The 129,763-nt window shown below is 36.4% G+C and overlaps 1 protein-coding gene across 4 annotated transcripts; it reads left to right on the plus strand.

Annotated features, from left to right (window-relative positions):
* The first annotated feature begins 44,118 nt into the window (after window positions 1-44,118).
* On the plus strand, window positions 44,119-119,920 carry Tmem196 (transmembrane protein 196). 4 transcript variants are annotated; one of them, XM_029484329.2, is made up of 5 exons: window positions 44,119-44,945; window positions 112,429-112,485; window positions 115,969-116,223; window positions 117,378-117,451; window positions 119,756-119,843. In XM_029484329.2, exons 1-5 carry the CDS (start codon window positions 44,781-44,783, stop codon window positions 119,760-119,762), a joined length of 558 nt encoding a protein of 185 aa, XP_029340189.1. In that variant the 5' UTR covers window positions 44,119-44,780; the 3' UTR covers window positions 119,763-119,843. The 4 variants fall into 4 exon arrangements, with proteins under 4 accessions (XP_029340189.1, XP_021035243.1, XP_021035242.1 ...); XM_021179584.3 differs by having other exon boundaries at window positions 44,119-44,927; XM_021179583.3 differs by lacking the exon at window positions 117,378-117,451 and having other exon boundaries at window positions 119,756-119,920.
* Window positions 119,921-129,763: the final 9,843 nt, after the last annotated feature.

Here is a 129,763-nt window from a genome sequence, read left to right on the forward strand (position 1 = left end):
AACCAGCCATGTATGCTCTTTGGTTGGTGGCTTAGTCTCTGGGAGTTCCCAGGGGTCCAGGTTAGTCAATACTGTTGCTCTTCCTATGTGGTTGCCATCCCTTTCAGCTCCTTAAATCCTTCCCCTAACACTTTTTTAGGGTTCCCAACCTCAGTCCAGTGGTTGGCTGTAAGTATCTACAGCTCTCAGTCAGCTGCTAGTAGACCCTCAGAGAACAGCCATGCTGGGCTCCTGTCTGCAAGTACAACATGGCATCAGTAATAGTGTCCGCCCATGGGATGGATTTTAAGTTGTGCCGGTCACTGGATGGCCTTTCCTTCAATCTCTGCTCCATTTTTGTCCCTGCATTTCCTTTAGACAGGAACAATTCTGGGTCAAAAATTTTGAAGGTAGGTTGGTGACCCAATCTGTCTACTGGGAGAGGAGGATGGGATAGGCAGTTTTGGAGGTCTTGAGAGAGGAACTGGGAAAGGGGATAACATTTGAAATGTAAATAAATAAATAGAAAGAAAGAAAGAAAAAGAGAGAGAGAGAGAGGGAGGGAGGGAGGGAGGGAGGGAGGGAGGGAGGAAGGAAGGAAGGAAGGAAGGAAGGAAGGAAGGAAGGAAGGAAGGAAGGAAGGAAGGAAGGAAGAAAGAAAGAAAGAAAGAAAGAAAGAAAGAAAGAAAGAAAGAAAGAAAGAAAGAAAGAAAGAAAGAAAGAAAGAAAGAAAGAAAGAAAGAAAGAAAGAAAGAAGCCTCAACTAGAACCTGCTACACAGAAGTTTTTATTATGGTATGTACTAAAGAAAATTGGAGAACATTAAAATCAAAACAGCTTAAATGCCAATGACTGAATTGAAAGCTGTCTCTCATCAACTCTTCTAAATGCAGCTGAGGTTGCCAGAGCTTGATAAACCACAAGTAACTCCAAGTTTGAGCTTTATCTAGGCAATCTGGGCCAAATGAGCAAACTTGGAATACTCAGCAACCTTCTGTTTGAGATCTGTTAACTTATTAGGATGCTCTCATTTGTCTTGGCCATTCTGGGAATACAATTTGCCAACCTTTCCTAAATTAGATGCTGGCAAAGTTTTCTGGTACTGCAGCATGTTGTGCTGAATAAGAAGTAGGAAAACTAAACCTGTATAATGCACAAACTTATTCTGAGACTTGCCAAGCAGGCTTCAAACTCCCAAGGGGGTATCAACCATCTCTACACCTGGATGTTATTAAATATCACATCCCAATATAACCCTAAATAGAACAAAGATGAACTTGAACACATGATTTAGTAGCCACCTGGGGTCCATTGATGAAAGAAATCAGTTTTGGAAATTGTTCCCTCTATATTTGGTACATATAAGATAAAAACAAAACAAAAGTTTAAAAACAAAAATACAGCTGGTGCTCAGTATGTCACTACCAACTCTTTTGATACAGTAGGACTGGGAAAGTTTTTACCATTAAGATAGTCTTTAGTAAAATGAAAAGAAAATTATTTCATGAGTTCAGTCAAAATAGACAAGGAAAATACTAGGTAAACAGGAAAGGAACATATTCTTCAATGAGTGTTTTACTGATAACACCAACTAAGAAAAATGAAGTGTGTGTGTGTGTGTGTGTGTGTGTGTGTGTGTGTGTGTGCATGTGAGTGATTATATTTTCTTGTTTCATTTCCATATTCTGTATTATTGAGTTGCCAATCAGAAGAAAAATTATGCCCTTTGGAGAAGTGTTGTAGATAGCCCTGGGGCTAATTATATTTGATGTTAATTCTGTCTCCAATGAGGAGCTGCAAACAAGGAATGAGTCAACACTCAGGTGATTTCCTGTAAACCTTCTTCCCATCTTAATTTATAAATAGAGCCGGTGATTGGGTAGAGAAAGAGGGGAAGGTGGAGCTGAAGGTTTTGGGGGAGAAAGAGAGAAAGAGAGGATGACAAAGGAAGAGGAAGAAGGAAAGTGGAGCAGAAGCTCGAGGCCTGGAGAAACAGCAAGTTATAAGGGGTGTCTTAAATGGGGAAGATGGTAGTGCAGTGGTAGATCTGCCCAATCTAGGTGCACAGCATGTATTCATATTAACTGAGTTGTTTTTTCATTGCCCAGGCTTATTTGGATTGGAGATTTACCGCAAGAGAGAAGGTTCAGAATTTTGAAGGAAAGAGAAATAAACTATTCATACACTATTAAAATTTGACCATTATAGCAAGGAAAAAAACATAACAACTATCAGTGTGAGTGCAGAGAGGCGTGAACAATACCCTGTGCTCTGTGGTCTTCCCAAGAGGTTATATCAAAATCTCCAGAAGTAAATATATCTCTATATTGTAATAATATACAAAGCAAATTTTAAAGACTCAAAATAATTTTCTATACTGAATAACTATCTGAAATTGGCACTTTTTTTCCCATTCCATTTATGTATATATTCTGGGGATGTGAGGCACACATGCCATAGTTGAGGAAGTTAGCCAGAGGACAACTTCTGTGAATTAGTTCTTTCCTCTGCCATGTGGGTCTAGGGATATTAAACTTGAATCTTCAGGCCTCTGTAACTCCTTCCATGGGTGTTTTGTTCCCAATTATAAGAAGGGGCAAAGTGTCCACACTTTGGTCTTCGTTCTTGAATTTCATGCGTTTAGCAAATTGTATCTTATATGTTGGGTATCCTAAGTTTCTGGGCTAATATCCACTTATCAGTGAGTACATATTGTGCGAGTTCCTTTGTGATTGGGTTACCTCACTCAGGATGATGCCCTCCAGGTCCATCCATTTGCCTAGGAATTTCATAAATTCATTTTTTTAATAGCTAAGTAGTACTCCATTGTGTAAATGTACCACATTTTCTGTATCCATTCCTCTGTTGAGGGGCATCTGGGTTCTTTCCAGCTTCTGGCTATGGATGGACCATCTAGTGATTGCCATATGCAGGGATCCATCCAATAATCAGCTTCCAAATGCTGACACCATTGCATACACTAGCAAAATTTTGCTGAAAGGACCCAGATATAGCTGTCTCTTGTGAGACTATACAGGGGCCTAGCAAAGACAGAAGTGGATGATCACAGTCAGCTATTGGATGGATCACATGGCCCCCAATGGAGGAGCTAGAGAAATTACCCAAGCAGCTAAAGGGAACTGCAACCCTATAGGTGGAACAACAATATGAACTAACCAGTACCACCTTTTAATGAGAATATTTAGCTCACAGTTCTTTGTAAGCACTGAAAGCCTTTGAAAAGTATACAAAAGGTATCTATTTTAAAAGTTATGTCCCAAGCAAGCAAGAGGAATAGAAGATCAAGGTAGTTTTTGCCAGGCCTGAAGATTCTTTTTTTTTTTTTTTTTTTTACCTATTTATTTATTTTTTAATTAGGTATTTTCCTCATTTGCATTTCCAATGCTATCCAAAAAGTCCCCAATACACTCCCCCCCGACTCCCCTACCCACCCACTCCCACTTTTTGGCCCTGGCGTTCCCCTGTACTGGGGCATATAAACTTTGCAAGTCCAATGGGCCTCTCTTTCCAGTGATGGCCGACTAGGCCATCTTTTGATACATATGCAGCTAGAGTCAAGAGCTCTGGGGTACTGGTTAGTTCATAATAATGATCCACCTATAGGGTTGCAGTTCCCTTTAGCTCCTTGGGTACTTTCTCTAGCTCCTCCATTGGGGGCCCTGTGATCCATCCAATAGCTGACTGTGAGCATCCACTTCTGTGTTTGCTAGGCCCCGGCATTGTCTCACAAGAGACAGCTATATCTGGGTCCTTTCAGCAAAATCTTGCTAGTGTATGCAATGGTGTCAGCGTTTGGAAGCTGATTATGGGATGGATCCCTGGATATGGCAGTCTTTAGATGGTCCATCCTTTCGTCACAGCTCCAAACTTTATCTCTGTAACTCTTTCCATGGGTCACACCTGGCTTCTAAGACTATAGCTGACCTTAGATAGAGCTGACTTCTGAAATATTTTCATGGCTCTTAATTCTACTTTTTCACTTCTATTAATTTCCTAAAATAGGAATATATCATTTACAATTATTGGATATTCTCCTAGAGAAACATGTTTATATGCTGGTAACCAAAATTTCTCTCTCAAAAAGTTCAACTCTCATGATAATATGTTATATGAATTATGTAGGACACTGTGATGAATTGATTAAAGTAAGAATTTTATTTTAATTTTAATTTATACAACTTCCTACAAGCATAGTATTTTTCTAGAAAGTTTGCACATAAAAATGAAAACTAGGATATTGTGTTTTTACTTTCTAATATTAGCATATTAACAGAGACAAAATTCAAACTGAGAATACTTTTATTCCAAATAAGAATAATTAATCTAGCATAAAATTGATTGGAAGTACAATAAATTCAATCTGTGATCTTTCTTGCATCAAAATCCTGTCAATTCTATTAGTAAAAATTGGTCTTTCTAGCCAATAATTTTATTTGTTTTCTTAATAGAGATATAGACAAAATTTCACTTTATGCTCTATATGAAACATGACTTCTTATACATTTATCAAGATGCATTGTTCCAAACTCCATAATTCCTTCAGTACTAATGTATCATAGTGGACATATTCAAAATACTTAACCATTGTATTATGGCAACAACAAATCAGAACATACCATTGAGCATTCAGACTTGGTCACAAACAATAGCTGCCTTGCACATATCCGCTAAATTCAATATTTGGCATATATCCTACCGAAGCTACTAGGAATCACTGTCATCTAAGAAAAGTTTTGACTGACTCATTTTTTAGTTTTGATGTAAAAATTATCACAACAGGTCCTCAGCATAGAAAACTGGATCTTTAGTGGTCTATACCTTATGCTTCTTGCTTATGGCTTCATATCTTTAAAAACACCTGACCTTATGACAGAACCTCTAGAAAAAATAGGTAAAATATCTTTAGATAACTTTATTTCTGTTGCTATGATAAACAACATGATCAGAACCAACTGAGTGTGAAAACTATTTATCTAGCTTATACTTTCTGACCACAGACCATCATTGAGGGAAGCAGAGCAGAATTCAAGCAGAAGCAGAGTGAGGAATCATAGAGGAGCTTTGCTTACTGGATTACTACCTCTGGCTTGCTCAGCTTTCTTTCTTACAGAGTCTGGGTCCACATGCCTAGGGATAGCACCACTCACAGTGGTCTGGGCCCTCCTATATCAAATAGCAATCAAGAAAATGTCTCTCAGACATGACAATAGACCAATCTGATCAAGGAACTGCTTTAGTTGAAGTTTCTCTTCTCAGATATCCCTTAGTTTGTGTCAAGTTTACCACAGAAGCTATCACAGTTACAGGCTAAAATGAATCTACATTGAATTCCATTGAAAATCCCTTTCCTCTTGAAGTTGTCTCTCTCTATGGGGTCAGTATCAACAGATTTCTCATCATACTCATATATTCCTGTGACTTCTCTCTACTTTTCATCTGTACTATGTGTTTACTTCTAAGAAAGATCTATATTTTTCTCTACTAGTGACCTCATCCAAAATATACCAACAAAGTTGGTTTTTCTCCTGTTTCATATTTTCACAGGTGGATATCAATACCAAATCCTGCCATTGAAATTCCACAACAGTGTAGAATTTTCTCCATCTCTCACCATCTCACATCCAGTCCTGGTTTTGCAGCCTTCAATCAGTTAATTACTTTACATACATTCATTCATTTAATCTTCAATGAGCACTATCACTGAGCTGCTAACTGATGGCAAGGAAAATAAGAACAGTTTGGTTTCTACCCTCATGAAGAAAAAGATTAAGGATGATGTCTAGATTTTTTTGAATTTTCATCTTACATGAAAATTTGTGAAGTTTCAACTGGAAACATAGGTGATGCCACTTTGTAAACTGTGTGGCATACCATTTTATAATAGTATACATGTTTATCATCTCCTTTCTTTGTATGATAGATGAAAAGACCATATGTCATCCATCTATACAAAATGTCTTCCAGCTTGTCTAAGATTGAAAGATGTTCATTAGTAAAAAGAGAATAAATGAATGCTGAAGTGAAAAATACCTAAATATGATAAATTATCCCCTTTGAGAAATATATATTTATATTGATACATGTATGTATGTATATAGTTATGTGTATGTGTAATGGGTATTCTCAGTTGTCAGTTTGACTATATCTGGAATGACGTACAGTACAGAAATAGAGAACACACCTGTGATCTGGATCTTGAGACAGGAAGACACAGGTTTTTGATCCAGATCTTGAGGTAGATGATAACATGCTTTAAATCCAGATCTTGAGGCACACCTTTAATCAAAGCCATACCTTCTACTGGAGACCTATATTAGGACAATGGAAGAAAGAAGAGGTTGTTTGTTCTTTGCCTGTTTGCACTCACTTTGCTAGAATATCCATTGGAGACTACTTCTTCAGGATTCCAGCTTATACAGACAACCAGCTGAAACATCCAGCCTCAGGGGACTGAGCAACTACTAGATTCTTGGAATTTCCGTTCAAAGCTGGCCATTGCTGGATTAGTTGGACTGCAACCTTTACACCATTCAATAAGCTCCTTTGATAGATGATAGATAGATAGATAGATAGATAGATAGATAGATAGATAGATAGATAGATAGATAGATAGATATTTGGTACCAGAAGTGGTTCTAGAGGAACAAAAGTATGAAAATGAATCTTTTAAATATCTGGAATTGGTTTTATAACTGAAATATCTCCTCTCTCTCTCTCTCTCTCTCTCTCTCTCTCTCTCTCTCTCTCTCTCTCTCTCTCTCTCTCTCTCTCTCTCTCTCCCCCACCCCCCTGCAGATTTTAGAGAGTATTGAAAGTCCATAGTGGAAACTATATTTCAGACAAAAGAGGTAAATGCCTTTGATTATCTTGATCTAGCAATTGTGAGTCACAACATGAGCTGGTATGTGAAACTTTTGACAGGTTGGGGGAAATAAGGAAAATGGTTTTGCTGGTTGATTGCTCTTAGCATCTCTGGATAAATTAGTAAAGGATAGGAATGAGCTCCATGATAAAATTAGCTAGCTATAGATACAAATAAACAATCTAAAGGTTTCTAAGTGTGCCCTTGAAAAGAATCTTCTTTCCAGCAGCCATAGAGCTCAAGTTGCCAAAAATCAAATTGGAGCCCTTATTATAAGATTGGCTGAGTTACATCAAAAATTCAAGTCTCAGCTATACAGGGTGTCAGCAGTTAAAGTAAAGGCATTAATTGGCAAAGAATGAGATCCTATAATTTGGGATAGGGATGTGTGGGAGGACACTATTGAAGCTGAAAACTTTGAGCCCCTAGATTTTCAAGGGTTCATCTTACCTAAAGAAGTAACACCTCAGCCCAACCCCTTGAAATATTGCTCTTTTCACCTGAGGAAATTAATCTTTCATTGTCTGCTAAACCAGCAGTGGCTTTCTCTGAAGGAAATGTCAGGTAATACAATACTGATGCCCCTCAAAAACCACCAATAGTTGCCTCTAGACCTATAACCAAACAATGCAAAGCAGGCCCCTAGAGGAGAAGTAGAAAATGTAGTCAATGAGGAGGTGTGCTACACTACTAAGAAGCTTAACTATTTTGCTAATTCATTCAAGCAGAAGTCTGGGGACTATGTGTAGGAATGGATTTTAAGGGTGTAGGATAATGTACAAAGGAACATAATACTAGATTGGGCTTAATTTATTGATATGGGCCCTCTCAGTGGAGATTCTAGATTTAATATGGAAGCTTGCACAATTATAAAGGCAATCTCAAAACTGTTTGAATGATTGACTGAGGCATTAATCCAAAAATGGCTTACTAAAATGGAGTTAGAAATGCCTGGTATTCCTTGGCTTGGTGCTATTGAATGAATTTTAAGGCTCAGGGAAACTGTAATGCTGAGAGTTACACATTGTAAGAGTGGATGAGTATGCTGTGTAAAATCTAATCTTCCACATTGGGAAGGCCCAGAAAACATGCCTTTCAGAAATCCTCTAAGACGCAAAATGGTAAGAGGTGTACCAGTACATTTGAAGAGCTTTGTTGTCATTCTTTTCCTTATACCAGACCCTACAGGTTGGAGCCTCTGCTGCTCAATTGGATGAATAAGATGCAACAGGTTTAATTGGACCCCAAGGTATCAGGGGCCACATGGCAGCACTGAATTTCCAGAGGCAAGGTGATCATAGTTATGATAATGGGCAACATAGACAAAACAATGTTCATCAGTGTTCAGCACAGGCAAGGCAACATGGCTTGTATGAACATTTGGTAATCTATTATGATGTTTCTAGGCATGTAATAGATAAGGATCCTACTGCATTTCTGCTTTCTTTGTATAAACAGAAAATTTTTCAAACAAATGAAAGAAAGGCTACATTGGATCATGGCAAAAGACAACTGTACTGACGGCACAAACTAAATGGAACTGAACTCCACTACATTCCCTGATCTCAAATGAACTGTACTTCCTGAACTCAAATGAACTGTACATGCTGAACTACCTTCCCCTGACACACTGTTTGCTGCTCTTAAGTAGCCTTTCTTTCATGTCCTTGTGAGAGTTGAGTGTATTCTATCTCTAACTCATTCTGTCAGATCATTCTCTGATTTGCCACTTTGCCCCTCAATTAGACTTCACTTTCAAATATGGCTGCATCCTTTTACAAACTAACTTCACCTTAATTGTTTGGGATTAAATATGTATACTAAGGGCATGTCTGTAGTCTACTCTAGTTCAGTCCATGGAATTCAGAGGCAGTTGTCTCAAGCAGGGCAATTCAGCTGAGAAGCTGAAAGGAAAAAGTTTGAATCAGTCAGCTTGGAGAGGAGTTTTGAGCCAGAACAGCTGAGTTGAACCAGCCAGCCAGAAATCAGAAAGAACTTTTTAAAAGTGAGCTTTATTTAGCAGTAAGCCTCCAAGACAACAATTATATTTGGTAGATAAAAGTTACTTTTACATCAACAACCAAGACTGAGATCCAGTTGTAGCACCTTCCCTAGGGTGATCAGCCAGTAATCTGATTGCTGGTTGACTGCACTGGGCTACTTACTCTGTGGAAAGGACAATATTTTGTCCTTACTGGAATAGATACTTATTCTAGTTATGGATTTGCTTTTCCTATACATAATGCCTCTACCAAAACCACCATCCATAGGCTTACAGAATGCCTTAATCCACTGCCATGGTATTCCACACAGTATGCTTCTGACCAAGGAACTCATTTTACAGCCATAAAAATGTGACAGTATACCTACTATCATGGAATCCTCTGGTCTTACCATGTTTCCTACCATCCTTAAGCAGCTGGCCTGATAGAAAGATGGAATGGCCTTCTTAAGTTACAGCTACAGTGCCAGTGAGGTGGTAGCAGTATAGATGGCTGGGGCAGGGCTCATCACACTCTTTGAAATAGCATCTGATATATGATACAGTTTCTCCCAAAGCTAGGATCCATGTGTCCAGGACAAAAAAGGTAATAGTCCCATTTGCTATCACTCCTAGTGACCCACTAGGGAAGTTTCTGCTTCATGTCCCTGCAACCCTAAGTTCTGTCGACCTAGAAGTTTTTGTTCCAGAGTTGCTCATTCCAGGAGCCACAACAGACATTCTTTTGAATTGGAAGCTCAGAATTACCCCTGGCCATTTTGGCCTTCTAATGCCCTTAAACCAACAGGTTAAGAAAATAATAACAGTGTTAGGAGGGGTGATAGATCCAGATTACCATGACGAAATTGGTAATTGTGGAAATGCCTCTCCATAATGGAGTTAAGAAGGACTATGTCTGGAGGGTAGACTATTATTTAGGACATTTCTTAGTGCTACCATGTCCTGTGATTAAAATCAAAAGGAAACTACAACAGCCTAATCCAAGAGGAATGACAAAGGGCACAGACCAATCAAGAATGAAGGTATGGGTCACTCCTCCAGAAAAAAATCAAGACCTGCTGAGATGCTTGCAGATGGTGGGGGAAATACAGAATGGGTAGAAGAAGAAGGTATTTATAAATACATCTGAGGCCATGTGACCAATTTCAGAAACAAGGGTTATAATTGGCGTAATTGTATTTTATTAAGAAAACATTTGTACAGATATTTGTCTTTTCTATCTACTTCTTTATCATATTTAAGTTTGAGATAATAAAAGGATGTTCTCCAAAGGACATTGCCATCTATTCTAAATTTACAATGCATTTTTGGTTATATGAGGGATATATATATATATGCATATATATATACATACATGTGTGTGTGATATGGTTATATCATATTATGCATACTATTAAGACCTGGTTATTGTTTATGTGTTTGAAGTTGTACAAGGAATAGTTATATCATTTGGAAATAAGGAGATATGATTGTGTGTCAAGTTGACAAGGGATGAATTGTGGTGGCTATTCTCAGTTGTCAACTTGACTATGTCTGGAATGAACTACAATCCAGAAATGGAGGGCAAACCTGTTATCTGGCAGAAGAACACAGGTTTTGTTCCAGATTATGAGGTGGATGACAACATGCCTTTAGTCCAGGTCTTGAGACACAGCCTTCATCTGGGCCATTCCTTCTGCTGGCAACCTATATAAGGACAATGAAAGAAGGAAGAGGTCGGTTGTTCTTCACCTGTTTGCACTCACTTTGCCAGCACATCCATTGAAAACCCACTTCCTCAGGATTCTAACTTTTATACAGAAGACCAGCTGAAACACCAGCCTGCCTTATCATTCCAATAAACTCCATATATAGAGATGTAAATAGATAGATGATATAGATTAGATAGATGAGAAAGAGAGAGGGAGAGAGAGAGAGAGAGAGAGAGAGAGAGAGAGAGAGAGAGAGAGAGAGAGAGAGAGAGGATACAGATAGATTCATTCTATAAATTCTGTGACTCTAGAGAACCCTGACTGACTAATTCAGCATGTATGTTATCAAGTTCCCACTTCAGGTTTGTAAAAGTAATTAGAAGTTATTAATCATTTTTCCCATTCCATTGTCAAGAATCCATGAATAGAACACACCAATGACTCAATATTTCGCTGAGAAAGAATCAGTATCTTTGAGCTGAAGTAAACCTTGAGTCACCAGCAGTTTGGTTAATTTGAGAAAGAATATGTGTCTCTTTTGTTTGTTATTTTTAATGAACCCTCTACCTTATGAAATGTCTGATTTGTTCTTAAATAGCAACATGAGCATCAGGTAACTGAGAGCATACTTGGCTTTTGCAAACAACATAATACTAGATCAATCTTCTAGAAGCAAGGCTTCCCAGACAATAGAAAGAAGTCACTTGTCAATGCACATAACAAGACAGACTGATGATGTACCCAAGCAGAATTCCTATAGTTGACACTAAGGAATAATATGTATTGGAATAAATGATTTATTCATCTTTGTACCTGAGAGGATGTTATTATCTTTCTAAGTGTTAAATATCAACTTGCAATAAAAATCTGAAATAATGCCAAGAGAAAATAAACTGTGTGAACTACACTTTGAAGCAATACTTATTTCTAAAGCATTCTGTAACCTGGTTATTGCTTTCTAGATTTTTATAAAAATAGCATGATTACTATATTCTCACTGCCAAGGATATTGGAAAAGTTCAATGAGAGTGAAGGGAATAAAATGACTGATGGGATGTTTACTGTGCAGATCTCAGCTCAACAAATAATGCAATATTACTTCTTTTCACTAATTCATATTTTATGAGAACTATATTTAAATGTGTTCTTCCTTCTCTGTTGACTTTGATTATACTTAAGAGAGTCTAAAACACTCAGAAAACATTTGTACTTATTTATCTCAGTAAACTTACTAATTTATTTAGCAGAGTATGTCTGATTTATCTTTACTTACTCCCTGAATACAAGGTAATATTACTTTGATATTTGTTGGCTACCTTGACTACATTTGTGATATTATTTGTGATTGCTAATGAAGGACAGATTAGTTCTTATTCATTCTCTAAAAGAAAAAATAGCTTAGTTGAAGACTTGTGGGTTTTTTTTTTCATTTTTTATTGTTATTTTATTATTTACATTTCAAATGTTATCCCCTTTCCCAGTTTTCTCTCCACAAGCCTCCTATCCCCTCCTCCCTCCCACTGCCTCTATGAAGTTGCTCCCTCATCCGCCCACCCACTCCTGCCTCAGCACCCTAGCATTCCCCTATCCTGGGCATCAAGCCTCCACAGGACCAAGGGGCTCTCCTCCAAGCGATGCCAGATAAGGCAATTCTCTGCTACATATCCAGCTGGATCCATGGATTGCCCCAACTCCCATGTACCCTTTGGTTGGTGGTTTAGTCCCTGGAAGATCTGGGGGGTGGAAGGTCTGGTTGGTTGATATTGCTGTTCTTTTTTTTTTAATTTTTTATATTTTTATTATGTATTTTCCTCAATTACATTTCCAGTGCTATCCCAAAAGTCCCCCATAACCTCCCCCCCACTTCCATACCCACCCATTCCCAATTTTTTGGCCCTGGCGTTCCCTTGTACTGGGGCATGTAAAGTTTGTGTGTCCAATGGGCCTCTCTTTCCACTGATGGCCAACTAGGCAATCTTTTGATACATATGCAGCTAGAGTCAAGAGCTCCGTGGTACTGGTTAGTTCATAATGTTGTCCCACCTATAGGGTTGCAGATCCCTTTAGCTCCTTGGGTACTTTCTCGAGCTCCTCCATTGGGAGCCCTGTGATCCATCCAATAGCTGACTGTGAGCATCCACTTATGTGTTTGCTAGGCCCCTGCATAGTCTCACATGAGAGAGTTATATCTGGGTCCTTTCAGCAAAATCTTGCTAGTGTATGCAATGGTGTCAGCGTTTGGAAGCTGATTATGGGATGGATATGGCAGTCTCTAGATGGTCCATCTTTTCGTCACAGCTCCAAACTTTGTTTCTGTAACTCCTTCCATGGGTGTTTTGTTCCCAATTCTAAGAAGGGGCACAGTGTCCACACTTTGGTCTTCATTCTTCTTGAGTTTCATGTGTTTAGCAAATTGTATCTTCTATCTTGGGTATCCTAAGTTTTGGGCTAATATCCACTTATCAGTGCGTACATATTGTGTGAGTTCCTTTGTGATTGTGTTACCTCACTCAGGATGATGCCCTCCAGGTCCATCCATTTGCCTAGGAATTTCATAAATTCGTTCTTTTTAATAGCTGAGTAGTACTCCATTGTGTAAATGTACCACATTTTCTGTATCCATTCCTCTGTTGAGGGGCATCTGGGTTCTTTCCAGCTTCTCGCTATTATAAATAAGGCTGCTTTGAACATAGTGGAGCATGTTGGAATAGTTCCAACATAGTGGAATAGTGGAGCATGTGTCCTTCTTACCGGTTGGGACATCTTCTGGATATATGCCCAGGAGAGGTATTGCTGGATGCTCCGGTAGTACTATATCCAATTTTCTTTTTTGTTGTTGTTTTGTTTGTTTGTTTGTTTGTTTTTGAATTTTTTATTACGTATTTTCCTCAATTACATTTCCAATGCTATCCCAAAAGTCCCCCATACCCTCCCCCCCACTTCCCTACAAGGAACCGCCAGACTGATTTCCAGAGTGGTTGTACAAGCTTGCAATCCCACCAACAGTGGAGGAGTGTTCCTCTTTCTCCACATCCACACCAGCATCTGCTGTCACCTGAATTTTTGATCTTAGCCATTCTGACTGGTGTAAGGTGGAATCTCAGGGTTGTTTTGACTTGCATTTCCCTGATGATTAAGGATGTTGAACATTTTTTCAGGTGCTTCTCTACCATTCGGTATTCCTCAGGTGAGAATTCTTTGTTCAGTTCTGAGCCCCATTTTTTAATGGGGTTATTTGATTTTCTTGAGTCCACCTTCTTGAGTTCTTTATATATATTGGATATTGGTCCCCTATCTGATTTAGAATAGGTAAAGATCCTTTCGCAATCTGTTGGTGGTCTTTTTGTCTTATTGACAGTGTCTTTTGCCTAGCAGAAGCTTTGCAGTTTCATGAGGTCCCATTTGTCAATTCTCAATCTTACAGCACAAGCCATTGCTGTTCTATTCAGGAATTTTTCCCTGTGCCCATATCTTCAAGGCTTTTCCCCACTTTCTCTTCTATAAGTTTCAGTGTCTCTGGTTTTATGTGAAGTTCCTTGATCCACTTAGATTTGACCTTAGTACAAGGAAATAGGAATGGATCGATTCGCATTCTTCTACATGATAACAACCAGTTGTGCCAGCACCATTTGTTGAAAATGCTGTCTTTCCATAACAACAAATCCTGAAGACATCCAAAACACCATCAGATCCTTCTACCAAAGGCTATACTCAACAAAACTGGAGAACCTGGATGAAATGGAGAAGTTCCTAGACAGATACCAGGTACCAAAGTTGAACCAAAATCAGGTTAATGATCTAAACAGCCCTATATCCCCCAAAGAAATAGAAGCAGTCAATAATAGTCTCCCAACCAAAAAAAGCCCAGGACCAGATGGGTTTAGTGCAGAGTTCTATCAGACCTTCAAAGAAGATCTAATCCCAGTTCTTCACAAACTATTCCACAAAATAGAAACAGAAGGTACTCTACACAACTCATTCTATGAAGCCACAATTACTCTGATACCTAAACCACAAAAAGACCCAACAAAGATAGAAAACTTCAGACCAATTTCCCTTATGAATATTGATGCAAAAATCCTCAATAAAGTTCTTGCAAACCGAATCCAAGAACACATCAAAACAATCATCCATCCTGACCAAGTAGGTTTCATCCCAGGGACGCAGGGATGGTTCAATATACGGAAATCCATCAACGTAATCCAGTATATAAACAAACTCAAAGACAAAAACCACATGGTCATCTCATTAGATGCAGAAAAAGCATTTGACAAGATCCAACACCCATTCATGATAAAAGTCTTGGAAAGATCAGGAATTCAAGGCCCATACCTAAACATGATAAAAGCAATCTACAGCAAACCAGTAGCCAACATCAAAGTAAATGGTGAGAAGCTTGAAGCAATCCCTCTAAAATCAGGGACTAGACAAGGCTGTCCACTTTCTCCATACCTATTCAACATAGTACTTGAAGTCCTCGCCAGAGCAATTCAACAACAAAAGTAGATCAAAGGGATACAAATTGGAAAAGATGAAGTCAAAATATCACTTTTTGCAGATGATATGATAGTATATCTAAGTGACCCTAAAAATTCCACCAGAGAACTCCTAAACCTGATAAACAGCTTCGGTGAAGTAGCTGGATATAAAATTAACTCAAACAAATCAATGGCCTTTCTCTACACAAAGAATAAACAGGATGAGAAAGAAATTAGGGAAACAACACTCTTCTCAATAGTCACAAATAATATAAAATATCTTGGCATGACTCTAACTAAGGAAGTGAAAGATCTGTATAATAAAAACTTCAAGTCTCTGAAGAAAGAAATTCTAGAAGATCTCAGAAGATGGAAAGATCTCCCATGCTCATGGATTGGCAGGATCAACATTTTAAAAATGGCAATCTTGCCAAAAGCAATCTACAGATTCAATGCAATCCCCATCAAAATTCCAAATCAATTCTTCAACGAATTAGAAAGTGCAATCTGCAAATTCATCTGGAATAACAAAAAACCTAGGATAGCAAAAACTCTTCTCAAGGATAAAAGAACCTCTGGTGGAATCACCATGCCGGACCTAAAGCTCTACTACAGAGCAATTGTGATAAAAACTGCATGGTACTGGTATAGTGACAGACAAATAGACCAATGGAATAGAATTGAAGACCCAGAAATGAACCCACACACCTATGGTCACTTGATCTTCGACAAGGGAGCTAAAAACATCCAGTGGAAGAAAGACAGCATTTTCAACAAATGGTGCTGGCACAACTGGTTGTTAACATGTAGAAGAATGCGAATCGATCCATTCCTATCTCCTTGTACTAAGGTCAAGTCTAAGTGGATCAAGGAACTTCACATAAAACCAGAGACACTGAAACTTATAGAGGAGAAAGTGGGGAAAAGCCTTGAAGATATGGGCACAGGGGAAAAATTCCTGAATAGAACAGTAATGGCTTGTGCTGTAAGATCGAGAATTGACAAGTGGGACCTCATGAAACTACAAAGCTTCTGCAAGGCTAAAGACACCATCAATAAGACAAAAAAACCACCAACAGATTGGGAAAGGATCTTCACCTATCCTAAATCAGATAAGGGACTAATATCCAATATATATAAAGAACTCAAGAAGGTGGACTCCAGAAAGTCAAATAACCCCATTAAAAAATGGGGCTCAGAACTGAACAAAGAATTCTCACCTGAGGAATACCGAATGGCAGAGAAGCACCTGAAAAAATGTTCAACATCCTTAATCATCAGGGAAATGCAAATCAAAACAACCCTGAGATTCCACCTCACACCAGTCAGAATGGCTAAGATCAAAAATTCAGGTGACAGCAGATGCTGGCGAGGATGTGGAGAAAGAGGAACACTCCTCCATTGTTGGTGGGATTGCAAGCTTGTACAACCACTCTGGAAATCAGTCTGGCGGTTCCTCAGAAAATTGGACATAGTACTACCGGAGGATCCAGCAATACCTCTCCTGGGCATATATCCAGAAGATGTCCCAACCGGTAAAAAGGACACATGCTCCACTATGTTCATAGCAGCCCTATTTATAATAGCCAGAAGCTGGAAAGAACCCAGATGTCCCTCAACAGAGGAATGGATACAGAAATTATGGTACATTTACACAATGGAGTACTACTCAGCTATTAAAAAGAATGAATTTATGAAATTCCTAGCCAAATGGATGGACCTGGAGGGCATCATCTTGAGTGAAGTAACACAATCACAAAAGAACTCACACAATATGTATTCATTGATAAGTGGATATTAGCCCAAAACTTAGGATACCCAAGATATAAGATACAATTTGCTAAACGCATGAAACTCAAGAAGAATGAAGACCAAAGTGTGGACACTGTGCCCCTTCTTAGAATTGGGAACAAAACACCCAGGGAAGGAGTTACAGAGACAAAGTTCGTAGCTGTGATGAAAGGATGGACCATTTAGAGACTGCTGTATCCAGGGATCCGTCCCATAATCAGCTTCTAAACGCTGACACCATTGCATACACTAGCAAGATTTTGCTGAAAGGACCCAAATATAGCTGTCTCTTGTGAGACGATGCCGGGGCCTAGCAAACACAGGAGTGGATGTTCACAGTCAGCTATTGGATGTATCACAGGGCTCCCAATGGAGAAGCTAGAGAAAGTACCCAAGGAGCTAAAGGGATCTGCAACCCTATTGTTGGAACAACATGATGTACTAACCAGAACCCTGGAGCTCTTGTCTCTAGCTGCATATGTATCGAAAGATGGCCTAGTCGGCCATCAATGGAAAGAGAGGCCCATTGGACTTGCAAACTTTATATGCCCCAATATAGGGGAATGCCAGGGCCAAAAGAATGGGAATGGGTGGGTAGGGAAGTGGGGGGCGCTATGGGGGACTTTTGGGATAGTATTGGAAATGTAATTGAGGAAAATATGTAATAAAAATATATAAAAAAAAAAGTCAAAAAAAAAAAAAAAAAAAACAGAGACACTGAAACTTATAGAGGAGAAAGTGGGGAAAAGCCTTGAAGATATGGGCACAGGGGAAAAATTCTTGAATAGAACAGCAATGACTTGTGCTGTAAGATCGAGAATTGACAAGTGGGACCTCATGAAACTGCAAAGCTTCTGCAAGGCAAAAGACACCATCAATAAGACAAGAAAACCACCAACAGATTGGGAAAGGATCTTTACCTATCCTAAATCAGATAAGGGTCTAATATCCAATATATATAAGGAACTCAAGAAGGTGGACTCCAGAAAGTCAAATAACCCCATTAAAAAATGGGGCTCAGAACTGAACAAAGAATTCTCACCTGAGGAATACCGAATGGCAGAGAAGCACCTGAAAAAATGTTCAACATCCTTAATCATCAGGGAAATGCAAGTCAAAACAACCCTGAGATTCCACCTCACACCAGTCAGAATGGCTAAGATCAAAAATTCAGGTGACAGCAGATGCTGGCGAGGATGTGGAGAAAGAGAAACACTCCTCCATTGTTGGTGGGATTGCAAGCTTGTACAACCACTCTGGAAATCAGTCTGGCGGTTCCTCAGAAAATTGGACATAGTACTACCGGAGGATCCAGCAATACCACTTCTGGGCATATATCCAGAAGATGTCCCAACCGGTAAGAAGGACACATGCTCCACTATGTTCATAGCAGCCCTATTTATAATAGCCAGAAGCTGGAAAGAACCCAGATGCCCCTCAACAGAGGAATGGATACAGAAATTATGGTACATTTACACAATGGAGTACTACTCAGCTATTAAAAAGAATGAATTTATGAAATTCCTAGCCAAATGGATGGACCTGGAGGGCATCTTCTTGAGTGAGGTAACACAATCACAAAGGAACTCACACAATATGTACTCACTGATAAGTGGATATTAGCCCAAAACTTAGGATATCCAAGATATAAGATACAATTTGCTAAACGCATGAAACTCAAGAAGAATGAAGACCAAACTGTGGACACTGTGCCCCTTCTTAGAATTGGGAACAAAACACCCATGGAAGGAGTTACAGAGACAAAGTTTGGAGCTGTGATGAAAGGATGGACCATCTAGAGACTGCTGTATCCAGGGATCCATACCATAATCTGCTTCTAAACGCGGACACCATTGCATACACTAGCAAGATTTTGCTGAAAGGACCCAAATATAGCTGTCTCTTGTGAGACTATGCAGGGGCCTAGCAAACACAGGAGTGGATGCTCACAGTCAGCTATTGGATGTATCACAGGGCTCCCAATGGAGAAGCTAGAGAAAGTACCCAAGGAGCTAAAGGGATCTGCAACCCTATAGTTGGAACAACATGATGAACTAACCAGTACCCCGGAGCTCTTGTCTCTAGCTGCATATGTATCGAAAGATGGCCTAGTCGGCCATCACTGGAAAGAGAGGCCCATTGGACTTGCAAACTTTATATGCCCCAATATAGGGGAATGCCAGGGCCAAAAGAATGGGAATGGGTGGGTAGGGAAGTGGGGGGGCGCTATGGGGGACTTTTGGGATAGCATTGGAAATGTAATTGAGGAAAATATATAATAAAAAATATTAAAAATTAAAAAAAAAAGAAAACCAAAAAAAAAAAAAAAAAGAAAAAGAAAATGCTGTCTTTCTTCCACTGGATGGTTTTAGCTCCCTTGTTGAAGATCAAGTGACCATAGGTGTGTGGGTTCATTTCTGGGTCTTCAATTCTATTCCATTGGTCTACTTATCTGTCACTATACCAGTACCATGCAGTTTTTATCACAATTGCTCTGTAGTAAAGCTTTAGGTCAGGCATGGTGATTCCACCAGAGGTTCTTGATATTGCTGTTTTTCTTATGGTGTTGCAAACCATATCAGTTCCTTCATTCCTTGCCCTAACTTCTCCATTGGTGTCCCGCACTCAGTCCAATGCTTGGCTGTGTACATCTGCATCTGTATTGGTCCAGCTTTCAGGGGACAGCTAAACTGGGCTCCTGTCAGTATGCACTTCTTGGCATCAGCAATAATGTCTCGGTTTGGTGTCTTCAAATAGGATGGATCCCTAAGTGGGGCAGTCTCTGGATGCCCTTCCCTTCAGTCTCTGCTACACTCTTTGTCCTTGCATTTCCTTTTGGCAGGAGGAACTCTGGATTAATATTTTGAGGCCCCCTCAGCTGGGGACCATGCCTATCAGGTTCCCAGGTAGACTCCCATCCAAGTACTAACCAGGCCCAGCCCTGCTTAGCTTCCGAAATCAGACGAGGTCGGGCAAGTTCAGGGTGGTACGGCCATAGACCAAAATATGTATATTTAAGTACTGTCTAGACATTAAATGTTTAAGAGCACAGGCTTCTCTTCCTAAGGACGCATTCACATGGTGACAGACAATGATCTGTGGCTCCAGTTCCAAAGGATCCAGTCTTCTGGTCTCTATGGTTACCACATCCATGTTTTGCTCTTGCATGCATGAAGGTAAAACACTAATATATAAATTAATCCCTAACAAAATAAATTGTGACATATCTCAAACAGCGTAAAATACCCAAAACTTTGTCTCAATTGTCTAAACGTTCTCAGAAAGGTTCATAGCCACTTAGCCTGTAGAAATCAGTCAGCACACAGACATATCAGGGCTAAGCAAATTTTGAGTATTAGAGTGATTTCTCTGAGTCTATCCTTTCTCAGAGATTTTGAAATGTAAAACTGTTGCTGATTTGTAAACTTAAATTTCTTGTTTGGGCTTTTTATACCATAAAACTTCTCAAAATCTGTTTGGGTTTTCTACATTACTTTGGCCTCCCTGATCCCAGCTTTTTAAAATGCCATGAGTGAGGAATGAAAGAAGGAAAGCAGCACTTTAAAGTGATTGCCATTGGAAGAAATATCAGCAAACATTTTTAAAAGAAAAACTATGAGGAATGGCAAAGAAATAATAAAGCCTGTTAATTTGGAAAGATCAATAAACTTGGTGACAGACAAGTCAAGAGGAGAGAATTTTCAAACTACAACAAAATATTTAAAAAATCTCATAGACCAGTTTTGCAAGAAACGCTGATAAAAAATTTCCCATCTGAGCTGAAATTAAACACCCCCTGGAAGCCAAAATATTACAAACTCACAAAGGATTAAGTATACTTATATCTATTAAATTAATTTAATAATAATTTTCAGCTTTCAACAAAGAAGCCAGAAAGTCCAGATATCTTCACTGAAATCTATCAAGAATTTTTAAAAAGATACTTATTCTTCACAATATTTCAGCAAACAGAGGCAGAAGACTGAGTCATACAATTACATCAATGTTAACCTTGTGCCCAAACCAGAAATGGGTGATAAAAGTATAGAAACTAAAAATTATATTCTCTTATGAACATGGATTTAAAAACACAGTGAAACACTATCAAATATAAAATAATTACCAAGATGTACATATTTAACTAGTGTGCATATATTAGAATTCTCACAATATTTTAATATTCCCAAAATATAAATACTTAATATTCAATCCACCAAATCTGAGTATATAACTGTGGTATAGAGGCATTTTATAAGATATTACACAACAATGAAAATAGTGATCTATAAATACATGCAGCAATATGGATAAAAATCACAATGTCAAATTAAAGAAGACAAACAATATTCTCTATTGTTGCCTTGGTATAAAATACAACAGCTACAGTGCACGCTACTATAGTTTAGGACTCTGATCAGTCTTGAAAGTTGATGGGATAGATCATGAATGGAAACATATGCTTAGGAACTTAGACACTTGCTTTGGGTGGTGGCTACATTAATGTGCTCACTTTGCAAAAAGCCATAAGTCTGTACACCTTAGTAAATTTTTAATACATTTTATAATTCCCCTCAAAGATAAAATACTGAGATACTGTACTGAAAGGATTGAAGATGTTAGTAACTAGCTATAAGAACTCACACTACCTAAGTTTAAAACTGAACTTCCAAATTTATTTTAATATACCAAAGGCTATTGTGAGGAGAAAGTAAGGTCAAAAGACATGGAACATGACTAGTTTATAAGTATTAATTTTGACACCTGTGTGATGAGACTCAGACTTGTTTGTCAGAATAGAAAAATGAATGATATATTATCTCTTTCTAATTACTCTTTGTATTATTTATACAGCGAATAATTATCTTAAGTGCAGTCAACCAAGAGGTCATGTGTTTATGTACAAGCACCTCATGCCATGACTTCTGTCTTAGTTAGGGTTTTACTGCTGTGAACAGACACCATGACCAAGGCAAGTCTTATAAAAAACAACATTTAATTGGGGCTGGCTTACAGGTTCAGAGGTTCAGTCCATTATCATCAAGGTGGGAGCATGGCAGTATCCAGGCAGGCATGGTGCAGGAGTAGTTGAGAGTTCTATGTCTTCATCCAAAGGCTGCTAGTGGAAGACTGACTTCCAGGCAACTAGGGTGAGGATCTTATACCCACACCCACAGTGACACACCCATTCCAACCAGGTCACACCTATTCCAACAAGGCCACACCTTCAGATGGTCCCACTCCCTGGTCCAAGGATATACAAACCATCACAACTACCAAGTAAATATGAAATGAAATAAGCTAAAATAAAATTTGCCTCCATGTGGTGACAAAGAATGCCAATGCTATTTTTGTCTGTGTGTCCTGGTGAGAGGATTATTACCACTGTCAACCTGTCTGCTAATACTGTACGTGGAGAAGGGAGCTTTGGGGGGGTAGAATTTTTGGATAGAAGAAGCTCAGAAGCCTCCTGCAGTGAATTAAGTGGTAGTAGGAAGGATGCATTGCAAAAATAATTTGTGAAGTTCCATGCCTGTAAGCATAAACAAGAATGATGGGTTAAAAATGTGTAGAATTTTGTTTTATCAAGCAAGACTAAGCACAAATATAAAAATGGTAGAAAATCTAAAATTAAAAAAATTAATTATAGCTATTTGGAACACACACACAAATATACACATACATATATGTATGTGTGTGTATGTAATTTATTATGATAAATAAAATAAATGGAATAATCTTGATCTTACAGAACAAAGGCTCTTTTTAACTCTGAAATGTGATCTGTCCTGGAGAACATTCTGTGTGCACTTATTTGCTGATGAGAAGAATGTTCTGTACCTGTCTTTTGGTCTATTGGTTTCCTTATCGATTTTCAGTCTTCTGTTTACTTTCTAATTTTCTGTATGGATTATCTATCTATTATTAAGTATGTGTTATTAAAATACCCAAATATTATTATATTGATGTTTATTTCTCATCTCAGTTCTGGAAATGTTTGCTTTATATACTTAGATGCTTTAATGCTGACTACATACATATACATTTATATTTTTAGTTGTTTTCTGTCAAATTGATGTTTTATCATTATGCCATTATATAAAGTTATTTGTGTCTCCCCTTACAATTTGACCTTGACTATTTCATTTGATATAATTATAGCCATGCTGCTCTATTTATTCACTATTTTCATGGAGTGTTTTTCTGTCACTTCTCTTTCAGTTTCTACTTGTTTAAAAAACTAAAGTTAAGCCCTTGTAGGTGGTATATCATAGGATATTGTTTTGTCATATTTTTAAAGCATTCACATCACCATGTCTCTTGACCAGTGAGTCTTATCTATTTTATAATTATAATCATTACTTTTATATTTTCATTGCCCTTTTAATTAATTCCTTAATATACTATATTTTGGTCATTTTTTATACTCTCCAACTCTTCCCATTTGCTCCAAACCTTCCTACTCATCTAACCTCATGTAATTTCTATTTCAAAAAAAGCAAAACAAAAAACCCACAAAAAATAAAAGAAAGATAAAGGAAAGAAAATTAATAGGACAAAAAAAATCCCAAAACAAAAGAAAAACTACACACACACACACACACCAACAAACAAATGGGGGAAAAAAAAGAGCATGCTGTCCATTTTGTGTTCAGCAATGATTCCTGAGAGTGTGGCTTGTCCTAGAGTGTGGTTGATACAACCATTGTTTCACTGGAGAAAACTGATTCATATCTTGCCCAACAGGTATCATCTACCTTCTTGGTAAAGTGTGGGACTTTTTACCTTCTCAGTGCTGAGATTTTTGTCTAGTTTGAACCTGTGTAGTTCATGTTCATACTATCACAAGTCTCTATAAGTTCATTTATGTATTATGAAGATCCACACCTTTGGCTCCTACAATCTTTACTCCTCCCCTTCTGCATAGATATCTGATTAATGAAAAAAGGAGTTTTATAAAAACATCCCATTTAGGGATGACTGGTCCAAAGTCTCTCACTTTTGGCACATGATCCAGTTGTAGGTCTCTGTAACCATTCCAATCTACTGCAAGATAAAACTTCTCTGATAAGGCCTGAGCAAAACACTGATATATGGGTATATCAGTATGTCATATGAGTCATTTTATTGCTATGTTCCTTTAACAGAATAATAATATAAGGGTTGTTTCCCTAGGACCACATATTTCTAGTCATATGTTCTTTACTACTTTAGCAGTATCAGGTATGGGTTCCATTTTTAAGCCCAAACAAGAATGTTATATGTTATGGTGGCTGCCATAACATTTGTACCACTATTTCACCTGTGCATCATATAGTATAAACTACAGGTCTCTATTATAGGTCATTGAGTTTGTAGCTGGGATGAATACCTTTCTCTTCTGGTAGTGTGCAGAGTACTTTTCAGCACCATGAAAACTGTCAGTAAGGATGAAACTTCTGGTTAGACACCAGCTTGATTTCTCCAAGTTTAATAACATAAGAAGTTGTGTCTTCAGCTGTAGGGTCTTGCCATCATTAGGTACAACAGAAAAACCAGTATCTTTGGCAACTGTCTGTAGTGTTTAGGGAGGTCTATTAGACCCATTTGGCCAATGACTCAATAAGTATATTACTGGAGGTTTTACTTGGTGGAATAAGATGTCCAGTTGGAGCATTCTCTTCCTATTACACTGTGACTCTATTTAACTTCCTTTTATATATGTATATATTTTCAGAAGTACCTACAGTAATAGATTTCCATTTGACTTTCCAAAATGGATTTAATGTTAGTTAACCCTTTTCATATTCCTTTCTTACCTCTACCATTTTCTCCCCTTCCTCTTTTAATCTCCCTCTTCTACTTACCCTTTTACCTCTTTATAACACTATATGCTACTTCTCGTTCCTTAGATAATCTCATCTTCTCCTCATCCATTACTAATTACCTACCCAATGTGGTTATTTGGATTATAACCCACATATTTAAAACTTAAAAGCTAACATGCAAATTTAGAAGAAAACATACATTTGTCATTTTGAATCTGGGTTCTCTCACTTAAGATGATTGTTTCTAGCTCCATGAATTTACCTAGGAATTATATTTCGTTTCTCTTAATAGCTGAATAATATTACATTACATGCAAATTTGCCATATTTTCATTATATATTCATAAGTTTATAGGCCTCTAGGATATTTTGCATTTCTAACTAAATAGAGCAACAATGGATATAAAGGAACAATTATCTCTTTAGTAAGCTGTAGAGTCGTTTGGGTATGTGCCCAAGAGTTGTATAACTGGACCTTGACATAGGTCTATTTCAGATGTTTATAGATGTGTGGAATTGTATGGGTCTGTTTTTATACCAATACCATGCTGTTTTTACTATGGCAGATATGTAATAAAATTTGAAATCTGGAGTTGTGATGCTGCCAGTAGTTTATTTATTATACAGGATTGTTTTAACTATCCTGTTTTTTTATTTTGTATATATATCCTATATATATCCTATTTATTTTGTATATATATATATACATATAGGATTTAAGATCCATTTGTATCAGTTTCTGTGATTAGTACTGGAATTAAGATGGGGACTGCATTGAATCTGTAGGTTGCTTTTGGTAGGATGGCTATTTTTAATATATTTATCCTACTAATTCACAAGTATAGGAGATAGTTTAATCTCATGGTGACTCCTTCAATTTCTTTCTTCAGTGTCTTAAAGTTTTTATTGTGAAAATATTTAATTACTTGGTTAGAATTATCTCAAGATAATTATGAGGCTATTGTTAAAGGTACTATTTCCATTCTCAATATGTTTGCCATCTGTATGTAAGAAGGCTATTTATTTTGTATGTTAATTTTGTGTCTTTCTACATTGCTGAAGGTGTTAATCAAGTGTAGTAGTTTATTGATGTGGTCCTCATGGTCTTTTATGCGTAAAATCAGATAACTGTATTTTGACATTTTTGTTTCCTATTGAAATCTTATTGACCTCATTCAGTTGTCTAAGTGCTCTAGCTAAGTCTTCAAGTACTATATTGATCAGGTATGGAAAAGGTCAATGTCTTATTTTGATCCTGCTTTTAGTGGAAATGCTTTGAGTTTTTCTCCATTTAGGATGATACTGGTTATAGACTTGTTGCAAGTTACCTTTATTAAATCTCTTGTATCCCTAGTCTCTACAGAATTTTTATTCTGAAAGTTTGGATTTTCTCAAAGGCCTTTTTTTCCTTGTCTAATGAGATAATCAAGGTGTGTGTGTGTGTGTGTGTGTGTGTGTGTGTGTGTGTGTGTGTGTGTGTTAGTCTGTTAAGTCTGTTTATATGCTGGACTTATATGTATTTATATGCATTTCTGGGAAGATTTTTTTTCCCATTCTATTTGTTGTTTCTCCACTTTTCCATCTCATGAAGCTGAATCTGTGGATGGTTAATTGGCTTTATTGCCTGGAGTCCTACTCAGAAAGCCCTTACCTTGTTGAAAGATGCTTTCTTTTTTCCATTGCATGTTTTGGCTTCTTCTTCTTCAAAAATCAAATGTCTGTATGTATGTGGGTTTACTTCTGGGGCTTTGATTCTATTCCATTGATCAACCTGTTTTTCTTTTTAAAGATTTGTTTACAGTGAGTACACTGTAGCTATACAGATGGTTGTGAGCCTTCATGTGGCTGTTGGGAATTGAATTTTAGGACCTCTTCTTGCTCCGGTCAACCCTGCTCATTTGGGTCTGCCAGCTCAATCTGTTCAACTCTGCTCTCTCAGTCCCTGCTCACTCCGGCCCAAAGATTTATTTATTATTATACATAAGTACACTGTAGCTATCTTCTGACACACCAGAAGAGGGCATTAGATATCATTACTGGTGGTTGTGAGCCACCATGTGGTTGATTTTGTATCCATTCACTTTGCTGAAGGTTGTTTATCAACTGTAGGAATTCTCTGGTAGAATTTTAGGGGTCACTTATGTGATAATTATTACATGATACTATTATACCATCTGCAAATAGTGATACTTTGACTTCATACTGTCTAATTTGTATCTCATTGATCTCCTTTAGTTTGAATATTGCTCTAGCTAGAACTTCAGGTACTATGTTGAAGACAAATGGAAAGAGTGGGCAGTCTTGTCTTCTCCCTGATTTCAGTAGAATTGCTTTAAGTTTCTCTCCATATAATTTGCTGTATTTGGCCTTTAGTATGTTTAGGTTTGAAAATTGTATACCAGCCGGGCGTGGTGGCGCACGCCTTTAATCCCAGCACTCGGGAGGCAGAGGCAGGCGGATTTCTGAGTTCGAGGCCAGCCTGGTCTACAAAGTGAGTTCCAGGACAGCCAGGGCTACACAGAGAAACCCTGTCTCGAAAAACCAAAAAAAAAAAAAAAGAAAGAAAAGAAAATTGTATACCTCATCTCTCAAAGACTTTTGAGATAAAGGGTATTGAATTTTGTCAAAGGCTTTTTCCGCATCTAATGAGACAATCATGTGTTTTTGGTTTTGGTTTTGGTTTTTGTCTTTAAGTTTGTTTATATGGTAGATTACATTGATGGATTTTCATATATTGAGCTATCCCTGCACCCCTAGAAAGAAGCCTACTTCATGGTGGTTGATGATTGTTATGTGTCCTTGGATTATGTTTGCAAGTATTTTATTGAGTGTTTTTGCATCAAAGTTCATAAGGATATTAGTTTTCAATTCCATTTCTTTGTTGAGTCTGTATGGTTTAGGTATCAGGGTAACTGTGTCTTCATAGAATGCATTTGGTGATTTTATTTTATTTTGTGGAATAATTTGAGGATTGTTGGTTTTAGCTCTTTGAAAGTCTGAGAATTCTGCAATAAAACCATTTGGCCCTGGGCTTTTTTGTGGAGAGGGGAGACTTTTAATGACTGCCTCTATTTCTTTAGGGTTTACAGAACTATTTAAAGTATATACTTAATTTTAGTGATATATATCTATCATGAAAATCTTCCATTTCATTCTGATTTTCCAATTTTGTGGAGAGCAGGCTTTTGAAGTAAGACCTAATGATTCTTTGAATTTCCTCACTGTCTGTTGTTATACATCCCTTTTCATTTCTGATTTTGTTGATTTGGATACTGTCTCTATGCCTTTTAGTTAGTTTGCCTAAGAATATTTCTATATTGTTGATTTTCTCAAAGAACCAGCTCCTGGCTTTGTTAATTCTTTGAATTATTCTCTTTGTTTCTAATTTATTGATTTCAGCCCTGAGTTTGATCATTTCCTGCCCTCTATTTCTCTTGGATGTGACTGCTCTTTTTCCTCAAGAGCTTTCAGGTGTGCTTTTAAGTTGCTAGTATGAGATCTCTCCAAACTTTCCTCTAATACTGCTTTAATTGTGTTCCATACGTTTGGCTATGTTGTGCTTTCATTTTCATTAAATTCTTAAGTATTATGTATTTATTTCTTTTTTGACCCAGTGGTCATTTAGTAAAGGGTTGTCAGTTTCCATGAGTTTGTGGGCTTTCTGTTGTTTCTGTTGTTTGGCTTTACTCAACGGAGGTCTAATAAGCTACTGGAGGTTATTTCAATGCTATTTTATTTGTTGAGGCTTGCCTTGTGACTGACTGTATGGTCAGTTTTAGAGAAGGTTCCATGAAGTGCTGAGAAGAAAGTATATATTCTTTTTGTTTCTGGGTGAAATGTTCTATAGATATCTTTTAAGTCTATTTGATTCATAGTCATTGTTAGCTTTATTATTTCTCTGTTTGGTTTCTGTCTCGATGACATGTCCGTTAGTGAGAGTAGGGTGTTGAAGTTTCCCACTATTGTGTGTGTTTAGATGTGTGATTTAAGCTTTAATAATGTTTCTTTTACAAATGTGGTTATCTTTACATTTGGGGCATATGTGTTCAGAATTGAGACATCATCTTGGTGGCTTTTTCCTTTGATAGGTATGAAATGTTCTTCCCCATCTCTTTTGATTACTTTTGGTTGAAAGTCTATTTAATTAGAAATTAGACTGGCTACTCCAGCTTCCTTCTTGGGTTCATTTCCTTGGAAAACCTTTTTCCATCCCTTTATTTTATTGTGTGTAGCAGAATGAAGGATCCTGTTTTCACATCTGTTCTGTTAGCCTGTGTCTTTTTATTGGTAAATTGAGTCCATCAGTGTTGACATATATTAATGACCAGTAAATGTTAATTTGCATTATTGTGGCATTGGTGCTATGTGTGTGTGTGTGTGTGTGTGTGTGTGTGTGTGTGTGTGTGTGTGTGTGTGTGTTTTCTTCCCTTTCTTTGTTTTTTCTAGTGTGGGGTTATTTATTTCTTATGTTTTATTGGGTGTAGTTAGCCTCCTTAAGTTGGAGTTTTTCTTCTATGATTTTGTTGAAAATGTTTTCTGGGCCTTGTAGCTAGAAATCTATTCCTATTATTCTTAGGTTGCTTTTTTCATATTGTCCCAGATTTCTTAGCTGATTTATGTCGTGAACTTTTTAGATTTAGTATTTTCTTTGACTGGTATATCAATTTCTTCAATCGTATCTTCTATATCTGAGGTTCTCTCTTCCATTTCTTGTATTTTGTTGGTAATGTTTACCTCTGTTGTTCCTGTTCCCTTCCCTAGGCTCCCTTGGTTTGTGTTTTCTTTATTGCTTCATTTTCTATTTTCTGTTTTACTCATTTCCTTCTCCTATTTGATTTTACTTTCCTGTGTTTCTTTTAGGGATTTATTCATTCCTTTTTACAGGTCTCTGTTATATTTATAAGATTGTGTTCAAGGTTATTTTCTTGTGCTATTGCTGAATTAAGATATCCAGGACTTGCTGAGTAGGGTAGCTGGGTTCTAGTGGTGTCATATTGCCTTGGCTCTTGATGTGTTCTTTAACTCTCTGGTTGTGCTTGGTGTTGACTTGGTGTTCCTTATACCAGCAGAACTCCTAGGGGGAGGCAGGCATAGCTTGACAATGGATCTGATGGAACAGCTCACCTCTCTGCTCACCTCTGCTGTCTGTGACCCAGATGAGCTGCACTGTCAGGGAATTGGGGGGAAAAGGGAATGTTTCTGGGATGTCTGAAGGCCTCCTCAGGGAAGCTGGATGCTCCTGGGATCTTGGAATGGCAGAAAGAGCTGTCGGCCTGGCAATGGAAGTCAAGGGGCTATTGGCAACTCACCTCTGCTGGCTCAGATTTTTCCTAGTAACGTTTATTTTGGTGTTCTTGTGTTACTTGTATGTTGATAGACATCTCCTTTTTAGGTTAAAGAATTTTTCCTCTACGATTTTGTTGAGAGTATTTTCTGTACCTTTGACCTAGATTATTTGTCCTTCCTCTATTTCCATTATTGTTATATTTGTTCTTTTCATAGTGTGCTAGATTTCCTTATTGTTTACTACCACAAGTCTTTTAGAGTTAACCTTTTCTTTGACTGATGTATCATTTCTTTTATTGTGTTTTCAATGCCTTGTTTCTCATTTCAATCTCTTATATTCTGTGGGTAAAGCTTTCCTCTGAGATTTCTGTTCAAGTTTCTAAATTTTTCATCTTCATATTTTCATCAATTTAGATTTTTCTTTATTGATTCTATTTTCATTTTCAGATCTTAAACTGATTTATACATTTCCTTCCATTATTTGCTTGTCTTTTCACATATTTCTGTATAGGGTTTGGTCATTTCTTCTTTGAGGATCTCTATCATAATTATAAAGTCTATTGTGAGGTCTTTTTCTGATGTTTCATGTATGTTGGAATACTAGGGCCTGCTGTGGTAGGGTTCCTATGTTCCAGTGGAGATGTATTGTTCTGGTTTTAATTGGTTGTGGTTTTAATCTGGTATCTAGGCATCTGGGATTGGAAAGATTGTAATTCTACGTACTGATATCTGGTATTGTGGTTATTGGGTATGAGCTTTGCTCCTTGGATTCTCTTGCCCTCTCTAATTCTGAGTGTGGTAGCTGTGTTTTGCCTGGCAGGAAATTCATCTGGGATTCTGATAGGTATAACCCCTGAGGGTTCTCGGTAAAATGTGTTTCTAGGTATTAGGAACTGACACTTAGGAATGAGTATGGGCTTGAGAGGAGGGCTGAAATGGTTGATAGTACAGTGGAAAGCAGGGTATTGCACCAGGTTCTTCTTAGTTCCCTAAAAATAGAGGTAGAAAGTGGTATGAAGCCATGGCAGAAGGTCTGCTACAGAGCTGGGGATGGGTCTGAGGGATTGGGCTTGGTGACACAGAGAAATAGGTGACGCTTTGCTTTTTTCACTGACAGGAGTGCCTTTGAATTCTCAGGAAGTGTCTGCTGGAGTTAGGAGCTGGGATAAAACAAGGAGTGGGAGAAAGGAAGATAGGAGGGAAAGATCCATGTGATCTACTAGATATGGGAGGAAAGGGAGGAAAGAGAGGCCTCAGAAAATGGTCTTCTTTAGAGCTAAGACTGTGGGGATTTGATTTGAAAGAGCTGAAGGAGAGTTGCAGTTAGCTTGCCTGCTTTCCTGGCTTGAGTCATGAATCATTTTTGCATTCTAAGAACATGTTTTCAGAGTCTGAACTCACATGTACCTTCTCACTAAGATGTGATGTATGTAGGTGGGAATGCTAATTAGAACTGTTCAGACTAGATTTGTTTTAATCAGAATTGTGTCTTATGTTACTGTGCTATAAAAAGTTGGTGAAAATACTAATTTTATTTATTTCTCAGTGTAAAATACATGAACAGAATATATGCTGTTTCCTTTTATTCTAAAGAACTACAATATGTATATTGGCTGGGCAGAATGGGCTTTCTTTGAAATCTGTAAAACTTTGTAAATTCATCCCCAGGTATCTGAGCTAATACAGTTGGAGCCTATTAGTGGAGGAGTAGACACAGAATATTATTACATTTTCTAATTCTCTTTAAGAGAAAGCAATGCATATTGTTTAAATCCTTAAAATTTCCTCATTAAAAATTATGGAAATGAGGGAGGATGAATGGGATGAGGAACAGTCAGAGGGCAAACCCAGATGAGGATAATGACTAGACTATAAAAATAAATTCAATAATAATAATAATAATAATAATAATAATAATAATAAATATTCTAAACATTGTTAGTTTTCTTTCTGAGATAGAAATATTTTATATAATTTTTACAAATTACTGTGTATTATTTTATTTTATTTTTAATTTTTTATTGGTTACTTTATTCATTTGCATTTCAAGTGTTATCTCCTGCCCAGTTTCCCCTCCACAAACCTCCTATCCCACCAATCTTCCCCCTGCTTCTATGAGGGTGCTCCCCTACCCAAACACCACTCCCACCTCACTGCCCTAGATTCCCCTATGCTGGGACATCAAACCTTCACAGGACCAAGGGTCTCCCCTCTCAATGATGCCAGATAAGGCCATCTTCTGCTCATATGCAGCTGGAGTCATGCCCTCCATGTGTATTCTTTGGTTAATGGTTTAGTCCCTAGGAGCTCTGGAGGGTCTGATATTGTTGTTAACAGGGATGACATTAGCTGAAATATCCAACAAAGTGGAGAGAGAACCTGTAGAAACCATATGGAGAGGTTGGGCATGGCCCCTGCTTGAGGGATGGGACCACCCACCCTTCTCAAAAATTTTAGCCCAGAATTGTTCCTGTCTTAAGGAGGTACAGGGACAAAAAGGTGGAGTAGAGACTGAAGAAAAGGCCATCCAGAGGCTGCCCTACCTGGGAATTCATCCCATATGCAGCCATCAAACCCAATCACTGTTGCTGATGCCAAGAAGTGCTTGCTGACAGGAGCCTGATCTGTCTCCTGAGAGGCTCTGCCAGAGCCTTACTGATACAGATGTGGATGCTTGTAGACAACCATTGGACTGAGCACGGGGACCCCAATGGAGGAGTTAGGGGAAGAACTAAAGAAGCTGAAGGGGTTTTCAACCCCACAGGGAGAACAACAATATAATATAATTTTAATTCCCCAAAATTAATATATCTTGAGTTAAATTTAAACATAATGCTCTCTGGAGCTATTGAGATTTCCCCATAACCTCAGTCTACTGGACTGTATGGGTTTCTGTTTCTATCATATTTTTTTTCTAATTAAAGATTCATACAAATATATTTTTACAATTGAAACAGTCTTTATTTTGCTACTCTCAGTGAAACAATTGATTCAGAAATAATCATCACTGGATGTTTAAAACATTACACCATATCATTGTATCTCTGTGACAATGTGGAAAACTAGATACTGCCATGACATCAAATATGCCTGCAGGGTGTAGTTCAGTGGTACAGTACTTGCCTAAGATAAAAAGGACCTGGGTTCAATCTTACCACTGCCTTTCATTCCCTACTAAAGAAATTAATCCTGAGGGAATTCACTAACAGAAAACTTAAAACTATGGAATGCTCATAAATTTGTGTTTCATCCTTTTTTATGGTCCATGCTAATCCCCAAATCATTCTGAATTTTGTGTGTGTGCAGCTATAGCAAGCATTACTTAACAATATTAACTATTACTACATAAACACTGAAGTATACACAAAGTATATAGATAAAGAACTCCAAAGCAGCTCTAAAAGCACTGATAAAATTATCGTATAGTTTGTTGCAGAATCCTTTATATACGTTTTCAAACAAAATTGTGGCATTTTGGTTTACTTATTTGATTTTAAGGTATCCATAGCTAAACAAGCCTATGAAAATTGATGATTTTAATGCCTATTGATTATGTATCTGATAGATTCATTACTCTTACTTTTATCATTACCCCTTAATTGAGAAGTTATACTAATTTTAATTTTTTTCTAGGAATAATATTATAATGAATATTCCTCTGTGCAAAATGATCCATATCATCAACCTGTGAGAAAATTCAAAAGTTGAATTACTGACTCAAAAATTATCATTTTAATAGCTTAGGTAATATTAGTGCTAAATATTTTTATGGTATGCTCATTTATCCTTATTGTATTTATAAGAATTGCCATTTCATTTTTTTTCTGATGGTGTTAATTGTCATCTGAGAATAAATATTTCTGGTGCAATGGAGTACTAATTAATTGTAGTGTTTGTTTAATACTAGTTTAGAATTTTTAAATATTGTAATTCCAATTGTTATTATATTTAAGGTATGGAAATTACCTATTTATTACACTGTGAATTTTTCTGAGGTATTATTTTCTTTCTTATTTCCAGCTACTAATGTATAAAAATAAAACTCATAAATGAGTAACTTTTTCAAATTATAATCCTCCTTTTTCTTTTTGTCTTTAAATGGCAATGTCTTTAAGTAATTACATTGTTGTTTTATAATTAGATTCAGTAAATAAAGTCCAAATGAATAATGTCTAGGGTAATGATAAATGAATGAACCTGTCCTTGAATTACAAGGAAACTAACTGTACAAATACAAGACTGAGGAACAAGACATTCCCCGGAGAGGGAAAAAACCCACTCCAGGATGTCCATTGAGTAAAAACTCAGAATGAAACGATGGCTCAGAGTGTGTCCCAAAATGAAAGCAATTCCAGTAAGTAACATTTAGGGAAATGTAAGGTAATACAGATATCTTCTAATAGATGGTTCTAAACAGACCTCTTAAACTTTATTCAGTTATTCTGTATTTATTTATGAGATATTTACTTTAGAGGCAAATAGCACTAAAGACACGCTAAAACTTGGGACCATTTATACATCTCCTCAGACTTGAAATGTTCATCTATGAATGCTAGACACATATATGATTTTAAATTATTGAATGGTTATTATAAATAAAATAGTTTGGTACATTTGTTCTCTGTTATACATAAAACTTAGAAAACTGGATTAAATTCATAAATATAAGATGTTAGCTTAATGTTTAGACATTTTATCAATTCAAGGTATTCCCTGCCTTTCAAAAAGTTGAAGATTTCAGATACATGGCAGAAAGGATTTAAACTTGGGGAGGATCTAAGAAGAAAGTTATGCCCAGCCCCTTTAGCTCTAGTGTTTTAAGTTAACTTACTTTTCCCTTTGGTTAATGTAACTTAACAGCTTATTCTCATCGATTTCTTTCTCTTTTAGATAATTATGTAAAAGATTGCTCAGTTATCTAAAGTACATAATGAAAATAATTGTTAAATATTTCACTAATTTTAACATGATCACGGGAGTATGAGAAATCTTTAAAGGATGGAAAAATTATCTTGTTTTGGCTATAAGATTTGTGCAAAGCTCATCATTTCAATGATCCTTTATAGCCAGATTTTTATTCTCATTAAGATAGAAAATGCATAGCTTGGCAGTGATGGAGCATGCCTTTAATCCTAGTATTTGGGAGGCAGAGGAAAGAGTATCTCTATGATTTTGTGGCCAGCCTGGACTACAAAGAAAGTTCCAGGATGGCCAGGGGTACATAGAGAGACCCTGTCTCGAATAAAACTAAAGAGAAAAAAAAAAGAAAAAAGGATGGAAAATACAGAAATACAGTGCTTGTTAAACAGACTTCTAAAGGTTGCTTAATAGTGCGTACAGATCTTTTATGTCTTTGTTGATTGTTTTTCCCATTTGTTCATCTACTGACTATCAAAAATTACCAAATACAACTATATAGTTTTATGTTTCTGTTTTTAATTCTATAATTCCCCTCACATGCCTGAAGTTCTGTATTAGGAATATACACAGCAAACATCTAGCTATTGAGGTTTACCTGTGAGAATTCATGTCTTATAATTATAGTTCATGTCCATAAACTACTATGGCAAAAAAGAGAGACTTGTTAAAATTTATTATCTGGAAATATGAAGATCAGAATCATGGGAGCAGCACATGTGGGCCTTCTTTTAGAATCAGTGTATCTATTAGATGCTTGAACATGGCAACCCTTCACTTGTCAAAATATGTTCTTATGCTAATCAAGTGGTTATTAGCAAGATTGGTCCTTCATTCATTATTGGGCTGAGGGTGCTAATTCTTCAGGGACTGATGGTTTAAAACCACCCTCATTTCCTGGTCTTGTGAACCTCCCCAACACAAAAGCTTACTTTTTAAAGCATGCAATGAAGAGTAGAGAAGCAGCAGCGTAGTCATGAGAAGAAATCCCATCACTTTGCCCTGTTCTATTAGTTAAAGTCCATCAATATATCTAGTCCATGCTGACTGAGTGGCTACTACACAGGGTTTTAATTCTGAGAGGCAGAAATCATTGCAAGGAAGGGTCAAGAGAAAGAAACTGCCATCTACCTGATGAGCTAGTTGTTTGCCTTTTATTTTACCAATGTCTCTCTATAATAACAATTGGTTTGGAATTATGTTTTACCTATTGATAACCAAATCATTGTTTCCTTTCCATTCACTTTAACATTTACTTTTTTATTCAAAGTGTTTATTTTGTACAACATATAGTTGGGCCTTTCCCTCTAATTATTCTTTTTAGTAATTTCTCTTGATTATATGTAGTGTTTATTTCATCATTTTAGTAAATTTAATAGAGTTATTAATATCACTGCATACTCAGGTCTGCAATCCAGAGGTGGTTTGGCAAGACAAAGTATGCTATGTAAGAATAAAGACGTTAGTTCAGATCTCTAGCATACATATCAAGGCTGGGCATGTTAGTACATGTCTGCAAGACAAGCACAGGGATTAGCATGACAGGTGGAAATAGACAGTTCGGGTGGACTCACTGGCACCCTGACTAGCTGAAATGACAAGCTCTAAGTTCAGTGAGAAATCCTGTTACAAAAAAACAAAATGTAGAGCTTTAGAGAAAGACACTGAATGTTGACTTCTGACATTCACACACACTTAAATGCTCCCCCAACCACTACCACATGACCAGACACACAAAGATATCACCACCACCACATAGGCACTAAGCAATACCACCACCTCATGGGAACTATATAACAGCAGCAACAATACACAAGCACGATGCAACACCACCACATAGGTACTATGCAACACCATCACCACATAGGAACAAACTATACAACAGCGCCATCACCACAAAGGTACTATTCATCAGCACCAAACAGACACTGTACATCAGCACCACCACCAAGGTACTGTTCACCACACAGCAACTGTACACCAGCACCACCACACAGGTTGACTTTCTTTTTTTCTTTTATGAGCCTACCTCTGAAGTCGTTGTGGTGTATTCTTTTTAATTTTCAATATCATATTTTTAACTTTGCAATTTTTATTTATTTTATTTTATTTTCTTGGAGAATTTTTACCTCCTGCTATAATTTCTTATTTCTCTACTGAAATAGTTGTTTTGACTGGGAAAAAAATGGTTTACTTCATCAAAGATAGCCGTAAATACTGATTCCAAAGCTGATTTATTTTATAGTTAGATTCTTGATATGTTTTTCTCTTTTGAGTATATGGTTTAAATTATGTTGGTTCTTCATACATTTCTTCAATGTCTACAACATCATACATAGTTGTGATAATCTTTGATTCTGTTTTCTCTAATAGCCATATCTTCTCTTTTAACTATTAATATTTCTGATTGTGTTAGAACTCTAAATACTGCTACAGGAATGCTCTGGGTCCAATTCATATCCTTAAAGCTATTTCACACTCTGTTTAGTTCTGTTTTCAACCTCCAGGCATTCCTTACTCCAAGTGGTGTAACAATTTTCTCTTGTTATTCAGACCACAAATTTCTGAATGGTGTCCTCTGCCATGGCCACATGTGCTACACAGCCTTCACCTTGGCCTAAGGTAAAAGCTACAGAAATCAAAACTTATTATTGGTCCTTCCCTCCCTTTCTCTAAGTAAGCATGTGCTAACTACTATAGCCAGCCTATTTCTGTACACCCAAAACTTATTTTTTTTGTCTTTCTACAACATCAGAATTTATTAGGCAAGTATACATTCACAGGTATGCCAATTTCAAAGACAACAATTTTCTAGATGATCCCACTTTCTTTGATAATGTGTCCTAGATCAACAATGCTTTCATTCTTATCTTAATTACTAATATTAATCTCAGATGATAAGGCCCAAATCAGAAAGTAAATATATCTATATAAAAATGTATAATTTATGTACTATATACAAAATGTTAAAGAGGCTAAAGCAGGTTTTAGAGGTTCCAGACATAGGTGGATCGGATCTGAATGAAGTCTGTATTGACAGAATAAGGAACTCAAAGAAGAAGCTGCTGCTGTCCAGTCAGACTTCTGTGAACACGTGGTTAAGACCAAACATATAGAGCATAGTCCAGATGTGAAATGAAAGGGCAGTACCTGACTCAGATTTGGAAAATTCTAATAGATGGACAAGTTCCAGATTGGTGAAAGGTAGGATGGGTAGGATGGGCTGAAAAGGTCACCCAACACAAGAACTGTGGCAAACTTATGTCACTGGGACCTTCATGAGTTCTCTGCCCATATGTCTTTGATCAATACACTAGGTGTTAGATGACAGGCCAGTTGAGAGCCATTGCCATCTTAGTGGCACCCAACCCTTACTAATGCAGACATTTTTAAGTGTGTCCATATTTTATGGTTTGTTTGTTTATTAGAGTAGGCACAACTAAAGGGACATTAATCTCTTGAAAATGAATTCACATCCTATTTATTTATCTGAATTTACATTTAAACATTCCTTCCTACCAATGACATGCAACATAAGTCATTTCATTATTACTAAGACTTTTTCTTTCAGTGACTTCTAATTAGAGTAATCAGAACACCTAAGTAATTATTATATATATGGGTAGAAATCAATGGTTCCATCTTGTTCCTTCTGTTTACCTTTTATTTTCTTCTTTTAGGTCAATATAATAAAGCTTAATATTAACTGCCCTTTGGCTTCTTTTTTATGCTGCTTCTTATCATTGTTGTTTAGTAGTTTATCTAGGCTAAAGCTTATAATAACACTTCTAAATTATTGAAACTATTTCCAACAGGGTGTATATATATATATATATATGATATATATATATATAATATCAGGACTCACAGAAATCTAGGTTCATTCTAGTCTTACAATAGCTATAGTATACTTTGGCTTTCTCATATTTTTATTTGAACACATACCATAAACACCAAAATATATTGGTTTTTTTCTTTTAAAACATTGTAAGTGAAAAGGAGTATTGTTTCCACATATATAACCACTTTTACAATGCTCAACAAACAATTCCTTTAGAAAATCTGTTTCCCTTGTATTTTTTATTACATATTTCTGGGTAAAGAATTCTACACTTAGTTTTGGCTGGTTTTTAAATGTTATCAATGTAGTATATTCAATTTTTCCTCTTCCTGTAATAGTTTTAGTATTAGAGGATATAGTTTTAGTATTAGAATTTTGCCTTTATTCCCATATAGTTTTCCCCCTTTCTTTGTTTCTTTTAAAGTTTTAATATTTATTGCTGGCTTCTAGAAATTTGGTTGACTTGTCTCGTGGTGTGTTTATCCTACTTTGCCTATCCTACTTGTAGTTGATTAAGGTCTTTAGACCTAAAGCTTATAACTCTCACCAAATTTGGGGGAGGGTAGATTGGCTATTACCACTTCATAATTTTTATGTAACATTATAGATTCGTATCCTCCAATTATACTCCACGAATTTAGGAAGAGATTCAAGGATTACTTGTGGAGACTGATAGATCTTCTCCATCACACTTCTGATCACCAAGACTCAGCCCTTAAAATGTTGGCCAGCTCAATGGATTAGTCATCTTATAATCACCAATTAGTCATCTGACAATGCACCATGGCTTAAACACCTCCTTAAAATTCTTCAAGCTAAGGAGTCTAAGCTCAATGTGTGGTGAATTCCTCTTGCTAGTTTGAAAATAGTTGTCTTCTTGTATCCCTACAAGGTAATCCTTGGCTGTATAAGAAAGCACAAGACCTAAGGAGCAAGCCAGTATGTAATGTTTCTCCATGTTCTCTGCTTCAGATTCTGAAAGTGAGCTATAGTCTTTTTGTTTCTCCTTTGAAAATGTATTAATTCCTTCAGAGAGGATCTACCCACATAAGCATTCTAAACCTAATTGTTCACCAAAAGCCTTAACTACCAATACTACCCCTCTGGGGGTTAAGGTTGTGGCACATGAATCTTGGAGCAACTCTTTGTTCCCAAGAACACTGCTATTTAGTTGCTAAATTATGTAAGGCCACCATTTTCTGTCTGGTACCCCTCTGCCCATAAGATTGTTAAATGCCTATGGCATAAAACTAAGATGAAAAACATTGTTTCTTTTCTACATGGCTGATAGCCCTTTGCTAACCAGTGTGCTGTGATTGGAAATTTTTAAAACTGTGGGTGTGTCTTGGACACAGTGAATGAGTTAATGTAGTTCCATTCTTCATAATAACTAGGTGTGAGAGAATTCATATACTTTATTAAAGTAGAAATCAGTTTATATAATATAATCACATGTTTAAGGGTCAATAAAAAACAGGTGATAGTTTAGCTATAAATGAAAGTATAATAGCAGCACAGTAATATATTGTATTTTCTCCAAGTAATAAAGACAAATGCTGAAGACACTTCTCAGTAATATTGCCACTAAAGGACAATAAAAGGCAAAAATAAGTTCTGGTTTCACTGCATCTGCTTATTAGTGTCAAATCAGAAGAAAATTCAAACTTTTCTGTCTATTTAGCAAATTCATTATTTTCTAACCGCATTAACATGGGTATCAAAATATTAAGTAAACTTTTATTACTTTACAACCAGCAAATGACTTAAAATAATTTTATGATGTTTCTTTCCTTAATTGACCATTCTGTTCAGTGCTTGTAACATCATAAATGTAATCATTATCAAAAGTGATTCTTTAAAAATTCAGGAATCCAGTACAGGGGAATGCCAGGGCCAGGAAATGGGAGTCGGTGAGTTGGGGAGCAGGGCGGGGGTGGGGGAGGGGAGCATAAAGGGGACTTTTGGAGAGAAAACTAGGAAGGGGGATAGCATTTGAAATATAAATGAAGAAAATAGCTAATAAAAGAAAAAAGAAAACAATTCAGGAATTATTCTAGTTCTCTTCACTGTCACTGTGATTAAGACACTGACCAAAAGCAACTTGGAATAAAATGGTTTGTTTGGCTTATGGTTACAGTCTATCACAAAGGTAAGCCAATGCAGGAACTCAAGAAAGGAACCTAGGGGCAGAATCTGAATCAAAGAACATGGAAAAACATTACTTACTGGCTTGCTCCCCATGTTTTGTTCAGCATGCTTTCTAGAGCCCGGAACTACCTTCCCAGGAGTAGCATTGCCCATAGTGTGCTAGGACCTTCCACATAAATCACTAATCAAGAAAATGCTCCCACAGTCTATGCCTACAGGCCAGCCTGATGAAGGGAACGCTTCTTTTTAGTAATTCTCTAGTATTTCTAGTTTGTTAGGTTGACACAGGGTTTGTATTAATTAAGGACTTTGCAATAACACCCTGCATTAGTCACTACCATTATCATTTTGCCATTGTGTCTCATTACATTAAGTGGGAGTGAATATTGGCCAATTTTCTGTTATAATAACAAGTTATCTAAGTGAATCCAACTTTAAAAGGGGGTTTATTTTATCTTATGGTTCCATGGTTATTCAGCCATACAGCTTTTTAGGCTGTGGTGAGGTGGAACATCTTAATAGCTAGCATATGCAGAGTGATCTGCTCACCTTGTGATAACCAGGACAAAGGGAGGAAAAGAAAAAGAATGGTTGAGACCCCCAAAATCCAAAAAATAAATAAAAATAAAGAGAACCCAATATCCCATTCAAAATCATATCCCTGAAGACGTAAGTTCCTTCACATCCAGCCACAGGCTGAGGAGCGAACTTTTACTCAACAAGGTTTTGGGTCATCATTCATAACATAGATGAAGTGGTTTGTTTACTAATTCCTGGGTGTTTCTTTAACAAAATATTAAAATGTCTATAATTTGTAAAAATAAATATATAATAACCTTTGAATGCTTATTTGCAACTATAAGCTCCTTAAATAGAAAGACCATAAAGAGTTATCAGTTAAAAAGCTTTAGAATTACTTTGAGGTTACCTGTACATTCATTTATATCATACACAAGACAGCAGGTAGCAAGGTTGTGTTTTGCTCTTATTAAATATGAAGAAGTGGTGAGCCTTCTCAATGGATCTCATGAGTAATACTTACTGTGATGTAAGAAAAATTAAATCCTGGATTGTGAATGCACTGGAATTTAAATAGAATGGATTTTATATGAATTATCTTGGTTTATAGTTTAATTTGGGGGGAGGGGTTTCGAGGAAGGGTTTTTCTGCAGCCCTGGCTGTCCTGGAATTCACTCTGTAGACCAGGCTGGCCTATTATAATTATTTTGACATGATTTTGAGAGATAATGATAAGAATAATAATTTTTCAGCTTGAACTCCTTTTTGTTCTTGATTTTTGTGAATATGAAGAAAATTTAAAAGTATTTGGAATCACTTTAGAAAACTTTACATTGTTTGAAAATGTAAAATATACTTTGTGCCAAAGAAAAGGCACAATAAATGTCTTGTAGTTCTAATGTTGGTAGTTGAAACGGGACAATTAATTTCTTCTGTAGATAGTAATTTTTAATATATCACTCCTAAAATATTTGTTTGATCTTAACTCAACTGTAGCTACTCATAGATTTAATCTGTTCTGGTTTAATTGTGATTTTCAGAAGTTTTGTGTTTTATACAAGTGATCCAGAATCAATCAAGGGTGGTTATATCTGGGTATATGACTAGAGTTTTAGATACTGAAGTAACTGGCTTCAAATGATCATGTCTGTCAGTAATGAACAATCAAACTCAATAGATGACATGTTTTTTTGTTCCTTTAAAACTCCTATATGGTTAGTATCAAATGAGTGTTCACTATAATTCTCTCCCAGGGTAATTCTTTTCCACAGAAAACTACACTAATATCTTTGATGATCATAACTTATTTTCTTCCTTCAAAAGAATAAAAAATAGAAAGACAAAACAAAGTAGCTAAATTCAAACTAGAAGTGAAGCAGCATAGATGTCTCATTTCTGTTTACGTTTGACTTATACAATATTTAAATATCATAAGTATTGCTTTTTTAAATCCACAAACTTCTTGAGAAATTCTGAAAACTGGTTATCTGGGGGAAAATGTTTTGAGAAGTGGAAAGGAACATCACTAATTATCAGTCAACATCACTTATATAAGTTATGCTCCAAATATCACAATAGCTGAAAATTCCTTTACATTTAATAACTCGCAATCCTTCTTTGATTTTTTTGTTCTCAAGTTCTAAAACTTGCAAAATAAGCATATCATAAAAAAAGAAATGAGAGTGTAGAAGTTAAGCTATGAAGCATGTTCTGAATCAAATATTTAAAGGTAAAACTGACATTCCTGGGGCAGAATTAGGGCTTCTGTTTCCTCACATTGGATCTTGAAAAAAAATGCATCATGTAATCCCAAAGGTGCTTACTGTGTATTTGTCTGCATGTGGGCAGAGGCAAAGATGCCCTCATATTGTGGTCCCCTTTGTCTATATTTCCCTTCAACCAATCTCTAACTGAAGAATAAGTTCTTGAGAAAGATGATTGATGAATCCATAACTCAGAACTCATCCAGAAAATTTTCAGTAGAACACCTTGAGATGTTTCCTGGGGGGAAAAATCAGTAAAATATAAGCAATTCCACTATATCTAGACTCCCAAAATTCATCAGTAAGAGCAACAAAATCACACAGCCCACGCTTGAGTCCCTGCCATAATGATTCAGAAGAATTGAAGATGGTCAAAATCAGTTATGTACTAGGTCAGACTTTTTCTCCGTTTATAAGTAATGCTTGTTCTGGTGTAGTACTTAAGTATATGTATCTCAACTGAAATGAGATAACAACACAGGGTCTCTGTCAAGCTGCTTCTGACTATGCCTCTCAGGTGTGTAGCTATCAAGGAAAATATGCCTCCAGCAGACAGCTTCTTCCCTCTGTGATAGGAAGGTACAAGGTAGTGATAGCAGAATGGACCCTCTCTCTTAAAGAGCAGGCTCCAGTCTGGGCTCACTGATATAGATGAGTCCTAATCAGGGGTCTGGCTTCTCTCTATTTCCGTGCACTTGGTTTTCCTTTGCTCTCTGCTCCTGAACCAGAGAAAAGTACATGTAGAGGAAAGTTTTGCATAGAATGAACCTATATTGATATAAGGACCAGGCATAGCCACCCCTCCTGTCTGAGGCAGAAACCCAAGAGGAACTGAGTAGAGGAGTAATGAGTTTAGGATCCTGGGGTTGGGTCCAGGGGCGGGGCGAATCAGAGGTCAGCCAAGAGTATTGGTCCTAGACCCACAAATACATCAGGATTCTCCCTCCTCCGTTAGCCTCCTAAACCCCAATGAGGTCATAGCAATGAGAGAGAATCAGATTCAAGAGAGAGGGGAGGAAGAGGACAACAACGAGAGAAAAAAAAAATCCAGACGGAAAGAGGCCATCAGACAAGGTCGCTTTTTCTGGCGACACAGCAAGTGCTAGGAACGTGGTGCTGAATACCATCCACCCGCTCTGCCTAGAGACCTAGAGACTCACAGAAGCACTTTGCGCAGACAGGAAAACAAAGGAGGGAAGGCGAGAGGACAGGCGGAGAGGGGTTGTGAGCAGCTCCCCTTTATTACTAGGAAATCAAGCTTGGTTCCTCCGCCAGGAAGAAGGGAGCCAGAGAGGTGCGGAAGGCTGCTGGGGGCGCAGAGCAGAGACACAGCAGAACTCTGGACTGCGCCTCCGACACTGGCAAGGCTTCCGATCCAGGGTCCGCTCTCCAGAGCCTGGCTCCTAATAAAAGCTTCTGGACTCCCACCCATCGCTCAACAGTCCCTGTGTGAACGCGCCACGGGCTGGATTAGCTGTCTTCTCTGGCCAGGCCACGGAATGGTTCTCTGGTTCTGAAAATCCAGACCTTGTGGATAAGGTTTTGCTGGTGAAGAAAGAAAAGTTTGAGGAGCTGGACTGTGGTAGGGGGCGGAAAGGGCTGAGGAGGACTTTGGAAGAAAGAAGGTAGATGATCAGCTTCCATCTCTGAGCTGGAAGGAATGATGACCCAAGGAGAATGTGCACCAGCGGCCAGATCATTGGGAGCCTTTTGGTGCTCTCTGTGCTGGAGATAGGGCTGGGGGTGTCCAGCGTGGCCGTGGGGGCGGTCAGCTTCAGCCTGGCTCTCCGAGAGCACACGCCGCAGCTCGGAGACTCGTCCCCGGTATGGAGCGGGGTGTGTGTACGTTGAGCCATTTCACTCTCTTTACCTCTTTTCGGGGATGGTCAGTGTGTGCGTGCCTTAGTCACTGTCTCCTGGGAAAACAATATTATAATACTCCTCTGCCTGTAGGTTCCAATTGACAAGCTCTGCTGGTTTATATTGTCTTTTTATGTATTAGGGAAGCTTTTTTCCTCTTCACTGGATTTAAAACTAAAATGAATGGCTTTATTTAAACTTGAGGGGACGAAGGTCAGCCTGAGGATTCTGCAAGACTGACCAGTGTTAGTCTTTACAGGGTTACACCTGACAAGGGCAAACTCACTTGTTTATGTCTTTTACTGAAAATGTTACATCATTTTATTGTACAAAGAGCAAGCAAGGGGTAGTTATCTGTTTATATGTGGGCAGTATGCTCAAGGTGCACCGATGCAACAGTGATATGACTAAAATGGAAAGTGAGCTGAGCCTCTGAAAGGTCTGAGGAAGGATGAGCATTGTCTCAGAAAGCACTGCTTTCAATTTGCCTTGCTACCTTTCTCATACTCACTTCTGAATATTCTGTTGTAAGTCCAAGGCCACCAGTTAAACAAACAGCAGTAAGAAATGTAATGCCATCCTAATTGTAGAGTAACTCACTTTCAAGTGTGCTTATCTGCTCAGAAAACAATGTTGGGTTTTTTTTGGGGGGAGGGGGTTGTTTCAGGTCAGGGGCAGACCTAACAAACATTTTGTTCGCTCATGTAGGAAGAATTGCAAGGAAGCCACCAAAATCAATAAAATAACTACCTGATAATGAAAAGGCGCGCTCTCTCTCTCTCCTCCCTCTCTCTCTCTCTCTCTCTCTCTCTCTCTCTCTCTCTCTCTCTCTCTCTCTCTCTCTCTCTCTCTCTCTCTCTCGTGTGTGTGTGTGTGTGTGTGTGTGTGTGTGTAGTGTGTGTGTGTGTGTGTGTGTGTGTGTGTTGTCCCTCCTTCCTTTTCCCCCTCTCTCTCCTAGCTCCTCATAGGTGCCATGCCCACCTGGGTCTATATCTTGATTGTATTTCCTGCATAATTTATTAGGGATCTATTCTGCTGTTGACAATCCATACTGCATTTAACAATCACGATTTCATCACTAAATTACTAAGAGAAGGATTATTTATGAATTTAAGAAAATCCATTCCAAAGCCATTCATAAAAGGTGTTCCAGCCCTCTGAGTACTGTGAAATTGTACCTTGAATAATTGGCTTTTATACTTTTTTTTCAGGTATAATACATGCTTATAGATTACACAACTTAAAAGACAAAAAACAATTCTAGCATTAAATTACCCCTAGAATCTTTTTTCTGAATTCTATAAGTTTATATCAACCCACATTAACTATCTTGTTCTTTATTATGGAAATATTGCCCATGTAAGTATAACTTTGAGTTTGAAAGAATAAGGGGTGCATCTTAAATCCCACATCTATTACGTGGTTATAAGTATTTTGAGAATTGTGGTTATTATTATTAATAAAATTTTTAATGCCCAACTATCAAAATAAACTACAATGCAAACATATTTTTAAAAAGAGGTGAAATATGTTCTGATGGCTCAAAAAAAATGCCTCATGTCTCCCCATTCATTAAACACAAGAAATTGAGTGAATTAAAGTAAACTGCCTCTAAATAATATATTAAAACCATTTTATCTTAAGATATTTTAAATAACTATGTTAGCTTATTTTTTTAAACGTAATTAATATTTCCCTTCCAAACAGGACATTATATAAATGAGCTAATGCACAAATGCAAAAACTTTTGGATCATCTCAAAGAAAGATCAGCCATATTGATATAGTCATTACTATAAACAATGATTTCTTCTTTAATTAGCTTTTTACAGTAAGCACAATTCACCAAGATTCTTGGAAGAATAGTTTTGAATACTGTAATATGGTTTTTTCAAAAAAAATCAAAGAATTCACTCAACTGAATGAATTATTTTGACACTGAAATGTTCATATAATTACTCACTTTTTAAATTCTATGTCATAAGAAAAAAATACATTTGTAAAGAAATAAATCTCCAGTTGGAATAATCATGTTTTTCAAAATATAAAGTGGCTAAGCATATTATTGAAATGGTTTCAAATTCTTTTGTGATATATTTTTGGACGATCTTTTCATTTCTTCTCTGGTAAATCTATATAACTAATATTTATAGAGAGTTCAACATGTGAATTGCATTTTACTAGTTACTACAGAAACTACAAAATATGAGTTAAAATACAGTCTTCAAAGAGGTATTACCCACCCCAAAGAATACTAGAATTTAGAATTGATGGAGGTAAGAGTATGACCTCAGAGAGGTTAGGGGTAAATAAGGAAGAGAAAAGTTGGAATGGACAATACTAATGACCTTGAAGGTTTCCTGGAGTTAAAAATCAATATATCACAGTGTTATTATCTCATGAGGTAAAGTCTCAAGACAAATTAACTGAATATAAATCTCAGATCTACCATTACTAGTTGGGGAACTAACAATCCCCCCATGTAAAAAAGAGGATTGAGACATTTATCAATTAATGAAAAATGAACAATCTCTTAGAAAAGTGCATTATGTATCATAAGCATGAAGTAAATGTGAGCAGCTAGTCCTGACACCCAAGATTGCAGAAATGGGTATGAGAAGTAAGAACTCTGGGTTACCGTGGGTGAAGGCAATGGACTAGGATGGAATGAAATATAAAAATTTCTTTGTTTTTGTAAGGTTTAAGTGTATGAACAGAAAGACAGAAAGAGTGATGGTGGCAAGACTATAACATGCTGTGTGTCAAGCTTAAGCAATAGATTTTGTCATGTTTCCAAAAATCATCTTAATTCTTACATCCCAAAGAGACTCCAAGAAGATAAACAGAGAAGCTCAGTAGAAAAATCTTCAATTTCTCTGGCAATTTATCAATTAATGTCTGTATTTTATGAATACAAATGAGGCATACAAAAATTAACTTGTCAGAATGTACAGAGTCTAAATAGGACTGTGTTTTGATTAGTATATGATTCTTTACTTCAAAACATTAATATCATTATGACAGCTTTCTGAATTAAGTTTACAGTCAGTAGAAATAAAGGTTGCACTGTAGAGGATTATTTTTTATTGAGAGGGACTAAAATCATAAGTGTTTTATCTAGGACATGTACATGGAAATTTTAGGAAGTTATATGGTTATTTGGCCTCAAGCTTGCTAGTTTTTTGATGACTTAAAATAATGTAATACTTGAGTAAAGAGCTTTGTGTATGTAACATACATGCTTACAGAGTTTTCAAAACTAGAAAAAGAATGTTCTATAGTCAATCCTAAAAATAAGGAAAATTAGGAGGAAAATATCTTTTAATTTTGTTTCACAGGGAAAGAAGGGTATAGATTTCCACAGCTATTTTGTTCTTCCTTGGCACTTCATTATAGCTAAGAAATTTATTTTTTAATTTTTTTTTTGCTAAGAAATTTATAATTAAACCAAAAACATGAATGCAAAACTACAGGTGACTGTGAATGAACCATTGAGAAAAGTCAGACATGTGAGGCAGAATCAATTTGAAATATTTGTGGAATGAAGTTAATTAATACAGTTGTGTTTCCAAGTGGCTGTGCTAATCACTAACCTCAGCCTACAGAGCATCCTTGACAATAGGGATGGGTTTCAGTAGCATGGAGGTCACTGAACCATTAACCCTATGTTGTTGGTCTAGTTTGATGTTTAGAAGTCTAGAGATTCAGATGGTGGCATTCAGAATACTATTGGAATTGTATTTGATTGACCTCAGGCTATAATTCTAATCATCTTTATCTGGCATTCATTTTGTGATATTTGACTCCTTAAATTTTCTATGCCTGGTTCTCCCACATGTAAACCACAAGATGATCTTTTTAAATTTTTAATATTTTCCTTATGCAAATCACTTAAAGTTTGAGTAAGTTTATCTCTTATTCTTCTGAAGCATACTCAAGGTTATATTATAACTTTATCTACTTAATACCTTTGATATTTTTCCCTGAAATATGATGTATAGAATAATCAACAAACATACCTGTTCTTTAGACTTTTAGTTCACCATTTCAACAACTCAGCCAAGTATAAGAATTTTTACACTTTATTTCAGAAAGAAGATGCAGTATGCAAGTGATAATTGCTTCAATATATTATTTTCAATATTTAAATGTCAAGATTAATGAAAAACAAAGCAACATTTTAAACTCCTTAGTTACTTTAAATGTACACATCTTAAAGCTGAGTCTATCCAATTATTTTTCTACAATGACAAAATTCTTTTGTCAGGCAATTTAAATCCCTTCCCTATCCTCAGATAAAATTTAAAATGTTTATCTATGTTCTTTTAAATTAATTTTAATTACATAAATTATAATGAAAAGATCTATTTAAGATGCTAATTTGAAGAATACCAAAATTCTTCATACATCTTATTAGTCATCACTATCTAATTAAAACCTCAGAGACATTTCTCTTTGAATAAATAGCTGTGTTTTGGAAATAGAACCCAGTTGTGAGTTTCTAGGTGTGATCATGACTATTCTTGAATTATGTTAAAGCCCAGGCAGAGACTCTTATATGAATTATGTTCTCATTTTCAAATATGACTAAGTATTTACTGATATTATGAAACACGAATGTTAAATTATTAAACTTCTAGTGGATGTATTATTCAAGGAACCACATCAAACATCAAAAGAAACATAAGCATGTATTGTAGAGACAATTTTGACATTTTGGTTTCTTCAAAAATACAAAAATATTATGAGTATATTTTTGTTTTAATCCCAGGTGTGGGAAATAGGACTGCTTCAGATTGTCCACAGCAGCTGATTATGATTTGCTTCATGCTCTGGTTAGGATGTGATTTGTCCAGCTTTAGATAGTTTCTGCAATTGTGTGATATTTGGAACTCTGGGAACTTTTTAGAGGATATATAAATAGTAGGGCTCCATGAGACATGGTGGTTGTTGGTAGTTTGTTGGTTGCCATCATTTGGTGTTGATCATGGTTTATTAAGTAGTCATGGGCAGAGAAGAAACAACAACAAGAAGACATTAAATATCCTGACAGCAATGATCAAACTTGCCCTAAAGATCTCAATGTCTCTAACCAGCAGGAAGTAGTCTAAGGATAATATTTCCCTCTTTGCCCTTCATCCTCTTTTCTCTCCTATCTAGTGTTATGGGATTGAAATAATGGAAAAGGGATGAAGAAGGGTGGAAGATAAAAGGAATCCACAAAGTAGCCAAAGTCCAATTACAAATCCTAAATGATAGTGGAATGATGAAATGAAATGGTGTTTGGCCAGTATCTTATGGGATGTTCTTAAATCTAAATACTTTTTATGAGTATTGGTATCTGTTAGTCTTTCTATCCATGATTGATTCAAGGGTGTAATGTGCCTTAAAGTCTTTGTTTAGGAACATTAAGTAATTGAATATTTATTGTTAATTTGCTTGATATAAACATGATCTAAACATAATCACATCTATTAATTTGCATGCTTTTGACTAACATAGTTGAGTTGATTTTTATAGGGACTCAATTATGTCAGTGTATCTAATAAGTATTTCAACTACAACCAGGAAATAAAAAAAATTTGGTATGATCTTTATAAGAAAATTTTATTCACAGATAAGAGGCATGCCCCAACCATTTACTCTAAGTGTTTGTCTTCCTCCTCCATAAGAGCTATCATGTATTTTTGGTATGTATATATACATATGCACATACAACATTCATAAACACAACCAAAGGAGGAGACCCTTGGAACTTTAAAATCTAATTAATATTATATCAGAAATGTCTTTCCAATTATGAAGTCTACACACACACATAGGACTAGAAATGTTTCAGATTTTATATTATTTCATATTTTGGAATAGTTGTGTATATATTGTGAGTTATTTGGAGCATGTGACTCTATTTTTTAAATGAAAGTCATTTATGATTCACATATACTTTATGTACATAAACTGCAGGGAATTTTACACAATATTTTGGTGAATCTGCCTTTTGACTCTGAGGCATTTTATGAGGTCAGCTCTGTAATTTTCTACTTAGAGTGTCATGTTAGCACTCCAATAATTTTATATTTAGAGAAGTTCAGATTTAAAAACAAGGAGCTTGTGATATAGCTTAGAGTACACATCTTGTGTACTCTATACATAACACAGAGAGAGATATACAGAGACATAGAGACAGAGACAGACAGAGAGAGCTAGAGGGTGTGTTTATAGATAGTTTGTCTATACCAAGATAACTATATCTAAGTTGATCAAAGTATTTGTTTTACTGCTTGGGTAATTTAATGAAATCATCTGATATTTTAGCATTCAAAGATGACAGTCCTCAGATAAGTACAAGACTATAAGTAGAGCACCTCAATAAACATATTTTTATAAAAGATGATAGGAAATGAGCTGCGTGGCTACTTTCCTTTGTAAGAATCAAAGCCATGTATTCCTTCTCATGAGTGCAGATCTAGTCTGTGTATACTTCATTCAAACTGAGTAATAGACTAGATTGAGACATATAATATAATGGTAATACTAGATACACTGTGTTTCCTCTCTAGATCTTATTTACACAGAGAGGGAAATCCTAGTCTCTGTGATGCTAGGAAGACAAAGCTTACCAAATGTTTATCCAGAGCCTTGCACAGAGCAGGTGCCCGTGCATGTCAGTTGCTACTATCACTCTGTTGCCCTTGTGCATGGAAACAGTTGGGGGTCTTTAAGTTCACAAGCAGTGCCTTGGCTCACAACATGTACCCGACATCCTTAGTCAGTCATAACTTGATTATTCTTTGTGTTCTTTGTGTGATGTTAGGTTTTTATTTAACTGGGATATTTACATTAGCAACTACAAGAATATGCCAAAATACCTGTAAGAAACAATTATACAGGTATTCAACCTAAAAGCAAATGAGAAAACTAGTCTTGAAATAATATGTCTCTTACTTTGTTTTTTGCTTCGAATAGGCTAAAGTAGTCAAAACTAGCATAAATATATTCAGTTATCAAATATATTACACAATTACATAAACTAAGCAAGCCAAACAGCAGGGATATGGTGAGTGCTGTTTATATTATAAAACAAAATCTTCAGGAAAATATTTTTATTATGTACTTATTTCATTTACATTTCCAATGCTATCCCAAAAGTCTCCCACCTGCTCCCCCACCCACCTACTCCCCCATTTTGGCCCTGGTGTTCCCCTGTACTGAGCAGATAAAGTTTGCACAACCAATGGGCCTCTCTTTCAACTGATGGCCAACTAGGCCATCTTCTGATACATATGCAGCTAGAGACACAAGCACCGGGGGTTACTGGGTAGTTCATAATGTTGTTCCACCTATAGGGTTGCAGATCCCTTTAGCTCCTTGGTTACTTTCTCTAGCTCCTCCATTGGGGGCCCTGTGATCCATCCAATAGCTGACTGTGGGCATCCATTTCTGTGTTTGCTAGGCCCCGGAATAGTCTCACAAGACACAGCTATATCTGGGTCCTTTCAGCAAAATCTTGCTAGTATATGCAATGGTGTCAGCGTTTGGAGGCTGATTATGGGATGGATCCCCGGATATGGCAGTCTCTAGATGGTCCATCCTTTTGTCACAGCTCCAAACTGTGTCTCTGTAATTCCTTCCATGGGTGTTTTGTTCCCAATTATAAGAAGGGGCAAAGTGTCCACACTTTGGTCTTCGTTCTTCTTGAATTTCATGTGTTTAACAAATAGTATCTTATATCTTGGGTATTATAATTTTCTAGGCTAATATCCACTTATCAGTGAGTACATATTGTGTGAGTTCTTTTGTGATTGGGTTACCTCACTCAGGATGATGCCCTTCAGGTCCATCCATTTGCCTAGGAATTTCATAAATTCATTCCTTTTAATAGCTGAGTAGTACTCCATTGTGTAAATGTACCACATTTTCTGTATCCATTCCTCTGTTGAGGGGCATCTGGGTTCTTTCCAGCTTCTGGCTATTATAAATAAGGCTGCTATGATCATAGTGGAGCATGTGTCCTTCTTACCAGTTGGAACATCTTCTGGATATATGCCCAGAAGAGGTATTGAGGGATCCTCCGGTAGTACTATGTCCAATTTTCTGAGGAACCGCCAGAATGATTTCCATAGTGGTTGTACAAGCTTGCAATCCCACCAACAATGGAGGAGTGTTCCTCTTTCTCCACATCCTTGCCAGCATCTGCTGTCACCTGAATTTTTGATCTTAGCCATTCTGACTGGTGTGAGGTGGAATCTCAGGGTTGTTTTGATTTGCATTTCCCTGGTGATTAAGGATGTTGAACATTTTTTCAGGTGCTTCTCAGCCATTCAGTATTCCTCAGGTGAGAATTCTTTGTTTAGCTCTGAGCCCCATTTTTAATGGGGTTATTTGATTTTCTGGAGTCCACCTTCTTGAGTTCTTTATATATATTGGATATTAGTCCCCTATCTGATTTAGGACAGGTAAAGATCCTTTCCCAATCTGTTGGTGGCCTTTTTGTCTTATTGGCGGTGTCTTTTGCCTTGCAGAAGCTTTGCAATTTTATGAGGTCCCATTTGTCAATTCTAGATCTTACAGCACAAGCCATTACTGTTCTATTCAGGAATTTTTCCCCTGTACCCATATCTTCGAGGCTTTTCCCTACTTTCTCCTCTATAAGTTTCAGTGTCTCTGGTTTGGACACAGTGAAACTAACAGAAGTTATGAAACAAATGGATCTAACAGATATCTTCAGGAAACATTTTAAAAGACAAACTCTTCTCAGAAGATCAAAACAAAACCACATACTAATGTCTCTCTCTATTAAAGACACTTCATATTCTAGAAATTTGTATGGTTTTACTTAAGTCTCCGAGCACCTCTCAACGTAATTGAGAGCTCACAGGTGTGTTGTCTGTCTGTCAAGATCTTTACAAGGACCACTGCGACCTTCATTAATGCTATGACTTTTTAGTCAGTATTAGGACTATTGGGAAACAACCATATTCTATTGGCTTATGGTCTATTGTTAAATATTGAACAAAACAGTGTGATCAAAGTACAAAGTATTAATAGCCAAATACATTACATTGAAAGGCAGAGTGCTGTGTTCTTTTTGTTTTGTAGAAATATATGACATGATTTATTCTTAGGAATTTCTCATATTGAAATATTACCATAGGCACTGGCATTTGTGATTGTTATTTATGATTTATTATTTTATAAAGTTTATACAGGAAAAGAGCCCACCTAGAAATTGCTTCTGTTATTAATCAGCTGAGTCAATACTAAAGCCCACCAGTTTTATTTCAAAGTCTATAGTTTTTTATGACATTGTGTGGAATTTTGGAAATTTCTGTGAAAAAAACTTATTTATTGAGGTTTGACCTCCTCATTTGTTCATTACCACTGAATATATATAAGTCAATAGGATGCCATAATGCCAGGTCTCAATTATATATTTATATATTTTTCCAAAGATACTGATGTAACCAATCAATCAAGCATAGCCCACATGTTAACAGAATATATAGACTTACGATCTTCTACATAATTTTTTCTACCTTTAAAGGTTAAACCTCAGCTTTAAAAATAAAAAAATAAACTATTCAAGCAACATGATTGTTAAATGTATGATAAGTCATACATTTAAACAGTACTTAGAATAAGAAGTACCGGGGATGGGCCTAAGATAACTTCTTCATGAAGATTTATCTGGGCTCAGAGATCAGATGAGCTTCAAGTAACTAGAGAAAAGAGAATTGAGTACAAGCAAAGGCATGTGTAAAGTCATGGAGTGTGGGAATAATAATAAAGGAGTGTTTGTGGGGCCTATTAATACAGACACATGCATATGTAGAAATTGGTAAGTGATAATCTATCGAGGTATCTTAGTTACTATTCTATTGTTGTGAACACACACCATGACCAAGGCAATTTATAAAAGAGAACATTAATCAGGGGGTTGATCATAGGTTCCAAATGTGAGTCCACAATCATCAAAGTAAGGAGTGTAATAGCATCCAATCAGGCATGACACTGGATCATTTGATCTACAACAAACTCACATTTGATCCAAAACAAAAGCAATGGCAAGAAACTGGGCCCGTTGTAGGCTTTTGACACCTCCAAGCTCACCCCCAGGGACACATCTCCTAATTCCTCTCCAAACAATTTTACCAACCATGAACCAAACATTTAAACATAGAAGCTTCTCATTCACCCCATCACACTAGGTTAAATGGAATAGCTTTGAGAGAGTCCTATAATAATGGCAAAACCAGTCTGTACTCTAATTCTGAGATAAGCTTGGAGAGCTCTGCTAAGATAGAACTGGATGGAGATGAGGCTATGACAGTAGACACAAGAATTACTGTTCAACTTCAGTACAGTCACAGTCACTGACCTCAAGATGTACATCATGGATCAGTAGAAAACCTTGAAGTCATGAGAATTATGAAACTATGGATGTATGCCACAAATCTAACCATATCTATGATTGCCCTTCCTGTGAATCGTGGATTTATAAGCTCATAAATTTCTTGTATTAAATTATTCTCACATCCTCCTGGTATGTAAAAAATCAGAACTTGTATATTTTATTAGAGTTCTCAGGATATAATCAGTAAATGATTACATACCAGGGCGCCTCCACCTGCTCAAAGGAAAAGTGGAGGAGGATGGGGGAAGGATGTGGGAGGGGTGACCAGGATGGGGACAATGAGTGGGACGTAAAGTGAATAAGTAAAAATAAATAAATAAATAAATAGAATTAATTTATTAATTAATTAATTAAATAGGTTACTTCCTAACATATTTAAAAGAGAGAGAGAGAGAGAGAGAGAGAGAGAGAAAGAGAGAGAGAGAGAGAAGGAAGGAAGAAAGAAAGAAAAGGATTACATACAGGCTGGGGAGCTTAGGGAGCTATTAAAAAACCTCCCAACCAAAAAAAGCCCAGGGCCAGATGGATTTAGTGCAGAATTCTACCAGACCTTCATAGAAGACCTGATACCAATATTCCTCAAACTATGCTATAAAATAGAAAGAGAAGGAACACTACCTAACTCGTTCTACAAAACCACAATTAGTCTGATACCTAAACAACACAGTTCCAACCAAAAAAGAGAACCCCAGGTCAATCTTGCTTATATCAATACAAAAATACTCAATAAAATTCTTACAAACCAAATTCAAGAATACCTCAAAACCATCATTATGGTTTCAAATTGTGATGTTAGTATCTTTTTTATTTCTTAAATGTAAACAAGTTACATAATCTCATTTAAAAATTATTAATCCATCTACAAAGTAGCAAACCTATTATATTAATCTTCTCTTAGAATTAAATTTTATTCATATAAAACTATTCAATATACTTATTAAGTATTCAACAACCATGTCTGGCCCATAAGAATGGCTGAATACTCTTGCCTTTTGTCCACAAAAATCCATATTCTGCATTTTATTTTTTGTATGTTATAGATATTTCTAGAGATTTTATTATAATCCCATTGACAATATTGAGCATAGACTCTAGATTTTCAACCATTTAGGTTGTAATTCCCATTTTAGAAGTTTGTTACTTTGATGGCCAATTTGTGACAGCAGCAATGGTTGTGACTTAATGTGCATGTTTCAGGATATAAGAACAATTATTTTAAGTAAATATTGAGATAAAGAAGTATACTTTTTGTATGATCTACCAGCTAGAGATATGTGTTTGATTTTTCTCATCACTTTACTTTGACTGTTAGAAATATTTGATCTTTTCTCTACTTGTCTGATGCTAATCATTTTCCTACATGGCCTTTTCTGGTGAATTAAAAGATGATAACATTAATGTTAATATAATTAGCAATTTATATTTATAATAATCTACATTACCTAAAAATTGCTACTTTTTTTTTTAGAATTGCTACTTTTATTCTACTCTTTATCTCACCAAATAAAATTCTTCACATAGAGGTTGGCAATGGGATCATAAAAGATATTTAGAATTCAGTAATTTAAGACCAGATAATTAAATGACTAATGAGAGGAAATAAAAGTCAAAATCACATAAAGAAAGAAATATGTGTGAGTGTGGTATTGCACATTGGAATAGGAAAAGTGGCAGACAAGTAAACCTTTGAGAGAGATGATAATTGTCACTTATATGGAATATATGCTACATTTGCATTGCTCATACCCTGACCCGGGGCATGTTCACCGCGTGACCCTCTGTGCAGCTGCACTCTATTTCCATAACTGGCTAGCTTCCAGGAACAGCCACAAATTCTGAATGGTCATCCATCTGTTGTGTTGGCTATCCATAGAAAGAGCATAATTTTCACTCCCTACTTCCCTTGGGTCACTGTTTTCAACTCCAACAGAATAAGTCACAAGTCAAAGTCCAAACCAACATGCACCAAAGGAAATAATTTTCTTTTCCCATAAATAAGTCCATCATCCATGGTTTAAAATATTTTAGAGTTCCCCACAAAAAATTTTTGAGTATTGTATTTGACTATCTTTCTAAAATATTCCAGTATCTAAGTTAATGTTACTGACTTCTGACAAAGGCCTCTTAAACATTAAATATAAATAAAAATTAAGAAAATCAGTTAAGTATAGTACGTTAATACTTGAGTAACTTATAAGTATGCTTCTTAAATTGCTGTTTGACTTAGAGAATATGGAAGTTATATATAATACATATAAAGTCTAATCTGCCTTAATAAATTGAATGTTACAGATAACAACATCTATATCTAATAACCAGTATTGATCACATGCCCTCTCATTTTCCCCATAAGTCATCATTATCTTAAATGTTCACATTATTTAATTTTAAAATAACATACCTTTAGTATTTGGCTGAAATGATAAAAATTCAGAACCACAAGAACTCTCCTGATATCATGTCTACTATATATGAAACAGGTTTTATTTTTCAAACACTAATGTGAAAGTTACTGTGAGCTTTATTTGAATAATTGACATGTAAATATATTACAAATTCAAAGTTCTTCTCATGAAAAATTCATGTTTAGTTATAATTTCCCTAGTCACTTTTGGAACTGCAACAGCCCTGAAAACAAAATGCCTTGTTTACTTAACATGCTCAAAATATTCAATAGACTTTTTTTTAAGAAGAATGAACACAAAACAAAATTGAAACAGAATGGGATGCAGAGTATGTTAAAAACAAGGAATATCACATTATATGAATACAAGAAATGTTACATTACATGGATACTGAAGTAGGAGAAGTGAAGAAATGTCATTTTGAGAACCAAGAATCATTTGTATTCTGCACTAAAAGATCTGGTTCCTGGTGCAATGAAACATTTCAACAGTGGTTTAAATGTGGCTTTATTCAGAGGTTTTTGCCTCTCATTCATTTGCCACACCATCTCTGAAAAGCATTTTTTAAGTATATGCTGTGCATTCTCATTTAACACCTCTCTCTCTCTCTCTCTCTCTCTCTCTCTCTCTCTCTCTCTCTCTCTCTCTCTCTCTCTCTCTCCCTCTCTCTCTCTCTCTCTCTCTCTGAACATATTTGTTGTTGTGTTTTCTACATTTACATATTTCCATATTTGCTTGGATAGCTATTATTTCGCCCAGTCAGCTAGACCAAACCATGGCCTGATGCTAATGGAGGACAGCTTTTGTCTGATGCACATGTCATCTTAGTGTTTCTGGGGATTTTTAGCACAATTAATATATTTCTGAAAATATTTGCTCCATTAATAAAGACATATATTGACTCTTTTTCCAGTTCTACATATTGTGAAATTTTTGGAGTAGAAGTACATGCTATACTGAGCTGTCAGTGAATCGTTCTGTGGTGGAAAATAAGAAATTAGTTTAAGCTTTGGGGGAAAAGAACACTGCATAATTAGCAAGGTTTTTCCATGGACTAAGAAAAGTAGGGAATATAAATAGGAAAGCAGAAAAGTGGCTCCTCTTAAAGATGAACACTGACAAGTATGCAGAAAAGTTGGGAATGTATAAAATAAAGGACACTTTGGAGATCAGTGGATTCAGTAATGACAGTGGGCTGTAAAGGGGACAGCACAGGGATGGGTCCATTAACACAGGCTCACAGGAATGAAGAAAGGCACTGCTGCAGCAAGTAGCAATAATACTTGATGGCCTGGGCACTGTGACCTAGGCTAAGCAGAGGAGAGAGGAGAGCAAAAGATAATGGGGATTTGGACAAAAGCTGTGTGGGAAGCCGGAGGGGTGAGTCCTGTGTTCATTCCTTGAGCTAGCTACTCACTGTCTTCAGTTTCCTCTCCTATCAGATCAGTTTTAAGTTCGGAGCTAACCATTTTTTATTCTGAGTTAGATCTAATATGTCTTAATATGACGAGAATAGTAGTGTCTGATCTTCTGAAGCTTAATTTAAAAACTAATGTAGATAATGAATGATGCATAAATTTAAGAGACATTTTAGGCAAAAGATATAGATATATGGATAATATAAAAAAAGCCTTGTTGGGCGATGGTGGCGCACACCTTTAATCCCAGCACTTGGGAGGCAAAGGCAGGCAGATTTCTGAGTTCGAGTTTAGCCTGGTCTACAAAGAGAGTTCCAGGACAGCCAGGGCTACACAGAGAAACCCTGTTTCAGAAAGAAAGAAAGAAAGAAAGAAAGAAAGAAAGAAAGAAAGAGAGAGAGAGAGAGAGAGAGAGAGAGAGAGAGAGAGAGAGAAAGAAAGAAAGAAAGAAAGAAAGAAAGAAAGAAAGAAAGAAAGAAAGAAAGAGAAAAAGAAAAGAAAAGAAGAAAGAAAGAAAGAGAGAGAGAGAGAAAGAAAGAAAGAAAGAAAGAAAGAGAAAAAGAAAAGAAAAGAAGAAAGAAAGAAAGAAAGAAAGAGAAAGAAAGAAAGAAAGAAAGAGAAAAAGAAAAGAAAAGAAGAAAGAAAGAAAGAAAGAAAGAAAGAAAGAAAGAAAGAAAGAAAGAAAGAAAGAAAGAAGAAAGCCTTATTATCAGCAAGGAATGAGGAAACACATCTGTAAAGAAACAGTTTTTTGAATAATACAAAAGTGTTCAAAAATAATACAAATAGTACAAAAATAATACAAAAGTGTTCCTATAGCAAAGAGAGATGATACTGCTCCACACTGGAAATCAATCAGGGTGAGTATCTTTTTTTTATTTATTTTTTTATTAGGTATTTTCCTCATTTACATTTTCAATGCTATCCCAAAAGTCCCCCATACCCACCCCCCCAATCCCCTACCCACCCACTCCCCCTTTTTGGCCCTGGGGTTCCCCTGTACTGGGGCATATAAAGTTTGCAAGTCCAATGGGCCTCTCTGCAGTGATGGCCGACTAGGCCATCTTTTGATACATATGCAGCTAGAGACAAGAGCTCCGGGGTACTGGTTAGTTCATATTGTTGTTCCACCTATAGGGTTGCAGTTCCCTTTAGCTCCTTGGGTAATTTCTCTAGCTCCTCCATTGGGGGCCGTGTGATCCATCCAATAGCTGACTGTGATCATCCACTTCTGTGTTTGCTAGGCCCCGGCATAGTCTCACAAGAGACAGCTATATCTGGGTCCTTTCAGCAAAATCTTGCTAGTGTATGCAATGGTGTCAGCGTTTGGAAGCTGATTATGGGATGGATCCCTGTATATGGCAATCACTAGATGGTCCATCCTTTCGTCACAGCTCCAAATTTTGTCTCTGTAACTCCTTCCGTGGGTGTTTTGTTCCCATTTCTAAGAAGGGGCAAAGTGTCCACACTTTGGTCTTCGTTCTTCTTGAATTTCATGCGTTTAGCAAATTGTATCTTATATCTTGGGTATCCTAAGTTTCTGGGCTAATATCCACTTATCAGTGAGTACATATTGTGCGAGTTCCTTTGTAGTACTACCGGAGGATCCCGCAATACCTCTCCTGGGCATATATCCAGAAGATGTCCCAACCGGTAAGAAGGACACATGCTCCACTATGTTCATAGCAGCCTTATTTATAATAGCCAGAAGCTGGAAAGAACCCAGATGCCCCTCAACAGAGGAATGGATACAGAAAATGTGGTACATTTACACAATGGAGTACTACTCAGCTATTAAAAGGAATGAATTTATGAAATTCCTAGGCAAATGGATGGACCTGGAGAGCATCATCCTGAGTGAAGTAACCCAATCACAAAGGAACTCCCACAATATGTACTCACTGATAAGTGGATATTAGCCCAGGGTGAATATCTTAAGGTGAACTACATTTGCTATACTTCGGAAACAATGATCAGAGAAGAAGACAAAAAGACAGAAAGAAGTAAATCAGAGAGGCAAAAAGAACTAAAATTCACTTAAATCTATATATGTACATCATAACAATTTGATCTCAATGAAATTTTGGCCTGTTTGTTGTTAATGATGATTTATTTTGTTTTTAAATAGGGCCTTTCTATATAATTCAGGCCAGTCTCAAACTCAGGATCCTCCTGCATCAGCCTTTGTAGTTCAAGGATTATAAGGATTGCTGTGATGAAACACCATGATAAAAAGCAACTTGGGGACAAAGGGTCTATTTTTCTTACATATCCTAAGTCACAGTCTATTTAGATAAGCCAAGGAAGGAACTCAATTTGAGCAGAAGCTTGGAGGCAGAGCTGATGCAGAGGCCTTGGAGGATTGGTTGCTTGCTGGTTTGCTCCTTTTAACAGTAGATCTCCATAAAACTGATCGCTAATAATAATTGGACACAGTCAATACTAGGCTATACAGAAAATCTCCTACTCCCATGACATTTGTCCAAAACTCTTCAATTTTGCCTCCAGCAGATTTTTATACAGGGGCAAAAATTAGACAATTCTTTTCCAAAATATCAGAGAAATTTTCTCTAGCCCAGCTAATATTGTTCCTCTCTGAAATCTCTTTAGCTGAATCTTCACAGTCTACATTATTCTAGCATGGCCCATTAAGTCCAACTTTCAAGCTTTTAACCACCTTTCTGGTCCAAAGTCCCAAAGTCTTTCATATTTATCCAACAGACAGCATGGTCAAGTCATCACAGTAATACTCTAGTCTCTGACACTAACTTCTTAGTTACTGTCATTAATTGTTTCATTTTCCTAATGGAAAATAACTAAAATTAAGTCACACATTATTACCTGGTTAGAAACTTAAAATAATTTATTCTAAATCAATCATAAATTTTTTCTAAGTTCAGCATTTTACAGATAAATAACCTGAAGCTTAAAGAATCAACTTCTAAACGCTGACACCATTGCATACACTAGCAAGATTTTGCTGAAAGGACCCAAATATAGCTGTCTCTTGTGAGACGATGCTGGGGCCTAGCAAACACAGGAGTGGATGTTCACAGTCAGCTATTGGATGTATCACAGGGCTCCCAATGGAGAAGCTAGAGTAAGTACCCAAGGAGCTAAAGGGATCTGCAACCCTATTGTTGGAACAACATGATGTACTAACTAGAACCCCGGAGCTATTGTCTCTAGCTGCATATGTATCGAAAGATGGCCTAGTCAGCCATCAATGGAAAGAGAGGCCCATTGGACTTGCAAACTTTATATGCCCCAATATAGGGGAATGCCAGGGCCAAAAGAATGGGAATGGGTGGATAGGGAAGTGGGGGGGCGCTATGGGGGACTTTTGGGATAGCATTGGAAACGTAATTGAGGAAAATATGTAATAAAAATATTAAAAAAAAAAAAAAAGAAACTCCCTAAGGAAGAAAAGGTTCTGGGAGAGGATATCAATGAACAAATATCCTATTGTGAGATATCTACTCTTCAGTGCATTCACAGGCCTTCGAAAAATGTTTAGTAGTATATAATGTGATTTTTAAAAATGTCATACTGAATTTCTCCTAACCAAGTGGTTTTAAGTATCAACTAATTATTTTTTATACATTCACCCATGTGCACACTGTTTCTATGAATGCTGTTTTTGAGATTATGATTCTAGAAATAAAAGTCCCACATAAAAAAAAAAAAAATTATCTGGACCAACTAGCTATTGACCTAAGGAAGAGTCCAAATCATGCAACTCTTAGTCTCTCTCACACTGCTTTCACAGTTGTCTCAATATAGAGTTATCCTTAAATAGCTCTCAGTCACTGAGAGATGCTGGCTCCTGCCCAAAACCAAATGGGAATAATCCCAAATTGCTGGCACAGCTAAAGTATGATGTAATATAATACGTATTTCAACAGATTTTAGGAGTTTCCAGCTCTCTCGAAGTCTAGAAGTTCCACAGAGACTACTTGCTACAGAAATTTTGGTATGCCCTCAAGGGTGTCATTCTAAACCAAGTATAAAACAGAAGCTAATTTTTAGTGGTTAACTACTATTTTAAAATCCACTAGAACTACTGATCAATTTAGCCAGTAAATGTACTGCTTTTAGAAAGGCTTTAAAAACAAATTCCAGAGATTATTCTCAAGCTAAGAACTTTCAAAGACAATGCACTGGGGATGTCAAAGTTCTATTGAGATTAATAATTTTACTGTATACAGTCTTTTAAATTCAAATATGCAACAATAAAAATTAACAAGTTCACTACAAGACTTTCCCTAAATGATTAGGAAAAATATACTATGCCTTCACTCATACAGTCTTAAAAATTAAAAATATATTTTATAAAGTAAATGCTTTTTAGTAATGCCACATTAAAATATAGGTACTTTTCCATTCATTCATTTTTTTATCATGGTTGATAAAAGTTGTGGGCTTTCTAATGATAGGGTAGACTTCATTTTCTACTGTAGAGGTAAAACATTAAAATGTCATTATGAGAGAAAAACAGTATTCCTTTTATGCCAATTATAATTAAAAGTTTTTCTCAAAGTAACAGTTATTTTGGAGAAAGGGACATAATATTATTGATTTTGCTACTGGGTATCATCAATCATTTTAGGCTGATAGATTTCTACAATAGTCTTTAAAGCACAAAGATAGACATGTAGGGTTGATAAAAATGCAAGAAAGATGATCTAGAGAGGACTTGATTTCAGACCCCTCAATACACACATAAAAGAGGAGCATGACTGTGTGTGTCTGTAACTCTAGTTCTGCAGCGGAAGAAACAGGTAGATTTTTGGAGCTGGCTGATGTCAGTCTAGTGTAACTGACAAACTTCAAGTTCAGGGAGAGATCCTATCTCAAAACAATAAGATAAAGAGCAATAAATGAAAACAATCAACACAGACCTCTAACTTCTACATGCACTATGTACACACACACACATACACACACACACAGGAGAGACAGATACAGAAGAGAAAGAAGGTGGGAGAGAAAGAGAAACCATTACAAGAGAAGATATTATACAGTAGGTCATTAGGAAATTTAACAGTTGGATAGCAAACTGCATCTGCATCTCTCTCTCTCTCTCTCTCTCTCTCTCTCTCTCTCTCTCTCTCTCTCTCTCTCTCTATCTCTCTATCTCTCTCTCTTCCAACCCTCCCTCCCTCCATCCATCCCTCTCCCTCTTTCTTTCTCACCTAAAATTAGTAAATTTAGGAATATACTGCTGGGATGATAAGGCATTTGGAAGGAAACTTACTCATTTTATCCTGAATTTTGGCCATTACTATAAGTGGATGACATAGAGATTTGTATACTTAAATATAGTAGCCACTTACCCCATGTGACATTAAGCTCTTTAAATGTGGATAACCTGAACTGAGGTGCGCTGAAAGTGTATCATACACATTAAGTTCCAAAGACTGAGTATGAAAAGTGATAAATATAATTCCTTATTATATGAACAAACCATTATAAATTATACATTAGACCAAAGAAAATCTACTATTAAAACTAATTTCACCTTTCTCTTAAGCCAGTTGCCAGATAATGTATGTTAGGGTTTACATTAAATTTCTACTATGTGTAGCTTTTATAGACACTGTTCTTACCAAAACAAGTATGTAGCTTGTCAACAGTCTTTTCCCATTTTGTTTCGGTAAGAGATGAGCAATAAGTAATCAAAGACAATTTGAGTTAAAAATGACTTTAAGACATTTTGATGTCTAGCAAAGGGAAAGACAGACTTAGTGAACAAGATCAGAGACAGTTGAATGTTAAAGCATATTTTACCAAATGGATACTAATATGTCCTGCTTTCCTGACACAGTCCTTTCTACATTTACTGGTTTGAGAAAATTATGGTAAAATCAGTCGTTATGTGACATTTTTTCAGAATTATTCCAAGTGGCATCTGTGAAGTGCCAAAGTGATGAGGCAAAGTTTCTGCTGACTTCTTCTAACCAGAAATGTATTCATGTTCTCATCTTTCAAGAATCACTGAAATTCGTGTGTGTGTGTGTGTGAGAGAGAGAGAGAGAGAGAGAGAGAGAGAGAGAGAGAGAGAGAGAGAGAGAGAGAGACATCTTACATTAGTGCTCAAAATAATATCTAGTTAAAATGATTCCAAATACCAAGTGAGTGTTTAAGGAATTTTTCCAAAAAGAGGAAGAGAATAAACATTTATAGACTTTTCACATGAGTTTACCCTTTAACCCATAACCGTGTGACATTAATACTAGTCTCATTTTTATAAAGATAATAGAAACTGTAACTTAATTTTACATCACTTCCTTAGTGTCAAAAAAGCTGTGGCTTATATCATGGCAGATAGTGGAGAAATATCTACTAAAATGAGAAAAAATAAAACCATGTAATTTGGTGATAAGAGACTATGAAGACTATAAGAAGCTCTCATTTTCATTTAACCCACATTCCTTTTTCTAAAGATGAGGTTTAGAAAATCCCATTGACTTGCCCAGGAGTTCCTGTCTGTATAGTATAATTGTTTCCCCTTAGTGCACGATTAACTGTATTTTGGTAACAAAGCCCTTCAATACCTATTCATGTTTTATGGTACATTTTCACATTGCTTGTACAAAATTCCTGTAGAGTTGGAAAGTGCAGTTGATCACTTTTACCACATAATTTTTCCTATTTTAAAATTCAGATCATTTATCATCCATTGTCTTTTTCCTGTTTGTTTTTTAATATAACTGGTATTATAAAAGTAGCTTTTCATAAAAACAAAGCTTTAATACATGAAGGGAACTGTAATTTCCTTAGAAAATCATTTTGACAACTGGTAGCACACTGGATTCTACACCCAATTGATGGTCCAAAAATAAATGCAAGAAACTATGAGTATTTGGTACTGGGGCTCATCTAAGTGATTGATGTCTACTCTTTTATGTAATATTCTAAATAATGATTTGAGTTATACACTCATGAATCTAGTTAAGGAAGAAACAGTGAGAAAACAATTTAAGTAGCTTTCTAAAAGCTACAAACCCATGCTTTAAACCTCCTAATCCCGGGGCCTAGCAAACACAGGAGTGGATGTTCACAGTCAGCTATTGGATGTATCACAGGGCTCCCAATGGAGAAGCTAGAGAAAGTACCCAAGGAGCTAAAGGGATCTGCAACCCTATTGTTGGAACAACAGGATGTACCAACCAGAACCCCGGAGCTCTTGTCTCTAGCTGCATATGTATCGAAAGATGGCCTAGTCGGCCATCACTGGAAAGAGAGGCCCATTGGACTTGCAAACTTTATATGCCCCAATATAGGGGAATGCCAGGGCCAAAAGAATGGGAATGGGTGGGTAGGGAAGTGGGGGGCGCTATGGGGGACTTTTGGGATAGCATTGGAAATGTAACTGAGGAAAAGATGTAATAAAAATATTAAAAATTTAAAAAAAAGAAAAACAAAAAAACAAAAAGAAAAAACCTCCTAATCCACCCACAGAAAAGTCACTTTAACCACACATTAGACTACCTCCTACTAAACACAAATAAAGTTTAGTGCTGAATGGTGTGCAAATATGGGGATGCATTAAAGAACACAAAAGGAGAAGGATGCAAGAAAAATGAGAAAAGTGTGTCATGTCAAGTTGGTGAAGGTAAGGCCCATGAAAGTCAGAGAATAGCAAAGAGAATGTTGGTGCCAGAGCACAAAATGTACAAAAAATCAAGAGTAGTCTTAATCTAAGCAATGATAACTATGGCCCTATATGATGATATTAGAATTGCATTTGTGTTAGTAAGGAATGACCATTAAACTATTTTAAAGTTTCTGAGAATAAAATCCACATGTTTAATCTATTCTTTTAATAACCATGTAAATAAGTGTAAAGAATTAGAAACAAAGAGGTTATTCCTACCTTTGTTGCTAAAATTAATGATCAAAGTAGAGGAAACACCACTGAAAATGGCAGAAAAATTGCTGCTGTGATAAACCTCAAGGAAGTAGAATCTTCAGAATGTAGCAGGCTACGGGCTGTGGAAAATGCTGAAGAAAGGGTGTGGAGATAGAGACTCACATTCTGCCTGGGTTATAGAGATTGGTGAGTGTTCTGAATCAGGAACACCAAACTGAAAATCCATTTGTGATAGGCAGGATAATGAATGTTTTCAGTGGTACACCTTTTCATGAAGTATCCACCCTTGTATTATGTATCAAATGTTGTGCTATGCTTTATTGTACTAGAGAATCAGAAAAAAAAAAAGTCCCACGACAATGCAAAGCCTTTACATTTTCCATTGTTTATATTATTGAAGTAGATTAATATTATCTGTTCAGTTACAATGCAATAAGAAAAGTGAGGATAGCATGACTCACTTAAGAAAGTTGATGGACACTTCCATGAAGCAACAATCAATACTGAAGCAGCAAACTGAGTCATGAATGGGCACCATCCAAATAGGGAATAAGGAGACTACAAGAAAATGAAGCATCGTATGTCAGGTCCTTGTAGGAGGAAGAATTTTGTAAGTTTGAAAAGCTCCAGTAAAAGTCAGTAAAGGTTAAAACTCAAGAAAATGATAGCTCATTCTGTAGATTGTGGTCCATATAAATGTTTTGGATATCTTTGAAATACTTTTAAACATGAAGGTAAAAAATTCAAATATCAATTGACTTGATAAGTCAAGGAAAGACTAACTTGAAACGTTTTTTGTAGCACTGATGAGAAATGCTAGTGCCTGGGAATCACGCTGAAGCAATGGAATGGATACTGGAACAAAGGTTTTGGAAATTTCCTGGAAATCATAGGAACAATATCATGTGTTTCACTAAATACAGCATATGGGAGTATGAAGGAGGTATTGATAAGGACTTCTACATATTGAAATGAGAAAAAAGTGGATCACTGTGCTATTTCCAGAAATGAGAAACTCTAGAGGGGAAAAGGTTTCCAATAGTAAGATAATAGCTGTTGGGACACCCAGGCAATAAAGGAGGTTTGTGAGGCAGCTTAGTGCCTTGGGCTTATTCTCACTTTCCATGCCATGACCACAAGTAGGTCTGATATGACTTTCATTTCTAGGGCCAGCAGATACTAACTAAAGAAACAAAATTTCTAATATTTGTCCTCTTTTTCTCTTACCTTACTTTGTTGTATAATTCTAAAGCAAGTACTAAACTATCCAAATAAATTCAGCCCTAGTTCACAGAGCTGTGGGGAATGAGAAACTTACAACCAAGGATAAGACATACATGATTTCTTCAACACAAAAATAAGCATAATTACCAAGATAGTGATAAATAAATTGTGAAAAATCAAAATAGCAGCCTTCTGCTGCTCTAAACACTAGCTGATGCGATAAACGTATATATTAAAGATTTTTAAAGTGTAATTAAAGTGTAAGCTTTGTGTTGGAAGAGACAGTTGGAACTCTGACGGGTTCAAAGGAGGACAGTGCTTGATGCATAGATGTGAAAAGTTGTTGAGAGAGGAGTAATAGCTGAAGATGCAACTACATGTAGTGTGATTGTTTAAATATGCTTGACCGATGAAGTGGCATTAATAGGAGGTGTGACTTTGTTGGTGGAAGTGTGTCACTGTAGAGGTGGTCTTTGAGAGCTTCCTCCTGGCTTCCTGAGGATGCCAGTGTTCTCCTGTTTGTCTTCGGAACTAGAGTAGAACTCTCAGCTCCCCCAGCATCATGCCTGTCTGAACACTGCCACGCTTTCAGCCTTGATGACAATGGGCTGAATGAACCTCTGAAACTGTAAGCCAGACCAATGAAATGTTGTTTTTAATAAGAATTGTCTTGGTTCATACCAATAGAAACCCTAACAAAAACATATAGTAAGAAGAATTCTCAGACTTTACAAAATTCAAAAGGATGAACAGAGGGAAGAATCCAGTAACAGAGTCTAAGGAGAGTAGGGACAAAAAGTAAGAGGTCATTGATTATCTTTAAACGTGCAACTTTGGTGAAACATGGTAATTAAAACTATCACTTTATCTTACAAATAAGTATTGAGGAGCTAAGAATAGCTCATGAATATAAAACCACATACTTATCTTTCCATTCCAACATTTTAGCAAATGCCTGCTCTAATCCAGTGAACACACAGAATACTCCAGACGGAAGAAATGAGATGGTGGTAGTTTTAAGATGAATAAAACACGTTTTCTTCCTTACAGAGCTCCAGATATATTGACATAGATACTAAATAAACGAGTCAAATGTAATACCACCCTCAAAAGGTTACTCTGAGAATAGAAATAGATGGTATTGTCTGATGAAAGAATTTCAAGTGAACTCTGAAGAAAAGGTATGTCTTAGGATTTCTATTGCTGTGCTAAAAGCTCATGACCAAAAGCAACTTGGGGAAGAAAAGGTTTATTTCATTCTCACAACCTTCAGGTTACACTCCATCACTGATAGAAGTCTTGGCAGGAACTCAGTGTAAGAACCTGGAGGCAGGAACTGGAGCAGAGACCATGGATTGCTTCTTAGTATCTCTGCTTCTTGATTGTTTCATCCTCTGTGGAGTTCATTTTTCCAAGCTGAATCAGAATGTATTACTGATCAGTATATACTACTCACCTGTTGGCTTCTTAAACATGCTCTGCCTGCTTTCTTTAAAATTCAGGACCACCTGTTCAAAGTAGCAATGCTCACACTGATCTGGGATCTTCCATATTTATCATTAATCAAGAAAATAATTCAAAGACTTATAGAGGAATTTTCTCACATAAGACTTCCTCTTCTAAAATATGACTAGGTTTATGTCAAGTTAACAAAATCAATCAGTAGGTTAAGAATGTGAATAAAAGTTCTAAAAAAATAAGAAAAATTAGCATAGATGATACAATCAAGATAAATGAGATAACTTGAATTCAGTCTGACAATAGATAATGATCAGCAGACTTGTTGGCAAACTGAAAAGATATATGTCTAAGTCCCGCTGGCAATCCAGGATGTCAAGAAAGCTACTGAAACAGGCAGAGCAAAAGGGGCAAATGCTGAAACTCATACTTAAAATATTAGAATGCAATTTAGAAACACGAAATAAAATTCTTTTGTGAGTTCTTAGATAATCTATATAAGGGCTTATAAGGCCCTGAATGAAATGAAGACTGTTGTATATATGGAATGAATGGAACACAGTGCCTAATTTGACGGAAATTTTGTGAGAAGAGGAAAAGTCAAAAGTCTCTCCAGCTTTTAAGAAAGGACATTAGAGTAATGAATATAAGAAAGGATTGCATAAAAACTGAATTGAGGCTCATTTTGAGAGATTTTAAAGTTGAAAATATTTCTGTTGAATCTCTTTCATTGATTGCTTTACATCTGGCTGTGTACACAATGAACAACAAAATGATTGCAGGATGAACTAAAAATAGATGAAGCTAATACAGTGACCAGCATACTGTGTTATTCCCTTGTCTCTTGAAACTTTAAGATATTTTAGATGTAATATTTGAATTGAAAAATACATTCAGAGGTAAGAATTATTGACATTTAGACAATTTGAATGCATCAAAAACAAAAAATTGCAGAATTTATTATTTTCTTTTAAAATTACGTTTCTTTTCTTATTAGTAATCATTCCATTCATTTACATCTCAAATTATATCCCACTTCGTGCTTACCCCTCCACAACCACCTATCCCAAATCTGTCCTCCTCCAAAGGTAGTCCACTCACAATCTTGCTCACTATAACACAGAATACTGGAGTCATAGGCTGAAGATCATAATGGTGTCCAAATCCCAGATACATACTGGTTCAGCTTGGAAAAACGAACTCCATGAAGGAACAGTAGAGAAGAAAAGATACACTTAGTTTTGGCATAGGCAAATTTTATAAATGAGAAAGGGAAGCCAAAAATGGATCAAATATTTTCTATAATTTTATTGAGAATTCAGATACTGTTCTGAACCCATAATATTCAAAATGTCATATAATTTTAATAATTATTATTGAACATCTCCATTTATTTGTGCCTTATTAGATATTAGAAATTTAACCAAAACATGTTAGTTCATTCTTTTAGCAGAATTGTTTGATAATATTAGCATCACAGTCGTTTATTTATTAAAGATGTGAAAGGTGAGATTCATAGAGCTGAAGTAACTGTTATTAGTCCCACTCACATGTGAAACAAAGTTAATGTCCATGCCTGCCTGAGTTGAAGAATGTATTTGTTGTGCTATACTCTGGCCATCTCTTCTTTTAAAAAAAAGACCATTTATTTGTTTATTATATGCAAGTACACTGTAGCTGTCTCCAGACACTCCAGAAAAGGGCATCAGATTTCGTTACAGATGGTTGTGAGCCACCATGTGGTTGCTGGGATGTAAACTCAGGACCTTTGGAAGAGCAGTCGGCACTCCTAACCGCTGAGCCATCTCACCAGCCCCTGTCCATTTCTTCTAACCCTTGGTTATAAAGAGTGCTGTTGTTTCTATTCCAGACCTTGGCATAAAGCACACCTCAACTTATACTTTCTCAGAGTGGCAAGTGTTCTCATGCATCTATTTGGCTCCTCTGTGTTCACAAAACATCATCTCATAGGAAAGGCTATCATAAATACCAGCTAACATACAATAGGCTACTAGCTCACTATCAAACCTTCTAACATGCCTGGAAAATTGATTACTTTCATCTTCTAGCCATTGAGTTTCCTCTTCATACTTCATATGATTGAACAGAACGGGAACCCCCCTCCCCAATCTACTTCTTTCTAGTTTGATACCCTTTAAAAAAATAAGCATAATATATTTTTCCTGACATTGATGTCCTTCATACTGTATCATTTTTCTGAAAATTAGGAGCTTAACTGTATTCTATTTTTAACTATTTCTTTTAATTTAATTAATATAGCTGAAGCAAATGAGTGCTGATAAAGTGAAACTTTTAGGAAAAAATTAAAGGCATTAAATTATTGTCTTGCCTTTTGAAATTCTGAAGATCTATATTTTTCCATAAATTGTGCAAGATTCACTCTGTTTCTGGGAGAATGATGTCATTTTAATGTAGAATTTAATATATGACAATGTCTGCTTATAGACTTATGAGCACTGTAGGCATCATTTATTGTGATCTGCTTCCTTTTTGATGGTAGGAAATGGTATGGAATAAGCAGAGAACACAGAAACTGGCTATTTGAGCTACCCACAGCTGAAAAGCAATGTTTTACTACATGAAAACTGATATATATTAAGAAGTTGTTCTAAAATACAAATATATAACGAGGTATAGGTATCATAAAAATGATTATTGGAGACCCCAACTATCTAGAAATTTTCTAAAACTTAGGCCTCTCTTGACTAACATAAGAAAGTTTGTAATTTCTAGCAATTCCATTACTGAGAGTCTTGATCATTTGATTATGTTTCACTAACAAATAGTATTGTATATATTTATAGGATGCAATACAATGTTTTCATATAAACTCAAATTTGGGGAATGACTAAATCAATCTAAATAGATGTATTGTCTAGCATTTGTTTGTAATTAAAGAATTTGAAATCTACACTTACAGAGGAAGGGGAGAGATAGTGAAACTTGTAGTAGTAGTAGTAGTAACTGTTTTATCTATTTACATTTCAAATGTGCTCTTTCCAGGTCCCCCTCCAAAAGCCCCACACCCTCTCTTCCTCCCCTTTGCCTCTAAGGGGTGCTTTCCCACCCACCTACCCACTCTCACCTCACCCCTCTAGCACCTCCCTTCTCTGGGGCATCAAGTCTACACAGGACCAAGCACATCCCTTCTCACTAAGGCCAAATAGGGTAGGCCTCTGCTACATATATATCAGAGATCATGGACCAGTCCATGTAAGCTTCTTGGTTGGTTTCTCATTCCCTGGGAGCTCTGAGCAGTCCAGTTAATTGATCCTTTGTTTCTTCGTATGGGGTTGCAATCCCCTTCACTCTTCCATATGGATCCCCAGGCTCAGTCCAATGGTTGACTGTTAAGTATCTCTATCTTTCTCAGTCAGCTGCTGGTAGAGACTCTCAGAGGAGAGCCATGCCAGGCTCTTGTCTGCAAGCACAACATGGCATCAGCAATAGTGTCAAGGTTTTGTGCCTGCGCATGGAATGGAACCCAAGTTGGGGTGGTCTCTGGATTGCCTTTCCTTCAGTCTGTGCTGCAATTTTTGTCCCTGCATTTTTCTTTATACAGGAGCAATTCTGGGTCAAAATTTTTGAGATGGGTGAGTGGTCCCATCCCTCATCTAGGGGCCATACTATCTATTGGAGGTGCTCTCTTCAGGTTCCATCTCTCCACTATTGGGCATTTCAGCTAATATCATCCCCATTGGGTCCTAGGAACCTCTCATGTCTCTGGTGTCTGGGACTTTCTAGTTGTCCCCCCTGCCCCCCCACCCCACACTGCTGCATATATCTATTCAATCTCCTGCCCCTCTGGGCTTCTCTCCTGTCCCCCCTATACCTGATCCTGCCCCCCTTTCCCTCCTCCTTCCCTCTCCCACCAAGGTCCCTCCCTTCCTCTGCCTCCTGAGATTATTTTGTTCCCGCTTCTAAGTAGGATTGAACCATTGAACTTCCTTCTTGTTAAGCATAATATGGTCTGTGATTTGTATCATGGATATTCTGAACTTTTTGCTTAATATCTACTTATCAGTGAGTACATACCATGTATGTCCTTTTGGGTCTGGGTAACCTTACTCAGGATGAATTTCCTAGTTCCATCCATTTGCCTGGAAAATTCATGATGTCCTCATTTTCAATAGATGAGCAGCATTCCATTGTGTAAATGAACCACATTTTCTGCATCCATTCTTCAGTTGGGTTGTTTCCAGCCTCTGGCTATTATAAATAAGGCTGCTATAAACATAGTGGAGTACATGTCTTTGTAATTCGGTGGAGCAACTTTTGGTTAAATGCCCAGGAATGGTATTGTTACCTCTTAAGATAGAACTATTTTTAATTTTCTGAGGAAATGCCAGGTTGATTTCCAGAGTGATTGTACCAATTTGCAGTCCCACCAATAGAAGAGTGTTCCTCTTTGTATCCTCACAACATCTGCTGTCACCTGAGTTTTTGATCTTAACCATTCTGACTGGTGTGAGGTAGAATCTCTGAGTTGTTTTGATTTTCATTTCCTTGATGACTAAGGATGTTGAACATTTCTTTAGGTACTTCTCAGCCATTCAAGATTCCTTAGTTGATAATTCTCTGTTTAACTCTGTAGCCCATTTTTTAATTGGGTTATTTGGTTTTCTGGAGTCTGACTTCTTTATTTCCTTGTTTATTTTGGATATTAACCTTCTGTCAGATGTAGGGTTAATGAAGATCTTTTCCCAATCTCTAGGTTGCCATTTTGCAAGGTATCACAGTTTGTGGATGATATGATAGGATACACAAGCGACCCCAAAAATTGAACCAGAGAACTCCTACAGGTGATAAACAACTTCATCAATGTGGCTGGATATAAAATTAACTTATACAAATCAGTTGCCTTTCTCTATCAAAGGATAAACAGGCTGAGAAAATTAGGAAAACAACACCATTCACAATAGCCACAAATAATATAAAATATCTTGGTGTAACTCTAACCAAGCAAGTGAAAGATCTATATGACAAGAACTTAAAGTCTCTGAAGAAAGAAATTGAAGACCTCAGAAAATGAAACTATTTTCCATGCTCATGGAATGGTAGGATTAATATAGTAAAAATGGCCATCTTACCAAAAGCACTCTACAGGTTCAATGCAATACCCATAAAAATTCCAACTCAATACTTCACAGAAATAGAAAAAGCAATTCTCAACTTCATATGGAATTACCAAAAAAAAAAAAAAAAAAGGATAAAGAAAACAATTCTCAACAATAAAAGAACTTCTGGGGAAATATCCATCCCTTACCTCAAGCTGTACTACAGAGCAATCATGATAAAACTGCATGGTATTTGTACAGAGACAGACAGATCAATCAATGGAATAGAATTGAAGACCCAGAAATAAAGTTGCACAACTATGAACACTTTATCTTTGACAAAGAAGCCAAAACCATACAGTTGAAAAAAAGAAAGCATCTTCAACAAATGGTACTGGTCTAACTGGCAGTCTACATGCAAAAGAATGCAAATTGATCCATATTTATCACTTTGTACAAAGCTCAGGTCCAAGTCGATCAAAGACCTCCACATAAAATCAGATACACTGAATCTAACAGAAGATAAAGTGGGAAAGAACACATTGGCACAGGGGAAAACTTCCTGAACAGATCACCAATGGCCCAGGCTCTAAGATCAGCAATTGACAAATGGGACCTCATGAAACTGAAAAGATTCTGTAAACAAAGGATACTATCAATAAGACAAAATTCTTGAAATTAGAGAAGGAGAAAAAGAAAGGATACCAAGAGGACATAGTCATGAGACTGGCTGGGAAACTACGACAGATTTCACCAAGAATAGGTAGGGTTAACCACATGTTTGTCTTAACTTGTAGAAAATGAATAAATACAACAAAGATAAATGCTTCAAGGACACAAAAAAAAAGGACTTTGACAATCAGACTTACTAAAAGATTAAAATGTCAATTTTTGTTCATGGAAAAGATTTAACCTACACTGGGAAAAAGTTTTGTTAAGCAAGATATGCAAATAAGGTAGTGACATTTAGTTAATAATGCTTCCGTCATTCACTAACATCCTGGTTCCCACTCTGGCATATTAAGTTTAGCTCAAATAGATACAGTTCTTTGTCAGTGTTGCTTGTTTGGAACAACATGTGAGCACAGTAGAAAAGATAGGTAAGATAGTGCCTCAGACCCTCTGGGTCCCTGTGTCTGCGTGGAGCGGTGTCTCTTGACGAGGGTGGGCAAAGCGTGGATGAGCGACAAACAGACATGCACAGGAGAGTTCGTGTGGAATCTGAGTGTAATTTTCGAATCTAGAATCAGACTTTTTATGCAGAGGACAATAAGGAAGTTGGGTGACATATTCGCAAGGTACAATTGAGGTAACCGGAATCTTACATAAAACAGAGGAATGCAAACACCAAAGGTCTAACGGAAACCACCTGGGATAGAATTCATTGATAACAGCTGGGAACAACAAGGGCTCCACCTAAGATTCACTAATCTTAGAAGCCAGGGTCAAGGGCTTTGCGCCCTTGCCATAGTTCCTATTTTAGTCTCTTGTATAGTCCACCTTCCCCTTAGGCCATTGTAAATACATGTGTAACTCTGCTATAGTATCTATTCTGGTTTCTCCTTTGGTCTGAAACTTCCTTCTTTCTTAGTGATGGTAAATTCCTGTGTAAGGGAGTGACTTAGCTTTTACAATCTTACTGAATTCTAAGCCCATGATCTTGCTCAAGGACATTTCTAGGACTGTTGGAACACTGGTGGATGGCTTTAGCTATGTCAGAATTCAATCTTAAAAGGCACTTATGATAGGAAAATATTGAAAGAGAGCACGTGGATCCATACACTAGACTAACGCGGGAATGGAACTCGGGAATGAAAAATTACTGTATGGGTAGGAAATGCTAGACTCCAGGAGGAAAGCTTCCTTGAAACTCTTTTGCCTCATGAGTGACTTTTAAGCCTCTCGGCTTGTCCAGTTGACTCAACCAGAGAGCTTAGCAAAATAGAATAACAAAATTTAGAGAAGCTGTTAATGAATATTGACACAGAACCAATTTTAACCCTCCTTTCTATGGGAAGAAGAGAGGAATATCTTAATTTGTTTTATTTCAGTAATCATTTTACTGTCCACAGAAGTAGAGGTTTAAATGAATATGGTTCCTATAGAGGCATATATTTGAATACTTCATCTCCAATTGGGAATTGTGCATGTATTTGAATACTTCATCCCCTGTTTGGGAAGGGCTTGAATGGCCTTGTTGGAAGAGGCTTATCACTGATAGCAGACTTTGATTTTTCAAAAAAAATTCTGAGACTCTTTAGATATCTCCTGGTTATCTCTTGATAAAACTTTTCTGCTATTGTTCTAGCTCCATGACTGCCTGTCTGCTGCCATATTACCACCCATGATGGTCATGTACTATAAACCTATGAAACCATAAGGTTCAAATTAAACATTTTATCTCATAAATTGCTTTGGTCATGGTATTTTATCCCAGCAATAAAAAAGTAACTAATATAGTATGTATTTTATAGTTTCATTTGTATATAAGAATATGAAAAATTAAACATACTTTATAAAAATGAATAATAAGATAGAATGCCCCTGGATGTTGAGCATAGATTTGGACCTTCATCGAGAGTTGCTGATACACTCAATAAAGTAAGATATTGAAGTCTTCTCCTCATAGATGTGTTTAGATCCCATACAAGTTGTAGGTCAGATTTTAATTTATTGTCTTCTACAGCATTAGCTTATTTTAGCTTGATAAATATGAAAAGAACCTTTTGCAATGCAAGACTAAAACTGAATAAATTCTTACATTCTGATATTTTGTTAAATTAAAATTAGTCTTTTGAAATATATTTTAGCTGATACATAAAACTGTAAAAAATATGCATAATTGGTTACCAGGTGACGACATATAGATACATATATATGTTGTATAATATTTAACTTAGATCAAATATAGCTATTCCTCAAACATTTGTCATTTCTTAATGTAGAAACATTTTAAAATATTTCCTCTAACTTTGATATATAGTACACAATTCCTGTGTAGATTCTCTTACTGTGCAGTAACATAATTTCTTACATTTAAATACATTTCTTAAATGACTTAGTATCCATGATCATCTTCAATAGCTAGTACCTTTCAACTTCTATGAGACTATTTTATATTACACATAAAAGTGAGGTGGTATAATGTTTGTCTTCCTGTGCCTGCCTATTTTACTTAACACAATGATCTCCAAGTCAACCTATCCCTTTGCAAATGATTAGATTTCATGCTTTTACAATGGCTGAATTACATACATTCCATATGTGTATATAGTACACTTCCTTTACCATTCATCAGCTGATTCTTAGATTGTTCTATCTCTTGCTTTTGTGAATAATACTGCAATAAGGAGTGGGACTCAGATGTTTCTTTAATCTACTCATTTCATTTTCTGTAGCTTTATGTCAATCAAATAGAGACTGATGGACCAGAGACTGCTAAATGGTTTGATTTATTAGCATATTTTTAATTCCTTTGTTATTATTTTTGGTTTCCCTATCATAGGAGATTTCTGTGTGATTGCCATAAAGATTTAAATTATTTTCATATAAGAAATAATTTGTAATCCGGGCAGTGGTGGCATATGCCTTTAATCCCAGCACTTGGGAGGCAGAGGCAGGTGGATTTCTGAGTTCAAGGCCAGCCTAGTCTACAGAGTGAGTTCCAGGACAGCCAGGGCTATACAGAAAAACCCTGCCTCAAAAAACAAGAAGAAGAAGAAGAAGAAGAAGAAGAAGAAGAAGAAGAAGAAGAAGAAGAAGAAGAAGAAGAAGAAGAAGAAGAAGAAGAAGAAGAGAGAAGAAGAAGAAGAAGAAGAAGAAGAAGAAGAAGAAGAAGAAGAAGAAGAAGAAGAAGAAGAAGAGAAGAAGAAGAAGAAGAAAAGAAGAAGAAGAAGGAGGAGGAGGAGGAAGAGGAGGAGGAGGAGGAGGAGAAAGAGAAGAAGAAAAGAAGAAGAAGGAGAAGGAGAAGGAGAAGGAGAAGGAGAAGGAGAAGGAGAAGGAGAAGGAGAAGGAGAAGGAGAAGGAGAAGAAGAAGAAGAAGAAGAAGAAGAAGAAGAAGAAGAAGAAGAAGAAGAAGAAGAAGAAGAAGAAGAAGAAGAAGAAGAAGAAGAAGAAATTTTAAACAATAAAAACATATCATGGTTATAATAGTAAGAAACAAACCAACCAACAATCCAAAACAGAATAGCATGGTACATTCCTGGGATCTGGGAAATATAAACACTGTGATCCAGAGATTCAAAGTCATCTTTAGCTACATAGTGAGTTCAAGGCTAGCCTGAGCTATATGAAGCACTGTCTCCAAAAAACAACAAAAAGAAAAAAACAAAAACAATAAGATGGAGAGATATCTTGGCTATTAAGAACACTGACTGCTCTTCCAGAGGTCCTGAGTTCAATTCCCAACAACCACATGGTGGCTCACAAGCATCTGTAATGGGATACAATGACCTCTTCTGGTGTGTCTGAAAACAGCGACAGTGTACTCACAGATATAAAATAAATAAATCTTTAAACACCCATGGAAGGAGTTACAGAGACAAAGTTTGGAGCTGTGACGAAAGGATGGACCATCTAGAGACTGCCATATCCGGTGATCCATCCCATAATCAGCTTCCAAACGCTGACACCATTGCATACACTAGCAAGATTTTGCTTCTCACCATTTACTTTGATGTTGGCTACTGGTTTGCTGTAGATTGCTTTTATCATGTTTGGGTATGGGCCTTGAATTCCTGATCTTTCCAAGACTTTTATCATGAAGGGGTGTTGGATTTTGTCAAAGGCTTTCTCAGCATCTAACAAGATGATCATGTGGTTTTGTCTTTGAGTTTGTTTATATACTGGATTACATTGATGGATTTCCATATATTGAACCATCCTTGCATCCCTGGGATGAAACCTACTTGGTCAGGATGGATGATTGTTTTGATGTGTTCTTGGATTCGGTTAGCAAGAACTTTATTGAGGATTTTTGCATCGATATTCATAAGGGAAATCGGTCTGAAGTACTCTATCTTTCATGGGTCTTTTTGTGGTTTAGGTATCAGAGTAATTGTGGCTTCATAGAATGAGTTGGGTAGAGTACCTTCTGTTTCTATTTTGTGGAATAGTTTGTGAAGAACTGGGATTAGATCTTCTTTGAAGATATGATAGAACTCTGCATTAAACCCATCTGGTCCTGGGCTTTTTTTGGTTGGGAGACTATTAATGACTGTTTCTATTTCTTTAGGGGATATGGGACTGTTTAGATCATTAACCTGATCTTGATTTAACTTTGGTACCTGGTATATGTCTAGAAACTTGTCCATTTCATCCAGGTTCTCCAGTTTTGTTGAGTATAGCCTTTTGTAGAAGGATCTGATGGTGTTTTGGATTTCTTCAGGATCTGTTGTTATGTCTCCCTTTTCATTTCTGATTTTGTTAATTAGAATACTTTCCCTATGCCCTCTAGTGAGTCTGGCTAAGGGTTTATCTATCTTGTTGATTTTCTCAAAGAACCAGCTCCTCGATTGGTTGATTCTTTGAATAGTTCTTCTTCTTTCCACTTGGTTGATTTCACCCATGAGTTTGATTATTTCCTGCCGTCTACTCCTCTTGGGTGAATTTGCTTCCTTTCGTTCTAAAGCTTTTAGGTGTGTTGTCAAGCTGCTAATGTGTGCTCTCTCTAGTTTCTTTTTGGAGGCACTCAGAGCTATGAGTTTTCCTCTTAGAAATGCTTTCATTGTGTCCCATAAGTTTGGGTATGTTGTGGCTTCATTTTCTTTTTTTTTTATAATTAACTTTTTTTATTAGGTATTTTCCTCATTTACATTTCCAATGCTATCCAAAAAGTCCCCAATACCCCCCACACACTCCCCTACCCACCCACTCCCACATTTTGGCCCTGGCATTCCCCTGTACTGGGGCATATAAAGTTTGCAAGTCCTATGGGCCTCTCTTTCCAGTGATGACCTACTAGGCCGTCTTTTGATACATATGCAGCTAGAGTCAAGAGCTCTGGGGTAATGGTTAGTTCATAATAATGATCCACCTATGAAGTTGCAGTTCCCTTTAACTCCTTGGGTACTTTCTCTAGCTCCTCCATTGGGGGCCCTGTGATCCATTCAATAGCTGACTGTGACCATCCACTTCTGTGTTTGCTAGGCCCCGGCATTGTCTCACAAGAGACAGCTATATCTAGGTCCTTTCAGCAAAATCTTGCTAGTGTATGCAATGGTGTCAGCGTTTGGAAACTGATTATGGGATGGATCCCTGGATATGGCAGTCTTTAGATGGTCCATCTTTTCGTCACAGCTCCAAACTTTATCTCTGTACCTCTTTATATGGGTGTTTTGTTCCCAATTCTAAGAAGGGGCACAGTGTCCACACTTTGGTCTTCGTTCTTCCTGAGTTTCATGTGTTTTGCAAATTGTATCTTATATCTTGGGTATCCAAAGTTTTTTGGCTAATATCCACTTATCAGTGAGTACATATTGTGTGAGTTCCTTTGTGATTGTGTTACCTCACTCAGGATGATGCCCTCCAGGTCCATCCATTTGCCTAGGAATTTCATAAATTCATTCCTTTTAATAGCTGAGTAGTACTCCATTGTGTAAATGTACCACATTTTCTGTATCCATTCCTCTGTTGAGGGGCATCTGGGTTCTTCCAGCTTCTGGCTATTATAAATAAGGCTGCTATGATCATAGTGGAGCATGTGTCCTTCTTACCGGTTGGAACATCTTCTGGGTATATGCCCAGGAGAGGTATTGCTGGATCCTCTGGTAGTATTATGTCCAATTTTCTGAGGAACTGCCAAACTGATTTCCAGAGTGGTTGTACAAGCTTGCAATCCCACCAACAATGAAGGAGTGTTCCTCTTTCTCCACATCCTCGCCAGCATCTGCTCTCACCTGAATTTTTGATCTTAGCCATTCTGACTGGTGTGAGGTGGAATCTCAGGGTTGTTTTGATTTGCATTTCCCTGATGATTAAGGATGTTGAACATTTTTTCAGGTGCTTCTCTGCCATTCGGTATTCCTCAGATGAGAATTCTTTGTTCAGTTCTGAGCCCCATTTTTTAATGGGGTTCTTTGATTTTCTGGAGTCCACCTTCTTGAGTTCTTTATATATATTGGATATTAGTCCCCTATCTGATTTAAGATAGGTAAAGATCCTTTCCCAATATGTTGGTGGTCTTTTTGTCTTATTGACGGTGTCTTTTGCCTTGCAGAAGCTTTGCAACTTTATGAGTTCCCATTTATCGATTCTCGATCTTACAGCACAACCTTTGCTGTTCTAATCAGGTTTTTTCCCCGTACCCATATCTTCGAGGCTTTTCCCTACTTTCTCCTCTATAAGTTTCAGTGTCTCTGGTTTTATGTGGAGTTCCTTAATCCACTTAGATTTGACCTTAGTACATGGAGATAGGAATGGATCAATTCCCATTCTAACCGACAGTTGTGCCAGCACCATTTGTTGAAAATGCTGTCTTTTTTCCACTGGATGGTTTTAGCTCCCTTGTCAAAGATCAAGTGACCATAGGTGTGTGGGTTCATCTCAGGGTCATCAATTCTGTTCCATTGGTCTACTTATCTGTCATTATACCAGTACCATGCAGTTTTTATCACAATTGCTCTGTAGTACAGCTTTAGGTCAGGCATGGTGATTCCACCACAGGATCTTTTATCCTTGAGAAGGCATTTTGCTATCCTAGGTTTTTTGTTGTTCCAGATGAATTCGCAGATTGCCCTTTCTAATTCCTTGAAGAATTGAGTTGGAATTTTGATGGGGATTGCATTGAATCTGTAGATTGCTTTTGGTAAGATAGCCATTTTTACTATGTTGATCCTGCCAATCCATGAGCATGGGAGGTCTTTCCATCTTCTGAGATCTTCTTTAATTTCTTTTTTCAGAGACTTGAAGTTCTTGTCATACAGATCTTTCACTTCCTTAGTTAGAGTCATGCCAAGGTATTTTATATTGTTTGTGACTATTGAGAAGGGTGTTGTTTCCCTAATTTCCTTCTCAGCCTGTTTATCCGTTGTATACAGAAAGGCCATTGACTTGCTTGAGTTAATTTTATATCTAGCTACTTCACTGAAGCTGTTTATCAGGCTTAGGAGTTCTCTGGAGGAATTTTTAGGGTCACTTATGTATACTATCATATCATCTGCAAAGAGTGATATTTTGACTTCTTCTTTTCCAATTTGTATCCCCTTGATCTCCTTTTGTTGTCTAATTGCTCTGCCTAGGACTTCAAGTACAATGTTGAATAGGTAGGGAGAGAGTGGACAGCCTTGTCTAGTCCCTGATTTTAGAGGGATTGCTTCAAGCTTCTCACCATTTACTTTGATGTTGGCTACTGGTTTGCTGTAGATTGCTTTTATCATGTTTAGGTATGGGCCTTGAATTCCTGATCTTTCCAAGACTTTTATCATGAATGGGTGTTGGATCTTGTCAAATGCTTTTTCCGCATCTAACGAGATGACCATGTGGTTTTTGTCTTTGAGTTTGTTTATATACTGGATTACGTTGATGGATTTCCGTATATTGAACCATCCCTGCATCCCTGGGATGAAACCTACTTGGTCAGGATGGATGATTGTTTTGATGTGTTCTTGGATTCGGTTAGCAAGAACTTTATTGAGGATTTTTGCATCGATATTCATAAGGGAAATCAGTCTGAAGTTCTCTATCTTTCTTGGGTCTTTTTGTGGTTTAGGTATCAGAGTAATTGTGGCTTCATAGAATGAGTTGGGTAGAGTACCTTCTGTTTCTATTTTGTGGAATAATTTGTGAAGAACTGGGACTAGATCTTCTTTCTTCACTCTGCACTAAACCCATCTGGTCCTGGGCTTTTTTTGGTTGGGAGACTACTAATGACTGCTTCTATTTCTTTAGGGGATATGGGACTGTTTAGATCATTAACCTGATCTTGATTTAACTTTGGTACCTGGTATATGTCTAGAAACTTGTCCATGCCATCCAGGTTCTCCAGTTTTGTTGAGTATAGCCTTTTGTAGAAGGATCTGATGGTGTTTTGGATTTCTTCAGGATCTGTTGTTATGTCTCCCTTTTCATTTCTGATTTTGTTAATTAGAATACTTTCCCTATGCCCTCTAGTGAGTCTGGCTAAGGGTTTATCTATCTTGTTGATTTTCTCAAAGAACCAGCTCCTCGATTGGTTGATTCTTTGAATAGTTCTTCTTCTTTCCACTTGGTTGATTTCACCCATGAGTTTGATTATTTCCTGCCATCTACTCCTCTTGGGTGAATTTGCTTCCTTTCGTTCTAGGGCTTTTAGGTGTGTTGTCAAGCTGCTAATATGTGCTCTCTCTTTTTTCTTTTTGGAGGCACTCAGAGCTATGAGTTTTCCTCTTAGAAATGCTTTCATTGTGTCCCATAAGTTTAGGTATGTTGTGGCTTCATTTTCATTAAACTCCAAAAAGTCCTTAATTTCTTTCTTTATTCCTTCCTTGACCAAGGTATCATTGAGAAGAGTGTTGTTTAGTTTCCACGTGTGTGTTGGCTTCCTATTATTCATTATGTTATTGAAGATCAGCCTTAGTCCATGGTGATCTGATAGGATGCATGGGACAATTTCAATATTTTTGTATATGTTGAGGCTTGTTTTGTGACCAATTATGTGGTCAATTTTGGAGAAGGTACCGTGAGGTGCTCAGAAGAAGGTATTTTTTTTTGTTTTAGGATAAATTGCTCTGTAGATATCTGTCAGATCCATTTGTTTCAAAACCTCTGTTAGTTTCATTGTGTCTTTGTTTAGTTTCTGCTTCCATGATCTGTCCATTGGTGAAAGTGGTGTGTTGAAGTCTCCCACTATTATTGTGTGAGGTGCAATGTGTGCTTTGAGCTCTACTAAAGTATCTTTAACGAATGTGGCTGCCCTTGTATTTGGAGCATAGATATTCAGAATTGATAGCTCCTCTTGAAGGATTTTACCTTTAGTGAGTATGAAGTGCCCTTCCTTTTCTTTTTTGATGACTTTGGGTTGGAAGTCGATTTTATTAGATATTAGGATGGCTACTCCAGCTTGTTTCTTCAGACCATTTGCTTGGAAAATTATTTTCCAGCCTTTCATTCTGAGGTAGTGTCTATCTTTTTCTCTGAGATGAGTTTCCTGTAAGCAGCAAAATGTTGGGTCCTGTTTGTGTAGCCAGTCTGTTAGTCTATGTCTTTTTATTGGGGAGTTGAGTCCATTGATATTAAGAGATATTAAGGAGAAGTAATTGTTGCTTCCTTTTATTTTTGTTGTTAGAGTTGGCATTCTGTTCTTGTGGCTGTCTTCTTTTAGGTTTGTTGAGGGATTACCTTCTTGCTTTTTCTAGGACTTGGTTTCCATCCTTGTATTGGTTTTTTTCTGTTATTATCCTTTGAAGGGCTGGATTCGTGGAAAGATAATGTGTGAATTTGGTTTTGTCGTGGAATACTTTGGTTTCTCCATCTATGGTAATTGAGAGTTTGGCTGGGTATAGTAGCCTGGGCTGGAATTTGTGTTCTCTTAGTTTCTCTATAACGTCTGTCCAGGCCCTTCTGGCTTTCATAGTCTCTGGTGAAAAATCTGGTGTAATTCTGATAGGCTTGCCTTTATATGTTACTTGACCTTTTTCCCTTACTGCTTTTAGTATTCTATCTTTATTTAGTGCATTTGTTGTTCTGATTATTATGTGTCAGAAGGAATTTCTTTTCTGGTACAGTCTATTTGGAGTTCTGTAGGCTTCTTGTACGTTCATGGGCATCTCTTTCTTTAGGTTTGGGAAGTTTTCTTCTATAATTTTGTTGAAGATATTTGCTGGTCCTTTGAGTTGGAATTCTTCATTCTCATCTACTTCTATTATCCGTAGGTTTGGTCTTCTCATTGTGTCTGGGATTTCCTGGATGTTTTGAGTTAGGATCTTTTTGGATTTTGTGTTTTCTTTGATTGTTGTGCCGATGTTCTCTATGGAGTTTTCTGCACCTGAGATTATCTCTTCCATCTCTTGTATTCTGTTGCTGATGCTCACATCTATGGTTCCAGATTTCTTTCCTATGGTTTCTATCTCCAGCGTTGCCTGAATTTGGGTTTTCTTTATTGTGTCTACTTCCCTTTTTAGGTCTTGGATGGTTTTATTCAATTCCATCACCTGTTTGGTCTGGTTTTCCTACAATTCTTTAAGGGATTTTTGTGCTTCCTCTATAATGTCTTCTACCTGTTTAGCAGTGTTCTCCTGCAATTCTTTAAGGGATCTTTGTGCTTCCTCTTTAATGTCTTCTACCTGTATAGCAGTGTTCTCCTGTATTTCTTTAAGTGTGTTATTAAACTCCTTCTTGATGTCCTCTACCATCATCATGAGATATGCTTTTAGATCCAGGTCTAGCTTTTCCGGTGTGTTGGGGTGCCCTGGAATGGGTGAAGTGGAAGTGCTGGGTTCTGATGATGGTGAGTGGTCTTGGTTTCTATTAGTAAGATTATTACGTTTACCTTTCACCATCTGGTAATCTCTGGAGTTAGTTGTTATAGTTGTCTCTGTTTAGAGATTGGAGCAGACACTGTGTTCCACTCACCAGAAGTCTTAAGATCCCGTGGCGGGTGTCCTGGGTAGCTGGCGGGTGTCAGCCGACTCTGCGCCCTAGCTACCCCAGGTGCTGGTCGGACCAGAAGGGGCTTGTGCCCCTACTCCAGTTACTGTCTTTTTTAATTCAAATTTTTGTTTTATCATTTAAATAGCTTCTGTCTCTTTGCTAAATTTTCCCATCATATTGAATAATTCGGGGTTTTTTTTTTTCCCTTCTCATGTTCTCTTTTCATAAAGGTCACTGTTTCCTTAAAACAAGTGCTTTAAGGGGCCGGAAAAATGGCTAAGTTATTGAGAGCACATGTTGCTCTTGCAAAAGACCTAAATTGGGTTCCCAGTACACATGTGTTGGTAAAAATAAATAAATAAATAAATCTAAAATATTAATTAAAAACTTTAAAATTCTTTATCTAAGATTTACCCATATTAGTTACTTAATTTTCAGTGTCTGGTAAGTTAGTTTGACTGATAAGTAAGGTCATGTTTCTAAAAGTTCTTCACAGTGCTGATAAACAATTTGATGCTTCATTAAATAACTAGATCAATATTCCAGTTACCTTGATTCACTTTTATTTTGGCTTTTCAAAAATTACAAACAGCTTCCTGATTTTTCCTCAGCCTGAAGTGACTTATATGTCAGCACAAGATGACACTATCAGTTCATGGTTCCCACCAGGTCCTTGTTGGTGTACTACTACTATTCCAATTCTAGAAGGCAAATCAAATTCAGGTCTGTCCTATATGTACCATTGGTGTGCTGTTCAACATGATCTGGAGGAGTATTTAAAATATTCAGGTTGTACTCATAATTCTGTCCTTGTAAGCAGGGACAGCCCAAAGATTGCTCCCATAACACCATTCTCTGTTTAAACAGTCCAGAAATTTCCCTGGCTCAGGGATAAATCACCCAACGAGGAGAATCCTCAGGTTCCATACTACACTCAGTCAGACCAATGTTAAAAAGTACTTTGTCATATCTTGGGCTTGCAGGCCCACACTGCCATGGGCTTCCTCTATTGAGGGCCTTGTGCCTTGGGACCCACAGTTGGTACCACCAGAAACATAATATTGACAAGATAGAAGCACAATTACTTGGGTATACATACCTCCAGGCCTTGAGGAATTGTTCATGGACACTGATCTGAAAAGAGGAGTTACTTAGATCTGTCAAGTACTAAATGGAACCCAAAATTTTGTTTTATCTTTTAAAAGCTTCTGCCTTTTTGCTAAGTTTTCCTATCATTCTCAAACACATATTCTCTGTTTTCATGGAGGTCATTGAGCCTCCTTAAAACAAGTGCTTTAACAGGCTGGACAAGTAACTAAGTTCAAAAATTAAAAACAGCATACTGATTCTTGGGTTCCACATCAACACTTGTATCTTCACCCTGGCCAATCCCAACAAATGGATTCTTGTTATATCTTTTGTTATCCAAGGATGGTTTAGTGGAGAAGGAAGCTCCTTATCTACTGAGACTGAACTAAGTTGGGCATTATTTGAGGGTAACTGTTATAACAACCAGTGCAATCTCACAGTGCAGGTAGGGACTGCACATGGTGGAACTAGAAATGATAGATGCAAAACCGTAAATCTACTCTACCAGGACAATTGTTTGCCTAGATCTGCAGATGGTCCTAAGACTCCATGTATGAGACTAGGCCTGTACATAGAAATACTTTGTTTCTTTATTACTTTTGTCTTGTTGCTGAGTGTTAGTGCAGTGGGCCTGACACTGAACTTTAGGCCAAAATTCTGTGCTAGCTTTGGTGACCTTTTCCCAAACAGTAAAATCTCACTCCCTCTTCTGCTCCCAGAAGCTGGAAGACCTGATAGATTCAATCACTTAGCTGCCAAATTAGTGCATTTATAGTGTTTTGGTGCTTTACATACCTATGGCAGGATATTTGGGGCTCTGCTTAATACTGGATTTTGCTGTGAAGAGCCTGGCACCAAACTCTAAAACTATGAGTTAAATTTCATCTCTGCCAAGTGGATGGCAATTATTTTTACTCAGATTGGTTGGTCTAGTAAGGAAGGGATGATGGGGCACCTTTTTCTTTCTGCCTTTGTCAATTCATCTTTTCTCACTATTATGCTAAAACTAGACACTGTGGGCTCTCATCTCAGTCATTTTCTGTTGTAAAGGTAGCACACATGAACGGCTGTTTCAGTTTGTAAACGTATAAAGACACTATCACTATAGAATCTCACTCATATGTCAAGTTATTCTGCCTTTAAAAATAGTCTCATAAGCATTTCACTGTGGCTGAAAATATCATTAGAAAATGTAATTGTTAGTAATTTAGTCTCCTATCAGCTCATTCTAATCAAGAAAAATATTATCTATACTCCATGTTAAAAGATTTTTCTTAGTTGCTTTTAACAAATTCAATTATCCATCTGTCTTAAAAGCTAAAATGAACACATTCTACACAAATTCACTCATTCTACTTATTTCTACATCATACAGTAAATCCTTAGCATTTTTAGCCCTCTTAAACATGAAGATTAGAATTATTTTCTGGATGTATCATTTTCTGGTACAGTAATAATCATTTTCATACAGGTATCATGAGATGACACAGATTATAAATGCTCTAAGCCATATATTTCATGATTCAAATCCTTATTCTGACATGCATTTACTAAACAAATTGTCCAACTTATTTCAGACAAAAATTTCTTAAGCCTTTCTGTACAATTTTCTTCCTCTACAAGGTGTATAAGCTGCATGAACTGAAACATTGCCTGATATTACTTGGTCAGTGTAAACCCACAGTAATAGTTTCATGTTTGATGATTAAAAGTTGCCATCCAAGTCTAATTTCAGAAGCCCTCATTCTTTACAATCTACATCATTATTGTACTTTGGTCACTACCACATGATGTACATCTCTAAATATAGAATGGCTAATAAAAGAAATGACATGTGAAGTTTTTATTATAGTGGAAAATAAGTATTTCAAGTAAGGTAGAGCACTGATGATTTCTAGGAGGACATTGATGCTCCAGACAATAACAGATTGTAGTAATTATAAGATATGTCTATGGAAAACCTGAATTTTCAAAAAAAAAAAAAAAAGGTCTATCATTGATTAAAAAAAAAGCAAATCTCTTTTTGAAAAGACATTCCCAGTTAGAAAGGCCAGTAGTTTGGTTATAAAGTGAGACTCAGTGTTGTAAATTCGTTGGTAGCTACTGCCACCAAGTGGTGGCAAAATGCTTCTTCAGAGAGGAACTCAACAGGCTTTGGAGGAAAATGGAAGGAGCTGTGTTTCTTCCTACCCCATTAAGTCATAAACAACCAAGATTTGATCTTCATAAAAATGCCAACATTTCTTTAGCTTCTACACGAGCACCACCTTCATATCCTGCTACAAATGAAACTTAAGACTGTCATTGTCTGTCCCAGGAGGGACCTCTAATACAAAAGAAAAAGATACAAAAACATAAAGTTCTAAACTACTTGAATTCTAAACTACTTCAAAGCCATAGACTTCAAATGGCTGGTGTGTGAATGTCACCCTGCCACTTATTTGTTTGATAATGTCAATAAAAAATTATCTGAGAATTACACTGTTTAGCTAAAATTTGAAGAAGAAAATAGGTAATAAGTGTATAAGGGTTAGCCAGTCTGGAGGTGCTCAGGAGTAGAAAGCCTGCTCTTTTATTATTTTTATGCCTATTTCACTGCATTTTTCTTTTGCATTCAAATAATAATTTATTGTCGTTAAAATTATTGCTGATATATCAATCTAACATAATCATAAAGAGGCTCAAGCAAACTTAGATAACACAAACTCTGTCAGCCATGACAAATATTAGTTACTTTTCCTTTGTTTTGATAAAATGCTGTGACCAATGGCAACTTAAGGAATGGTCTAATTTGGCTTATAGTTCCAAGGGCTAAATGTCCATAATGGCAGCAAGCAACTGGAGGAAGAATCTGAAAACTTACATTCAACCATACACCGGAAGCATGGAAATTAGACTATACAAATTATGAAACCCTACCCTAGCATCTATTATCTCTTCTAACAAGCACCTCCAACATGGGTGAAAATATTTAAATCATTGATATTGTAAGTGCTATTTCTCATATAAACCATAACAATAAGGATACTTGATTGTTTTTCTAATCCCAAGAAGAAATGCACAGTGGACAGACAGAACTAAAAGTTTTACGTCTATGTTAGGTCACTAAAATTTCTTCCTGAGCAGTTCTCAATCAAAGCAATTAAGCCTACTTTTCATTTCTGTAACTGTATTATTATAGAGGATATAAATTAATATTTATAGGATATAGTCTAAATACAAAATCTATATGTGGGTGTAAATTATACAATTATATGCAATATGAACTAGAAGAATTATTCTTGCTGAATAAGTTTAGGTACAAATAATGTTACAGTCTTCAGTTGTGCTAAATCTGGCATCAAACAAGTTTCAATTCATCAGTACACCTATACACTGATAAATTCTTGACTAATTTAAGATCATAACAATAAGGTCCTAGAACAGGAACTTTTTCTATTACAGGAATATAAAATATCTTCTGTTTCATCTAATATAAATTGCACAATACCACATGTAGATCTCTGAACTCTAATTCTTCAAAAATTGAGCCTCCAGCTCAGTATATCTTATAGGATTCTATTCCAACTTCATGTCAGAATTATCCCATCATACTCTTCTATACCCTAACAAGTGACCATTTGTACTTCCCTTAAACATTTCCAACAAAAGGAATATTATTTACTGTAAGAAAACACAAGCTACTGTGAGGTCAAATCTAGTCTTTAGAATTCATTAAAAATTAGTTGAAATCTTCCTATGTGCATTTCTTCTCCATTGTTGTCAGATTCAGCATCTAGATACAGAAACAGCAGGTGACATTCTAGACTCCATCTATTTCCTACATAAGTCAAACAATAGAATTTGGGGTAGGACTAGCTTCATCTAACAGCACAAAAATGTATGTTTTGACATAAACTACTACTTATAAGTATTTAATTTCCCCAGAACTTGGGGGTTTTAATATAGATATTCTGAGTCATTTGACTCAAAAGACAAATATGTATAAAAAATTAGAATAGACTGCAAAAGAATCATCATTGTGTTAAAAATAAACCACGAATACAGCACAGTAGCAGCTTCTAGCCCTTTGCCTCCTTAGATTTGATAACATCTTGGGTTCTCCATATCAAATCCCTCTGACAGGATGTAGAATGGGAATTGGATCTTAGATAAATGTGTATCAGAAAGGAAATAGATCTTTCAACCTCTTTCTTAATTTTTCTTTTGTATCCTCTTTTTTTCCTACTCATATTCCTTAATGTAGTTTATTAAGGGAGTGATGGAAAGATGTTTGTCTATTTAATTCATAAATAGCAAAGAGATATAACAAGAAACTACAAGCTAAATGTAAATTTTTGTTTTTTATTAGATATTTTCTTTATTTACATTTCAAGTGGTATCCCCTTTCCTAGTTTCCCTTCCAAAAACCCCCTACCCTCTACCCCCTCCTACCTCCCCCTGTTCCCCAACCCACCCACTCCCATTCCTGGTCCTAGCATTCCCCTATACTGGGGCCTAAGCCTTCACAGGACCAAGGGCCTCTCCTCCCATTGATGACCAACTAGGCCATCCTCTGCTACATATATACTTAGAGTCACAACTTCCACCATGTGTCTTCTTTGATTCCAAGGAATATATAGTATTGTTCCAAGGAGCTCTGGGGGTACTGGTTAGTTCATATTGATGTTCTTCCTATAGGGCTTCAGTCCCCTTCAGCTCCCTGGGTATTTCTCTTGCTCCTTCTTTGGGGACCCTGTGATGTGTCCAGTGGATGACTGTGAGCATCCAATTCTGTATTTGCCAGGCACTGGCAGAGCCTCACAGGAGACAGCTATAGCAGGCTCCTGTCAGCAAGCTCTTGTTGGCATCTGCCTAGAGACTGGGTTTGGTGGTTGTTTAAGGGGTGGACCCCCAAGTGGGGCAGTCTCTGAATGGTCATTCCTTCAGGCTCTGCTCTGAACTTTGTCTCTGCAATTCCTTCCATGGGTATTTTGTTTCCCATTCTAAGAAGGAACAAAGTATCCACACTTTGGTCTTCCTTCTTCTTGAGTTTCATGTGTTTTGCAAATTGTATCTTGGGTATTCTAAGTTTCTGGGCTAATATCCACTTATCAGTGAGTGCGTATCATGTGTGTTCTTTTGTGAGTGGGTTACCTCACTCAGGATGATATCCTCCAGATACACCCATTTGCCTCAGAGTTTCATAAATTCATTGTTTTTAATAGCTGAGTAATAGTACTCCATTTTGTAAATGTACCACATTTTCTGTATCCATTCCTCAGTTGAGGAACATCTGGGTTATTTCCAGTTTCTGGCTATTATAAATAAGGCTGCTATAGGGCTGGTGAGATGGCTCAGTGGATAAGAGCACCCGACTGCTCTTCTGAAGGTCCGGAGTTCAAATCTCAGCAACCACCTGGTGGCTCACAACCATCCGTAACGAGATCTGACTCCCTCTTCTGGAGTATCTGAAGACAGCTACTGTGTACTTACATATAATAAATAAATAAATCTTTAAAAAAAATCAGGCTGCTATGAACATAGTAGAACATGTGTTCTTATTACAAGTTGGAACATCTTCTGGGTATATGCCCAGGAGAGGTATTGCTAGATCTTCCAGTAGTACTATGTCCAATTTTCTAAGGAACCAACAAACTGATTTCCAGAGTGGTTGTACCAGCTTGCAATCCCACCAGCAATCTCCACTTCCTCCCCAGCATCTGCTGTCACCTGAATTTTTGATCCTAGCCATTCTGACTGGTGTGAGGTGGAATCTCAAGATTGTTTTTATTTGCATTTGCCTGGTGAGTAAGGATGTTGAACATTTTTTCAGATGCTTCTCAGCCATTCGGTATTCCTCAGTTGAGAATTCTTTGTTTAGCACTGTACCCCATTTTTAATAGGGTTATTTGATTTTCTGGAGTCCAGCTTCTTGATTTTTTTATATATATTGGCTATTTGTCCCCTATCATATTTAGGATTGATAAAGATCCTTTCCCAGTCTGTTGGTGGCCTTTTTGTCTTATTGACAGTGTCGTTGCCTTACAGAAGCTTTGCAATTTTATGAGGTCCCATTTGTCGATTCTCGATCTTACAGCACAAGCCATTGCTGTTCTATTCAGGAATTTTTCCCCCTGTGCCCATATCTTCGAGGCTTTTCCCCACTTTCTCCTCTATAAGTTTCAGTGTCTCTGGTTCTTTGATCCACTTAGACTTGAGCTTTGTTCAAGGAGATAAGAATGGATCAATTCGAATTCTTCTACATGATAACCGCCAGTTGTACCAGCACCATTTGTTGAAAATGCTGTCTTTTTCCCACTGGATGGTTTTAGCTCCCTTGTCAAAGATCAAGTGGCCATAGGTGTGTGAATTCATTTCTGGGTCTTCACTTCTATTCCATTGGTCTACCTGTCTGTCGCTGTACCAATACCATGCAGTTTTTATCACAATTGCTCTGTAGTACAGCTTGAGGTCAGGCATTGTGATTCCACCAGAGTTTCTTTTATTCTTAAGAATAATTTTTGCAGCCGGGCGTGGTGGCGCACGCCTTTAATCCCAGCACTCGGGAGGCAGAGGCAGCCGGATTTCTGAGTTCGAGGCCAGCCTGGTCTACAAAATGAGTGCCAGGACAGCCAGGGCTACACAGAGAAACCCTGTCTCGAAAAACCAAAAAAAAAAAAAAAGAATAAATTTTTGCTATCCTAGGTTTTTTGTTATTCCAGATGAATTTGCAAATTGCCCTTTCTAAGTTGGTGAAGAATTGAGTTGGAATTTTGATGTGGAATGCATTAAATCTGTAGGTTGCTTTAGGCAAATAGCCATTTTTACTATATTAACCCTGCCAATCCATGAGCATGGGAGGTCTTTCCATCTTCTGAGATCTTCTTCGATTTCTTTCTTGAGACTTGAAGTTCTTATCATACAGATCTTTCACTTCCTTAGTTAGAGTCACACCAAGGTAATTTATATTACTTGTGACTATTGTGAAGGGAGTTGTTTCCCTAATTTCTTTCTCAGCCTGTTTATCCTTTGTGTACAAAGGCCATTGACTTGTTTGAGTTAATTTCATATCCCGTTACTTCACTGAAGCTGTTTATCAGGTTTAGGAGTTCTCTGGTGGAATTTTTAGGGTCATCTAAAAATATATATATTTTAAAATATATATATATATTTTATATATACTATCATATCATCTGCAAAGAGTGATATTTTGACTTCTTCCTTTCCAATTTGTATCCCCTTGATCTTTTGTTGTCAAATTGTTCTGGCTAGGACTTCAAGTACTATATTGAACAGGGAAAAAAAGTGGGCAGCCATGTCTAGTCCCTGATTTTAGTGGGATAGTTTCAAGTTTCTCTCCATTAATTTGATGTTGGCTACTGGTTTGCTGTAGATTGCTTTTATTATGTTTAGGTATGGGCCTTGAATTCCTGATCTTTCCAAGACTTTTATCATGAATGGGTGTTGGATTTTGTCAAATGCTTTCTCACCATCTAATGAGATGATCATCTGGGTTTTGTCTTTGAGTTTGTTTATATAGTAGATTACATTCATGGTTTTCCTTATGTTGAAGCATCCCTGCATCCCTGGGATGAAGCCTACTCCATCATGATGGATGATCATTTTGATGTGTTCTTGGATTTGATTTGCAAGAATTTTATTGAGTATTTTTGCATCGATATTCATAAGGAAAATTGATCTGAAGTTCTCTTTCTTTGTTGGGTATTTGTGTGGTTTAGGTATCAGAGCAATTGTGGCTTCATAGAATTAATTGGGTAGAGTAACTTCTGTTTCTATTTTGTGAAACAGTTTGAGGAGAATTGGAATTAGGTCTTCTTGGAAGCTCTGATAGAACTCTGCACTAAACCCATTTGGTCCTGGGCTTTTTTTTGGTTGGGAGACGATTAATGACTGCTTCTCTTTCTTGGGGGATATGGGACTGTATAGATCAGTCATCTGATCTTGATTTAACTTTGGTACCTAGTATCTGTTTAGAAAATTGTCCATTTCATCCAGGTTTTCCAGTTTTGTTGAGTATAGCCTTTTATAGTAGGTTCTGCTGAGTTTTTGGATTTCCTCAGATTCTGTTGTTATGTCTCCCTTTTCATTTATGATTTTATTAATTAGGATCTATCCCTATGCCCTCTAGTTAGTCTGGCTACAGGTTTATCTATTTTGTTGATTTTGTCAAAAAGCTAGCTCGTGGTTTGGTTGATTCTTCATATAGTTCTTTTTGTTTTCACATGGTTAATTTCAGCCCTGAGTTTATTTCCTGCCATCTACTCCTCTTGGGTGAATTTGCTTCTTTTTGTTCTATACCTTTCAGGTGTGCTGTCAAGCTGCTAGTGTGTGCTCTCTCCAGTTTCTTTTTGGAGGCACTCAGAGCTATGAGTTTTCCTCTTAGGACTGCCTTCATTGTGTCCCATAAGTTTGGGTATGTTGTGGTTTCAATTTCATTAAACTCTAAAAAGTCTTTAATTTCTTTCTTTATTTCTTCCTTGACCAAGTTATCATGGAGTATAGTGTTGTTCAGCTTCCATATCAACGTTGGCTCTCTATTATTTCTGTTGTTATTGAAGATCAGCCTTAGTCCATGGTGGTCTGATAGGATGCATAGGATAATTTCAATATTTTTTTATCTGTTGAGGCCTGTTTTATGACCGATTATATGGTTAATTTTGGAGAAGGTACCATGAGGTGCTGAGAAGAAGGTATATCCTTTTGTTTTAGGGTAAAATGTTCTGTAGATATCTGTTAAATCCATTTGTTTCATAACTTCTGTTAGTTTCACTATGTTTTGTTGAGTTTCTGTTTCCAGTACTGGTCCATTGATGAGAGTGGGGTGTTGAAGTCTCCCACTATTATTGTGTGCAGTCCAGGGTGTGCTTTGAGCTTTACTAAAGTTTCTTTAATGAATGTCAATGCCCTTGCATTTGGAGCATAGATATTCAGAGTTGAGAGTTCATCTTGGAAGATTTTTACCTTTGATGAGTATAAAGTGCCCCTCCTTGTCTTTTTTGATAACTTTGGGTTGGAAGTCGATTTTATTCAATATTAGAATGGCTACTCCACTTGTTTCTTCAGACCATTTCCTTTGTAAATTGTTTTCCAGCCTTTTATTCTGAGGTAGTGTGTCTTTGTCCCTGAGGTGGGTTTCCTGTATGCAGCAAAATAATTGGTCCTGTTTATGTAGCCAGTCTGTTAGCCTATGTCTTTTTATTGGGGAATTGAGTCCATTGATATTAAGAGATATTAAGGAAAAGTAATTGTTACTTCCTGTTATTTTTGTTGTTAGAATTGGGATTCTGTTATTGTGCCTATCTTCTTTTAGGTTTGTTGAAGGATTACTTTCTTGATTTTTCTAGGATGTCATTTTCCTCCTTGTGTTAGAATTTTCTCTTTATTATCCTTTGAAGGGATGTATTCCTGGAAAAACATTGTGTGAATTTGGTTTTATCATGAAATACTTTGGTTTCTCCATCTATGGTAACTGAGAGTTTTGCTAGGTATAGTAACCTGGGCTGGCATTTGTGTTCTCTTAGGGTCTTTATAACATCTGTCCAGGATCTTCTGGCTTACATAGTCTCTGGTGAGAAGTCTGGTGTAATTCTGATAGGTCTGCCGTTATATGTTACTTGACCTTTTTCCCTTATTGCTTTTAATAATCTATCCTTATTTAGTGCATTTGTTGTTCTAATTATTATGTGTCAAGGGGGATTTCTTTTCTGGTCCAGTCTATTTGGAGTTTTGTAGGCTTTTTTTATGTTCATGGGCATCTCTTTCTTTAGGTTAGGGAAGTTTTCTTCTATAATTTGTTGAAGATATTTACTGGCCCTTTAATTTTAAAAATCTTCATTCTCATCTATACATATTATCCTTAGGTTTGCTCTTCTCATTGTGTCCTAGATTTCCTGGATGTTATGAGTTAGGATCTTTTTGCATTTTGCATTTCCTTTGATTGTCGTGTCCATGTTTTCTATGGAATCTTCTACACCTGAGATTCTCTCTTCCACTTCTTGTATTCTGTTGCTGATGCTCGTTTCTATGGTTCCTGTTTTCTTTCCTAGGGTTTCTATCTCCAGAGTTGTCTCTCTTTGGGTTTTCTTTATTGTTTCTACTTCCATTTTTAGATCCTGGATGGTTTTGTTCAATTCTTTCACCTGTTTGGTAGTGTTTTCCTGTAACTTTTAAAGAGATTTTTATGTTCCCTCTTTAAGGGCATCTAGCTATTTACCTCTGTTTTCCTGCATTTCTTTAAGGGAGTTATTTATTTCTTCTTAAAGTTCTTCATCATCATCATGAGAAGTGACTTTAGATCCATATCTTGCTTTTTTTGTGTGATGGTGTATCCAGGACTTGCTAGGGTGGGAGAGTTTGGTTCTGATGATGCCAAGTAACTTTAGTTTCTGTTGCTTCTGTTCTTACACTTGCCTCCTGCCATCTGATTATCTCAAGTGCTTGCTGCCCTCAATATATCTGATTGGAGTCTGTCCTTCCTATAATCCTGGTTGATTCGGAACTCCTCAGAGTCCAGCTTTCTCTGTGATCCTGTGACTCTGGACTCCTGTGAACCTGAGATTCTGGGTGTGTCAAGCTTCCTCTGAGACCCTGAGATCCTGGTGTGACCAAGCTTCTGTTATCCTGGGATCAGGGAATCCTAACATCCTGGGCATGTTACAGCACCTGGAAGTGGTGTCTTCTCTGGGGACCATTGGGCTGTCTGGTGTGCTCGAAACCAAGGTATACCAGCACCAATCAGGAGGAACCTGAGACACTGGTCAGGCAGGGCTCCCATGTCTTTCCTCTTGCTGTCACAGGCCTGTCACAATTGGTTTGGAATCAATGTTGTGTTCCACTCACCAGTGATCCTAAGATCACGTGGAGAGTCCTCTGGGGACCTTGGGGCCTTCCTCCAAGTTAGTGCCCAAGGTGACCCAGAGCTGGCACTGACCAGAAGGGCCCTAAATGTAATTTTGAATGTGGAGAGGAAGGAGAAGCATTCTCCAGTTAACACTGAGGTGATAGGCTTACTTATATGGCACCCCTTGCCACACTTCCCTTCAAGTTTTCAATCAAGTACACATTAAGTACTTCACCAAGAAAATCTAACAACATGTCTCTAGATTGTTCAGAGGTAGCATAAAATGGAGATAAGTACACAGTGTGTGATAATATTGGAATCCCAAACTTCAGCTCCCATTAAATGTCTAACCCTGAATTGCAATGTGATTTTTGGCATCTTCATTTCTCTACCCACAACATAAAAATATTAAAATGTGCTCTTTTTAGTTTTGTTATAGTTGGTGGGAAGAGAACTCGGATAATCAGTGTTGCAAACTTTTGAAAATCCAAAACTATGGAAACTAGAGAATTTATTTCAAATTTTTGAGTATCAAAACTATTTCCTTTTAGTGTGTTTTAACAAGAATTATTAATGAAAGGACTGGATTATGAAAGCAAAAGAACATCTTCTGAGACATCTTGTAAATTTTCTTTGTGCAAGCCTAGTAATAACAAAAGGATAGAGATGGAGAAGGCAGTGCTTGGTTTTCTTTCCAAAGGCATGTCATGTGCTTTATTATAACCTCATGTAAATAGATTGCTGCATTATTATTTCTTCCTGCAACCTTTGTGGGTTTTTCAGTAAGTGCACAACTCAACTCCAGGAAATAGGAAACCTGTCAGGTTAAATCTTTTTGGGGGTTGTGAGCCAGTACCTATAATCTGGCTTGTTGCAGTTGTGAGCTATTTTTGACTGACTGTAGTATCCTCTCATAAAACAGCAGAGTGACAAATGCATAGTCCTCTACAACTTCTCTGGACAACAACATTGCTGAGTCATGAAGAAAGGCCCTGGTGAAAGGCTGGAAGAAAGGTTCAGAATGATTTTGAATTGTCCTTCATCCAGAGAAATCTAAAAACAATCATGTTAATGACATAAATCAATAAGTCTCAGAAGCCACCATTCAGAGCTATTCTGAAATAGCTCAGAAATTCAGCATCCTTGCTGAGTCCTTAACTTCAAAAATCATCTGCATTTACTGTACCTCAGTTAAACTAATTCCTTCTAGAATCGTGCTCTTAAACCCTCACTCCCCAGATTCATTTCCTAAAATCTGCTAACTTGAACAGCTTGAATCCTGTTCTTGTAAGTTCCTATTTTAGAATTTTTATAGCAATGAGAAAATTGAAATTTCTTGAAGAAAATTTTAATCTCTTTTCAATTTTGTAATTCCCTATTACACCATTTGGGATGCCCCCTCCCCACTTTGAAATGATCATCTTTGCCTATCTTTGTTGTCTTTTGAAATAATTTATTATGAAGATGATAAATATATAGAAAGACAAGAGCTTTCTCTTAAGGAATCTCCAAGCAAGTTTCATTAACTCTGCAATTCTTTGAATTTCCACAGAATTTGGAAATGTAGCTTTCCAATAATGTTTATTTTTCCAGTCCAATGTTTAATTTTTCTTGGTCTATTTCTTATGGTTATGAATTCTGCATTAATATATACAGGAAGAAGATTTCAATTTTATGTTCCACTCAAAAACTTGAAGCAAGCTGAAGAATCAGAACTTAAAACTTCCATGTGATTATTTCTTTTTTAATTATTTATTTTATTTATTTACATTCCAAATATTGCTTCCTCCCAGTCCTCTCTCTCAGAGTTCTTCCTCCATCCCCCCTCCCCTTTGTCTCTGAGAGGGTGCTCCCCCCAGGTATCCTGATGGGACATCACATCTCTACAGGATTACATCACATCTCTACACCTCTCCCACTGAGGCCAGACAAGACAGTCCTCTGCTACATATGTTCTGGGGACCTCAGACCAGCCTGTGTATGCTCTTTGGTTGGTGGCTCAGACTCTGGGAGCTTCCAGGGGTCCAGGTTAGATGACATTGTTGGTCTTCCTATGGGGTTGTCATCCCCTTCAGTTCCTTCAGTCCTTCCCCTAACTCTTTCATAAGTGTCCCCGACCTCTGTCCAATGCTTGGCTGTGAGTATCTACATCTGTCTCAGTATCTTCTGGTAGAGCCTCTCAGAGGACAGCCATTCTAGGCTCCTGTCTTCAAACATAACATAGCATCAGTAACAGTATCAGAGATTGAGGCCTGCCCATGGGATGGATCCCAAGTTGGGTCGGTTACTAGTCAACCATTCCTTCAGTCCTGCCTCATTTTTGCCCCTGCATTTCTTTTAGAGAGGGAGGAAATTGGAGTCGAAAGTTTTGTAGGTGGATTGATATCTCCATTCCTCCTCTGGGGGGGTCCGGTCTGACTACTGGAGGTGGTCTCTTCAGGTTCCATATCCCTAATGTTGGACATTTCAGCTAATGTCACCCACATTGGGTCCTGGGAGCCTCCTCCATCCCAAGTCACTGGGACTTTCTAGAGGTTTCCCCCAATTCCACACTTGGCAGCAGCATATTTTCATTCATTTTCCCTCTTCACTCCCCCTCACTTCTCCCACCCAAGTCCCTCCCTCCTTCCTTCTGCCTCCCATAGTTAATTTCTTCCCCTTCTAAGTGAGATTTAAACATCTTCACTTGGGCCTTCCTTCTTGTTTAACTTCTTAGGGTCTGTGGGGTGTATTGTAGGTAATCTGTACTTTGGCTAATATCCACTTATCATTGAGTACATACTATGCATGTCCTTTCAGGTCTGGGTTACCTCACTCAGGATGATACTTTTCAGTTCCATCCATTCCTCCCTCTCTTAAGTTCTAATGGCACTTAGAAGGTAGGAGGGTAGAAAACTATAGAGACAGAAAAACTTTGGTACAAATTTTTATCCTCTGTTGATGATCCTCTGTTTTCAAGCAATCCTCTCACTGTTTTGAGGCTCTGAGTTGAACACTAGGATTCAATTTTCCCCCAGTATCAATGCCTTGAACCTCAAAAATGATTCAACATCATGGGAAATTAGTAGCAAACGAAGCATAAAATAACTTCAGAGACCAACAATCCCATCAGTTCCTTGATGTAAGAAATCATCCTGTAAAAGACAAATCACAAAGAAAATGCATCTATGGAAAAAAAAGCAACCACATGCTGTGCTTCTTCTGAGGCTTCATTAGTAGCTGTACTGCCTGCTTTCTGCACTCTACCAGGCTCCTATGTGACCTGGTTAGATCCAATACAAGGTGAAGTAGGTTATGTCATATACAGAATTCACATGTGTCCTAGTGGCCACAAACTTACAGCTCCAAAGGGTGCAACTTATGGCAAGCCTGTCTTTGATGTTGCTAACTAGCTAAAGATTGCCCAAAGCAGAAGAGAGAACTAGATGCCACTGTAAGGTTCTGTGGGTAGTGGATTATTACTGTGTTGGTGAAAATTCCAAATATAAATTCTTAGAGGTTATTCTCATTAATCCACTCCAAAGCAAACCAGTGCACAAACATGAAAGATTCACTGTCTGGTATCTGCAGGTCCCAAGACCCATGACCTTGAAAAAGACCATAATTTCCACCACACTATTAGTGGTTCTCCCTGTCTATCTGAAGAGAAAAACAATTCTCTTTGACTCCATGATTACTACTAACATAAGGAATGTTTGTAAAATGCATACCCAATTTAAGACAATAGAAATATTAAACACTTGCTGCACAAAAGCAAAAAATATCTAAAATAGCATCTAGAGAGAGTAGCATTCGCTTTCTCCCACTGTCGTTGATTAAAGTCAGAATGAAAAAACATAACTCTTGATGAAGTAATTTGAAAAGAAGCTTAATACCTTGGAAAGAAGGGATGAACATTCTTTACAAAGAGAGAGAACTTTCAGAAAACAGGACATTTATTCACTAGGTTATCTTCATGATCTGATGTTTGATACCAATCACTGCTCTTTAGGGATATTCCCTAGCTATCCTACAGGATGACTCAGTTTCCAAACCTGGATAATTCATACTAAGATGGCCTATCTAAGCCAAAGCAGATAAATCAGTGTTTTGAGTCCACAGCCAAGGTTTTTCAACCACAGAGAGCATAGAATTACCTTGGTGTTGATCCAAGGTGCAATTTTTTCGATTTTACTCCCCAAATTTTGAGTTAAGAGGGGACAACTAGATTGCATGTCTACTGAATTTCTCTATGTTATTCTGAGGAAGATTAAAATAACCGACAGAAGATATTCTTGGAAAGCATTACTCTAGTGCTTTATAATTCATGCCATTTGGACAAAAGAAAGATTTGTCAAGAAGGCCAGAAGATCCTCAGACACTGCATTGAATGAACAGACATGGGTGTGCACAGATTTTTTTTACACCACTTAAATCTTGGAATTGCTGTTATATACCCTGTACTAGATAGCTATATTACACAGAATTATTGTGTAAAGACTAGTTCTGAAATTGAGAGATCTTGTTAGGTTGATATCAATATCAGGTTGATCAATATTTCAAATTAGAGCACATTATATCAAGATTATAATTAACATAACAGATCTCTAAAGTTTTGTGACCTTATCCTTAGTAGCCCTTTATTCTCTGTAACAACTAATTTTTTCCTAGTATAAAAACTCAGCAAAGATTACAAGAGCCCAGCGAAAGGTCATTGATCTTAATCAGAAAATGTGCTATACTAGACCTTCCTTTGTAAACTGACAAGACTTAACAGGAATGATACCTGATGGCTTACAACAACAAACCTACAAAGTAACAAAGCAAGTGAATCCATTTTTAAAATATTCTGATGTTGTAATACCTCATTTTTACTCTTATCTTTTGGTAGTTTCAAAATTATTTCATCTAAGTGGAATGAAAAGTATATTTTCTCCAAAAATAAACATCGCAATATGACTTTGAGACAATGTGTTTTGGTTTGCTTTCTGTTGCTGTGGAAAACACTGTGATCAAAAGCAATTTTGAAAGAAAAGGGTTTACTTCAGCTTGCAGGTGATAGTTCATCACCCAGGGAGCCAGGGCAGGAACTCAAGACAGGAACTGAAGCAGAGGCCATGCACAAAAACTATTTATCAGGTTGCTTCCAGGCTTAAACTCACATACCTTAAGTATACACTCCAGGCCTGCCTGCCCAGGGATGGCACTCCCAAAAGATCTGGACTCTCCTATTTCAATTATCAATTAAGAAAATGTTCCACAGTCCTACCCATAGATCAGTCTGATAGAGGCAATTCTCAGATGTGTCAAGTTTACAAACAAGATCAGCCATCCCAGTTTTGGTTTTAAGGCTAGAACATGAAATAAAAATGATGTAGAACAGCAGTAGCCCCATAGAAGGAACAACAATATGAACTAACCAGTATCCTCAGAGCTCCCAGGGACTAAACCACCAACCAAAGAGTACACATGGTGGGACTCATGGTTCCAGCTGCATATGTAGCAGAGGATGGCATAGTCGGTCATCAATGGAAGAGGTCCTTGGTCCTGTGAAGGCTATATGCCCCAGTGTAGGGGAATGCCAGGGCCAGGAAGCAGGAGCAAGTGGGTCGGTAAGCAGGGGAAGAGGGAAAGGGATAGGGAAGGGGGGTTTCTGAGGTGAAACCAGGAAAGGGGATAACATTTGAAATGTAAATAAAGAAAATATCTAATAAAAATTTAAAATAAAATAAAAAGCCCACATGTCATAGAACTGAGAGAGGATAAAGTTATAATGCATAGCATTAAATGTTTTATTTATATAACATTACTAATAAAAATAATGCAAACTATTTTAAAAAAAGAACAGCAGTCATTTCTAACAGTATGGTAGCATTAGCATTCAAAGAAGAATATTGGGACACCACCTAGCCTTTTTACTTTCACTGAGGCAGGGTAAGCTATTCTGTGTCTATTCTTAAGGTGTAATTAATTTTCTGAAATATGTTTAATAAATTATAGTCTGGAATGTATACTCAGACAACTTTCCTGACCCATTTTCTGTCTCACATAAGAACACACCTTTTTTGAAACTGAAAAATTCCATTTTTACCTCCCAGATAAGGATCTTGTTCCACTCATAACTCAGGGCTGAGGTAAAATCCTTTGTGCCAACTTCGATCTAGCTTGCCCTACATCAGAAGTATCTGAAGATTCAGAAGAAGCTAGCTAAAACCAACAAAGATATGACTGTGGCACTTATACTGGCAACACCATACAAGTTGTTTCACCAAGGAGATAATTAATCATCTGACCAATTATATTGTTGGCAAAAAGTAGTAGTTAACTAAATTTGATTCTGTAAAAGAATAAATTGTATCCCAGCTATGTGTTTGAAATTGATTCACTTTGGCATATTCTTATTCGTTCACTTTGAAGTTACAGTATATCATGTTGAAATTATATTCCTAAATCATAGGATAAGGTCTGCTGTGGTAGAGTAGAAGGTAGCAAACAAATGATGTGTCACCTGAACAATGGCAGTAATGGAATATAGAACAGTACATTGAATTCCATTTATTATATGGTGTGAATATCAAATTCAATATAGATACTCTAACTAACCCATGAAACAAAATTTCTTTTCCAACACAATTTTTTAGAGTGTTAAACCGATATCAAAATACTCTGAGAAATGTTATTCAGCTATTACTATGAATTTTAAGGCTACATAATTCTTTTTACTCAAAATGAGTTATGACAGTCTCTGAAGGTGTAACTGTTTCCACTTTAATCTGAAGTAGTTTAAGTTTTAGTATATTTGACTGAGAAGAAAACAAACCTCATGTTGAGCTTCGTGAATCTCCATGGTATGTTTCATTTACTTCAAGGATTGATCTCAATTCTTAAAAGCTATTCTTTGGTACTTTTGATTTGTGCATGGAAAGTCTAATCCTAGTATTATCTGAATTCAATTCAATTTATTATAAAAAATGAGCTACAGGAAGCAATCTTGTGATAGTAATTAAGGACACTCTAGCAGAGTTCTTAAACCTCTGAATATGGGTTGACTTCTCTGAGAGATATCCCAGTTAGCTCTAATTATCAAATTATCACAGTCTAAACATCAGCTGAAAAGGGTATCTTAATTAAGAGATAGACTTTTGGGATAGCATTGGAAATGTAATTGAGGAAAATACATAATAAAAAAAAATATTTAAAAAAAAGAGAGAGATAGACTAGATCAGATGGGGCAGGTATTACAGTAATACAGTGGGAGACTGTATTAATTAACTGATGTAGAATGGCCCGGCCCACTGTGAGTAGTACCATTCTTTGGATATATGGTTCTAATCTATACAAGAAAGCTAGTTAAGCATGAGTCTGGGAATCAGTGAGCCAGTAAGCAGTTTCTGCTTCAAGTTCCTAGCCTCACTCCCTGCAATGACAGATTTTTACCTGGAAATATAAGCCTAATAAATCATTTGCTCCCCCTAAGATGCCTTTAGTCAGTATGTTTTATCAAAGCAAGAGAATGGAAATTAGAATATGCTTATTTATGGACTTTTAAAAATACAGTGACCATGAAACTGAGTAATTCATTAGTACAGATGAATATCTCAGTGGACTACCTCCATTATATTTGTACCTTGTGGAGATGAGGCACTTTTTAACCCTTCAGAATACTCAATACCTTCATATGATGCAAAGACATATCAACTCAAAAGAAGAAAAATCTTTCCCTTCATCATTTCACCATCACGCTCATAGCTCAAGCAATGACTATTTGTTTCTTTTGTGGTTTTCCAAGATTAATTTCCATATGTGTGAACAAAGTTGTCTTTAAGTTGTATTATACAGTTCTTTCCTTCTTGTGTAAAAAGTATTTTATATGTTCCTACACTTTCTTTCCACATAAGTACACCTGAACTTTCTGAATCACAATATAGTCCTGTTTCTAATATTCCATCATAGATTCAGAGACTTTAACTGAATTAACTAGTTCTGTACTGAATGACATTTAGGATTGTCTCTCTTATGGTGTTAGTAGTAATCGTAAGACAAATCAACACATACATCTTGCTTACTTGTAGATTTGAATAAACTCTCAAATGCAGGAATCCTGCAGCAAAAGAGATGTATATATGTGTGTGAATACATGTGCTTTATGTAAGAAATGTTGATTACTGTTTCCAAATGCCTCTCAAACTATCATCTATAAACCATATTACTGATTATCTAGACACTGTACAAGATAAAAAACTTATTATTAAATGTTATACCTTCTACCAATAAGAGAGGTAGAAAACATGTCTGAATTAGTTTGAGATATTTGTCATTTTATATTAACTTAAGCATAGCTATATTGAAAAGCCAATAGCATTTTAGGGAATTATCTCTTCATATCCTTTGCCTTTATTTTTATTAAACCATTTCTTCTTTATTGATATATTTCTAACTCAATCTATTTTAGAGAAATTTATAACTACAAATATTTCCCCAATGTGTCATTTTAAATTGGGATTATTGTTCTTTTTCCTGTTTTCTGTTTTTTAAATTTTCTTTTTTTCTAATTTTCTTAATTGAGTATGTGTGTGGGTTATGTGTTTGTGTGGGCATACCTACTCTAGTGCTCTTGAGTAGATCAAAGGATATTATAAACACAAAAACATAGCTTTGTGAAGTATGCAAAGACACAATTCTTTTCATTGAAGAATTGTATTAGAAATCAAGATTTGGCTATATAACAACTTTATGGCCAGTAGGATTAGTGAGATCTTGACTCATAAAACAAGCAATCAAAAAACAAGCATCTCGGTGATTTCCGTGTTGCTGAAATATGATTCCTTGTAAGCTGACAGGGAAAGGAAATTTATGGCATTAGAGTAATAAACATATTAGTATGGATATTAAGAAATGTGCATTTAAATTTTGCCTGTGTCTGAATGATTAGCTGTCTCGTTTTTTCAAATCACAGTTTACCTACCTAGTCATTGTTTTCAGTTTTGTTTTGATTTTTAATGATTAGTGAAGCCTACAGAAGGTTTCAAATTAGTTAGGTAAATATTCCAAAGCCCAATCAAGGCATATGGAAGACTATGCTCTTAGCTTTGATAGACATTACTATAACATTCTCCTAAACAGCTGTACTATTTTCATTTTCAAAAGCCACCCAAGATAATTATTGTTTCTCCAGATCACTAATAATTGCTCTCACCAAAGGCTTTGATATTTGGTGTCTCTGGCTCTTGTTTCACGTTAGCCATCTCATAGCTCTGAATTGCTATTTAACTGCTGTTTCATTTTTCTAGCATAAAAAAATGTTGACTACCTTTTCCTGTGCTGCCTCCTCCTCCTCTTCCTCCTCTTCCTCCTCCTCCTCCTCCTCGTCTTCTTCTTCTTCTTCTTCTTCTTCTTCTTCTTCTTCTTCTTCTTCTTCTTCTTCTTCTTCTTCTTCTTCTCCAAACATATATTCTTCCCTGAGATGTCTTCATGGATATTTTGCTTTTCCTTCCTTTTGTTTATTTATTTATTTATTTTGTGAGAAACGAAATGGGTTATTCAGTAGGCCACATTACACACTTGAAAAAGGAACAAGAGTTCCAGTGATGCCCCAATTCCATCTTTAGGGTCATGGTATGTGGTTAAGGTTTAAATACTGGGTCAGAGATCTGCATATCAAGGTATAATTCCCAACCATCACTGACCCATCATTTTCTCTCATGTTGTAAATTTTTTCTCTCCTCTAGTTAGTCCTGGCTTAGGGCTTCCTCTTCCTCATCACAAGATTGAAGAGGACAAAAGCCTGACTCTTCTTTTTAAGTTGTAGAATACAACACCTCAGAAAGAATCCCAAACCTAAACTCCAAAGGACAAATGGGAAAGCTGTCAGAATTGGTATAAAGTCATAACCCACTAAAGCGCAGACCACATCTATTTGTTTGTGGGCCTTTTGTTTCATTTTGGTCATTTTTCTGTTATATCTTTGTTCATTTCTTTTGATTTTCTTTTTTCTTCTTTCCTTTTTCTTTTTGGAGAAAGAAAAGGAGAAGGAGAGGACATGAAGTTGGGATTTTTTCTCTAAATATTGAAACTCCAAATTATCAGCAGACTAACATCTGCACTGGTTAAAGTTATTGTTATTGTTGTTTTATTTAAAAACATATATTCACATATGTTGATCATGTTTTCCCCTCTCCAAACTCCTCCCAGATCCTCCCCACCTCCCTACCAACCCAACTTAAGGTGTTGTGTTCTACAACTTAAAAAGGAGAGTCAGGCTTTTGGACCATATTTTAATTCAGTTGCTTTTTTATGATTGAAGACTTAATTGTTTCCTTCGTTTTTAATATTTTTGTGTAATTATTATTTGCATATGTATCGTCCCAGTGCCCATTTTCTCAATTTTTACTATAAAATTACTCTGATTTTTCCAGATCATCCCATGTCATGGTTGATTATATATCAAGCTAACTTTAAGCATAAAAATATTTGAAGAACGTTTATGAAGTATCAAAGGTTTAAAGGAAAAGTCTATTACCAATAATAAAAGGCACAGGGTGGACTAAAATTACAGGAGGATGAAATAACTACCTGTTTCTAAGAGCCATTAGAGACCAAACAATCCTGACTTCTTGACCTTCTGTTATGAACTTAGAAAATATTTCTCCAGTGAACAGCCTTAATTTGACCTTCTTGCTTCTCCACCTCTCCCTGAGAGTAATCATGGAGTCAATGTTACTGTAGAAGCTGAAGTGAGTGATCTGTTGGTAAGGTACAGTCAGTCATGCATGTGAACTTCAGTTCATGTGATTCTTTGATCCATACTGTACTCAGGAATCACCTGAGAAAATTAAAAAGTGCTGACTCTTGATTCCACTCAGCATTCCAATGGTAAATTCCCAGAACATTTTAATTGATCTGCAGCCCATCTTGAGAACTGCTGACCTTAAAAAGGTTTTTAAAGCTGATATATATTTTACACAATTTTTACAGGGATCGTAAAGGAAATGCAATCCCAAAGGAAGGAAGCTCTAGGGCAGAGGATCATTTTTCTGTGGTCTAGCCAGGGTTTATGTGCATTTTATGTGTAAACCTCCAACGTAATAGTTTTAAGAAGTTCATAGTGATCATTTTTAACTAAGAAGTGATTAGACTGTATTTTAAAAAAAAAAAATGAAGAGCCAATAGTGATTGATTTACAGTTTTAAACCCAACTACAGAAGAAACAGTCCAGTGCTACTTGGATGCTATGTTTCTACTTTTAACCTTTGTGATTTTCGTGATGTTTCTGTGCTTCTTTAAATTAACCAATTCTTATAAAATTGTGTGATCGTGTGACAGTTATTAAAATATTTAGTTCAGTTTTCATTTCAGCAAATTTTGGGGAAAAAAGTAGGGCTTCTTCTGCTTTCTAGCCAGGAAATCTTCTTTTCAACTTTGGTGCAAATTATTTCATCCGATGCAGTTAATGTAATATGAGAAATAATTGTAATGGGCTGTCTTAAGACGAGAGTTGTTCATCACCTCTATACTTTTATCTACTACAATTCCCTGGACAAATGTGATATTCACAAAAATCTCACATTTGAATATGAATTTGGCTGGATGCTTTGGCTCAAAATTCAAGACTTTTATATTAAGAATTCTGTATTTTATTTACTATGTTAATTTAAATTGTCAATATGATAAGAATCATTCTAGTGAGCAATAACTTTTTGCTCTTCTTATGATTATCTTTGAGATGCTCGTCTTTAAATTCTGTTCCTCATGATCTGTGCTTGACTTGTGCTTCAGATAGTAACCCAGTACTATGAATATTCTCCAACATCAGTGGCCATCCTCAGCTTTAGAACTTATTCTCCTCCACATACAGCTTCTTTTTCTATTTCATTGTTCTTCAGGTTAGAATTTTATTACTCATTATTCCCACTGTCCAGGCTTACAGTGTAAGGCAGGTGAGTAATGTTAAGGGTTCTTTGTTGTTACAGACCAGTCTCAGTTTAGACAGTGCACATTCATATGTCCTCAGAGTCGATAATTTTTCAAGATTCTGTATCCACCTTCTTGTGACAGCCAAGATCTGCCTTGTATAAACAATTGGTCAGGAGTAAAAGGTTCTCTTTTACAGAAGAAACTTTTACAGAAAATTTTTTAAATGCTTGACTAAAAGTCAATAGGAAAATGTTACCTAACATCTCTCCTACTATACAATCTCCCTCCACAGTCCTTAGCTCCATCTAGGTGAAGTGATTCAATGGGAATAAGCAATTTCCTCACATCTAGATTTTCCAACCAAATGGCTGGAATGGAGAATGCTGCTTACATTATTCTGGTCCTTTGAGCTTTGTTGTAAATAAATAATGGTGATATATATATAAAGACAAACCAAGGAACACAAAACTGTGCTACTACCAAATTATTTCAAGAATAAATTTGAGGTAAATTGACTTCCAGATTGAATAACAGATTAGTTAACAAAACTTAAAGAGAAAGACATACCTAGGCTTTCATCTGAAGCTTGAGGAGGTAAAAGGAACATCAGTTGTCCGAACTTGAATTGCTTGAGCTCAGCCTTGAAGCCTGTGGGGGTAGAAACAGTACCAATGATTTCACAAAAAGCTAAAGTATATTTTGGTCCATGACACTGATTCTGTATTTAGAAAATACTGCTTACTCCTCTGAATTTATGCAAATGTACTAAGTTGTTTTCTTCTATGGCATTTACAGAAATTTGCACATACAAACACTCAAAGTACTCCGTGTTATTTTTTCTATTTGATGTTTGGAAAGATTATATAACTTCTTTGATTAGATAAACAATCATTATCATTTCCTCAGTAATTTGAAAAGTTGTCTAAGATATTTACCAAATTCTTATGTATCCTAACTAACCCACTAAGCTCTCATGCTATATACTACATGTTTTATAACTGTCTTACTTTCTTAAGGGCGAGTTCCTTCACAGCAACTTCCCTTACCCATTGTTCTGCAATATATTCCTCACATACATGTTATTTCAGAGAAGTCTTAGGATGTTTTGGTATGCATTTTTAAAAATATATATCCAGATACAAAATACTTAATTGAAACTAGTTATTATTAGCTATAACTTAAGATTTTTTGAAATTATATTACATTTATTTATATAGGGGTATGTGTGTGTGAGAGTGTGTGTGTGCGCGCGCGCTCATGAATATCAGAAAACATCCTGCAGTAGTTGTTTCTTTCCTGCCACTATGTGAGTCACAGGAATTGAACTCAGGTTGTCAAGTATGCTGGCAAGTACCTTGCTCACTGTTTCATCTTACTGGCCTAAAATAACAACAACAAAAATTTAAAATCAAATGGAAGCAGATGTCTTAGTAAAATTAAAAGCCATTACTTTTCTTATTATTTATTGATGAATTAATTATTTTAGCTACATGGTTAGACCAATTCAAGTATCAACAAATTTACACTCAAATATCCTTAAATATGTCTTTCCAGATTAAAGTCTTGACTGTAATATGACACAAAGTATTTTTATCATGGGTGGATGACGGCTCTGCAAAGCAGCTTTGTGACCTATTTTCTATTTATATTAAATCATATGCTATCAACACCTTCATCTGTTTGGGCTTTTTGGGATGTCCACAAAGCATCTTTTTGTCAAAATAATGTAGTTGTTGCCTCAAAATGAGAGGTACAAATAATGTCTATATGGAGGATGATCTCTTTGTTTGATGTCTGATCACTTTATCTTGGTTATTTTCCCTACCCATAAAATAACTTATTGGGTCTTAGGTGCTTACTATGAATGTTATATTATATAGCATGTTTGTCTCTGAGAAAGTAGAAAAGAAAATGACAGTAAAATTAAACAAGAGGAGCAAAATTCTAGTTTCTCTACTTCACATGTTTCCTGTTGATAAGTTGATTTTGCTTAAGTCTCACGATTACCTTTTTGAAAAACAATAAATAAATTTTAGCCTTTTTTTAGTCTTTAATATTCTACAACAAAGAATTTTTTTGGTTTTGAGGGGAATCTGAAACATGTAAAGTTCCTGGGAGCAAATGCCATGAATGGATTATAATAAGCTAAAAATCCAGGCTTCTCCTCTCTGTGATAATGCAATAATTCTTCCTTTCTTTTGCAGTTTCTTCTATGTGGCATATGTGGAATACTGTGCGCCAAAAAAAAGTCAGGACTTGTCGTAAGTTTTTGCATTGTTTGTATAGTACATTGAAGGGTTGAAATTCAGGCACTCAAAACAGAAATGATGACTTAGAGGACTTTTATCTACTTAATGCTGCTAATTTAGAATTAGATGGAAGCTAGGAAACAAATTCTAGATTTATTGTTTTAAAGAAAACTATCAATAGTATAAGAGATTAGGAAAAAAACACCAAAGTTTCTGAAAAGTTCTGGTATACTCTTTTAGCATATGAATATTTAAACTTTAATATTTGCTATATAGGGGATTGTGTGCAGTTTTCCACTTAGAGATTTGCAGGCAATCACCTGGGTCCTTCCAGGAGCAAATAAAGGTAAAGCTTACTCTCTGAGAAATTAAGCTGGATAAATATAGATCTTGGCATAAGGATTTTTTTTACTTTTTAACTGAGAAGCTAATTTTGTAAAGCACCAAGACAGATGTGATCCTATGGATACAGTTAATTCTTTATTTATTTTATTTAATTCATCTCTATTTCTGTGAGTACACATTTAAACTTTTTCAGATGTTTATTGTATCACCACAGGACTCTGGAGTAGGCAACATGCTCCCTGTTAACTACATGCTGAAAAGTAGACTTCTTGACATTTTGTGAGCATTAAAAAAATAGAAAAGACATGGTTTGTTTTACTGAGTACTATAGAAAGTATCATAAATCTTTACAAAATTGGAAAACATAATTACACAAGGACCCTGGAGAATGTTCTTTGATCTAAAAAAAAAAAAATAGTTTTACAATGACAAGTCAGGTACTGGAGTGAATGGGGATCTCCCAGTCATCCTCATCTTCCATCTTTCCCGAATTTCTTTCTTTACAAACATATCTATTGAGGAAAGACAGATAAAGCATCCACTGTGTCAGTCATGTTTAATATAATTGTTAAACTTTTGAATGAAATGGGAATCCTTGAGGAAATATACTTGTAATTGTTGGCATTTATAATTCTTCCCCCACTCTTTAGGAATGTCCTTTATTCTTTCTATACCTTTCAATTTTCAATACTTGTTATGATTGTATTGAAACAGCTTATTTGAAGAAGAAATTAAAAGGGAACAAAAATTAATGGAAGTGATGAGAGGATGAAGGGGTATGATTTAATTTTTAAGGCACTGTGTGTCTTCACTGTCTTTCTAATCAGAAACTACCATGTAAATGGTACTATTAGACAATCCATAATCTTCCTGTATTTAATGAAGTTGACTAGTGGCAGGTAACCCCAAGGATTTTATGCTGAACATTGAATGTTTTACAACATGTATTCTTTACTATATCTCTTCAGTCTATAATCTCTTACCTAATAGGATTTGAAATAGTATATGATTAAGAACCTGGATATTAATTCTAATATTTTAATTCAAAGGTGACAATATTCTACCAATGCATATGAATGCAGTGCAATCAACTATTGCAGCTACCGAGAATAACATTAACAAGAGACATGTTTATTTTAAAATAAATATTTCATCTACTTTTATAATAACATTCATTCCTTAATTGAATGCTACAGTGTATAACCATTTAGTATTATCTGTGAATTAGTAAACACCAAAATATATACTCAAGAAACTGCAAGGCAAGTGAGTATTATTTAAAATAGGCTGTAACTGGTTGATTCCACTTAAATTTTGAAATGCATATTGCCACTAAATGGGATGATTTGGTGATTTGGTAATCAATTTTCAATGCTACATTAAATCAGATATACAAAGATTGTATTCCTCCATCATAAGATCTTCAGCCCTGATGATAAGTACCCTGACATAATCACAATAAGTAAGGCAGAATTAAGTTTGAAAAATGAAACAAATAACTGTACTAATAGAAAGCTTTGCCTGTCAAACTTTATTTAGTGGTGCTTCATACATTCATTGCCTGGCCCTCACCTGGAACTTCATTCAAGGAAATTGCTTACAATACTATTTGAATAATTTTTTCCTCTCTCTATTCCTAAATCAGCCTATTCTCCCTTCCACTCCCTCCACTCCCATTGACCATGTCATGCTTATATATTAAACTTCATTACACTCAAAAGTATTAACACAAAATTACTCATGATATAGAAGCTCTCACTTAGGGTCAGTAGGTACTAGATACTCAAAAAATAATTGTTGAACTCAACTAACTACTGATAACAAACAATATCTTATAATGTAAAAATAAACACTAAAGTAAGTTATAAAACTGTTTTCCCTAAAGAATTAACACAACAGATAATATCAATAATGTCCAGTAAGGCCTTCTGAAAAAGTTACAACTTACTTTTTCTATTAGGGGTCGGTCCAAAGAAAAAGCAAAATTACTTCCAGGAAAATATAAGTGGCCTTGAGATAAAATGTGTATGGTGTATCAATGGGCAAGAAAGGCTTGGGTGGGGATAGTACAATTGTACAAGTACAAAGTAGTCCATGCCTAGCATGTAAGAGGCCTCATGTTTTGTCCCAAGGACCAGGAAGAGGAGTGTAATTGGCTACTATGTTCCATAAAATAGAAATATGACTGGGTAATAAGTTAGTACAGCCTTATAGAAGATCTATTAAATCCTATAAGGTAATTTAAACCAGTTGCTTAAAGCACATAAAGTTATTATGAAGCTCTATAAATAGTCAACTAAATTTATTAAGTATTCAAAGGATATTTACTACACAGAAAGCACATGCCTCCAAGGATCCTCTTTAGGTTGAGTTAACATCTTATCTTTATGAATAGAGACTCGTGTTAAGCCAAGTGTAAGATCAACAGTAAAAACCACACTCAATCAAACAACACTGTAACAGTTCACAGTGGTGCCAGACAACAACAAAAATAATTGAATGATGTTGGGCCAGGTTATAGAAAGTCCCTAAGATACCTATTAGAAGATATATACAAGAAAGTAATGAAGAAAAAAAAAGATTGAGATAAATTCCCAAAGTTCACCAAGGTTGAAAGTTATAGCTACTTGGATGCTTAGAGAAGATGACAAAATAAAGCTGAATTTAAGTCAAAGAATCTGACCTGATCACTACTCATTCTTCCAAATTGTTTTAGTGCTTCTTGCACTAATACTGTTATTATTGTATTATACAACATATTGTACAAATATTGCATACGTGTATAATACAGTTATATTGTATTAGGGATCATGCAGCTGATATCTGTTCTTCACACAATAAGCATGCATATAGGACATGGTTATTATTTTCATCTGAAACTAGCCAAAAGCTAAATTTGGTTTCCTTCAGAGTATCATAAGATATACTATTGGCTCCATTTTGGAAGTTCTATGATGTACTTTATCAACATTATGTCTGACTGAATGAAGTCGCTACTAACAGGCACACCTGTTCTACCTCCTTATAAACAAAGAAAGCGTATTCTTTTCATTGCAGGTTCACCATCCTTAGCCTGCAGCAACATGAGGCTCTATTTTCTGGACATCACAGCCCTATCAACTTTAACTCCCCTTTTCTTCTTTTTCTCAGATGATCCTCTTTTCAGCCTGCTGTATCTGTGGACTCATTGGAGGCATCCTGAATTTTCAGTTTCTTCGGGCAGTCACAAAAAAGACCTCATCCCTGTACCCACTGCACCTCGCTTCCATGTCTTTGGCATGTATCGGCATTGGGGGCTGCACTGTCTCCTCTTGGCTCACTTGTCGTCTAGCCAGCTATGAGCAAAGGAGGATGTTCTCAGAAAGGGAACATTCCCTGCATCACTCTCATGAAATGGCTGAGAAAGTGAGTTTTTCTTTTTCATTTTGCCTCACACTGCTGCCATGCAATGAACACTACAATCTAGGTGGATCAATTTGCAAGCTTACATGGCAATTTGTGGAATCACATTTTGTAATTCTGACCCTATTATATTAAGAGCAGGGGTTTTTAATTAGTTTTCTCTGCAATTCATAGGTGCAGCCATTTTCAGCAGAATTTTGTAGCCTCTGTCTATTTGAAACCATAGCTCCTAAAATAGCATTTTATAAAATATTAAGCACCTTATAAATATGGATTTTTATGTATTTACTGAGGAAAAACATAAACTAAATTCAGCCTCCACTCAATAATGCCAGCTTTAGAAATCACATGAATTCTCTTTTCCAGTACATCCTTTGTGCTTATAAGTAGATGCATTTGATTATGTAAATTAGGTTCTCAAGCATAAAAGAGGCTCTTTAGTGAGGCGATAAAAAGCCTTGTCTATCAGTGAAGATATTACAATCCATATAAAGCTTCATTGAATTCTCGTCTAAACTTCATGCATATGTGTATAGCTTTGCCTGTATTTTACAAAATGCTGATTGCATAATTGTTTCATGAAACCTATTCAAACAGAAACTTATATTAGTTGCATTAAGGAGCAAACATTATAGAAAGATCTGAATGTGTTCCTATTAACACATTTAGTTTGATACACATTTTTAAATTCAGTTCTTATTACTTGATCTATTCAGGAAAAGATAAACATCTGTAAAACTCACTAAGATAATGGGCAAATTACATTTTGATTTATTTCTTGAAAATAAAATCATACAGTCATAGTATAAAAGAAATAGTAGCAAGAGTTATGCATATCATAATGTTATTTTTAAGTTAAATATTTATTTTATTGTTCATCTGTCTTTATTTTGTATATCTATACATACAGAGAAGAGATTCTCATTGATTGTCCCAAGGAAGCAATTGTGGTCAGATTTGTACATGTCATTCAAAATAAAAGAATTGACATTATAAATATAAGGACTTATTAGTTTTAAAGTAGGTTATTAAAATAGAAGATTATTACATATTTTGATAGCAGCTCCTTTATATTCTGTTTTTATGCTGGTGTTATTTAGCTTTTCTTTGCATATGTTTCTTCAATATTTATTGTATAATTGTTATATTTACATTAGAGATTGAGGGCTATTGAAATAACCGACTTGCCCAGCTGCCCGGTGGTGCCCCCGACACCAGAGTTACCTACAAGGTACGCTGACTTCTAGGGAGTTACCATGTTGTAATGTTGCTACAGGAAGCACTGCCTCTATTAGAAAGCCATGGTATCCACAGATCAGTCTGGACTGATGCTGTGTGCTCCTCAAAGTATCACTTTTAGAAGGGTTACTCTGAGGAGCAGACATAAACCTACATGGCAAAATCTTACAGCTTCAATGTTGGTTGAGTATTTCAAATATTCAGCCTGCCTCTAAGCATCCAAGCACTGTACTGCTTGGATGATTCACTATTCCCTTTATTCTCTGCTGCATCACAATTCTGACTCAGTACCATCATTCACAGATGAGACTTTTGTTTTAATAATAGATGAGTCTGGATAAAGACAAACTGTAATTCTATCATGCCAAAATTGCATGAACCAATAGCCAAAGTTTAACATTAATATAGTAAAATGTCTGTGTGTAATTTTTCTTTTGGTAAAATTATCTGATATTCCTATTCATTTCACATATTTCCAGTTGTTAGCAATAAATATTCAAGACTCTTAGTTTGGCCAAAGAGAATAACTGGAAATGCAGAAAGTTACATTTGCAGTCCATTTAAAAGAAGTATATTTATTTATAAATGTCCAAGTATGTTCTTGCCCAGATTAGGAGTATAGACTTATTAAATTGTAAATGCCAATTTGCAAATGAAATGATGAGACTCATCCATTTAAAACTAACTTTCGCTATTATTTTCTAATGGTAATTTTACTGTGTCTGTGATTGAATGAATTTCGTTAAGAGTATTGTTTGAATTTATAAGATTTTAGAAAACATTTTTCTTAAAATCTTACAAAAATATTGATACTTTAGTTGTGTGAGCTTTAGGCTTTTATTTGAAGTCTTTTTAGGGAATGGAAAAGGCAACTGAGATTCTTATTTCTATGTACTTACTAAGAAGTTTTCTTTCTCTTCTAGCAGGATAAAATAAAATGTGATTCATTAAATTTTATATTAACTTTGGGAATTGAGTTTGGCTAATTTTTCTGTCAATCACCTTTTATCATTATAAGCTTAATACCAGCCCAATTATTCCACATTTTTAGTCCTGTTTTCACTGTGTTCATCCTTAGAAGTCTCCCTGACAGAAACAAGATAGAAATGGGTAGCAAGCAGAAGACTAAGAAAACAGCTTCACTTGAAATGTTTTTGCCACCCTTTTGAAAGTCAGCTTCTTAAAATACAGAATTGTCAATCTTGCATAATAGACAAATTTGCTAATATACTATCTATAATACATGTACTATGGTAAATGTGAATTGGCCCCTAATCATAAGCACGGGACCTGGGAAAGTGACCTAGATTGTAGAGTTATTGCCTAGTATCTCAAGCATCTTGTAGACCAGGCAAAGTGGCACATGCCTGGGTTTCTAAAACTCAGAAGGTAGAAACAAGAGGGTCAGAAATTCAAGGCCAGCTCCAGGTACATAGTATGTGTCTAACAAGCCTGGACTGCATAAAACCTTCTCTCAAAAATCAACCAAATGAACAAACAAACAAAACTATATGAATTCAAGTCATCTAAGATTCAAGTATTTTCTATAGTTGCAAATGAAACTTTTTATGTTACTTCATTTTTTTGTATCTGTATATTCATGTCCTCCCAAGCACATTTTTCTGAGTCCTTTAAAAACATGCCCTAAGTTTTCATTGTTACTTTTTTACTGTACAAGTGACTGTGTCATTATAAACAATTTTCCTGGCTAGCCATGATAGTTTACACTGAGAGTTTCAACACTCATGAGTCTGAAGCAGAAGGTTTGCAAGCTTGAAGCAACTTTGAGCTATTCAATTTTAATTCCGGTCTGGGCTACATCTCTAGAACCCATTCAAAACAAAATAAAGCCTAAACACAATAAGCATCTTCTCACTGAAAACCTCAAGGTCCCATGGTTTTCTATAAACACCTATAGAATGTGTTGGTATTTTGTTGATGTGCTTGACAGAAGAGTTTGGGTATTGGGAAAACCTGGTCACTTAGGCATCTTTTTTCTAGGTTAGTATCTTCCAGTAAAGGGTTGAAGAAAAGGGGGGGGGGGGGCAGCAGGGATTCGGTACGTGGATAGAGTGACTAATTTGTGTATATAAACCTAGGCTGTCACTTCAGCATTTTCATGTGCTACAAGATGCCATGAAATTTCATTTCCTAAATCACAACAGTACCTATTCTTGTCCTTCGTCCCCTCTCAAAAAATGGCTTTCAATGGCCTGTAATTTTTGTGTTTCTATTAAGCATATCAATGTTTTACTCTAACATGAGTTTTAATTAATTCATGTAATTTTGCTAACAGGAAATGACAGACAACATGAGCAATGGAGCACCACAACTGATATTTAATGGAAGAGTACAATCAATGTTTTAAAGAACTCAACATTTTTCAGGTTGTTCATGAGGCAGGAGAAGCTGAAGACTTGGGAGTAGCAGTTAAAATGGCTCTTGGATTTCTTATTTCTCCTGGGCATCGACTAAAGTTATTCCTTCTCAGTTTGGCCTCACTCACCCTCTATCCCTTTCTAGAGGGTATAAACTTTCCAGAAATGTTGTAGCTTAGTCATCTCAGCAGACTGACCAATTGTTCTGAAGAAGATTCCTCCAAAAAACTAAATGGAAATAGCAGTGATTAATACTGTACACAGACACCATTTGACTAGCATGAGCTTTAGAATTGTAATTGCATATTTTATGAATCATTCAAAAGTAAACACATACAGAACCAACAATAACTTATTGATGTCTTTGTTTTGAAAGACAAATGACTTCAAGTATGGTAAAAATCAAGACCTCAGCAATTCCTTGTTGCAACAGCATTGTAATTAATTTCAATTTGTGAATGAATTATATTTCATAATTTATTTATAACTTACAAAAAACTAAAGCTTAAAAGGTGATTTTTTTAGTTAGAGAAAGAATATTAATCTGTATGATATTTTTGCACTTTTGAACAAGTGAATACTATGTAAGGAAAATAAATGTTTTCATTATTCTGTGCAAATTGATCTTCATGTTCATGAATGAGTCTAAGAATAAAGTATTGTGTATACATAGGTGTATATATACTGTAAATACAGAAAATACACACATCATATATTTATAGCTACATGAATGTAAATAGGTAATATGGAAGAAATTGTAATGTTATGAGGTTATTCACCTAGCTATGAGAAGGCCATTGCTCAAAGCTTTCTAAGCCCACAATGTCACATATTTAATTTCTACTCTATCCATGCATTTCCTTCTTTTTCTTAAATCTATTGTGTGGTAGACAATCATTGTGGCTGATACATATGGAGCTGAGTGACTTGAATATTGAAGCATGAATATAAACTACTTTGTTGTTGATATTTAACTGTGATTATGATGTTTATGTAAAAGTAATTGTTAATATTGATTTATAAGTGTAACTTCAATCATATAAATCCTTATTTCTAAACAAAAATTATTATCTAAGATTATTACTGATATGTTTATTTCATATAACTTTCAGCCAAATTAAGCTCTGTAATTGGGAAATGGTAACCTTAGTGAAGTTAACACTACCTTTGCTATACTTTAGATGTTTTATCTCCTTTGATGATTAACATGAAGGTCATGTGTTGGAAAGGATATATTCAAAGTATCTGAAGGAGTTCTCGGTGTAAGAAAATTAAAAGATAAACTGACAGTCACATAGTTAAAGCCAATTTTTCTCTTCCACAATGCAATATTAAAATAACAATCAACAATATGTATAAAAGATCAAACATCATGGACTCTAAAGATATTTATGAAAATTAATCTCTGACAACATACAAATTAATATTTTTAAATAAGTATCATTGCACCATATATTTTTATTAATTTCCAAAACTAAGCAAATTTCAACTCATTTTTCTGAGTTACTCAATCACAGCTAAATTGATATATTTCATGCTTGGTATGAGAACTTACAGTCACAAGCAAGACAAGAGTTTTCACTGTGCTAACAAAACAGCAATAATTTGGTCTAAGGTCCCATGAGCCTTTTAACAATGCCATCAGTAAACCTGTTGAGATGAACTACTTAGAAAATTCTGGATAAAAATGGCCTCTTAATTTGGTATAGTTTTGAACTCTTCCTCACTTGTTTGGACACTTTTTTGTCTGGTATATTACAAATACTGTCCATAGATTTGATATAAAATAATGAATCATCATCATCACTACTCATTTCATGCTGCACATAGGCATGATATTTGCCACTAAAAATGCAAACTTTAAGCACCTAGAAATCTCAAATATATATGGTTATACTAAATTTATGCTGAAGTTGGCTTAATCTTTAAGGAAGAAACCCACTGACTCAAATTTTGGTAGTATTTCTCTGTTGGCATGTAAAATACAGAATTATAAAACATCAACATATTTAATAACTTTTGAATTTATTTATAAAAACACATATTAAAAAAACAAAGAAGGCTATCACTTCTTTGACACACAGATTTTTAAAAAGAGATTCAATCACTGCACTTATCTTAATAGTTCACAGTGTGTGTGTGTGTGTGTGTGTGTGTGTGTGTGTGTAATCAATTTTAGACACATCTTTAAATGTAATTATTTCACCCTTGTGCTTTCTTAATTCAAATTGGAGTGATTTACTTAGGGTATAAGGTGATTCTTGAAATAAGTAGGGGAAGTTAAGAAGACATTATTCGAGAAACTGAAATTTTAATTTTGACAACTGACAAAGAATAAAAAACATGAGTGCCTACATTATAGTTTTAATATACATCTACCCTTGACGAAATATGATGTGATATTAAATTAGGAAAATATATGTGAAAGTGGTGTGGGGTATGCTTTAAATGCAAAAAGAAGACGCTGTCACTTCTAGGAAATTAAAAAATATTTGTATGTGTATATATGTATTATATACACACATCTGTTTTGAAGTGGAACATTGTATGATGACTCTTGATGTTTATGTAATAAAACTACATGCTTTGAAACTACAAAGCCTATGAGTCTTGTTCTTTTTATGGTACAAAAAATGGTTTTTTCAATAAATATTCAAAGAAACTGTCATTCAGACACTGACAAAGAGGCAGATTCCTGCTAATGTTTAAGAAGAGAGTCTGAGGCAGAGAATTTTGAAACTCAGAAAAGTGATTATTTGACATAGAAAAGACTAGAAAATATTCTAATGCAGAGAAGTTGAAGACATTAAAGATATAGAAAAATGATAATAATAAAGTAAATCCCTATGATACCACAGGAAATAAGGTAGATATCATCAAGGCAATGATCAAGATTATAAATTTCACAAATTAAACAATATTTAAGAGAATTCTGATGTCCAACTGAATTTTGAAAATCATTTGCCATCAGCATTTAGGGTGGCTAATGACAAGACTGTTCTATATATTTTAAGTCAAGTAGAGTTTCCTTTGCATGTGTTTTAAATGGCATAAAATGTATCAATTATTTTAACAACCAAGCAATGTCTTTACAAATATTTATGTTTTTCTAGTCCAGGTAAGACTACCCAATTTAGAACCATGAAGAAAACCCTTGAAAACCTAGTGCAGCCAATTTTAATGCTGTCCACAAGTGTGGAGATGACTAGGTTAAGGCCACACACTCACTGTTCTAAGGTATCATGGTTCATTCAGGTCTTCAGTGTCTTCCTGTCTCTTTACAGGTTCTTCCACAGTCAACCAACAATCAGTCAGTAAAACTTCTACATGGAACAAACTCATTTATAGACTTAGAAAGAAAGCAAAAGCTGATGAATGTAGTGGTCAGCCTGCCATGGTAAAGCTTCCTTTAGATGATGCGTGGTTTTTTTCTTTTAAATATCTACTTGCATAAAGATTACACTAACTCACTAATATTCAACACTTGACAGGTAAAATGAGCTGTTGCTGAGCTCCTTATTCCTGAAGAACTTTTCCTATCTTTCTCCTATGCTCAATGCTGCCTTTTTGTGCTTGGTCAGGTAAAAATAATGCTACTCTGCTTTTCACTTGAGTCCTCAACTTAACTCAAAAATGGCACATTTTAAACCTATATCCTTACATTTTCAAAGATTATTCAGCAAATGTATTTCAGAAACTTGGGAAGACTATATTGAGTTTCATTCTGTTAGAACACTGTTTCCAAATAGAATGTCAGAACTTGACATCACTTCACTCTTTTTTCTTTAAGTAATCATCTTTCTGAAAACATATGTAAAATCTTTTGCTTGAATTATATGACTTCTAAAAAATTCAATTACGCCAAGTCCATAAACCACAAGTGGTCAGTTATTCATCACAGAAGAAACCAACTCAGATTATATGACTAATAAAGTTATACAGAGGGACTCTTTCAGTCCCTTTGCCAGAACTACACATTGAATACATGTCCCTCCTAGAAATTTATTTTCCATTGTGTTGTTGAAAAGATGAAAATTGTTTCAAGATTATGATAGTTTAATAGTATGCTTACTATAGTAAAGGTAGACACACTTGTTTTAAGCCTCAAACCTTTGTATAGTTGGAATTCTTAAAAGATGAAGGGCCACCTTTTATTTTTACATCAATTAAAGATTATTGATTTTTAAAGTTGTGCTTCATTTGTAGCTAAAGGACTCACTATTCACCCAGTGTATTTCATCCTTTACCCAAATTCAAAAACATTTCGCTACTGACAATTTCCAAAACATCTTTAGAACTTCACAGAAAAATCTAAAATGTCATCAAAGTATGTGGATAACTACCATAAATCAGCACTTATGACTACTCCTTGCTCTTGATTTTCTTCAACACACCAGAATACTGGTTTTCAAATATCATTCCATATCCTTCCAGGAATTGTTCAATGAAAGTTCAAGCTTGTTTTTTAATTGTGTCCGAGAAAGAACGCTACCAATGCCATCATGCATAGCTTTACTGGCAAACACTTGCCCTCACTCTGGACTATAAATAAGCCCAGGAATGACAAAACACCTGTCTTGGTTAGATTTTGTCAACTTGACACTTTCTGGAAAGAGGAACTGCAGTTGAGAAAAATGCCTCCATCTGAATGCCTTCAGGGAAGTCTGCAAGGCATTTTCTTGATAAATGATAGATGTGAAATGATCCATCTAACTTGGGGGGGGGTGTGGTACCACCCTTCACAGGTGGTCTTAGGCTGTATTTTAAAAGGCAAGCTGAGCAAGACAAAAGGAGCAAACCAGGAGGAAGCACTCTTTAGCAGTCATTGTTTCAGTTCCTGTCTCCAAGTTCCTGCCTTTAATTCCTTCTTGGACTTCCCCTGCTATAAGTCAAATTAACCCTGTCTTCCCCCTGTGGTTTTTTTTTGTTTGTTTGTTTGTTTGGTTGGTTGGTTGGTTGGTTTTTTGGGGGGTTTTTTTGCCATAATGGTTTTTATCACAGAAATAGAAACCTAACTAATACAATACAAAACACACACACACACACACACACACACACACATCCTTTAAACCCTGTTTAGAAAGATGTCTAGATGTCCAGAACCCATATTGCTATTCAGGAAGTTTTCATCAACCAGTCTTTTCAGTTTGTGAAGTATATTAATAGGTCCTCTTACATAAATCTCTTAGAAAATAAAACTGAGATTCCACCTCACACCAGTCAGAATGGCTAAGATCAAAAATTCAGGTGACAGCAGATGCTGGCGAGGATGTGGAGAAAGAGGAACACTGCTCCATTGCTGGTGGGATTGCAAGCTTGTACAACCACTCTGAAAATCAGTCTGGCGGTTCCTCAAAAAATTGGACATAATACTATCGGAAGATCCAGCAATACCTCTCCTGGACATATACCCAGAAGATGTTCCAACTGGTAATAAGGACACATGCTCCACTATGTTCATAGCAGCCTTATTTATAATAGCCAGAAGCTGGAAAAAAACCAGATGTCCCTCAACAGAAGAATGGATACAGAAAATGTGGTAGATTTACACAATGGAACACCACTCAGCTATTAAAAACAATGAATTTATGAAATTTTCTTTTATTTATATATAAAGATGTTTTCTTTATTTGCATTTCAAATGATATCCCCAAAGCCCCCTATACCCTTCCCCCACCCTGCTCCCCAACCCACCCACTCCCTCTTCTTGGCCCTGGCTTTCCCCTATACTGGAGCATATAAAGTTTGCAAGACCAAGGGTCCTCTCTTCCCAATGATGGCCAACTAGCCCATCTTCTGCTACATATGCAGCTAGAGACACGAGCTCTGAGGGTACTGGTTAGTTCATATTGTTATTCCTCCTATAAGGTTGCAGACCCCTTCAGCTCCTTGGGTACTTTTTCTAGCTCCTCCATTGGGGACCCTGTGTTCCATCCAATAGATGACTGTGAGTATCCACTTCTGTATTTGCCAGGCACTGGCATAGCCTCACATGACACAGCTATATCAGGGACCTGTCAGCAAAATCTTGCTGGCATATTCAATGGTGTCTGTGTTTGGTGGCTGATTATGGGATGAATCTCCAGGTGGGGCAGTCTCTGGATGGTCCATCCTTCCATCTCAGCTCCCAACTTTGTCTCTGTAACTCCTTCCATGGGTATTTTGTTCCCCATTCTAAGGAGGAATGAAGTATCCACACTATGGTCTTCCAAAGTAAGAATTTGGCAATTCTTATAAATAAAAACATATAACTGGATCTGGCTTATATTTTCAGAAGTTTAGTCCATTGAAAGTGACCAAGCCTCTACTGGGAAAGGTGCATGAGTATAATGCAGACTGCACTTCTTATGGCAAGGCCTGATGTCAGAAGCCATCTAGGAAAGGCTAAGGCTAGCAGGTGGCCTTCCTGGAGGTGGCCCACCATTTTGCATGGCCTACATTGGGTAAGCTCTGAGAGGTAAGGTCCCAAAGAGACTTCATCACAGGGTTGCTTCTTCCAGCTGACATGCCTTTCCTGTCATTATTACATAGCCCATGGATTCCTGAGCATTAACCCACCCTATTGAGCTAATTTCCTGCAGATGAACATAAAGATGAACTTTCATGAATTATGTAAATAAAAATAATATAGATGAATTAATGATTTCATAGAATTTCTGATTTGTTTCAAATAATTTTATGAAGAACATTTTAAGAGATGGTTTTAGTTGTTTTTCCAGAAAGATATAAATGAGTTAGAATCAAAAGTAGAATGTGCCCACTCCTCACAAAATAGTAAGTAAAGACTGAATAATAAGGAATACTGTGAGCTTTCACAATTACACTAAAAGGATAAATAGGCTTAAGACAAATTTGTGGTTAAGGAAAAACATTCACTCTAGGTGAGAATCAAGGATGAAGCCACAGGTATGCACTATGATTAAGTGATGCCAGGTGAAACTTTTGCTTTGAACTTATAATAAGCTTATAGAATAAAACACTGCTTTGAATTTACTATCCAAATCCTTCAGTAAACTCTCCAATTGTGTAACAATTTATCTATGATGTAATTTTCTAATAACTTTTACCTATAAAAAAGACAGAGAAAGAAGTAAGGTCATAGCTTGGGGTGCTCTGCCCCTTCCATCCATCTATCCAAATGTATGGGTGTAGACATTTTCACTTCACCTCGTGTTTATGTGTCAGTGTGATGGAGATCTTTCCTTTCCTTTTTCTCTGTTATTCAAAAAGAGTTTATAAGTTTCCTGGTCATCAAGAGACTTCTGGCTGACTCAGCAGAGAAAGGAGCACTAGCAATAAATCCCTTAACTTAATTCCCTGCTGCTAAACAGCATGTGTTAATCACCAGATATTAGAGCTTATTAAAACACAAGTGATACAGAATTAATAAAGACTTAAGTTTCCCCAGCAATTAAATGTACAGAACATTGAGAAAGAGTTAAGTTTCCCTCATGCTTATTTAAGCATAGTTAAATAAAGCACAGAGACTTCTAAAGTTTAATAAAGCACAGAGTTAAAGAAAAAGAAGCCAGCAGGTTTTCGCCATAGAATAAGCACCATCAGCTTCTAGCACCCCAAGTTCTTAAAAGAGCAGAGATTATCGGTCTTTTGACCCTTTTTCAGTGTTGTTGGACCCAGCCAATACCATTCCATAAGGCCGTGGTAGCCCCCAGCAGCCTGAGGAAACCAATTCCTAAAGCTGTGGTTCATTTTTGTTTGTCTCTGAGAAGCATGGGAGTGGAATAGATCACTACTACTCTGTAACATTGGTGATGTGGCTAAGTCAACACAAGGCCCTGGTCTGGATGTTCTCTTCGGATGGTAACTTAGTTCTGACAAAAATGTGCCCACCAAGCTGTTCCAAACAACAGCAAGATGATTATCAAGAGGTTAGAAAAGCCTTGCTGGATCGTTGATTCCAAGACCTAACTGGAACATTCAGAGGTGAAACAGTCAAGGATGAGAAACTGACTCCGGTTACTAATTTGCTGAGAGCCCTGGGTGTTAGAGGAATTAGATTGTCTGATTAAGAAATGGGGAGATTTTAGGTGTCAATAATTAATTTGGGATTTCCTGGGTATGTAGTATATCATCTCTCTATACTGTAACTGCAATTGCTGCTAACCATGGTCACTGGGTTAAGTACCAATGTGCTGGGTTAGATATTAACTGCTTACTGAAGCTATTTTCTCTTCTTGATACAGTTCATGGGTTATCAGGAAACCACAGAACCTGAGAAGAAGGAAGGGGAAAAATTCAGTATGTACATTATTGTTCAATATAGGAAGTTGTTAAAAGATATTGTACATGAGAAAATGAGTGTAAAACATTTTCAGCTGTGAAAAAATAGATGTATAAATAAAGGTGACCTGAATTGTCTCAGTGACAGCATGTGTGACCTGCACCTCTTGGTCAAAGTCTTCTTTTGCCTGTTCCACACATCCTCCTTCAGGTTCTGAACCTTGCCAGGGCTCGGCTCTGGAAGTCCATTATCATCATGGCTGCAAGTATATGGTAGTGTTCATGCAGACATGCTGCTGGGAAAGGAGCTGAGAGTTCTACATCTTGATCCAAAGGCAACAGAAGGAGACTCTGTGATATACTGGGTGTAGCTTGAGCACATATGACCTCAAAGCCAGTCTCCACAGTAACACATTTTCTCCAACAATGCCACTGCCACTCCAACAAAGCCATACCTTCTAATAATTGCCACTACTTATGGGCCAAGCATGCACACATGGGAGTCTATGGGGCCATTCCTATTCAAAGCATTATACCCTCACTCCAGTCTCTTCACTCTAAGAATTCATAGGTGCTTATCAGAACTCCATACTCCAGAGTCAGGCAGTGAAATCTAGATGTAGTCAGGGAACCAGCACCAGCTAGCTACAGAAGTAGCTTCAACAACGTCAGTCACCTTGACAACAGACATTTGTTTAAACTAGAAATAAGAATTTAAAAGATGGTCTTCAAACAACTGAAAGGAAACAATTCTATCTATTACATGCAGAGTAGATAGGAATCCTAGGAGGACTTTGGAGACAGGTTGGAGCTGTGGGTTTGAAACTCAAGTATGATCATCTTTCCAGGTTTCATTGATAATATGTTTAGGTCTATAAACTATCACTGATTTTTATGATAAAATTATTCATTTACATAACAGACATATTCATTTCTGTGCTCCTTTTAAAGTCCTAGTTTAGCCTATTTAACTGCTGAAAGAGTATCAGGAGAAAAGTTTTCTTCAAACTTGAACTAATAGTGTCAGTATAGTGCAAGAGTCAATATGTTGCAAGGTGTGAGGAATCACAAGAAATATGAAGAGAAAGTGATACAAAGGGACACGGTTACTTTCATTCAGTCATTGGTCTACCTAACTCAAAATAGACCATTTTTCATGAATCATGGTATTCAAGATATGGTATTAACAAATGTGATCTTTAGGTTATTTGCTGTCCTTTGAATTTCAGCATGCTACCTTTTTGGCTACTGAGCAACTGGAGTAAAAGCATCTTGTGCCTATATAAAGGATGTTTTAAATTGTTAGTATGAAACGTTTCTGGTAATATCGGAGAAAGCTGTATATAAAATACATCCTGTCTAAATTCCACTTTTATCTACTTTCCTCTTAAAACTTTCCAGTTCATGTTCTTTGGAATATTTAATGTCAAAGGCCACACAGAATCTGCAGTCAGCAAATGGCTCATTAAACTGCAGCAACAAAGCCATCTTCAAAAATGTAAAAAATGATATCCTATTTTTGTTCTTCAGGGAGCTGAAGACAGATGGAAGTAAAGGAGATTTCCACAAGCACCTGTTTAAGTGCTAAGGGCAGTTTTATAGACATATCACTCAGACTTTAAAAAGCTGAACAAAGGCTTGAAACTTACTTCTAGCATGGGTAGATTATAAATGAAATAAGACCT

This window comes from Mus caroli, unplaced genomic scaffold (assembly GCF_978045245.1).
Source record: "Mus caroli unplaced genomic scaffold, Mus_caroli_1 scaffold_14, whole genome shotgun sequence".
In the NCBI taxonomy this organism is placed as follows: domain Eukaryota; kingdom Metazoa; phylum Chordata; class Mammalia; order Rodentia; family Muridae; genus Mus; species Mus caroli.

Coding starts and splice junctions, on each gene's coding strand:
- Tmem196 (XM_029484329.2), top strand. CDS start 44,781: ATGTGCACCAGCGGCCAGATCATTGGGAGCCTTTTGGTGCTCTCTGTG. Junction 44,946..112,428: donor CGGTATGGAGCGGGGTGTGT/GTACGTTGAGCC, acceptor TTTCTTTTGCAG/TTTCTTCTATGTGGCATATG. Junction 112,486..115,968: donor AAAAAAAGTCAGGACTTGTC/GTAAGTTTTTGC, acceptor TCTTTTTCTCAG/ATGATCCTCTTTTCAGCCTG.